The sequence below is a fragment of the Dreissena polymorpha genome, chromosome 8 (assembly GCF_020536995.1).
Source record: "Dreissena polymorpha isolate Duluth1 chromosome 8, UMN_Dpol_1.0, whole genome shotgun sequence".
Lineage (NCBI taxonomy): Eukaryota > Metazoa > Mollusca > Bivalvia > Myida > Dreissenidae > Dreissena > Dreissena polymorpha.
In genome coordinates, this window is record NC_068362.1 from 81,153,837 (window position 1) to 81,298,015 (window position 144,179).

A 144,179-nucleotide genomic window follows, 5' to 3' on the forward strand; every position below is an offset into this window, starting at 1 on the left:
CGTTTCAGATCGGGATAAAACTACATGCAACTTTTAACGCAAAATTGCTTTGCACAATTTCAAACTTCATGATCATACATCGAAAGTTATGAAACTGCGTATATAGTTTTTATTTATTTTGCTAGCGAAATTTTAACATTTCATTGAATAACGCAAGTTTATGGCCATGTGGTGAATGTCATGAAAGTCGCTTAAACTGATGTATATACTTTTTCATCATATCATCTCAAATGGAAAGTCAAAATAATCCCTAAACGTCATTTATGTAGTGTGTTTTGTTCGTATATTCTACAAGCGCAATATAAAGCCTAAATACTGTTGAACGTTTATGTTAATGTGCCTCACTGAAAGACAAGTTATACCAATAACGAACCGTTGTACAAAATGTGTATGCAGTCAAAAGCGAGTAACTGCTTTACGTTTACGAGTCACTCAATGTAAGTCTCAACACGAGTAGTTCGTAAGGCGCAATTAATGTTCAACGCAACATTGAGTAGCATAGTTTGTTGCCATATGGAAAATATCTTATATCGGTTAGTCATTCATATAGTTTTTTTTATCATTTTACCTCAAATTCAAGTTTGAAAGTTTTTTGCTTTGTACGTTTGCAAGCTAGTGGTGTCACTCGGCGTTTTTACGGACTTGTGACCGTTCCTCTTGTCTGAGTACAAGAGAAGTCGCCTTCCCACCCCAGCCCTAGCAGACTTAAACCTAACAATTTGAACAATGCGTGTTATCAACCGGTTGGTAGCCTTATCAAATGCCATCGCGTCCTCGGACTCGCATACGCATCGACCCACGTCAGGTTCTAAAGCTTGCGGGCAATAATGAGTGTCCCTCGCGATAGATTGAGGAGCCTTGCCAGAGTATAACGACAGCATGGATAACACATGTTAGAACCGAAAACCGAGGCGTTTCCCCTCAAGTGCTATCGGTTCGCTTCGCAACTTGTGGAGTCGGTCTATTGACACCTACATACCTCGGTCGCCCATACTCAGTCAATTAACCGCTGTTGTCTTTCTGCTTGCCAAATAGCAGTCAAAACAACCTTACATTGATCTAGCCAGATTGGAAACTACGAGCGAAAACTAACTCGCCCAAGCGAGTGACCCGCTCCCGATTCGAGCAAAACCTCACCTAAGCACTATCGACCCAAAAAACGCCAGTAACACTGCTCCGTTACTAGGGAGCCTTGCTAGTCAACACAAGTAATTTGCAATCCTGGCTAGAGCAATGAGTATATTCGGACTGGTGTACCACCATGTGATTGTCTGCGTCTAAATTGTTGGTATTTGATACTTAGAGTCTCTTGTGCCAAAGTAGAGACTGAATATTTGTTTTATAAATCAAGCAATCATTTACTGGTTGGTAGTTCTAACAGTGCGTCAAAATAAGCACCGTGAAAACATTTTAGCACCGAAATACCGAGGTGTTTACCCCCAAGTGCTATCAGTGCGCTTCACACTTGTGGAGTCTTAAACCCCTCGGCCGCCCAAACACAGTTAATGACTGTTAATGTTTATTTTTTGTTTGATTTTGGTATTGCATAGTTTAAACACAAACACATACATCAATACATCAATATTGCTGGCCAGCACAATAAAACAACAATCTCCTTTATTTTTCATGTAAAAACATAAACATAAACATACACACTGTCAACACTTGCCACTTGCAACACCGAGTTCGTTTCAGTGCAGAATGTACACATTTTTCGATCGACACACATTCGCAATGTTACATGGATTCACAAAGTTACATGGATTCACAAAGTTGCACTGATGTCCATACACGGGCCAATGTTCAAGTTATCGGTGCGATGGACCCACGGTTTTGTCGCAGCTATACGCCACACGTATGTATTGACTACTCGGTGTCCACATCAAGGTTTGGATATTGGCACTGAAAATAGAAAAGCAAATTGTGTTAAACAGTAAACGATGAAAGTAAACAGCCTGAAATGATAAAAACATGCATGTGTAATATACCATGTATCAAATAAAATAGTAAACGCAAACTGCTAAAGAAAAACACACAACCAACTGTTTGACTGATACTTACTTTTTTTTATTGTGTTGCATGTTCAGGCGCCTTGCTGTTACTGCTCGTCTTGCAGTAGAGCTGAAATGAAATGAAAAGCATGATCAGAAACTTTCACTGTGTTTGTACAACTTACAATTTATGTGCACAATTTTGCATTTAAGTATAACATAACATTAAAACAATCTCAAACAATTGTTCAACTAATACTCACTTGTTTGTTTTGCTGTTTCCACAAAGGCGCCTTGTTGTCACTGCTCGCCTGGAAGTAAACCTGACACGTCTAGTAGTAGAAAACACTCGTCTTGTAGTAGGGCTGAAATGAAATTGAAAGCATGATCAGAAACTTTTGAATGTGTTTGTACAACTTACAATTTATAAACACAATATTGAACTATAACAGTAAACTTGAAACAGATAACAATTTTACTTACCTATGTTGTCTTCGCTGAAATACAAAAGTCATGTTCATAGCAATCATAGCATATTAACACACAATGAATACAACTCAAAACTTTTAGTAAGAAACTCAGTACTTACTTTGTATTTTGTATCCAATCCCTCTGCTGGCAATCTTCTTCAGTCCACAATCGAGCTGAAATCAAGACTCAATGCATACATGTAAATTTTGCCAAATAATAAACAGAACTGTGAACCAAAACTTTAACTAAACAAAACTAACTTTTCAACTGTAATGGTACTCACCTCTGGCAACTGAAATCATACAGACATTTTGCATATCAAAATACATTTTTAGTTTAAAGATAAGAATGATTTATGAACATTTTACTTACACAAAGCATAAATATAAAAAACATGCTATGATGAAAAAAACAATATGTATACAAAATTATACATAAAGAAACACAATAAACTTACCATTGCTGACCTGAAATTGAAAAAAGCACATTTTGTATAGCAGAATACAAGTCATCAAAACAGTTCAATATGAAAATTAAAGAAAGTTAGTGTACTTACCACAGCTATACTGAAATGAAAAAAACATTTAGCAATGCATAGCAGTATACAAATCATCAAAACAGTTCAATATGAAATTATAGAAAGTTAGTGTACTTACCACAGGATACTGAAATGAAAAAAACATTTAGCAATGCATAATACAAGTCATCAAAACAGTTCAATATGAAATTATAGAAAGTTAGTGTACTTACCACAGCCATACTGAAATGAAAAAGAAACACATTTTACAATGCAGAATAATCAAGACTTACCTAGCTGATATTGAATCATTCTCTGTTTCTCAACTTCTCAGTTGTCCAAAAGTCTGCTCTGTAACGACCCACCATTCCAATCTGAAAAATAGTCAAGCATAACAAAGCACAAAACAAACCAAAAGAATAGTTTACTTACCTCATATTTTGTGCAGGTTTTCAACAGCCAATTTTCTTCTTGAAACCTGTATTCGTCTCTTTTTTGACCCACTGTGGAACAGTCACAGCAATGTAAGTCTGAAACATAGAAGGGCATAACAACATTACATACAAACCAGTATATTTGTTTTGACTTACCTCGTGGCTAGAGTCGAGACACAGCTGCTGAATTTCTTTTCTGTCTCAAGCTGTCAAAACATCTCTGCAACATCTTTGCAATTGAAACCTGAAACAGAGTAAAACAGAGAAACATTTTGTATACAATATAGTAAACACTTACCTTGTTATAGGCCTGAGTTGCAGCAGTGATTCTTTCTTGAAATCTTCTTCTTTTCCATCACTGCACGAGAGACCTGAAAAATAGCATGCAGTGCAAAACACATGAGTTAAATTAAACCAAAATTTTGTTTTTACTTACCTTGCTTCTGTAGAGTTGAATCACAGTAGTAGAATTCCTTCTTCAAACACATTTCTCTGTCTACACCAGGAACTTGAATCTGAAACAGAGAAAAGCATCACATCAAATTGTACAGCTCAAGTGCATTCATTCAATGCTTACCTACTTTCTGTTGAGTTGTTTCACAGCAGATGAAATCCTTATTCACTGTTGGCACTGCTATGAGACCATTTCTGCATGTGAAATCTGAAACAGAGTAAAGCAAAGTATGCATGGTAAAAATCAAACCAACAATTGTAACACTTACCCTGTTTGCATGTCCCATTCACTTTCTCAGCAATGTTCCTCTTCTTGAATCGTCTTCGTCGCTGACTACAAGTACACCTGAAACATAGCATGCACAAAACATACCATATAAAAACAAAATACAAGTGTTCATACTAAAATGAAACACACTTACCTTTCTGCATTGCTCAGCTCTGTTCGACTGTCAACTCTTCATGTCATGTCATATCTGAAACGAACTAAATCAAAACATGCATAGTATACAATCATTGATAAAATTTCGAAACAATTGTATGCTTTATAGCTGTGTTTTTTCCACTTTACATCACAGACAGCTGGCGATCACAAAAGTAAAGACATTTTTGTACTACTCAAACATTAAGCTCACATTCACGAACACCAACCGACAGAGTTGTTATAGAGTGATAATCCCTAAAACTGTAAAAAAGAATCGAAATCAGTTTTCATTCATCATGATTTATTGAAACAAATGTATACTACAATACTCACCACAGCTCACTGAAATGAAATAGAAATGTTAACAGCATGCAAACAAATGTTAACCAATATCAAATCATCTATAATAAATATCAACAAAAGCATTTCGATACACATAGTAAGTGTTCACCATCATAGTACATCATCAGTTAGTTCGACATCCCACGGTTGCTCAAGTGTTAGTACTGGCTAGCATTTACCCTTTTCAGTAAACCGTCACACATCAGCATTTTTAGACACAAGTACTGATAGATTCAACCCTTGTTATCATCTTTCACAGACTTCTATGAGTAAACAACTGAAAAATATAAAACGTTTGTACTCACTGTTTGGCAGCTCCAAGAAACACGTCTGTACTGCTTGCCATCTGGACATCCACTGAAACAAAACATCTTCAAACACACATACATGTAAAACGTTTTTGAACATAAACCAACACAGATCAAACTTGAATTATCCATCTGTACATGACACACATGAAAAATAGCATAAGTTTACTATCACATTACAGCAGTACAAATGAAAACAAAAATTTGATCGACTTACCTTGCTTCTGTAGAGTTGAGTAACCGACGTGGAAATCTTCTTCCATGTGTAAACCAGTGACTCGAATCTGAAATAAAGTAAAGAACACATTGTACAACTCAAATCAATGAATTAAAACTTACCTTACTTTTGATGAATTGTGTCTCAGCAGTTGAAATCCTGTTTAATTTCTGCATGTGAAATCTGAAACAGAGCAAAGCACGCATGTTACAAATTAAACAAACACAAGTGTTACACTTACCCTGTTTGCAAGTCCCAATCACTTTCTGAACAATGTTCCTCTTCTTGATTCGTCTTCGTCGCTGTCAGCAAGTACACCTGAAACATAAAAGCATGCACAAAACATCCCATATAACAACTATTTTGTACTTACCATATGAGTGCTTTTCTGTTCAGGTCAGCTTGAAAACCCATCACTGCCATCAGCATCTGAAAAATAGTACATCACAAACAAACAAACAAACATAACATATCATAAAAACAGTTTAACACAACAGATATGAGAGCTCTCGCAACCACGTCTGTTCTGTTCGACTGTCCAAAAGCAAGTGACAGTACTTCAATTCACTAACATTGAGAAATTCTAAACTTACCTTCAAGGCTTGTTGAGTAGCTCCAAAAACAAGACTGCTTGGCTCCACTGTTCACTCCAACTGTCATATCATCACTGGATAAGCACTCCTGAAATGTATTGAAACAAAACATGCATAGAACAAACATTCAGTCAAAAGTACTTACCTTTCACTTTGTCACTGCCCTGTGCTCAACTCCAGTCAGCATGACATCTCTGCTTGAAAGTCTGAAACATATAAAAACATGCAATGCAAAACAAACATAGTTACTTACCTTCTAGCATATTGTTGGAGCTCCAGAAAACACGACTGTTCACTTCAGCTGCCAGACTTAAACTGCCAGCACACATCTGAAAATCTGAACAAAGCATTCATGTTCCATACTGTACTAGCCGTATGATTTTGAGTTACTGACATACTTATCATCCAAAAAAAGAGTACATGAAAATCTAGCAAAAAATAGGTTTTCATCTGTTCACGAGTTATACTCTGAAAGAAACCATGATGATGACAAAACTCACTTTATCTCTTCTTTTGTCAAAACACAAGTGTTCATTGTGAAATTTAACAAACTTACCTTTTCGTTTCCCAGCTCTGTTCAAATGTCAGGTCTACATTTCATGTCAAATCTGAAAAAGATCTACATCGAAAAATGCATAGCACACAATCTGTGTTAAAACAGTAAATGTTTGTTGTATTCAAAGCTCCGTGTATTTTTCACTTTACACATCACAGACAACTGGCGACCACAAACGTAGAAACATTTCTGTACTACTCAAAACATTGCTGTATGAACGCCAACCGACATATTTTTGTTATAGACTTATAGTCCCTAAAACTGTTCAAAAAGAATCAAAAGCAGTTTTCAGTCATAATCTTTTATTGAATTCTATACATAGGCAATACAATCTACAGTACTCACCACAGCCCACTGAAATTAAACATCATGAAATATACATGTTAAGCAATACATTTATCATATTATAGTGCATATCAACAAACGCAATTCAATAAATTTTATGCATTCAGTAAGTGTTCACCATCATGTTACATCATCAGTTCGATTAGCATCACCACAATACATCAACTCATAATACTGGTTAGCATTGAGCTCATGCTATAGCTATCATACATCAGCATTCATAGACACTAAAAATCAAGTAATATCTACAGTACTCACCACAGCACACTGGAACAAAATAGAAATGTTAACAGCATGCAAATACAAGTAAAGCAATATCATATTTAGTACATATAAGAAAAGTATGTCAATACACCATCATATTACACCATCAGTTCGTTTCACATTCCCACGGTAGCTCAACTCTTAGTACTGGCTAGCATTTAGCCTTTTCAATAAACATTCAGCATTTCTAGACACAAGCACTGATTAATTCTACCCATCATATCATCATTCACATCATTCCATACTAAGTGTACAATAACAGTTTTCATTAAGCATCGTTAACTAAAAACCACACATACAAGTTAAATCTGCAATACTCACCACAGCCCACTGGAATAAAATAGAAATGTTAACAGCATGCAAATACAAGTAAAGCAATATCATATTTAGTACATATAAGCACATGCATTTTCATGAAATATGTTTCCAATGTTTTACATCATCTGTTCGTTTCCCAAAGTAGCTCAGTAAATATTTTGAAACACCATCATCTCTCATCACAACATATCGACACTATATCAGTACTGAGTAATTTATACCCAACTCATTTCACTTCTCTATCAGTACAACAACTCAGCAATAATACGCCAGCCGCTTAAAATCATCATAAATCATCATACACAGTGAGACACGTCAACAGTCAAACACAAAAGTTTGTACTCACGTTTTGTAGAAACCCATCCACACAGCACGACATCTGAACTTCAACTGACAGTCAATCGATTCACACCACAACACAAATTTAATTGCACACAACTCAAGTCAAAGTCAAGTCGTCATCTCATAACAATAACCTAACACTAAAGTCCACCAGTCATTCAATAACCCGAGTACCAAGTCATATTCTATAACGCGAAGTCAATTTAACTCTCAAAGTACAAGTCAGTAAAACTCAAAACTTTTCATCAATAGTCAGAGCTCACGAAAGTACGTCCGTCTTCGTCAACGTTCAAAAGTCAACTGAAACTTTTTAATCGTAAAAATATTTCAAAGTCAAATTTTTTTCAGAGCTCACAAAAACAAGTCTGTCTTTGTCAAAGACCATCAGTCAACTAAGATTCTGTCGTAGTAAAAAAAATTTAAAAGTCAAAACTTTTTTCAGAGCGCATAAAAACACGTCCGTATTGGTCAATATCCAAGTCGCAACTGAGCGTTCTTTACCCGCGCAGTTCAAATTATAATGAGGTCACGACGTCGAGAGCTTCGAAAAACACGTCCGAACCCTTCAACGACCAAACGAAGAATGACAGAAAAGCACATTGAAAATGTTTATTCTTCATGATTTGAGTTACGACTGAATGTGTATTTGATGAGAAATCAAAAAATCATACTTACCTTGCAAAAATCCTAGCAATATTGACTTTGTGATGATATTTTTTCATGACCATACAAGCCGAAATATTCACACTCACAGCTTGAATGGGCATAAAAATTGATAAGCATGAGTCCGTACAATCCATCCAGTATTTCCTTCGAGTTAAAGCAAATCCATTGTCTTCTAGTTTTAAATCTTGTTATGAGGCGTACTCAACGCAGATTTTTATAGTCAATGTCAAAACGACAAAATGCGAGTATATAAAAAAATCTAGTCAAACATAGATTTACTAACCTATCATTCTGAAATAATCCTAGATCATATCAAATATGTGAGTAATCCATCAAAATATTTATTACTGAACATTTAACATCAGCACAAAATATTCCCGTATACCCATTTAGTTTTCTACATAGCCTGAACAATTCAATATTTATTTTCAATTCCGAGAACTCAAATGTTTTCATGACGTTCGACTGACGAAAGCAGCTCGATATGATTTCGCACTAACTTTATTAAAGAGCAACTATCGCGCTGTGATTTTTTCAACTGTGTTTTGTGATTTGTACTAGTACAACGAAGATATAGAAAATAAATATCAAACCACATATATCAAAATGTTCAGCACACTGGCGCCTACACAATGATATACAAATAGTATGGTTATGTGTACAATTGTTCTTGAAAATTTGAAATATCGAGAAAATTTGCGTTAAAATCAAAATTTCATAACTCGCGCGTTCGATTTTGTATACACAAATAGTACCAGTATGAGCGCATCGAAATTTCGGTTCATCTGGTGAAAATTTTATGGAATTTGGACAACTGGTTCTATAGATATTGCACTTAAACCACTGTCAAAGAAACACAATTTTCTATCGTCGATATGTAAACACCCCTTTAAGTTGAAAGATGAGTTTCATTGAAATGACGTCGTCGATTTGCACTGACAACGAAGGGTCAAAATTACGATTCATGAAATGTGTGTTTGTTGTGATATGGTTTTCTGCCCGTATAACTGCAGCGTTTTACAAAAACATCAAGTATGTTACACCAAAATGCACAGAAATAAATTCCCCATCGCATGATGCAAATATTACTGTATCATATTGCGAAATGAAAATCTTTTCTTCATATCAACCCAAGTTTTACCAATAAACAGAAATTTTGACATATATCCACTTATCTACTTGCAAAATATTTAAACTCTTATTGTTCCTGTTTATTTGCTGGTTATGATTGTGAAAATTTCATCGAAATGCGTTCACGCGTTATTGTGACAGTTAAAATAAACCGCTTCGATACAAACACAGTTTTATCAACTATTCGCTATCTAACGACGTTCGGTTTAACTCGATACTTTAAAGTTCAAAATTTCTATAAGCACGAATGCGTTTTCTCTCAGCAGTATTCTTGTAATTAGACCTATTGTGGAGTATCATACATCAAAATGTGCAGAACAGAATTCCCTATCGAATGGTATCAATTGCTATGTACTTGTCTTAAATGGGAATTTTTTTTCTTGTAAGCGAAGTGATTTATATGCGAAAAGCTAAGAATTTCTTCTATATGCGAATATGTTATCAAAAAATGATCCCCACAAAACTTGTTGCTATTAACACGTTTCATATTAATGCGAAAATGTTATGTTGATCGGTCAAATGGTTGGGAAAAAACGCGAAGTTAAACTTTGTACGAAATCACTGTTCTATTCGCAGAGAGTTTTCGACGTTGAGTCAAAATGTAAAGTTAAAGACAGAAATGCGTTTAGTACGAAATCGTTATCGCACTGTATTTTTGTTGTGTCTAAACATACGGTAAAGTGTAATATATAAAAATGCGTGGAATCGAATTTCCTACAAGCTAGTACCAAAATAACGATAAATGCTCATTACACAAAAAAGTTTTCTTGTTAGCGAATTTTGCAAAGTTGAATATCTGATACAATAAGTCGTGTGAGAACAATATAGGTGAAACAAAAATTGTAGCTATCATGCGGTTAAATATTGTGGTGAAAATTTCATCTGAATATCATGAGGCGTTCTCGAAAGAATTGAGTTAAACCGATGCATTTTAAACTCCTTTCCCTCGCTTGTTTACATGCATAGAAATGCAATGACGTTGTAAAAAATCTAAAGTTAAAGACAGAAATGCGTTTTGTACGAAATCGTTATCGGACTGTTTTATTGTTGTGTTATGATATATAGTTAAGTGTTATACATCAAAATGCGTGGAATTGAATTTCCTACAAAATCATACCAAAATGAAGATAAATGCTCTTAACACGAAAAAGTTTTCTTCTTAGCGAATTTTGCAAAATTGAATATCTGACACAATGAGTCGTGTGAGAACAATATAGGCGAAACAAAAATTGTAGCTATCATATGATGCAATACTGTGGTGAAAAAATCATCTAAATATCAAGAGACGCTATCGAGCAAAATGAGTTAAACCGATGCAACTTAAACTCTTTCCCCGCTTGTTTACATGCATAGAAATTTCAATGACGTTGTAAAAAATCTAAAGTTAAAGACAGAAATGCGTTTTGTACGAAATCGTTATCGGACTGTTTTATTGTTGTGTTATGATATATAGTTAAGTGTTATACATCAAAATGCGTGGAATTGAATTTCCAACAGAATCATACCAAACTAAAGATGAATGCTCTTAACGCAAAAAAGTTTTCTTGTTAGCGAGTTTTGCAAAGTAGAATATCTGACACAATGAGTCGTGTGAGAACAATATAGGCGAAACAAAAATTGTAGCTATCATATGATGCAATACTGTGGTGAAAAAATCATTTAAATATCATGAGACGTTTGCGAAAGAATTGAGTTAAACCGATGTAACTGAAACTTTTCCCTCGCTTGTTTACATGCATATGAATGACGTTGTAAAAAATCTAAAGTTAAAGACAGAAAAACGTTTAGTACGAAATCGTTATCGAACTGTATTTTTGTTGTGTCTAAACATACGGTAAAGTGTGATATATAAAAATGCGTGGAATTGAATTTCCTACAAAATCATACCAAAATGAAGATAAATGCTTTTAACACGAAAAAGTTTTCTTGTTAGCGAATTTTGCAATGTTGAATATCTGATACAATAAGTCGTGTGAGAACAATTTAGGCGAAACAAAAAATGTAGCTATCATATGATAGAATATTGTGGTGAAAATTTCATCTGGATATGATGAGTGGTTCTCGAAAGAATTGAGTTAAACCTCTTGGTAAGATATTGCACCCAAGGTTGTTTACATGCATATGAATGCAATGACGTTGTAAAAATCTCAAGTTAAAGACAGAAATGCGTTTAGTACAAAATCGTTATATCGCTGTATTTTTTGTTTGTTTAGACATACGATTAAGTGGAATACATCAAAATGCGTGGAATTGAATTTCCAACAGAATCATACCAAACTAAAGATGAATGCTCTTAACGCAAAAAAGTTTTCTTGTTAGCGAGTTTTGCAAAGTAAAATATCTGACACAATGAGTCGTGTGAGAACAATATAGGCGAAACAAAAATTGTAGCTATCATATGATGCAATACTGTGGTGAAAAAATCATCTAAATATCAAGAGACGCTATCGAGCAAAATGAGTTAAACCGATGCAACTTAAACTTTTTCCCCGCTTGTTTACATGCATAGAAATGCAATGACGTTGAAAAAAAATCTAAAGTTAAAGACAGAAATGCGTTTATGACAAAATCGTTATCGGACTGTTTTATTGTTGTGTTATGATATATAGCTAAGTGTTATACATCAAAATGCGTGGAATTGAATTTCCTACAAAATCATACCAAACTAAAGATGAATGCTCTTAACGCAAAAAAGTTTTCTTGTTAGCGAGTTTTGCAAAGTAGTATATCTGACACAATGAGTCGTGTGAGAACAATATAGGCGAAACAAAAAATGTAGCTATCATAGGATTACATATTATGGTGAAAATTTCATCTTAATATCATGAGACGTTTTCGAGCAAATTGAGTTAAACCGATGTAACTTAACATCTTGTTTCGTTTGTTTACATGGATAAAAGACGACGTTGTAAAAATCTAAAGTTAAAGACAGAAATGCGTTTAGTACGAAATCGTTATTGCACTGTATTGTTTGTGTGTTTAGACAGACGTTTAAGTGTAATACATCAAAATGCGTGGAATTGAATTTCCTACAAAATCATACCAAAATGAAGATAAATGCTCTTAACACGAAAAAGTTTTCTTCTTAGCGAATTTTGCAAAATTGAATATCTTATGCAATGAGTCGTGTGAGAACAATATAGGCGAGACAAAAATTGTAGCTATCATATGATAGAATATTGTGGTGAACATTTCATCTGGATATTATGAGTGGTTTCAAAGAAAATTGACTTAAACCTCATTGTAAGATATTGCACCCAAGCCAAAGTTGTTTTCATGGATAGAAATGACGTTCGAGCTACAGTACATGTGTGCTTTAAAAGTCAATTCATGATTACAGGCAAAATGGTTTTCGGCTAGTCTTGATCAAGCGATACAATAGACATACAAGCATGTCATATCAAAATATGTGGAATTACATGCTCTTCATGTTGATATCAGTTTTGTTTCAAAAAGCGATAGAATGAAAAAGTTTTCTTGTTGCGAACGTTTTCAAAGTGATTTTTATCACATAAGCATGTATGTTGGAACAAAAATATCAATAGAAAAGTTGTAGCGAACAATAAGCTGGGTATTGTACTTTAAATTTGATAGTGATGACTTGAACAGTTCCGAAGAAATTTGACTTAAACCTCGGTGTACGATATTTACCCAAGGTTGTTTACATGAAGCGAAATGACGTACTACATGTAATGAATTTTTGCGCGATGCCGATTTAAACAAAACGATCAATGTTGCGTTTAACTTTCTACGTGCTAAATCGAAATGTTTCACATACATACAAAGTGTTATACACCAAATTCTTCAGAAAACAATTCCCAATTTAACTGTACATATTTCGTTAAGCAAAACGAAAAAGCAAAAAAGTTTTCTTCATACAAAAGATTTCGGACAGATATTTTACATAGAAGCATATATTTCAGGGCAAACTAATCAGTACGTAATTGTAGCATATAGCCATCTGTGTACTGTACTGAAAATTTCATATTGATATTTTGAGTGGTTTCAAAGAAAATGCACTTAAACCTCGTTGTACGATATTGCACCAAGGTTGTTTACTTACAGCGAAACGACGTACTGCATTTTATGAATTTAACCTCCATGTTAAGAAAAACAATATCAGAGTTGAGTTCAGTTTTCTGCTGATAAATCGGCGTTTCAATGTGTGATTATTAAATCCTCACAAAAACTTCATATTTGACGGTACACATTTTGAACAATGTATCGCAAAACGAAAAGGCGAAAAAGATTTCTTTTAAAGGCTTTATTTTCGATCAAAAACTCGCATTTTGTCCAAGAAGCATAAACAAAAGAATACAACGTCTGGAACAATCATTGTGGAGCTTTCTAAGTTGAATATCATAGTCAAAATTTGATCCCAATATCTGCATTGGTTGTTGAGAAATGTACAGTTAAACTTTCTCGCAAATACTCATCTATCTATGTACTTTACTGTGAAATGACGTTCGATATTATTTGCACTTGATGACCTCGCTGTACTGGGTGTAATTTCTCATGCGTTGATGAAGTATTGGATTGGAAAAAAATTTGTACTAGCGAGATATTGTGATTTGAAAAATACTCCACTGCACTGTTGCGTTGAAATTTGATCAAAGTACATTTCGCAAAAATATTCATAAAAGTTCATATCAAATAACAGCTGTTAGGTATTGACTCATTTTTCACACACACAATTTTGTTTTGTCGAGATGAAGAATTGCGAATGAGCAAAATACTCATTAAGCGTATAAGGCTTGAATTTTCACAAGTGCATAAGCTTTGTCGAAACTTGTGAAACGTATCGAGTACTTGAGTTAAATATTCTCTGCGTACTTTTGTTGTAACATTCGATTTTTTGTATTCGAGTAGTAGCAGGGCAACATTTGGTATATGAATAACGAAATCGGGTCGCCTGTTCTGAATTGTTACTTCGTGCTTTATGTACAATTTACAGTCGTCGCGTAATGTGGGAAATGTCTTTCTGAGGTACTGACCCAACTCGCTAACGTACGTTTTATCAAAATCCCTCAGACATGCAACTTTGTTCAGCGTTTTTCTCAAATATGAGTGTCGACATCTACCACGCGTAAAAAATTTGCTATTCATGTTTATCAAGGACTTTGGTATGTAAGCGCTATGCTTTGTCTATATACTGAAAACGCACCAGCCCGTTGGGTATATAAAGCGACACGGACAGGTATGGTCATCATTCTTGATTTGAGACTCCAAGAGAGAACATTGACTCGAAATCATGCCGAAATACGCAAACCGACTGCCAAAGTTCGAGGACACAGACGCTGCTAGTGGTAGTAGCGAAACGACTGGCAAGGGAAAGCGACATGCTACAAAGCCATACACTCGACCAGAACAATCGGCGTCAATTGATCTAAAGTCGTTCGGCTATCAACTGAACAGACTTGGAAGTCAGGTTACAGCGTTCGTGAACAGCAGCGACTTCGCTATGTCTAAAGAAGGTCGCGATGTCTGCAAGAAAATGGTATCGTGTATTCAAAAGGCTTCATCTTATCAGCGAGAAGCGAGCGAACATTTGGTTGATGATCAAGAGCGTTTCTTCGAGGATGAGTGGTCTAAACGCGAACGCGCGCTAAAAGAGCAACATGAACTCGAAACCGATAGGATAATAGCGCAGCTCCTATTTGAAAAAGAGCAGGCTTTGGATTCGCTTAGAACAAAACTTCAAGAAGAAAAAGATGAGGCTATTCGAGGATTGAAAACGTGTACCATATGCTACGATGAGGAAAAAAACAGTACCTTGACAAGGTGTGGGCACACTTTTTGTGAAAACTGCTGCCTGATGATGTTCGATGGAGACTGCGCTATGTGTCGAGCTGACGTTACTGGCTGGGTGCGAATGCTTTTCACTGATTAAATGTTTTGACTGTTTTCATATGTTTGATGTTTGTTGTAAAATAAAATGTTTAAATGCATATGATGTGTATGTTGTTAGTCGAGCAGGTTAGATATAGTTTGATTGTATAGTAGAATAACGTTGAGCTTACGAACAATTTCGTATCGAATTGCGATGGATTGAATGCTAAATATGAGTCATTGTGGAATCTAGCATCTTGTTGCATCAACATGTTTCGAAATGTACAGCGAAATCAAGGACTTTGGTATGTTAACACTATGCTTTGTCTATATAGTGAAAAAGCACCAGGCCGTTGAGTATTTAACCCATTTGAGTCGGGATACGGTTTCATTCGTATTGCCCTGATATCAGATTATTACAAATATTTGTATATAAGCAAACGAATTCCTGTGTTGCTTTGTATTGTACAGCAATGAAACGCAAACGAGAGGATTTAACACTATGGGATGCTGCAAACGTCCACAAACACAAAAGTATGTGGTATTGGTGGGACTATATTAGAAGGAAAGATTTGATAAATCATGAGAAAACTGATTGCGATGTGATTCAATTGTTACAGTCTGCGAGTGTCAAAAAGCAAAAGACACAGTCCGATAAAATTTTAACGTCGTTTTCGGTTGGACTTCGTCCTACTAAACATCAAAAACAAGTCCTCAACGAAATGCTTCGCGTTTCAAATTATACTTACAACTGGTGCTTGTGGTTAGTAAACGAAAAAGGATTAAAGCCACACCTATTTGAACTTCAGAAAATTGTTTGCAAAACAAATGCCAGCGATGTCGACCCTCAATACAGGATTGAAAACGATGACTGGTTTTTTAACAACAAAATGACTAGAGTAAAGGGAACATCGTGCAAAAACTTTTGTACATCTTACAAGTCGGCTAAGGCACTTAAATCAAAACTAAAACGACCAATGCCTATTTCAAATATCATTCAAGGATCTTTTGGGGTTCCAAAACTTTACATAAGATTGCTTTCATCTAAAGACGTTTGTACACATAATACCAACATGCAGAAGCGATACATCTGTATGATACCGGACAATTTTGAAAAGCGTTCAAATCCTAAAGAACGATTCTTAAAACTTGCTAAACCGATAACAAAAATACCTCCAATTGAACACGATGTTAAAATTGTCAAGCGTGCTGATGGCATGTTTATCATGAACATTCCTTGTGATCCTAAGTATACACGAAGAAATGCATCAAACGATACAATAGATAAACGTGTGTGTGGTATTGATCCTGGCGGTAGAACGTTTGCTACAGTGTATGACCCAATTGACTGTAGTGTTTTCCAAGTTGGTATTGAAGAAGACAAGCAGTATGTGATTAGCAAACTCCACAATAAAATAGATCATGCGCATATGCATTTGACAAAAGCGCAAAACAAAAAGCAACAACAAGCAGCTCGTGAACGAATTGTATCACTGAAGAAAACACATTTGAAACTAAAAACGTTTGTAGAAGATATACACCTTAAGCTTTCTTCACATCTTGTCAAAGAGTATCAGTATGTTGCACTGGGTAAAATCAACGTAGCACCAATGGTAAAGAAAAAACATTTATCAAAACGTGCTAAAAGGGATTTGCTATATTGGCAACATTACAGATTTCGCCAACGGCTAATCAACCGGACTACGAATACTGGCTGTGTACTGGATGTTCAAGATGAAGCATACACTTCAAAGACGTGTGGAATGTGTTCAACAATCAACGAAAACCTTAAAAAGAGTGAAACATTTTATTGCGATCAGTGCAAATATAACACACACAGAGACGTAAATGGTGCGAGAAACATTTTGCTGAAATCTTTGCGCATGTTTCCGTTTGAAAAGCAACAACAATAATAACTATGTTACAATTAGGTCGATCCATCCTAAATTCGAAAGTCGATTGCTTCGAGACTTTGCGTATGCTTAGTTCGGGGCAATTGTCTGCCGAATGATATGGGTTAAACATCAGTACGATAAGAATGCAACATGTCAAATTGGTTCTCGCTATGGCATTATTGGTTGATACATAGTATGAATAAATCATATTAAACATCTAATCTGTGTTTTGTTTTACATGCTTGAAATGAATGTTTTATGCTTACACGACTTCAGGCTCATATTGGCCTTAAAAAAGGAAAATTAAGGTCACGGGTATAAATAGCTAGTTTTTGACACAACACAATCATTCTTCCTTGAGATTTCAAAGCGACATGGCGCTCTCCAAACAGCTTACCAATGCTGGTGTTCGTGTAGATGATGAAACTCATCCATTGCATTCAACACCCAGTGAGATGATACGAAAGCATCCAATTTTGTAATCACTTCTCACAATGACTGACGAAGAAATTAAAACAGAATATCGTTCGCGAGAAAACGATGCAGCAGCTAATTTCATTGCTCAGCCATCACAGCAATGTTCCAACGACTCAACAGGTTCAACTAGTACAACGACATCGAATAAACGAAAAGCTATTGCTAATTCTGACGGTCAAACTGTCAAAAAACCAAAACGAAACGCAAAACAGGACGCTATTTCAACTGAAAAGAAGCATGAAGACTTTTTCGAAGAGTATTTAAAAAAACAAGAGATACTAAAATCGTCGCACGGCAAAGCTCAGATAAAAATCGACAGTCTCAATAAGGCGCTAAGGTACGTTAAATCTGTACCAATTGATGAGCCGAGGTTAACATCGTGCGTAACAACTGCAGCTACAAACATTTCCAATGCAATTGATTTGATTATTTCAAACCATCTAAAAAGCAGCAGCAAAATCGACTACTGCAGACTATGCAAACTTGAAAGCAATCCACCTAGAGTGTTCAGCAAGAAGTGTGGGCACGGGTTTTGTTGTCTAAATTGCTTTCCAAAGTACATGGAATTTGTAAGTGCTAACACTGGTGAACAAATTGTTTGTTTGAAATGCAAAATACCATATGATTGTCACACTGGTTGTTTTGGACCAGGTTATGTCATTTTTGGCTAGCAATGTATCAATAAAATCTATGTTACACCTTACATTTGTGTTTTTGTGTTATATGATTATACATAGAGTTGTGAGTGAAAGAATCTGAAAATACTGAAAACTGCCATTTCACACAATCAGACAAGTAGAAGGTTGTGCTTGCTAGCAGTAATAGGCTCTCGGAATGGCAATCTCTTTTTGAACCAGACCAGTTATGTAAGCCGAGTATGAAAATTCTCATCTTCTTATTCATATAGACGACTAAAACAAATCTGCACAAAAAATTGACTTGTGGTTGTGCTTGCAAGGTCACACACACACTGTAATATGCGCTCGGAATGGCAATCTCTTTTTGTATGAGACCAGTTATGTAAGCCGAGTATCAAAATTATTGTATTCTTAATCATATAGACGACTAAAACAAATCTGCACAAAAAATTGACTTGTGGTTGTGCTTGCTAGCTCAAGCAGACACTGTAAATTGCATTCAGTGATTTCTCAAATCATATCAGAGCTAGGACTTGAACCTAGATTTCCTTCTGCGAAAGAAGGCGTTCTTCATTGAACCACTCTGAGAATATGAACTGAACATCACTTCACACATAACACACACAATGAGTTTTGTGGACAGACATGAATGTGCTGACAGAAAACCATATTTTTCTAAATTGCATTTATATACTTTTTTTCTCATCATTTGCATCAGAAATCTTATGAGAGCCATGTATAAAAATTCTCATATTCTTATCCATATGCATGAATAAACCAAATCTGAACCAAAACATGGCTTGTGGTTGTGCTTGCTAGCTCAAGCAAACACTGTATGATGCGCTCAGTGAATCACAGTATCACGGCACAACAAACACACACAATAAGTTTTGTGGACAGACATGAATGTGCTGACAAAAAACCATATTTTTCTAAAAAGCATTTATATACTTTTTTTCTAAGCATTTGAATGAGACCAGTTATGAGAGCCATGTATCAAAATGTTCAAATATTCTCTTATGGACCTCAATAAAACAAATCTGAACCAAAACATGGCTTGTGGTTGTGCTTGCTAGCTCAAGCAGACACTGTTAGATGCGCTTTGTGAATGACTGAATCACTGCACAACAAACACACACAATGAGTTTTGTGGACAGACATGAATGTGCTGACAAAAAACCATATTTTTCTAAATAGCATTCATATACTTTTTTTTCATCCACTTTCATCTGAAATTGTTATGCGTGCTTGCTTGAAAAATTTGCAAATACATACACTATAGGCAATGATAATAAAAACTGACTCGGGACAGACTTACAAATGGGTTTGCTTGTTGATACACACATTTGTGTTGACTTGAAAGAAAGATTGTTGTGACCAAACATTCACATGTTGGCAAAAAGCAGAATTTGCATTTTGGTGTGTATATAGATTTTTTTGCAGTTTTAGACATCAAATATTTTTGTGAAGAAGACTTTGAAATGGACAATTATGCATTCTATGGATAAAATATGAAAAGTGAGCCTACATAGAAATATGAAAACAAATCAGTGCACATGTTTTCTTCACATAAACTGTCATACTCAAATGTAAATTCTGGTAAGAAATTATTCAACATATGACAAATGTTTTACACAGTCAATACAACATGATAAAATATCTGTGTCCAATACAGTTACTGTACTGACCAACATGCAAAATTTTCATTTTTTGTGTTACTAACTTTTTTTAACTTGCAAAACCCACAAATGTTATGCCATTTTTGCTTCTAGATACTTACAAATCCATACCATAGGAACTTCTTAAAAAAAATAACTCAAACAGGCAACCATTGGGTTTTGCTTGTTGAAATTGAATCAAATATTGTTGTGACCTTGAACATTCACATGTTGGTAAAAGAAGCAGAATTTGTAGTTTTGTGTGTTAACAGATTCTATTTGCAGTTTTTGACAGAAATGGTACTTGCGGTATAGATTCAAAAATTGTTGAATATGTTTGATATGATTCAAAAATGAAAAAAACTGACCCTTGAAGTTTAATGACAAATATTCTGACAAATTAGTGCACATGTTTACTTTCACATAAAGTATCATATTGAAATGTAAGTTCTGGTGAGAAATTGTTCAACTTATGACAAATGTGACATTATTCAATCACAGTGTTAACAACACACAGTTACAAATAAATACTGATTGTTCATTCATTCTAGAAATCAACTTTGTATGGCAGATTTTGATGTGTACAAATAACATTCAAGTCAAAAAAGTCTGATGCAGCTAAGAAAACAAAACAACACAAATCAAGTTCTAAACTGACTTATTTTACATAAAACAGCAGTGATCACAATCATTTGAATAAAAGAACACATTTTGTTAAGAGCATTTAACTTTGGTACAAAAATCTACACAATATGATTTATCATGTACTTCATTTTTCTTTGTTTACATTTGAGATGTGTTGACATTTCAACAATACACGGTTTTGTCTATCATGAAACAAAAAATATATTTTGGTGGTACTTTCTTGTAATCGTAACCATGTTTTGACAAAATTCATCGTTTCTTGAACTCTCAATCCAAGAAAGAAAGCCTGAAAATGCCTCACATACATGTATCGATACTGTACATAGAACAACACCCATTTTTCGGAAGGTTCGGATGAAACTCATATCTTTGAACGTTGTATTTTTCCAAAAAGCAAAGTAAACTACAAACTTTTTGTCAAGCATGAATTAAAACTATCTTTTCTAGAACTAATGACACCGCATATTCCGCAAAATTCGGCTTGTTGATAAAAATACTCGTCGATGAAAACATAAAACACTTTGTTTACATACAATTGGGGCTTTTGTCGACTTTGTGAAATTTCATGTTCTGGGGAAGGGACATGCATTTCGAGTTTTATGCTGTTGAGTTGAATAACGGCATACTATAAAAGGGCGAATTGCTTGTGTTTGAATCATTTCGATTTTTGAAACCGAACGAACAACACGCATAATGAGTGACAGAAAAGCTTGCGAGCAATGGATGTCAGGTGTGGAGAAAAGTGGAGGTTTCCAGGCATGGTTAGAGAGGCAGAATAAGCATCGTGAGAATGAGTCGTTAGCTGGAAACAACAAAGCAGCTTGTAACAAATGGATTAAGAGCATGGGCGAAATGCTGCCAACTGTTTACGACACTACGTTAGTGATTGTGTGTCATACGTGCAAAAACTTTTTTTCGATGGTGAACTTTTGCCGTAGATGCGAGGCCCTCAGCTGTGTGTCATGTACGCGGATCGACGATCGCTGCGAATGGTGTGGCGAAATTCAGGGTTACGGCCAAAACAGAGAAGCGAGGCTTTTGCATCTGTGATGGACTGATCGAGTGGACTATGTGGGCTGATCTAGTGGACTATGTAAACTGTTGTACGTTGTTGTTGCGAAAGATTGAATGTTTGAAATATTGATTGTTGCAGAATAAAATCGTTTGAAACTACATATACATAGTTGTTTGTATTTGCTTTGATTAGAGTTGGATAATATAGTTTGAGAAAACATACGACACTGGGTTATATCAATAACTAACGCAATAGCGAAATCAAACATTCGTGCACACAATAGTACTTGTTTTTCAACTTTGCGTTTGGTAGTTGCATGAATAAGTATATGTTACTACAAGAACAAGAACAAAACAAATTAAACGGTTCATGATATTTATTTACAACACGATCATACAAAACATACTCATGTGTCTATCAATAGTCTTGTTCCTGGACCCACCATTCGCAAAAACTGGCAATGTGGTGAATGTTTATGGTGTTCCAAGAAAACATCGTCTGTAGATTTCCAATGATACAACACAATGCCACAACGAAAACATTTGCAACGGTCGTGTTGTCCCAAGTAGTACAACCCGCAAGAAGCAAGCTGGTATTTGTTTGGTTGTATTTGGGGAGACCAATGCTCAAACGTTTTCAGTCTGTCGATATAGTTGTTCATGAACATACTTGTTTCATTCGTGCAAAAAGCGTCGGTATCATCCATGATATGATATGATATTATATTACACATGCAATTGGTTATTTCAACATCTTTATACATTTTTTGTCTCAAAAATACTCTTGGTCAAACGTTACGAGTTTTGTTCTCTTGGCTTTTGAGCTCAACAAAATCCCATTAATGGTTTGAAGTCGTTTTGTGGGATCTTGGTGTGTCCAGCACAAATCATATTTCGGATTGATCAGAATAACCTCAATATCGACATAGTACACAATTTCCGTATCTGTCGCTTTCCAACATTGATCTCGCGTCGAAAATGTAAACTTCACATCTGGATAGAGATCCATGATGTACATTTCGACAGCTTTGTTCCACTTTTCAATATTCAAACGCAACATATGTCGAAAAAATCCCAAATCTTTGAGTTCAACGGCTAGCATTGTTTAGGTGTATAGAATCAATTTTCAAGTTACTACCTATATAACATTTTCTACCAAACAAACAAACACATGTTAACGTTTCAACAAGTTTATTCAATATTTTGCACATCGACAATTGACAGGCACGCAGTGACAGGTCCAGCATCGGTGCATTCGGTTTATACGTCGCTGTGTTATTTTGCCCACGCTGAGAAAGAATGGAGGACGTTTCGCCACCGCAATTTCAGCTTCCCAGTCTTCGGTTTTCGTTTTTGGAGTTACCACCCCGATGCTGGTATTTTCTGAAACAGAAAAAGCAAAAGTTAACAACTAAATGAACAATGCTTACAATAAAAACTGCTATGAAAACACAATATCTTATCAACACAACTTACTTTTCATCTCGGACTGGCTTATTTCTAAGTCCCAATTCTCAGTCTGTGGAACTTGAAATTTATTTGCTGGTACAGACATGTTGTCGCTTTGGTGTTTAAATCAAAAATGATTTGAATCAATAGTCATGTAGCGCATTTTATATTCAGCGACTGTTTGAGAACCACTAACCCAAAGTTGTTGTCACTTGTGTTCGTGTACAGAATATTGAGAATTTTGTTTGCAGTATTGTATTGACAAGAAACAAAGTTGTACTTTGTTTGCACCAAACGCTCAATTTCATCACGAAGTGTCGCTGAGTCATCTTGCTGCGAGACCTCAAGAATGCTTCTCATGCGAAATGAGTCAAGCTGTTTGTTCCAAAAATCAGTAGTGCATTTGGGTACGAGTGTTTGACCATAACGTTTGATTAGACACGAAGCCAGTTTGTCATGCGTATTCTTTGAAAATGTTAGTACTCCAATCATACTTAAGGCTTGTGTCAAGTAATAGCTCGTAGCTGCCATATCTTTGGTACATGTTCTTGAAAAATAAAGGTGACACTGATGAACCTCATTGCCGTAGTTATCTTCGTAATCGGTTTGTTCGCAAAGCAGAAAATCAAACCCATTGCTGTGTGAATCACTAAACCTGAGCTTCACAAACTGTATGTATTCAGGTTTAGATATATGAATGACAACTTGTTCTAGGTCTGTTTGTGTGAAATCAACAGGCAAAACATGTTTTTCGTTGATAACAATGTAACACGATGAATCAAAATCAAAGTTTTGATTTATGTGTGTTGCTAACAACTCGGGTTGGTTTGATTTGATGAGTGCATTTAATTTGCTTTCGCCTTTCCGTTCGATGCAACGAGCCATATCTGTTTTCAAAACCTACTTTTTCAAGCTTATACCACTAACTTTGTAACATGACGGGTTGTATATAAAGCCATGCAACTTATTCAATGCGTCTCATTTACAATCTGACAACCGAAGCGACAACATGTTCGTCCAAACATTGTGCGAAAAATTCATTCGCGAGAAAAGAAATTTCAATGCGAATGGTCACCAAAAGAAGTACATGTTTAGCGTTACATGTCCTTTCACAGATGTCGAGGGACTGCGTTTTACGTCGATAACTAACAGTCCGTATGACTACTTGAACTACAAGCCAACGCTGGACCATGTGTTTCTCGATGAACCGACACTAGCTGCGTTTGAACGATATGTTGACTTGATGTTTTCTGTTGCCGATGAAAAGATTGATATGTGCTACTTCAAAATATTGAAAACATTAGTACCAGAACATTTCGCAACTCTTAACGAGCGCATAAAGAAGGGTAGATACATGCAGTCGAATCCCACGTTAAACTACAGACTGCCGATATGCATAATACCAGTGTTGGAGTTGCATGGAATCGAGGAGTTCAGCAAAGTTTATTCTGTGAAATCGACTTGTCTTTCTTTGGAAAGGACTCAGATACGATTGAAGCTGAACACCTACTTTCGAGCAGTCATGACATTACTCGATTGTACGGAAAACGATATCGTGGAAATATTGGTGAAAAAAGGAGTGCTACCGAGTAAAAACTTTCAGCTTGTCAGTACACAGAAAGAGCTCACAATAGGTCTGAAAATTGTGAGAAGCTGTGGTGAAATATACGAAGCGTTGCAAACTGGCATCGAAATGAGAGAGATGAATGCTAACGTATACTCACTGCAACCAAAATATGGATATCCAAATACAAATTTGTGTCAGGCGTTAGAGGTTTTGTTTGTGATGCATCCTTTGTACCGCAAGCACATCAACAGTCTTCACATTGAAACGGAGCTGATCGATGGGGGAAAAGGTAGACTAGTCAATGCTATTCCTAATCGTAAACGCAAATTTGCTGAACATTCAAAGGATCAGTCCAGTCTCCCCAAAAAGATGCTTTGCAAAACACAAGAACAAACATGGAATGACTTGCCTTGTTCTGATAAGAAGGCGTGTTCGGAGCAAAACGAGATAATCAGTATGCCGGTCGATTTGGCAGTCGTGAAAGAAGAAATCGTGGAAACGTTCACCCCAGAACAAGAGGTACAAGAAAACCCGATGCCCGTAAGCGATATGTTGCCCGAAGAAGACCCATGTAAAGTTTACTTCATCAATCAGTGTCAAAACGAAGAACACGAAGATATGCTCTCTCAAGCGGTTAGAACATGCATTCCCAACATTCACATCCCACCGAACTTTGTCGCATTTTGTGTGTCGAAGGAATTGCTGACAAACGGCCTCGTTTTGTACATTCCTGCAGATTTTGTGTTGTAGTCTGTTGTGTGCAAATTTTTTGTTATATAGCTATTAACATGTGTTTTGTTAGATGAATGAAATAAAAACCAGCTATGTTGCGCTTCATACTATTTGTCTTGTTTGTGTCTCTATGTAGCTGTAACGATAACTGCTTCAAGAAATCGCCAGAGCGCGATCTGGGTATATACAATGGTGCATTCTCGATCGTTTCCTATGATGATGCGCTAGACAAGTTACGCAAAATTGTATATATTCCTGAGAGAATGTACACAACGCAATATGATATTCTCGAGGCCATACGAAAAGTCATAAATCAAAATTTGGGCGTGAAAGACAATTATTTGACCATTGATAATCACAGGGACAGGTTTTGTTTCCAAATCAAAGGCAAACTCTTTTTTATTTTGACCCCGAATATAGGTAGGATGCTAGCTACTGATTCTCTATGGCGATTCTTGGTACCAGACAATATATCTAATCATGTTGCAGACATCGAAAAACGCAGTAGCGATAATGATTTCGTTACATCGACAGTTTCAAACGAAATTGACACACACACAAACAGCGAAATGGAAAACACAACGCTTGCTTATATCCCCAACAATGGTTCGACAACCACAAAGGTTAACAAAAAAAGCACGCAAGCATCACTGAGAGTTGCACACGAAAATACCACTAAAACATTAAGTAAAAAACATAACACATCAGTTGTCAATGCCCTTAGCGATGGTTCAACAACCTCAAAGGTTGAAGAAAATAGCGATCTTGGCACATCGATAGTTGCAAACGAAACTAGCACACAACAAAACTACAGTAAATCCATAACATAACGAGTGGTAATATCACAAATAATGGCTCAACAACCACAAAGGCTAACGAAAATAGCGAAACAGGATCTGTCCTTGTTATAATCGAAGTTGTGTTTTGCATTCTAGCCGTGTTTGCAATCGTTCTTGGACTTAATAGGATTTGTGTATAACGTTATAAAAAAAACAAAGGAACTCAAATAAATATAAAACACACTCATATAAACGGATCTTGTCATTCTTGATGTTCTAAGCCAAGCCATGCGGTCGTTTATCATTTTGTGTTTTTTCATTGTTGTCCGCGCAGACACAACAGTTCAAAGCGTTTCTTCAACAACCACATCGAAGTTGCAAACAAAACTAGCACACAACAGAACTACAGTGAAATCCATAACATAACGAGTGGTAATATCACCACCAATGGCTCAACAACCACAAAGGCTAACGAACATGGCGAAAAAGGATCTGTCGACGTTGTGTTTTGCATTCTAGTCGTGTTTGCAATCGTTTTTGGAATAATAGGATTTATGTCGTACGTAATAAAAAGATCATAAGAACTAAAATAAATATAAAACACACTTAAACAAACGGATCTTGTCATTCTTGATGTTCTGAGCCAAGCATGCGGGCGTTTATCATTTTGTGTTTTTTCATTGTTGTCCGCGCAGACACAACAGTTCAAAGCGTTTCTTCTTACGGTTTACAAAACTGTTATTGCAATGTGTGTGATCCGACTAAAAGTATTGGTAAAATATATGATGGATCTTGCTACTTTATCAGTATTGAGCAACAGTTCAAAGTTGGAAACCAGTTTTCAACGAACGTCAATGTACGTAAAACTGTAAACAGCGCCGACTATAATGCATACGATGTGGTCATTTTTGGACATAAAAACATTCATCTAAAAACGGTTTTCACTCAAGTAAGCAACGAATTTATTTTAAACAACATCCAAGGTTCTATCAAGATAGCGCTGTTCAACAACAAAGATAGGCCTGCTCAATGCGTTCATTTGTTCAAACGAAAATATTTGGGCATTTCATGCGAAACGGCTAACGTAGCGCTGCTAAAAGCGGATCGAGGAGAGTTTGTGACTGTGTCACCTTTCAATCCGCGTGCGTACAAGACATGTTCATTTGACGAAAACGCAGCAGCGTCGATCACATCACCTAAAACTTGTTTCGTGGTGAGTGAAGATGGCCAGTGCTTACCAGCAGTGCTGCAAACAGAAGAAGAGTTTCAAAACGCTTTTGACTATCTGATTAACAGAACGCACGACCCGAAGGTGAATGCAATATCTCAAAATTTGATGTTCAAAATTGACAGTCTGAACGAAACGCTCGAATTAAACGATTACGCGATAGTCTATTCGCGAGTGTCATATGATGAGAACAATACGTGCTTGTATATCGACGTGAATGAAAAATCTATTTCGTATGAAGATTGTACAACAAAACGAACTCTGTGTCAGATTAGAATTCCTGGTATGGGACTGGATTCACCGAGTGACGATGATTCCAAAATAAACAGCTTTTGGGTCTTATTTATTGCACTAACATTTGTGGTTGTTTCTTTGGTTATAGTTATAGTTATTGCGTATGTGTTGCAAGGATTTCAATCTAGACGTTTTCAAACTACTACCACAGTTCAAATAACAAGCGCCTAACTCGAGTATAAAACCATTCACGCAAAGTCAGTAGTTGTCATAACGTAAAAAATGTTCAGCTGTGAGTTTGTGGCTGCGATGGTAGCAAATTACTTGGAATGCAAGCAGTTTGAGGACTCAAATGACACTCTTTGTGACATTGTTGAATGTGTGGTTTTGCTTGTAAATAGAACGGTAACGATGCATGTTCTAACAAAGGATGAACTGACCATAGCTTGTTTCGATGAAGACTATTTCGCCGAATTGCTTGAACAAAAGCTGAACAATGGTTTGAGCTGGGATGTGTTTGTGACTGCATTTGTTTTGTTTGCGGCCGTCGTACGTGAAATATCGAATTACAACGCTGAAGGCTTCTACCACCTGAATAAACTACAGAACGTGTTCCGTAAATATAGACTTACTGACTGGGTTGCAAATCAACCTGGTAAATGGACATCGTTTGTACAGTATTGTAAGCGAGTTTGTTGAATAAAAAGTAGAAAACAGACAAATTTGTGTTAAGTTGTTTTATTCAGTATCGCATTCACATTCAACTTCACTTTCTATAGATGTCGATATGTTCGAAGCCAAATTTTCGAATAATTCATACTCATCGATAATGTCTTTGAGACCAATCATATCGATGATTTCTTTGCACATATCAGAACCATTGGTTTTAAGCAAACCGTGTTTCTTCTCAACCACACCATCGCGGTCAAAAATGTTGAAATATAGTTTTGTATCGTCTGGTCTGTCCATAACAAGCATCAAGTCGTCCTCGTCGTCATCTTCACCCAATCTTACATACACAGTCAAATGAACTGTTAGTCCAAAGCATGTGATTTTGACCTGATAATCGAATTCGGGTGTAGGTTCATAGTCCGGAGAAAACAATGCATATGGTTCAAATGTTTCAGATTTTGACATGCGAAACAATTTTACCCTAGGCTCCTCTGTGGATTTAATGCACATATGCTTTGATATAATCTCCCACAACTTGTTTGCAGCAAATTGAGATTGGATTTTCCATTTTCTTTTCTGAATACGTTTCTGCTCTGGTGTTTTCGAACGAGCATTGAAGCATATGCTTTGATAGTTTTCCATGTTCTGAAATGTGACCAATGTGGCAACGTTAAAAGCCAAAGTGAAATGGTTTGTGATATAGATCGTTACAAAATTTGCATATAAAAGCTCTGCACAAAAAGTAAGCTTCATTTCATTTGTTGATGTTTGCGACTATATTTCTTGGCATTTTGCTTATTCGATTCATCATCGAAGAACGAAACCCCGATTTTTGGGATCGCAAAAAGACTAAACTTGACAACAACAAGAAGCCATGATCGGTGTTACAATGCTTGCGATGATCTGTATTCAAGACTTACGATGGTGGTTTTCTGTTAGAAAAATACGAAAAGAATGCATACAGGTTATGAAAGAACTTCGTGAACGCTTTCAAGCAAATAGTTGCTGTGATTGCAAAGACTGCAAAAAACGTATGGCTCAACTTCACCTGGAAAAAGAACAAGCAGTGAAAAACTCGCGTACTTGTATAATTTGCTGCAATGAAGAGAAAACCTTTGCCGTAACACCATGCATGCACCTTTTCTGCGTACACTGTTGCTGGCACATGCATATATACGGGAACAAATGCGCTGTTTGTAGATCTGAAATATTTGATTGGAAGCGGATTCATTGGACTGATTAGTGTTATGACTTTTAGTGCATGCTTGTGTGTGTATTTGTTTGAATAGTATCGTCAAATAAAATGTTGAAATGCATTTTATGTTTTGGTTGTTAGTTTGGTAGAGAAGATGCAAGTATATTGACGTTTTGGGTTTTATCTTGCTGCGTGAAGAAAACAAACACGCGTGTTTACTGTTTTTGCTCTTTATTTTCAACATACAACAAACAAAATACGACATTTAGTTCATAACATTTTCTTCTCTGCGCTTTCGGCTCAAACTACGACTGAACACTTTTGTAAAGCTTCTCTTTCTAGTTCTCGACCGCTTTTCATCGTTTTCGCTAGGTTCGTTGACAGACATTGGTTTTTGGTTTTCCTTAGACTCGTTTTCTCGTCTTAACAATTCGTTATCATACGCGGTTTTGTTGTGAAATGTAAGAAGTTGTGGAATGCGTTTAAGAAACATCACCACTTCTGTCATGCCTAGGTGCTCAGCGAGTTCGATCATGTTTACCAGACTAGAGATTGACTGCCAATCCGAGTAATCTAGCGTGAGACCGTTACATTGGTACTCAGACAGGTTCATGAGAATTTCAAACACGTTCATCAATTCTTGAACACTGTACTTCGGCTGAATCTTGACATGATTTGTCTTAACGTTAGTGAACATTTTCACAATTGCTGCTGGGTATGATCTTTGTTCTTTGCCCACATAAAATACAACCCTGTCTTTGCTTTGTTTAAGCGACTGAATGAGCTTTGAAGAGATTTCAATACCAATATCGTACTTCAGTTTAGTGAACAAGCGATTAGTGGCTTCGGTGTCAGTGACACGATTAATATCTTTAATGTTTATGGTTGACATGGTTGTTGGTTGTGTGCGGGTTTAGCGTTTCTATAGAAAAAACTATCCTTAAATAGATTTTTATCTCAATTTTCCAAACCGTAATTTGTGATTGCATAGACAGTTAAACATCCACAAAAAGTCGTGTTTTTTCTTAAGCTGGGCATCACCTCCTATAGTGTTGATCATGACAAGAAAAACATAAACGCCTAGAAGCGAATAAGGACATAGTGACGTGTTTCTCGAATGTTTGTATGTATCGTAAATAAACTTGATGTATGTGGAATTGTTAACTGTACTTTCGTCAAACAATGAGAAAAAATTGTAAGCTTTAAGTCGGTTGTATCCACAAATAGGATCGCCAAATACTGAATCAAAATGGCTTGTAATTTCGCTAGTTGTCAATTTTTTGAACAACGACATGCGTTCATCGTCTTTGAACTCATTGAGAACCATTGTGACACACGTTTGAATTCCACACCCGAGTTTTGAGTTCATTTCTACTAGCTTGCTTTCGAATATTCGTATTGGTTCTTCATATTCTGTTATGTATTGAAAAATGCATAGCGAGCATTCGTGGTGATGTCTAGAGTACATGGGTGAAAGCAAGTAGGTGTTTTGTGCTAACTGTTCGTCTTCGTCAACAATCAAAACCTCGTCGATATCCATTGATAAGGCAACAAATGTTTACAGTTCATTGATACAATTTATTTACAACATATACAAAAAATGTAACACACACAAGTCAACATAATCATACAATATTGCAACAACGTAGTCATTCGTCATCATCGCTCAATTCTAGATCACTGAGTATAGTCTTTTCCTTTTTCGGTTTCTTTGCAGCTTTCGTTTCACCAGATTTGCGCATTCTTTTAACAGCCAGACCGTTCATAATTTCCGTTTCATCATCGTTTAGCGTATCTGAGATTTCTGTATCGGAGATGTCGATATCGGCATATTTGCGTTTTTCCTCAACATTGGAAGATTTTATTCGCTCTATTAGCGCAAACATGTTTTCGTCTTCCCCAGAACCGAGTATTTTGTTAATCACATCAATTGGAATTCGATCGAAAACGTTAGAGCTCACAGTCTTCACAACATCGTTCTGCAGGTTTTTTGTTTTCTTGATGCCCTTTATCAGATTCTGCGTTCTTACTTTGAGGCTTTTGTACTGCGCTAGTTTGGCATCAATCTGTTTTAGTTTCTCTGAAAGTTCTTCTATCTTCAAATAATCGTTAGGCGACAAGAAGACACCTGACTCGACTTCAGACACCAAATTCCTTTTCACGCCGTGATTCAGTACAGTGTTCGCAAACTGCTGTATTCGTTCTCGGTTGTTCGTTTTCATAACATAACTCGAGGTCAACATTGCTTGTGCCATCGTAGAAAGTGATTGCGAGTGTGCTTATTTTGTTAACTGCAGCTATATATATACGCTTGAAAAATAATGCACGCCTTACTTGTTCATCATTGGCTGGAATAAACGAATGTAGTACGCCTCTTTTGCTTTACGCACATGCTTGTCTCGCTCTGTCTCCAAAACGAATACAGTGTAACGTTCTTTTACATCGCACAAGTGTTTCCCACATTCTATCAAATGATCAGTAGCTCGACAATAATGCTGTTCTGTTCGAATATGAGAGTTGTGTGTGTGAATGCGTTTTCTCAAATTAACGGTCTCGCCAATATACTCACCGCCGCAGGTGTTGCACTTCAGAACATATATAACATCTTTTGATTTACAAGTCAAGTTCTCTCCATCTTCAACAATGTATACAAAACCACAATTGAACTGAAAACTATTTCCACTCTTTATTTGAGAACATAGAGTGCAGCGCTCACCGTTACATGGTTTAACTTTGTAGTCCATCAACAACTCAAAATAGTGAAATTATGACTGAAAATGTGTTTATGCGTTTTTTGTTACAAAAACATGAAGATCAGCTGGTACCGTGAAATTGATTCCTTGTTCCTGCATAGCACAAGTAATGTCAAAACACGAACAGTTTTGCGAATTTAGCTGACTGATATGTAGAGTTTTACTAATTGTTGTGAAACAAAACTCGATTGTCAAGTCGAATATGAACACGTGTTCGTCTCCAATATGGTCTAGTATGGTTTCAAAAATGCTTTCGAGCAGTTCTTGTTCATTGATTAAAACGCTGATGCATTTAAAAACGTGGATGGAAAATTCTTGAGTGTTACCAATGCTCTCGCTTTCAATGGTATACATGTTGTCATACGAAGTCATTGTGAGTTATGACAATAGCGGATACAAACGCTTTGATATATGTTAACTGTTTACAACAGTATCGTTATGCCGAGCTATGCTGTGTAGTACAATTATGAAGCAAATAGCAGCTATCACAAGCACAATGAATCCACCAACACAAACAGCGACAGTTTCCCAAAACGTTAATTTTCTTAGTCCCGGTTCGTCATTCAATGTACTTTTACCCAACAAAACCTCGCAAATCGTGGGACTGTGTTTGCATTTTTCGATTGAAATGGTCTTTGATCGCATATCGACATACGTGCATTCTTGTCCACTGTTCGTCCTTTTGTTGTACACAATGAAGTGTTCGCTTGTGACAGAACTGTCATCTATATTTTTTATTTGAAACTTTGCCTCACTCATATTGTGTGCAGTGTTCTGAGTAATGCTAACCAAATATGAAACTAACTTATCATCCAAATCGTAAACACTCGCAATACTTGAGTGCGAACAATTTGCATCAATCCGAAAACATTTGCCATTTTCCGCTTTCACAGCACCAATATCGCAGTACGTGAAATTAGCCAATTGTATTTGTGGTACGCGAATGAAATGACCATTTCTCGCTATAAGCACAGCATTCGTGCTCTCGGTACAATTCTCAATTTGATACGTATTTCTGAATAACGACATACAAATCTTATCAACAGTTGTGCCATCTTTGGTGCTGAAGACAGTAAGTCGATATGATGAAGCCTTTTTCGCGAGAATAACTTCGTTACTCACTTGTTTCACTATTTGACTTAGCATCGCACGTAAAGCATGATTACGTTCGTTGATAATCAAGAGTGTGTATTCACGAAACGGAGAAAAATGCGTATTAGAGGAAATCTTGAATGATGAATCCAAGTCGATGAAATAGCAACGATTGTTATGTACTTTGCCAATTGAAGTAGAACGATTACATGCTATGCAGTAACAATTTTGCAATCCATACGTAGATACTTCTGCAACGGTCTGCTTGTTGTGCTTAATTCCCATTTTATGCTTGTTGATAGCATCTTGCATATTTTGAAATTGTTGGTTAACGATGTTATCGTTTTTAACTGGCAGACTAACGTTGAGTTTTGGCTTGTTAAGAGCATTTTGAATTTTGTGAGAAGTTTGGTTAACAACAGTATTTTTTTTAACTGGCGGACTTATTTTGTTTTTTGGCTTGTTGGTAGAAGTTTGAATATCGTAAAATGTTTGGCTAACGAAAGTATTGGCATTTTGAATATCGTGAATTTTTTGGCTTACGATAGGGTCAACGATAGGTTTGTTTGTTACTGACAGAACTTTAGTGTTTTTGAAAAAAAAGTCAGAAAAATCGATAATTGGAACATTTTCAGCGCTTTGCTTTTCATCCAAATTATCGTCAGAGTAATCCTCATCAAAGTTATCCTCGTCAGAGTAATCCTCGTCAGATTGATCAAAGTCGAACTTATCATCGATTTTTAAGCGGATCTCACTCATTTCTTGCTCTATTTGTGTAATTGTGTCTCGCAATTCTTTGGACTTAGAAGGGATTATTTCCAAACCTAGATCATATTCTTTGATATACTTGGCGACTGACAAATCATTCATTTTTCTCTTCAATAACGCATTTTTGATTCGTGTTAACGCATGATCCTGTTTCTCGGGACTAGCACCTTCTAAATTCACATCGCACCATGTTCCGAACGTTGTACACAGTTCAGTATTAAATCTGATGAAGGCATGACCGTGCATCCCATTTGCACAAATTTCACTTCCATCATAGGTCAATGAAAAATTGTACGGAAACAAAGGTATCCAAGCGTGTGTGTAAATCTCAGTAAACACAGATTCTACAAACTCACTGATAGAGTACGTTTTCGGCTCAATTTGCAATCTAACTAAAAGACTTGGTAAGTCGTAAGTGATAAACATTGATCCCGCTACAAAACCATCAACTACACTGTATACCGGTTTTGAAAACGCTTTTTTCTTGTTCGGACATCTAGATAGACCTATGGATTTGCATTGTTGCTCATGACCTTCTAAACTAAACTCTGGGTTTTGCATCCATTTGTTGAAAAATTGTAAATTTTCTTTGACATCGTCGTATAATGACAAATACTCATAGGTTACGTTTATCAACACATAAAATAAACCATTCGTAACGTCAATCGGTGTATTCTGTACATGCTTGAAACAAGACGGTTCATAAAAATTTGGTTTAGGACGTCCTAACGCATTTGTATGTAAAACTAAGGGAAAAAACAGGGCAACTATATGCACAAACATATACATGACGAGTTTTTGATGCATTGTCATTTTGGAAAGTTCCTATATAAGTATTTTCAAACAACAAATTGAAGTTATTTGTCTTTCAGTCATTCACATGGATTACACCACAAATAGCATTCCTATGTGTCTGTGGACAGATTTCCAGCATGTAGAAATAAATACAAGAGAACATTTTGCACATCAATTCGAAACGTACGCAAAACTCAAAGCTTCTCTACAACCAACGAAGTTGATAATGTGTCTATTTGATGAAATTGTTGAATTCGTTTGCAGCAAAACAAACATAAGCAAAATCAAGATTCAACATGCGCTGATGGACTCTTGTACTTCAAGAAAAACCTTTTCAATTTGGTCGTTTCTGATCAAAGATGTGACAAAAGAAACCTTGAACGTTCTTGCTACGAAAGCGAACCGGTGCAGATTCGATTTATTGTATGGTTTCATTCATGCCGAAAACTGGATATGTGGTGCAATTGATTTTCGAGGTGCTGAAAAGTCAAAAGATATTGCCAAAGATATTCTTGAAACAGAGCACGTTTTTGAAATGTTTAGCGCGAATGCGATGACAAAATTTACCCATCAAATTGTGTCACATCGTGATTGTTGAATAAAATGTATTGTATTATAGCTTGTGTTTTTGTGTTTATTTTTTGATACTTCTCGAAAAACAAACAATACGCAAAATCGTTTTAGGGTTTTTTATTGACACATACATGCACAATCGAACACAAAAGAACAAACATGCCATAACTGTCAATGCCTGAGTCTTACATCTTCTTTGTTCATTTTCAATATCCATGTTATGATTGCTTATATTCAAATGTTTTGAGTCGTAGCGTTATCGAAAATACACCTAAACTTCCTATACAAATACATGGATGTTGCCTCTCATATTCATCCATGTATTGAACGAATGCCTCATAGTCAGAAAAATAAATATACTCGGTCTCTTCATCCCATAGACGTTCAACCTGATTTTGTTTTTCATCATCGATGCCACTGATTTCGTCCGCAAAACAATTGTCGAATTCTTCTTTATATTTTTCCTCCAAAAAACTTTCGTAAGATTGCAAAAACTGATCTTCTATCATATCATCGATATCACGGCTTCTGCAAACCCAACACATTTTTCTATCATGTATCTCTGCATCTTGATCATTGGAACCCTTTTGAAATATGTGATTATCATCGTCGATTTCGCCCCGGTAATATTTTTGCTTTTGATAAAACTGTTCGTAAGATTCGAAAACCTGTTCTTCCAGTATATCGCCAGCATCATTAGTTCTGCAAACCCAACACATTTTTCTATCATGTTTCTTTACATCTTGATCATTGGAACCTTTTTGAGGTATGTAATTATCATCGTCGATTCTGTCCTGGTAATATGTTTGCTTTTGATCTCGTTTTGCATTGCGTATTTTTGTTCTTCGTTTCTTTTTCAGCCTGTTTTCAGCCTTTTTACGCTGCTTTTCAGTTTGTTTTTGATAAGATTTGTAGCGGGTACGAGTACAAGTCTTGTCAATTTTCGCCATTAGCAGCTCATCCAAATCACTATAATTATCGTATTCGTCATACTTTTGGTCATCTTTTGTTTGAAGACTTTCTACCGATTTATTTGAATATTTTTGGTTATCATCGCTAGAATGAACATCTTGATCGCTTTCTGTTTCCACAATTCCATAATTATCTCTTTCATATTGCTTTTCAAACTCGTTTTCCAAGTACCTATCGCATAACTCATAGTCAAGAAATTCAAATTCAAAAGGACAAGCACGACCAAACCGTCGATGACTGAGTCTCACTATTTCTTCTTTGTTCATGTTCCAATCGAACACAAAAGGACAAGCGGGGCACAGCTGTCGATGCCTAACTCTCACATCTACTTTGTCCATGTTCCAAATGGAAATGTGCGCATTGCAAAACACGCATCTAACGCAATTAAAAATAGTGTCGGAGAAATTCTCTCTCGTGTCGGAGATGACACAAGGGTCGTAGATGAACCCTTGGCTAGCCAGGTCTTCCTTTGACACGCTGCGTTTGGATGGCCTGTCTTCAAAGGTTTGAAGTCTCTGGTCCATAGTTTGATAGCGACTGAAGGCTCGTGGTTCAGATTTTCTAAGCCTCGCAAAACGACTGTACACAGACATGTTTGCAAACAAACGTTCTTAGACTTACTAACGTATTCATCTCCTATTTATACCATTTTTTTGTAATGACTTATGCGATACAACTCTCGTAGTACAATTAGTGTTTGACATTGTATATTGAAAACAAAATTAGCCCGGCAAAATTAGCGGGGGGGTCTTTTTTAAAACCCCACCCCCCTTATTAAACCGTCAGAACATTTTCCGGGCATATCATATAGCGCCGCATCCCGCACCAAAAATGCACACAAGAAAAAAGTGGCTGTGGCAACTTCATTAACGTTCTTTGATGAATATGTACCTGCATATTTGAAGGTAAAGCTTCATGCATTATACAAATATTCATATCTTGAACCATGTCGGTCTGAGATTGTACATTCTGTTTAATCGCTAAATCATATGTTCATATTGCATGTACCATTCATATGTAGTCATTAATATTATGTGATGTATAGTCATTATACATGATACATTTAACTCAGCATAACACTGCACGTACACAAAGTTTTAAAGAAAATGGGCATACGTTCAACCAGCAAACGTTAAAGAATTATTATAAAAGTCACAAACATAACATAACATAAACAAACATAATAAGTATAGCAGTAAGTGATAATTACGTTTATAACATGACCTACGCTCCAGGAGTGAAATAACGTAATGCTCAATTTTGTTCATTACACGGGTGTTATTACAAAAGTTATATAACTGTGAAATAACGTCATTTGTTGACGAGATGACGTCATTATTCCAGCGAATTTCTTCAATTAGACTCTTTTACAATGTGTATAAACGGTGAAAAAGGCATAAAATAAAAAGAAAATTTGTTGGTCATGTTATAAATAGAATCTTAGATTCGTGGTCATTTTGTATTGAATTTATTAAACTCGGCAAGCCTCGTTTTTATCTTTTTTTAGATGACTTGTTAAATAAATTCAATACAAAACGACCACTCATGCAAGATCCTATACGTTGAATGTGTGCCATGTGTGCGGTTAGAATGGCTCTCAGTTCGTTGTGCCTAAACAATGAACATTCCATTATTTTGCAAGTACGTGAATGTATCATACCCATTACAAGGAATAAAGATAAAGGTGTTGCTGCTTCTTACGTGTCGTTTTATGTCTGGTAAAGATATTCCCAACAACTGAGCAACTCTTTTTTTAAAGTACAGGCTTTAAAACAGCTGCCAATGTTATTATGTAATATATTAGATACCTTAAAATTTACTAAGATGTGTCTTCATATCCTCCGTTTCTTTCCACATGCGATTTAATTGACGACCTAGATACAAAATAATATACAACTTGCCAATTTTTCTTCAGAAAAAAATGATACAATCTGAAGCGATAACCATAATCGCCAATTGATCGTAGTCGATAGTTTTATATATTTTATCCGTTCCGGGATTCAAAGGATTTGAACGGTTTATATCAAGATCTGTTAAGACCTTAGAGATGGCATACCGAATTATAATTACACTGTTACAATTGCAATTTAAGCATTAAAAAGCGTCATTTTTTACAAGAGAGTGGAAAACCATGAATGTCTTGCTATGCTTTGAGCATTTTATTAAATCCATGGAATCTCATATTAAGTTTTATTTAAATTGTTGTATGTTTGGTATTCATATTTACCGGAGGTAGCTTAAGAGCTATAAAATACTAGAAATCCTTTCGCTTATCCAATAACGTTGAGGCTCGTGTAATGTTATATGATATTATATCAGTACAACAATTCAGCAATTTTTCTTATGAAGCCGAAAAAAAAGTAAAATGTTCTCAGACCGAATTAGACAACGCCCCGAAGTAATCATGTTATACATATTCACTATAACTAGTAATTAGGTTCAACTAGTTTGTAAGCAATTGTTGGCTGAATAAAATCCAAAACAACGAGATTCCAAAAAGTGACTTGACTTTGTAAAAAAATGTTTAAGAATATAACTAAACTGCAATGTATATACGCTGCCACGAACAATATTATTAATAATCATTGTAATGTGTTTCAAGTGTACCGTTTATTTATTTTTTCAATATACTACAAACATATCGTATGTTTAGGCCTTGTTATAATATTGGACATATGTTTCAATCGTCGTTGCATACCTTGTGAAAATATCATGGTATATTCACGTGTAATAAAATTCGATATAACAACCGAAATTCAAAAACATCCTATGTCTTTGGGAACGTGGAAGATGTGTCTTACAAGTTTATCAGAAGCTTATGTTTATCAATGCGAAAATATTGTTTATCAAGTTAATATACGAAATAGAAACAATATCGTGATCATGCCCCGCATACGAGGATTGTATTAATATCAGAACCAAAACAAATAATATAAATATGTTATGCAGACGTTCCCCACTGGCGAAATAAGTAAACGTAATATGGATACAAAATTGAGATTTAATCGTGGCCGTTATCAACAAATCAGCACTTTGATTTAATCTTCACGTTAGTCTCATATTAGCCGGTGTCATTGTCCGATTATGGGCAGCAGGGGTAGAACAAACGAAGGAATTGCAAGCTAATAGCTCAATGCGTATACCGAGTTCCTTGTAAGTAATTCTTGTATGTGATGTTGGGGTAAATAATATATATTATTTCCGTTTTTAGAAACAGTGAAAGCCATTTGACGTCCGATTAAAATAAAAACCACTTTCACTGAATATGTCTGCTGTTGCCATTTCTTAATATGCCAAGTTTTATAAAATTTTCAGTTTTTCAAGTTATGGTTTTGTTGAGAATTGACGGACTGGCGAACAGAGACGGATAGTCCTCTCCGGATAGTCCTCTTCCTCTTTGTCGAAAAATCTTTTAGCAGTAAAACACAAGTTCAAATCACACATCTAACAATCGTCCTCCTCTTTAGTGTTCATGGCGAAATGAGTGTGAAATATTATAGTGAAAAACAAAGTGGAAAGTGACCAGATACGCTGCTTTATTTTGTTTCCTCATACACGGGTCTAGATAAAATCTTTCAGCATAAATAAAGGATAATATAATAGCTGCAATAATGACTATAATAATTATGAAGATAATGGTTAAACATCATCAATGTGATGTAAAAGCAATATGATAATAAATGATCTTCTTATTCTTTCCCTGGTCATCATTATACCCGCATTAACAAGATAAGACTTGATCCTATACTTAAAGCACCAACAATAATAAACCAAATGTTTCATTTTATCCTAAATATTCCACAATCATCGAATACAATTTCGGAAAACAAGTATCTTAGTTAAAAAGAAAGAGGTGAGCGTTCTATTGCTAGACTGGCAGTTTACCACTCAATCTGTTAGAATCGCTTGTGTTACTCGCACTAGCGATGAGGCGATGACGATATGTTCTTTCAGAAGAATTAGCGACAATTATTATGGAGCGGTATTCATGTCAAAATTGTACAATTAACAACCGAAACCTTTTTTTAAGAAACTGTGTGAAACATTAAAAAGCTTGCTGAACGCAAATTTATCGTTTGATTAATAACGCCATTAAGTAGAGCTGACATCAAGTTTAGTTTCGTTATCGAATTCAGTTTAGCGTATTGCGGTTTAGCGTATTGCGGTTTACAATTAAGCATGAGGCGATTAGCGGTTGCAATATTGCATATTGCCGATCTAAAATTACCGAAAGAAAAGACAATTTACACACATTTTAACAGTGTTTGAATAATATTGTTTATAAAAGATAATAAACACGCATAACAAGTTTGAAATAAGGTCTATCTCGACCATTCATGTCCACATTACCCACCCCGGGGCTTAACCAACATAGGCCTTGCCCACCCAAAATTGCATTGTGAATAAATTGTAGTTATGTTAAAACAAGATTTTGTGTACAAAATTTTTTTTTTTTAAATTGGAGTACGAAAAAAAATTTGGATAAGAAAAAAATTTGGCTACAAAAAAAAATGGGTAGGAAAAACAAATTGCGTACGAAAAAAATTTGGGAACGAAAAACATTTGGGTACGAAAAAGCAATTGGGTACGAAAAAAATTGGGGTACTTAAAATAATTTGGGTGCGAAAAAAATTTGGGTACGAAAAAAAATTGGGTAGGAAAAAAAATTGGGTACGAAAAAAATTAAGTACGAAAAATTGTGGGTACGAAAAAAAAAATGGGGGTACGGGAAAGTAGTACCCGTGGACCTCTCGATAAATTTGAAAGAGGACGGGAACCAATCTGGCTTTACCTTTATCAACAGATGGGTAATGTGGACATGAATGGTCGAGATAGACCGTGTTGTCATAAGAGATGTTCAGTATTAATTTGTAGTCAATTGGTGAATAAATGACGAAGTTATGTTAAAACAAAATGTTGGGTGTTCCTTATCTCCTCCTACACTGTTAGCACTAGAACCTTGAAACTTACACACATGGTAGCAATGAGAATATGTGCGACGGTGCACTATTTTGAATTTTGATCTGACCCCTGGGTCAAAAGTTATTATCATGTGCGTCGCATGTTGTTTAAAATGAGTTGTTTTGTTACCCATTTTAAAGTTTTGGGTGGGCGTGGTTCTGCACTATCCTTTTCTACACTATTAGCACTAGAACCTTGAAACTTACACACGGTAGCTATGAGCATATGTGCGACGGTGCACTATTTGGAATTTTTATCTGACCTCTGGGTCAAAAGTTATTATCATGTGCGTCGCATGTTGTTAGTTAAATGAGTTTTTTTACTCATTTTACACATTTATTTACCCATAACTTTTGACCCAGTGGTCAGAGGGTCAGATCAAAATTCCGTCGCCCACACCGTCGCACATATGCTCATAGCTACCATGTGTCTAATTTTCAAGGTTCCAATCTAAATAGTGTAGGAGGAGATAGTGGCCGAACGGACAGAAAAGCGGAAATCAATATGCTATCCCCAACGCTTTTAAAAGCGTGGGGATAACAATTAGTTCCTGAGATTCCAAGTAGAAAATACAAATCCTTTAGAAAATTACATATAAATAATAAAAACGCGATAGCTCCCTGAAAAATATGTGGACCGGAATGGCAATACAAAGTTGCATAGTCCCACCATATTGGATGCTACACATACATGTTATCAAAGTCAGATTATACTTGTCTGTGATCTCATGGGAAATCGAACGTGTGACGGTCGGATGTAACCCATTTATGCCTAGCGTCTAGAAAAAATAGGCCTTGGCAAACAGCGTAGACCCAGATGAGACGCCGCATGATGCGGCGTCACATCAGGGTCTGCGCTGTTTGCTTAGAGGAATTTCTGAAAGAAATATTCTAAATATAGAAATAAATATGATAGACATCCCTAATTTTGGAAATAAATTGATCCAATTTAGAAGGATGGGAGAGTCAACTAGGCATAAATGGGTTAATGAAGAACGGACAAAAGGGCAGAAGGATGGAAAGACGAATGGACGGACGTCAAGTTGAACAGAAATGAGTATCGGGGTATTATTTTTAGACCCACGCAAAGTACATTCTATCAAAATTCTAATTCGGACGGACGGACAAAGCGGCAACTGTTTTTTCCCACTTTTGGAGAGAAAAAATAGAGGTTGCAAAATTAAGTAATCTTTAAAAATTATAGCATTTCGCTTTTCAATTCAATGTAACTCAAATACTGTATTTATCGACCTGCTATTGTACGATTTCTAGACTTTGTTTAATAGAGATGGTAAAAAATGCGGCCGAAGCATATCGTTTAATAAATGAATGAATGAATGAATGAATTTCTATTCTTCTTTGATTGTGTTGGACGTCAAATTGTTACAAGCGTCGACGTTCACGTTTTTATCTCAACAGGTTCGAGTTCCATGCTGCTGACCGCTGTCAATATCGGTTATCTAAAGAGCAATCCGAAATCTCCAACATGAACAAGCTTACGTATTCCTACTTGCACTCAGGGTTGTTTGAAACTCACTATTTAAACAAAGATTTTGTAAACACCATGAGTTAATGAGACGATGCCGAAACACCCCTAAACACTAAAAAACTAGTAAAAAGGTACGTCTGAATATTGACTAAATAAAGGCTCATGTTAAGATTTGCTTGCAACAAATGCATATTTTGTTTTCTGTTCAAATTATTTTATGAAACTTCCAACACATATTAATGATAATTGTGTGCAGTTCAGTTCCGACAAAATCCATTTATCCTGGCGTTCTATGTAATACAATAATATCCCTATTTGTTCCTGGCGAAGTGTTTAAACAACGTACAACACAATCCACTTATCTCTATTTATGACATTTAGCAAAATAAATCTTAACATATGTTTTTAACGCCAAGACCTCTACCTTTGATCAAACTTGTTGTAGAGGTATAACCCCTATTAGGACTTTGAACAGTGATGTTATTTTTTGCATGCAAAATACAATTCAAGTAAAGTTTGAGTAAAATTAACACAATCATTTTATTGAAACTACTACATATGTTTAGTTGATGCCAAGCACATCTTTGTTTGGTGATTATGTTCGGTCACTTACGAAGGCACATAACTCTGAGATGTAATTCAGTACAATTAAGGCCCCTTTTTCTGCTAAGATTTTTAGGGAAATAATGTTGAGTCCAAATCTTCTTTTATATGTATGTATATGAAAAACAAGTGTGCTATATTACATTTTAATGCAAATGCCTTTTTCATGGTCGCTGCCGAAGGTCCACGTTTTTAACCTTCAGTTTAGAGATTTTTATCACATACAATATTTCCATGCAACACGTACGTATCAGTGTATCTTCTACAGAAATTAATATTTTAAGCATCTGAGCCATAACATAAGGTCATGTGCAAGTGCCAATAGTTTTTGTGAAAAGTATTCATTAAGCACCTTTTAGTATTAATATATTTTCAGATTGAATTATCCTATTTAATTATCCAATAATTCAACAATTGAACATATGAAATTTAAATTCTAAATGTGACCTTTTAAGTGAACATTTTCAACACTAAACTAAACTATCTTTATTTAAAAATTGCACATATTACATTTCAACTCTTATTGGGATCTTCATAACATATGACCACGTGCCATGGCCAAAACTTATAATGAAAACATTTTAATTTGGCCCATCGTTTAGTAACATTTTTTCGGTTAAAGTAGATCCTATAATAGTTTGAAAGTGTTAAGCTAAAACTGCATACATGTTTTGGATGGTATAAGGTTAGGTCACTGACAAAACATGTGCCGTGCACTCGTGCAGCTCAAAACCAGTCAATCGCTCTGCTTTCGGACACCTCTTGTTCATAATCAATGATTAACCCATTTGTTCCTAGCGTCTAGAAAAAAGGTATTCGCAAACAGCGTAGACCCAGATAAGACGCCGCATGATGCGTCTCATCAGGGTCTTCGCTGTTTGCTTAAAGGAATTTCTGTAAGAAATGTTCTAAGTATAGAAATAAATACACTAGACATCCCTAATTTTGGAAATAAATTGATCCAATTTAGAAGGATTGGAAAGTCCACTAGGCATAAATGGGTTAAGAAAGCTTATTGCTTGTTCCAAGTTGACACTTGGATACAGCAGCTTGTTTGTCGATTAACAATGCTATCAGATTAACACCCATTTAGCCCATGTATGCCTAGTGGACTCTCCCATCCTCCTAAATTGGATCAATTTATTCCCAAAATTAGGGATGTCTAGTATATATATTTCTATATTTAGATTATTTCTTACAGAAATTCATTTAAGCAAACAGCGTAGACCCTGATGAGACGCCGCATCATGCGGCGTCTCATCTGGGTATACGCTGTTTGCCAAGGCCTTTTTTGTAGACGCTAGGCATAAATGGGTTAAGTCATAACAGTTTTGATAGTTCTCTATATATAAGTTTACATATAACAGTTTTATACATTTGGTTTTCACAGCATACACGTTCAAACTGTCTTACTCAACCGTTTATCAATAAACAATACGCGTAAAAAACATTTTGTCATAAAAATAATTTCCGATGCATATACTTTCACTCAATAAAACAAAAGGAACCACCGTTAATATTTTCATGCACACTCATAAACACGCCTATTAAACAACAAAGCAACAACGTTCGAGTAACTAATACTGCACTAAAGAACCCTAAAATTCAACTCAATCGAGGTATACATCTAAATACAGCACAACTAGGCACATACAATGGTCTGCTTTAAGCATATGCTTATGCCGCAACGCATTTAAACTGTATCATATCTTAAAATGAAGTCAACGCGTGTCGTTTCCAAAAGAAATAGAACAATGTGATATCTTTCGAGTTTGTTTTGTAAACTTGTTTACTTTCAGAAATCGTGAAACACACGTACGAAAAGCGTCATTCTTATAGTACTTAGGCGTCTATATAAACGGACTCTCCCAGAAGAAATGTTCAAATCAACTGTGACATAACCAACCGCGGGGATTTCAGCTCTCTAGTTATTATGCAAACCATCTGTATTTTCCTGGGTGTGATCGTGTCATGTTTTGTGAGTAAAACGGGGAATTTTTAGTTTATTTTCAATACGTGTTTAAAAGCACTAAACTTAAGTCAGTTGGTTAAAAAGACATCTTTGTCAAAAACAACATTTGTTCTTTTACAGGTGTTCAAACAAAATCTAAAATATTGAGTTCTTTTTAAACTGTTTGAAATGTTAACCCAAAATGCCTAGCATCTAGAAGAAAACGGCTTTGGCAAACAGCGTAGACCCAGATCAGACGCCGCATGATGCGTCGTCTCATCAGGGTCTGCGCTGTTTGCTTAAAGGAATTTCTGCAAGAAGTATTCTAAATATAGAAATTAATATACTAGACATCCCTAATTTTGGAAGTAAATTGATCCAATTTAGGAGGATGGGAGAATCCACTTGGCTTAAATGGTTTAACGATGTATTTTCCTCTCGCACTCCCTTCCATTTCAATATAAGGACAGTTTGTATCTTCTGCTAACGTACTATGTTATGTTAAGCTGTTGACAATTATAATGATTTATTTCTATTGTTTTTAAAGATCGTTCGCTCCGGTTGGTGGAGACATTTACTCAAAATAACAACAGCTTCATGTCAAGCTATGTAAAATAATATTTTGTTTGCAATACAGGATTACACTAAGTTATAATTTTTTAAGTAGTTTCAAGTCTTGAAAATTCATAAATTCTTTTCTGTTTTATGTTTTTCTTCCGGATGTAGAGATCGTTTTCTATTGTGTAAAATAGTTAACGTGTGTAATTTAATACAAAGTGACCACGCAGAATACTGTACAGTAGCCGAGAATATATCATAGTGGATAGAGACAAGGTTTGCGATTTTATAATAGTGGGTTGAGACAATGTTTTCGATTTACAACCTTGTGTAGAATAATATCTCATGTGTGTGAAAATATGTAACAGTTATCTAAGATGTATTTTTCTCACATTTTCAACACCTTAACATTTTTTTAAAGGCCGCCACTACCCATCGACCCCCTCACACCACGCATGCGCACACAAATCACACCACGCATGCGCACACAAATCTCCCCATCGAGCCATGGGAAATCCACACGATCATCTTCCAGTTTCAGCCACTCACAGTAAGTAGTGGATTGGTACATGCATGCGTAATTACAGATGAAAAAATAGCGTAGGGCAATTAAGCATTATAATTTATTTATTTTTATTTTTATTTTTTTAAATAAAAATTTAGATCAAGTGTTTACAGGAACAATACAAAAACTTTCGATTTAACAAAAAACTTACACACAATGTTTACTGGTTAACATCATTTAGTAACTTAAGATTTTAGTTTCGGAGAACATCTGGGATTAATTGTATACTCTTGCCTTGCAATCCTCAAAATAGTCAGCTTTAAAATGCTTTTAGCGTACGGCTATACGATACAATTAGTATACAAAGTAATAGTGTATTTAATGTTCGATGAAGTTTCACCTTCTAGCGATGACTCCAACGGATAGAGCTACCAAGACCTCCAAGTGCTTCATCGCCACCATCTCCGACTCCGAGCATGCACAGATCCACACCGACGCCGGCATGAGGGCCGTCGAGGTAGGGATTGCTCGTTAACGAATAAATTTACTGTCTAAAATTGGTCAACCCATTTATGCCTAGCGTCTAGAAAAAAAAGCCTTGGCAAACAGCGTAAACCCAGATTAGACACCGCATGATGCGGCGTCTCATCAGATTCTGCGCTGTTTGCTTTAAGGAATTTCTGTAAGAAATATTCTAAATATAGAAATACATATACTAGACATCCCTTATTTTAGAAATAAATTGATCCAATTTAGAAGGATTGGAGAGTCCACTAGGCATAAATGGGTTAAAGTAATATAGTAGGATGCGGTTCACGTAGTGCCAAATAAATTGTCAAATATATTGTCATCTGTTAACATATACTGCACATCTAGCGAATCAAACGAGCTGACTCTGTGGCAACGACCACCATGTTATTTATTTTCTGTTTGTTAAAGGGGCCTTTTCACAGATTTGGGCATTTTTTTAACTTATTCATTAAATGCTTTATATTGATACATGTAAACATTGGATCGTAAAAGCTCCAGTAAAAAATCAAGAAAAAAATTAAAAAAGGGAAAAGAACATTGCCCGGAGCAGGTTTCGAACCAGTGACCCCTGGAGTCCTGCTAGAGTCCTGAAGTAAAAACGCTTTAGCCTACTGAGCTATTCCGCCGAGTACACATTCTTGACGTATTTTATACCTTATATAAGCAATCTTCGTAGTTTCACAAAATTTAACGACAAAAACAGAACTCTCCAAATTATTCAATCGTTTCGCGTTGCAACGCTTTATAATTTTTAGGTTTTAAAATCGTCAAAAGATGCATATAATGGCTATATTAGAGCATGGTTAATGTTCAGTATTACTGTTTCCTCACAAATATCATAACTAAAACGAAAACTTACGAATCTGAAACAACTTTTTTCAATTTTGTCAATTTACCAAAGCGTGAAAAGATCCCTTTAAGTGTTATATATACCCACTGTTTTATTTCTCAAAATGTAACTTACCTGAACTATCGAACATTTTGTTTATGAAGTTGCCCGTTCTTATGCAGCATTGGTTTTAATTTTGGTCATACCATTGTTTTATAAGTATGCAGTATTTCATCAACTATGAACAATAAATGTCGTTCTTATTTTCTTAAATCAAGCTGAGAATCCTGGCCGCTCTCGGAAGCGCCACGGCCGTCACCGACGTCAGCACGCTGGACACACGTGACGTCACTACCTGTACCTCGCACACAATATTTCTGCCTTTACTGCGTTACTTTACCATCACCGTCTAAGTCGCATTCGCATTTATCTTATCATGTAAAATAACTTAACATAAATGCACATCTAAAATCGTGTATGTGTATGCATTATTTTGCTTCAGTCAGTGAAAAAAGAGACCGTTAAAACTTCAAGTAACTATATGTGATTGCAAAACAGTTATTTTATCAATATTTGCTTCAGAAGTATACAGTAATTAAATGGCGAATAAACAAAGAACATGTAGATTAGTTCGATTCTTATTTGATTTCTATTCGAACAATTAAACTGAGAGGGTTATATTATATCTTACCCATTGGCGCAAAAAAGGTATCATGTGCCTTCTTTTTCAATATCATATTATACCTCATGTGAGGATTGGGGCAGTATTATACGCTGCATTTAGGCTTACTCTACTCAATTATTATTATTGAATCTATTGAACGATCAAAAAGTATCACACTCCTTAACCCATTTATGACTAGCGTCTAGAAAAAAGGCCTTTGTAAACAGCATAGACCCAGATGAGACGCCGCATGATGCGGCGTCTCATCAGGGTCTGCGCTGTTTGCTTAAAGGAGTTTCTGTAATATAAAAATAAATATACTAGACATCCCTAGTTTTGGAAATAAATTGATCCAATTTAGGAGGATGCGAGGGTCCACTAGGCATAAATGGGTTAATTAAACTTAATTAAACAATTGGTTGTGCATACAACCAAGCAATCAAGAAACAGAGCTATTAAAACACATTGTGTAATAATTGTAAAATTTATGTATGTATGTAACTAATACGTTAACTTTTGTTTACAAAGCTTGTCATACTTTTCTCAAGTATATGACGCAAAGATACATCAGTATGTCTTTGACGATATAAGGTATCGGTTGGCCAAAGACCAAGTATAAACGAGGCGGGGTACATGGGGTATGTCTGTCCCAGCTGGGTTTAAAGCTAAATTACTGATATGCCTTACATTTGAAATGTTACTAGAAAGGAAGATTAAAAAAAAATAAAATTCTTTTATTTGAAGCTAGGTGGCACTAGAAATATATGGAGCGGTATTCCAGTCAAAATTGTAATGCGCATTATTACAAACTTGTTATGCTTGTTTATGATCTTTTATGAACAATGTTATTCAGACACTGTTGAAATGTGTGTAATTGTACTTTTCTTTCGGTAATTTCAATCCCGCTTTTCGAGTGTTTTGTTATGATATTGTCTGTTTTAGATCGGCAATTTGCAATATTGAAACCGCTAATCGCCTAATGCTTAACTATAAACCGCAAAACACTAAACCGCAATATGCTAAACTGAATCCGATAACGAAACTAAACTTGATGTCAGCTCTACTTAATGATGTAATCAAACCATAAATTTGAGTTCAGCAAGCTTTTTAATGTTTCGCACAGTTTCTTAAAAAAGGGTTGCGATTGTTTATTTTCGTATATAGATCAATGCTTAATAGAAATAAAATTATTGCAATTCGAATACATGAATTCAAATATCGAGTGACGTGTGTCCTTTAATAAGCAAAATATTTGTTTATGTTTACAAATAAGTATGACGTCACTTTGATTGGCCGCACTGTTTAGGAATAAAGTCGACGTCATTTGATTTCCATTGTTGTGGTGACGTCACGTTTTCGCGAAAAAGTGGAGGAAGTTAGGTCGAATAATTCTCATTTATAACCTTCAAATCGCGGATAACTAATTAATAAAATCGTGTGAGAATCGAAATAATCGATGTGCAAGCGTTGGTTATTGCGGTAATAACCAACGGTTTGTCGCCCCTATGCATGTTATCAAACCAGTCGGGCTACACCCTTGTGGTTTAATAACTACGCATCGGAACTCCAAAACGTTGGTTTTTACCGCAATAACCAACGCGTACAGGTCGATTATTTCTTAAATATAAATTTATGTTTAATCTTTCTTTTTTAACCGCTAAATTTTTCTCTTTATTTGTGTCAAATTTTGTGAAATATGTCAAATATTGCGGGCCTTTTGATTTTTGTTTGTTATTTTTTTCACTTTATTATTATTTTTTATTTTAAACTTATTTATCAATGCTACAACTCTCTTATTATCAAATCTAGCTTTTCCCCTCTCCTTTTCACTCTTTAGAAAACTACATAGCATCGTCTCAACAATATTTGTCTGGTAACAATGTTAAGCAATACCATGTTCATACCTCAACAAATAGTGTGGGTTTTTTCTCTTAGTATATACATAAAACACGTATAAGTGCAGACATAGTCAATGCATATGATACTTGAGTATATGTAAGAGACCAAAATGTTTTGTTGCTTCATATGTGTATTCATGTTGTAATAGAATTGTTTGTTGAAAATAAATAAAAAAATAAATTAGTGAAAACATCTTTTTGAATGAAATATGTGAAGGAAAAAAACAGGTAAAATTTGTCAAAGTGCACGACTCCGAAGGCGGACATTACTAATCCCTTTTTCATATGGATTTTGAGTTTTCTATCGATTCTTTACCTATCATATTATTGCAAGCTTTATATAAACACATTACCAAATGCCTGCTAGTGTTAAAGGAAGTAACCACTAATCAACAAAATGTGTTTCTCTGACAAAATGTTGAAAACAACAGGCAATGTCCAAAAATTGTCAGTAACATTTACTATTTACAAGAAACAAAATTAAACTTGGTCAGTTACAAAATTGAGAATAATCCCAATCTCTGCTGATTTCTGCTCATCAGAAATTTAGAGGACAGATGCACAGATGGACGAGGGTAACTCTTAATGCCTCTTCCACTGGCAGAGCATATAAATAATTTAAAGTCACCAGATCACATGCTCATTAAAAATAAAAATTATTACGAGTAAAATTTCTGAATTTCTCAAATTGTTATAAAATGAAACTATATACATTTCTACTGCATTTGGGATAAGAGATGTTTTGCCATTGGGAATATGACCGAATAATGGCTAGAAGATCAGCTGAAAAAAGCCCAGCAGGCTGTCTGGCTAGCGCTGTGGTTGCCACACTGGCTACTCAAAATGGATTCTTGCATACGAGTTTGGTTGGTGGTCAGAACATCCGACATGTCTGGTTTTCCCCGGGTTCTCCAGTCTTTACCCACAGCTCACGACCCCATCAAAATAGCAATATTGTCATGCCCTAGATTGTTTATGAAAACATGTGTTTATGTTCATGTACATTGTTCATTTTTACCGTTTATGTTTTGCATCTAAATGACTATGTCACTGTTATTTAATGCTTTTATTGGATGCTGTGTGGAAGTTAGAGCTGATAACAGCCGATGCCTACCTTTTGCGCTTCTTTATTATTTGTAATATCCTTTTTAAAAGTCTCATTGTTTAAGCGTCTGTTAATGTGGCAGCCATTTTTGCATAAACAGGAAGTTGATTTCCTGATGCTGACATAAGTGCCTTCTGGGTAGTTTACACTGACTACAGTATTTTGACAGTTTCGTCATACAATATCTTTTGTTAAATACTCATATTCCTTCTTAAAAATTGTTTAAAAAGGTAATAGTCATCTTTATAAATGATTTATTGATTTAATTGATATGTATTTGTAATATCATTGTAATATCGTCAGAAATATCATTTTAATATGAGTGACATTTACCGTGTCAAGAACGCTCAAATTTTATTGTGCGCTCTTGCGCGCTTTACTGCTCGTTGTTTGTGCGCTTTTTGTGCACAATTCATATGTGCGCTTTTACGTTATTATTGCACAACGTTATGTGTGCGCTTTTGGAGAGTATAAAAGGCACTGAAAATTCTCATTCGAGGACTCTGAACTTTGTTTTCCTAGGTGTGAGACCTATTTTATTTTTCTTATATAAGCATTTAAAATTCATTTTTCAATAAGACTTAGCTATTAAAATTCAGACTGAATTTTATAAATACTTAAAAATTGCATTTGTCATCTTTTTAGAACATTATAAAATAGAAAGTGCAAATACTTAACATGACACATGTACGTGTATATTGCTGTATTATAATGTAAATGTCTGAACATTAATCTGTCTGTTAAGAAATATATATATTGAAAGTTGTTATTTATTCATTCGTTATGAATGAATAAAATTTAGAAAGGTTATAAATCTTGAGTTTGTATTTTTTTTTGACAATTTTAAAACAACTGAATAGGCAAAATGTTATTCTTAGTTTACTGTTTATCAGAGTCCATTTTAGTTCCATGTTAAACTTGAATAAAAGCTTCAAGTTTGGAAAAGTTAAAGAAACTGAAGTAAAATCACAGCTACCGCTCGGCTCGTGACATAATTTATGGTGGCAGCGAAGTGGAATCTTTGATTTCTACATAGATTCAGCGATTGAATCCAGTCTTCGAAAGCAAAATGTCAGACTCCGAATCAGAACAAGAGAATGAAGTATTCTTCAGAACAGCAGCTAACCAGCATTCTGAAGAACCATATCAAGAAAATAAAACAGCACCATCATCATCTAAGTCCAGTACCCCTAGATTAAACAAAAGTGTTTCCAACGTAGAAATGTCAAATGGCAATACAACCGACTGGATGAAAGATGCAGTCACAAATATGGTGTCAATGCAAAATCAGATGTCAAATGCTTTACAGAATGTTACAACACTTCTAGCAAATTTATGTGATAAAAACAACAAACAAGTACAAATTTCCCCCCAGGAACAGGAAGCAAACAATAACCATTTCCGTAATGACAGAGATCAGGGTGAACAAATGTGGGACATTGGCTACCAGCACCCAAGGGAGAACAGGTCTTATGACAGGCAAACAAGAAGTGTAAACCCTCATAAATGCAGTTCAAGCATGAAAATCCCTTCTTTTACTGGCAAAGATGAGTGGAAAGTATGGATTAACAGGTTTGAAATTATTGCTGAAAGACTTCATTGGAATGAAGAAGAAAAACTTGACAATTTATTACCAAAATTGCAAGGCAGTGCTGGTGAATTTGTGTTCACTCAACTGAATCATGAAGTTTTAACCAACTATAGAGAACTTGTTAGTGAAATTAACAACAGATTTAGGGTCATAGAAACTCCAAGAACTTTTGCTGTAAAATTTAGCAAACGAGATCAGAAAGTAGGTGAAACAGCTGAGGAGTATGCTGCAGAACTTAAACGTCTGTATGACAAAGCCCATACAAGGAGAGACTACAGAACACGGCAAGAAGATTTAGTGAGAAGATTCCTGGACGGTCTACGAGATGAAGAAGTGCGGTCAGAAATTGAGTTTATTAAGGAACCCGAGGACATTGATGAAGCAGTGTACCATGTTGTAAATTACATACAAACCAGAACTAGGCATCAATTTCACGATGACAGAAAGAGAAAATTTGTGCGTAGAACTTCGGGATCAGAAAATGAAATAGATTATGAAGTGATTGAAACAGATAATGACGACACTAGCCAACATGCCTATAGAGTCCCAAACAAGAGCCAGCAAAAGCAATTTAATTCAGAAAATACCAAAACATGTGACATGAAGACTGATATTTCAGGAGAGGCTGCAAAAAGCAAAGAAACTGATGTATTGCAACAAGTTCTTGAAAAACTAAATCAGTTAACCCAAGCCCAACAACAACAACAAACTACTGAACATGGTTTTAAGCAAAAACCCAAGACAATTAAGTGTTATTCTTGTAACCAAGAAAATCATTTTGCTAGGGATTGTCCATTGAAGAATGCCAGGTATCAGAATGGGCAAGTTGCAAGAAAAGACTTCTATCAAAATCAGCCTTTAAACATGAAAGGACCAAGCCGATTGGCCGAGGGGAGGTCCTGGCAAGCATAAATGGCCATGATGACTCAGCAAGTGTAGCCGAAGAAATTGTGCGGCGCAAAAGAGCATTAAGTAGTGGTGTCTATATCAAAGGTAATATTGAAAATGTGCCAGTTATTTTAACAACTGATACCGGAGCAACAAGAACAATCATTTCAGACAGAGTTTACAATAAATTGGACCCTAAAATTAGACCTCAGCTTAACAAATCAGCTTGTTTGACAGGTGCAAGTGGAATTCCTTTAAAAGAATGTGGAAAAGCATTTTTTAATATTGAATTAGGGCCAGTTTCAATGTACAAAGAATTGATTGTTGCTGAAATTGAGGATGATGTTTTGTTAGGAATAGACATTCTGCAAAATGATGATGGAGGTCCCGCAGATATACTTTTGTCAAAAGGAGTAATAGTTTTGAAAGGCAAAAATATACCATGTATTCAAATTGGAATGAAAAACAATGTTCGAAAAGTAACAGCAGCTGACCATTTCATCATTCCACCTCTCAGCGAAGCGGTCATTGATGTGTTTATTGAGCGTAAAGAATCAGATGATGTGTCTAAAAAACAGATTTTATTGTAGAACCTACACAACACTTTTGTGAAACATATCCATTGAAGATGGCCTCAGTATTAGTTGATATAAATAGAAACCCGACAAGCAAAATACGTCTTTTAAATCCATTCCCATATAGTGTAGATATTAATCAAGACTCAGTATTAGGCCAAGCCGAACAAATCGACAGTATAAAAAGTACACTTAAAGGTCAAGAACACACAGCGGAAGAGGGCAATAATTTCTCTGTACGCCAAGTTACTATCAGTAACAAATCAGATCAAATCATCATTAAGGTAAAAGAAGAGATATCCTTGGAAAATAAAGAAATTCCAGAACACTTAAAAAAATTGTACCAAACGCCTGTTAAAAACTGCAGTGAACAAGAAAATCAAGTTATAGCAAATCTGCTAGCTAGGTTTCAAAACAGTTTTTCTAAAAATGACCTTGACATTGGTTTGACAAATGTAATAGAGCCCCCTATCAATACAGGTGATACACAAACAGTGAAACAAGCTCAAAGAAGAGTGTCAATGGTTTATGCCGAAGCAGGAAAAAGGGGAATAGAAGAATTACTGGACAAGGGAGTAATAAGAAAGATCAGGACCAGTCCAAGAAACCCACAGTGTAATGGCCGGACAGACCGTTTTAACAAGAATCTAGGATGCCTCGCAGGGGCTTATAGAGCCACACCTAGTGAGTCGACCACATTGACCCCAAACCTTCTTACCATTGGCAGAGAAGTCCGTTTACCATCAGAGTTGGTGTTTGGTAGCACAACAACATGCGACAACAACACTATTACAACGTACGGAGATTATGTCGACTGGCTGCGGTCAAGATTTCAAAAGGCACATCAGGTAGCAAGGGATCACCTTGGGACTGCTGCCAAGCGCAACAAAGCAATTTATGATGCAAGAGTGTCAATAAACATTTACAACACTGGTGATGTTGTTTGGTATCTCAATGAAGCAAGAAAGCCTGGAATAGCACCGAAGTTAGAACGAACATACGATGGTCCTTTTCTGGTGAGCAAGAAAATTTCAGAAGTGAATTTCAAGTTACGACTAGACAAGCAAGGAAATGAAAAAATTGTTCATCATAATAAACTCAAGCCATACGAAGGAGATCAAGTGCCAAAATGGATTCTGAAAGAACAACGGAAGTTAAAATTTTAAACCATGATGTTTCATATTGTGTTTTAATATATTTTGTGTGCAGTTATAAAATTTGTTTTAGTGATGTACATGAGTGTAAACCAAGATTGTATGAACTTCATTGCATTAGATGATGCAGAGAAAAAGATTATATTGTGTATTTATTTGTGTCTTAAAAATGTGTATTTTTAAAACTGTAAAAGTATTTGCACCTCAAAAATCACAATGGATACATAGTTATGAAAAAATCAGCTCTTGTAATTGTTGTAATAAGTAATGTCAACAAAAGAAAACAGTATTTGTGATGGGATAGTGCTAATGTGATTCTGTTATAGAAGAGATGTATAGTTAACTTGTGGCATGATTAAGTTGTGAAGTTAAAATGTCAGAGAGTTGTTTAAAGTCTTAAGAACGGGTATTCACGGTATTGAATAGGGAAAGGTTGACCTTAAGTATGGTCGGGAATGAATCACCATGTGTGATGGGCAATGAGCCGGGAACCGATTGATAAAATGCAATGATTAAGAATGAGAACGGGTTTTGAGTCTGACAAAATAATCGTTATCAAGTTAACAGTGTAACAGAAAGCACAGCAGTGAATTTGAGCGTTGTTGATATTTTGCATTTGAATTTTCGTCAGTGAAATGATTAAGTGTAATTGAGTGTTAAAGCATCAGAATTTGAACGAAATCAATTATTTATTTATTTTTTTTAATTTTAATTTCGGCGAAAAGAAAAATACAATGTTAAAGCATACATAATCCAAAGACATAAGTGGAGAACAGTTATTTGCAAGTGATGTGATGTGACTAAAAATATGTTTCAGAAGAAAAGTAACAACATGCTTGTTATTCATTTTCAGTCAACAAACCAATCATCTTGCCATCATGTCTCAATTCTCATCCAGTAGTCAACGTCGTCGCGCCTATCAGTGCCTGAAATGCTACCATCGGATGGACAAAGTGTACATTGAGGCGAAATACCGCGTGTACAGCCATTTCCTGTAGGAGCACATGAGTCTGGATCAAGCTCCATACTACTGTCGTCTGTGCCTCTTCAGATGTTTCAAACGCGAAGAACTGGAAAAGCATGTTCACAGTTTCCGTCGTCATGCACTTGTGCTCCAGGAGAAAAACATCCCTGACAGTCCGGAGTTCCTTGTCAGTAATCAATCTCCATATCTCATTACTGACCGGGATGTTGCTGTCCTTTCTGCTGAAGAAAGCAAACGCCATTGGCTCTCCATCTCCAAGAAGCCTGACATTCTGTCTCAAGCCATACAGTCTGTGCTTCCAGACCTGAGTCCTGTCAGCAACTGGCCACTGTCTCCTTTCCTACAGCAATCTTCTCCAGCACAACCGTCCAGACTTACTCCTCTTCAGACATTTCAACCTCAACCCATCACCTACGTCAACCTCTCGGAATGCATAGGCCCCCTGCAACAACTGATCAATGTCATCGGAACATCAACAAACACCCCAACGCTAGCACCAAATCAACTAACCCTGACCAGCCTCCCACCATCTCACACCGCACAAACAGAAGCACCTCAAGCCATAATCGACCAAGAAGATCCTTTGACCACTCTGCCAACCATCGAAGAATGTCGTGCTCTTGCCCCTGAAACAACATCTGACTCCAGCTCTTCATCTGGCTCTTCATCATCTTCATCATCAGTCTCATCCAACTCTTCTGTTAAAAGACACAATGAACTAATGGTTGTGTTGGCAGACATCAATAACAACTTGAAAAATATACACACAGAAATTAACAAGCAGTATCGCTTCAATTGTGACTTCACAAAGAGCATGGCAGACCTCACTGACATCCTGAGGAGTCAAAACCAACCCACACAACCAGCAGCTGAGTGTCCCCCATCCACATATCATCATCCGGATTACAGCCACAGCAACACCCATCACCGTCTTGACCATTCTGCAACTGAAACATCTACCGTCCGATACAACCAGCACCGTGACCGTTCTCCTTTGCGCCCCAGAAATCACGACTCAAGGGACAGACATGACAAGGAAAACCACCGCGACAGAAGATTCGTGCATCGTCGTATGTATTAGTTTTCTGAAACATTGAAACATTGTCATTTCACTTACAATAAACCTTGAATAACATCTTTTAAAGCTTTGCATATTCAGGATTGTATCATTTAGTGCTTTAAATTATCTAGTCATTTTGTTTAGAAGGTTTAATAATTATTTAAGTATAAATGTTTGCAAGTGAATACTTGTTGACTAATTAACTTTGGTGTTCAAGTTGAAATATGGTATTCAAGATTTTCTTGAGAGTAATTTTTTTGTTGTATGTAAAATATTGCTGAACAGTCAGTTAAATTATTTACATTGTGTTTACTTGTACAAATTGGAAGTCTAGTCATCACATTATTTATATTGACTTTCTCTGATCTCAAATAATTTATTATTGTTCATAGGATTGAAATTTGTTGTGATTGTTTTTACAGCATTTTGTTGTATGGTAGTTCTTGTGCTTTAAGCAGTGAAACATAACACTGTACAAAGTGTTGTACCTTAAAAAATGCTCTAAATCACACTGTACAAAGTGTTTATTTTTTTTATATATTACAGTTTTACTGATATTGTAACTGTTAGAGAGTTAAAGTACAAATTTTTAATTACTTAATTATTTAAAGGAGGACCTTTAAAATTGAAGGAGGGGTAATGTCATGCCCTAGATTGTTTATGAAAACATGTGTTTATGTTCATGTACATTGTTCATTTTTACCGTTTATGTTTTGCATCTAAATGACTATGTCACTGTTATTTAATGCTTTTATTGGATGCTGTGTGGAAGTTAGAGCTGATAACAGCCGATGCCTACCTTTTGCGCTTCTTTATTATTTGTAATATCCTTTTTAAAAGTCTCATTGTTTAAGCGTCTGTTAATGTGGCAGCCATTTTTGCATAAACAGGAAGTTGATTTCCTGATGCTGACATAAGTGCCTTCTGGGTAGTTTACACTGACTACAGTATTTTGACAGTTTCGTCATACAATATCTTTTGTTAAATACTCATATTCCTTCTTAAAAATTGTTTAAAAAGGTAATAGTCATCTTTATAAATGATTTATTGATTTAATTGATATGTATTTGTAATATCATTGTAATATCGTCAGAAATATCATTTTAATATGAGTGACATTTACCGTGTCAAGAACGCTCAAATTTTATTGTGCGCTCTTGCGCGCTTTACTGCTCGTTGTTTGTGCGCTTTTTGTGCACAATTCATATGTGCGCTTTTACGTTATTATTGCACAACGTTATGTGTGCGCTTTTGGAGAGTATAAAAGGCACTGAAAATTCTCATTCGAGGACTCTGAACTTTGTTTTCCTAGGTGTGAGACCTATTTTATTTTTCTTATATAAGCATTTAAAATACATTTTTCAATAAGACTTAGCTATTAAAATTCAGACTGAATTTTATAAATACTTAAAAATTGCATTTGTCATCTTTTTAGAACATTATAAAATAGAAAGTGCAAATACTTAACATGACACATGTACGTGTATATTGCTGTATTATAATGTAAATGTCTGAAAATTAATCTGTCTGTTAAGAAATATATATATTGAAAGTTGTTATTTATTTATTCGTTATGAATGAATAAAATTTAGAAAGGTTATAAATCTTGAGTTTGTATTTTTTTTTTGACAATTTTAAAACAACTGAATAGGCAAAATGTTATTCTTAGTTTACTGTTTATCAGAGTCCATTTTAGTTCCATGTTAAACTTGAATAAAAGCTTCAAGTTTGGAAAAGTTAAAGAAACTGAAGTAAAATCACAGCTACCGCTCGGCTCGTGACAATATGTATATAAATAGCTGGAACTGCAGCTATCATTCAAAATTTATCGCGCCTTTCATTTGCCTTATGCTTATTAACAGTGTTGGGACAAACTCCGGGTCCTCACATAATGCAGGCTCATGCGCGGAGAGACCTCATAAACTTTGAAATTGACATATAAACGGTATTAAAAGGCACTGCCACCAGAATACACATTACACACAGACTAAGTCAATTAATTTGCACGTGTATTTTTATAATCACATGGTTGCTCGCTTTGAAAGCATGTGTTCATGAAAGTATCCTTCGGTACGTCTACCTTAAATAATAAGCTTACCAGATTTATGGCAAACAACCATGCTTATCTATGTTTTCGTTAAAAATCGAACGGTCTATTAAATGAATCATTACAAACCTTTAGTTAATGTCACCATTTAACCGCTCGTCAACACGAGGCAAGTTACTCCATGCTACAACTGATAAACTTGAAGGGCGACAATTTACGTCGATATCGTTTCAGTTACAGCTAGCTATGACAAGTATTAGTTTAGTTTCATTTTCGAATTGCAGTCAATCGTATTGCGGCTTATCGTTTAGCATTAAGCATTAACGGTTTACAGCATTGCCCAAAAACTATACGGACAGTATTAAAATATTAAGAAACAAGTTTTAATATTTAGTTGAGTTTCATATTCGAATTGCAGTCAAGCGTTAGACGTGTTGCGGTTTGTCGTTTAGCATTAAGCATTAGGCACTTAGCGGTTTACAACATTGCGCATTACAATTTTGACATGAATACCACTCTATTTGCCATCCTCGTATTTTATGAGTATAAATGCATGGTAACTAGTCGGTTCAGGTCTTAAACTAAGAAGTCATAAAAACAGACATAATTTGTACTAGATTAATGTTTTCGTGTATTTTTTAATGGTTTTCGTAAATGCTTTCTCGATTGTATCATTAAATAAGCATTATTTCAACAACCAATCATGCAACGTTTGTTTTTATTTTTGGCAATATAACTGACTGACTCGTGTAAGGTTCACATGATTTATCTGACTGCTGCTAAATGATAAAAAAATACTCCTGGAATATTTCAGTCGAAGATTGCTTGAAACATTTTCGATAAATCACGTCTTGCTGTTGAATTTGACATTGATATATTGATTACGCCTTTTCGATCAAAAATGTTCTTGTTACCATGAAGTATAACAAAGTCTTGAAAAAAAAATTACATTGGCAACACGCTTTTATGCTTACAACGTAACTGTGCTATTTTTAAAATGATTCTCGGAACTTTGTATGTTCGACATGCCTATCAATTGTCTTTTATTTACTTTTCATACAATTTTTTTACTTAAGAATTCAAGAAGTTTAATAACGCACCTACACCTATTTTTCCTTCGTTGATATAAATAATAATATTATTTTATTGTTATGCTGTATATGTGGTAGTGTTGCTTTAGCACGTTTTGCGCCAATTTAATACTTAGAGGGTATGCATAAAACATCATTCCCTCTCCTTTAGAAAATCATTAAACGCCAGTGTTTCCTCCTTGTATCTTTCATATCAAAGTCGATAGAATAAAAAAAAGAAGTCTGATTTCCGTAACACCGAAAAAACCTGTTGCAGTGTCTAATACAAACGCTCATACATAGAGTATTTATCGGCACTTCTTACTCTGGAGCTGAGGAAATATTCCCAGTCACGGATGCTTTATATACTCCAAATCTATATGACACTAATATTGTTCTAGGATAAACCTATTTTGAAAATGCTTCCTTATTTTCATATGAAGGAAAACGTATTACGTAATATTATGCAAAGTAAGACCATTTTGAGTCGTTCGCTTGCGAACAACTAATGTCTACCAAACATTTCAAGCCAGTTCGCTGTTTACTACGCTTTTCCGGATACCCGCCACATCTGCCGCATCCGTGCGAGAAAGAGTTGTATAATTTATGCAAGAGGTGTGAGTTCTTCAACTATATTCATTCACAAATTGAAACATTATGTGAATATCGTGTTAAATGGAATATTTTTGAGAGGGGCGTATATAGAAAAAAAATAGATAAACAATGTTTGTATTATACGTGTCGCGGAAGAGATTTATGAATGATTACAGTAGTCCACTATCTGCTGCGTCTTAATAACGTTATATTTTTGCTCAGCACAGTCAGGTCATTCATGATCTGAGGCTATTAATAGATGCGGCTGCCGATAAACAAGGGAGAGTCCAATATATGTATCCCGGAAAAAGCAACTTTTTGGAAAAACCCACTAATCTGCTGGTACAAATAAACATGACCCATTTATAATCCTTTCAAAATCACACACCGTATCAACCGTTATAATTTAAAGTAAGCTATCATTAGTTGATTTAATGGACCAGCGTTGTTTATACCAGGGTGATTGGTGGTTTTTTCGAAACTCGTGCTTTTCCGGGATAGATCTATTGCACGGGTGATAACAGCGCACTTGTATAAGGTTACGCTTGTTTATATTCACAGTTCTCAATTTATAAAACGTTGAATATTAGTTCAACAATAACTACAGGGATACGATAGACAACAATAAAAATGCTTCATAATCGCTAAAACCGATTATTAAAAACAATTAAATATAGCAAGAATTATCTTTTAAAAAAGTAGTCGGCGTCAATGCTGACTTTGAAATAAAGTTTGAAATTTACGTTTCCAAATAATTAAATTGAAAACAAAAGTTTAACTATTGTGCTTTTTCACTTGTTAGTCGCATATTCACCGCATGGATTGTGTGTCATATTAGGCAAACCAAACATTTAGTATAAGTAGATGAAAATTATACTATGGGAGTGAACACCATAATGTTTCCGCACATGGCTTATTATGGGTTTATTTCTTCATCATTGAAATATATCATATGTTAATATTTGATTAACATGCAGTTTTCTTTCCAAACATTTAAATCACACTTTCATAGCCGCGTCATGCGGAAATGGGTCTTTTGGTCTTTTGGCTAGCGAAGCTCAAGTTTTAAGGGGTGTTGCTGCAGTTTTGCTGATTTTTGTCCATCTAATAGATTTTGTCCAAAGTTAATATTTAAGATATATATACAAATACTATATGAAAAATGAAATAAAAACATAGGATCACCGGACTTGTTTTGATTTTATTCACTATTATATAACATGTACTTTTTCAATAAAACTGAAAAATCTCTAATTGCGTAGAAATTATTAATAACCTATGAAATTGAAAACATGTAGATATTATATAAGCTAAGATACATCATATAACATTTAATTAAACCACACACTACCAATAAAATATATTACACAAGTTTAATTTTAAGAAATTTATTTTATATAATTTTTAGTTCACCCTCAAAAAACGTCATTTTTACTATTGTAACCACATATATGCAAATAATTTTTTTCTGTCTAATATAATTTTGCGAAACTGCTCAAATATGTTCATCTAAGTATTGTCACCATAAAACACAAATTAAAAAAGGGGGTCACCGCACTTTTAACAGAGATTGTTCGTTTCAACAATCCCTACTGTCAACGGCAAATTTCATAAAATACAGCAATAAGACAAAACCCAAGTACCGGTACAATGTACATAGATTGTAGAAATATGCATAAACATTAGAAATTATTTACAATCTTAACTGGGGTCACAACACCTTACCAAAAGACATTAATAAAAAAACAATATTTAATCACAAACATAAGACCATACATTATCAAACTCGACTTTAATCATTAATAACTTACGTGTACGTGTTTACATATTTCGGCATGTTTTGAAGTTTGTTATTAAATGCTTTAAATTGATAAATGTAAACAACAGGACTAAAGAGCTCCAGTATGGCTAGCGGTTCGACGCATAATCCCAAGAAACTAGGTTTCTCATGAGAACCTAGGTTCTCAAAATGAGAACCTAGGTTCTCAGAATGAGAACCTAGGTTCTCGCTTGAAGATTGCACATGGCGTCAAGAACCCAAGTTTTCAAATGAGAACCTAGGTTTTCATGAGAACCTAGGTTCTTATTTGAAAACCTAGGTTCTCATGAGAACCTAGGTTCTCATTTGAAAACCTAGGTTTTCATGAGAACCTAGGTTCTCAGAATGAGAACCTAGGTTCTCATGAGCAACCTAGTTTCTTGGGATTATGCGTCTAGCTGCTTGCCATATCCGTGGTTTTCATTTGGGAACCATAGGTTCTCTGAGAACCTAGGTTCTCATTATGAGAACCAAGGTTCTCATAGAACCTAGGTTCTCATGAGAACCTAGGTTCTTTGAAAACCTAGGTTCTCTGAGAACCTAGGTTCTCTGAAAACCTAGGTTCTCTGAAAACCTTGGTTCTCTGAGAACCTAGGTTCTCAGAAAACCTAGGTTCTCAGAGAACCTAGGTTCCATGAGAACCTAGGTTCTCAGAGAACCTAGGTTTTTAGATCCCTAGGTTTTCAGAATTACGCGTCGGACGGCGTAAACTTGCTCGTTTGGAATACGGGACACATTATTCAAGGCGCAGGATCACTGGGGTTCACATATGATTACACACGGGCTGGACAGAATGAAAACACGCCGTTAAGAACTTTATTTTTGCAGATATCTCAAGTTATTGAAATATGTTTGCAAAGTCTTTAGCGCATAAGTTTTTCTTGCAATGTTGCCGATATCTTACGATTGAATAAAACATTATTACACATAATCAATAGAGATAAAACTTTATACCATAATGATTGCTTCCTACATGTAGGTCACAGACGTACCTAAAATAGAAAACTGTACCGTACAGTCGTTTGAGGCCCGAACAAGGGAACTGAATATTTGAAACTCATTCAATGCTGTAACAATGTATTATGTAACGATTGATCTGAATTTTTAGTCTCAAAATAATATTTACAATTAAAGATGTATTTCATAAACAGTTCAATTTTTTATTAACGTGTTCAGACCAATGTCGACCGATTACTTTACTAATTTCATTCCTCAAGAACACCCATGCACGGAAACATGAACAAGAAGCGGTCACCGACGGCTAATGCCTGTTGTCACAAATATTCAACAGATAAGTTTCGTAGAATATTACTGAGCATTGTCTGAACATTGTTCAGAAATTGCTCTTGGGGAGAAACATTCACGGTTTCACGCCTAATTCTATTCATTTTACACATATGCCGCCAGCGTGTACCAAGCAATGGGAGACAACTGGAGGTTAATTATGGCAAGCGATTCGACGCATAATCCCAAGAAACTAGGTTTCTCATGAGAACCTAGGTTCTCATGAGAACCTTGGTTTACAAAATCCCAAGAAACCAGGTTTCTCACGAGAACCTAGGTTCTCATGAGAACCTAGGTTCTCATGAGAACCAAGGTTTATGAAATCCCAAGAAACCAGGTTTCTCATGAGAACCTAGGTTCTCATTTGAAAACCTTGGTTTACGCTTGAGAACCTAGGTTCTCATGAGAAACTAGGTTTTTCATGAGAACCTAGGTTCTCATAGACACATAGAACTTAGGTTCTCATGAGAACCTAGGTTCTCATGAGAACCTAGGTTCTCATTCTGAGAACTTAAGTTCTCGTTTGGTATCCTAGGTTTTCACAAGAACCTAGGTTCTCATTTGAAAACCTAGGTTCTCATGAGAACCAAGGTTCTCATTTGAAAACCTAGGTTCTCATGAGAACCTAGGTTCTCATTCTGAGAACCAAGGTTCTCATTATGAGAACCTAGGTTCTCATGAGAAACCTAGTTTCTTGGGATTATGCGTCGAACCGCTTGCCATACTCCAGTATAAAACAACAATGAAATCAAGGAAAGAAAAAAAGTTAACCCCACCTTGGATCGAACCACTGACAATAGTATTATGAACCAACTCGGTCATTTCTGATGATACTGATAACAAAAATCTTAAGTTGTGATAATAGCATCATCGGTGTTGCTATAAATATATCCTCGGTTAATTAAACTGCCAAAACACCCCTTAATGTGTTATGCTTGATAATTGAATAAAATGCTGTGTAATAGCAATACATTTATTATTATAATATTATAGTTATTATGTTGTGGTTCATTCTTTGTTTGACTCAAACCAAGCGACGGGTACGCTCACGTAGTGGATTACGATAGTAAACAGCACACTTTACATTCAACCTGCGTTCGCACACAGAAAGAAAGGGTCAACTAGGTGCTGCGTTTCCTTTGCTAACTTAGGTTAGAGGTCAATTCTAAACACTATTGCAATCATAAGGCCCCGGCTTCTGGATATATAAAGTTTCATTTGTTGGTTATTAATAGAAGTTTACATAGGCTTGCGAATAATACGTCTCGCGGTAGTGTATATTTAAGAAATAATTCGTGTTCGTTTTAGTTTGGTGTCGAATAACCCACGGTCGGAAGTTTATTACAATATTGACAAACCGCATAGTAAGAAAAACAGTACAAATTTAAAACCATGTGAAGACATAGCGGTTTCAATTTACCATGGTGAAAAATATTCTTATTTTTTTCTAAATTATAACTTAATATCTAAAATAAATATAGCATACTATTTTCTTATTGTAATGCAGCACATTATTACGTATTATATCATAAGTTGTTTATAATGGAAAGCCAAACTATTAGGCCAAAAAATAACAACAATTGTTTGTTTCTCGTTCCCTTCCGAAGTATCTCCACTGCAATATTTTGACATTCAGATTTGATTTAAGACTTTATATGCAACCATTATCTAGGGTAACTCGCCCTTGAGTACATGTTCCCCATGAGTCGGACTTTTTAATTGTGTATTTTGCTATTTTTGGCAATCTGAAGGCACGTTTATTTTTACTTTAAACTGAATTAGTATAACTTTCTGTTGAACTATCTGTCTGACCGTAAATATAATAAGATTAAAAGTCAGGCCGTTAATTTACTTGTTTGTACATCGATTTCATTTACCAAAGTTGAATAAAATATAGTTACTTGGAGTCATCGTTTAGTTTGATTGCACTCTATAGATATTTATGTATAGCTATGCCCACCAATAACCATGCCAAATAAGGCTGGTTAAGCCGGCAGACTAGCTTACGCAATATGTATATACAACATTAGTCCGTCGTCATGTGGGATCACATAAGTCAATTTCAGTCGCGTGGGATTCATTATGTGATTGAGCAGTATTGTATCACCGAGAACGCATGGCCATGTTCGTCCACTTACGCACACTAACGGTTCTGTGTTATGTTCGTACGTATGACTACCCGTATCGACTGACTTAAAGCTGTGGATAGTGCGTTCATGTTATGCGCGTTTATGTTCGAATCCTCCAGCGGTCGGATTATTATGAACGACTGTTTTCAAACCATCAAAGGAAGCGAAATTTAAAACATACACGTCTGTCCACGCATGTGATACTCATGATTTCAGATGTTAACCTGTAGTGTGTGTGTTGTAGATGCCGTGTTCTAAGGGCTTTGCGTTAATGAAGCAAGCTAGGTCGCTACTTTAAAATGACCGAGGACAAATACTAGACATACCGGTAATTAATAATGAAGTTCTGTGTGAATCCGGTTTATCTATTAAAGCCTGCATATTTCTTTTATTAAGTGCTTTGATATTTTTTACTGAAAACCATGGGTATCGAATAAGAAATCTTAAATTTGTCTGTGTTTTATTTTTTATAATATAAACTGACAAACAAACAAACATTACGCGCAAAATGATAATGACACAATTTTGCAAGCGGTGGATGACGTCATCTATCCGATAATGCCAAGCACACGTGTCGGAATGAGGACGGTGTCGATGTAATGTACTACTCCGTTGGTGGCGCCGATATCAGCCTTAGTCACGTGGGAGCCTGAGTTCAAGGTCACGCCGTCTGAAACACGTGATAATAATCTTAATTATCGTGGTTAAATGATGCCTGCATACGGTCATATTTGAAATGGATCAAAACTCTCGCAAAACTTGCGCATACATTTAGATTATCCACCGTGTATGATAAATAAATATCAATCTCGCCTAGACCTACACCAATACATTAGTTTTGGAGTTTTGTAAGTTCTATGTCGAATTTTTCACAAACTAGATACCACTTTATAATATTTATGAAGGTATAATTACATGTGGTTAGCGTGTGGCTATGATATTAATTAGTAAAAACATAATGTCGAATAAAAAGAATAATCAAATAATAACGAAAAACCACCTTCTCTGCAAAAAAATTATACAATCAAAGATAAATAAATATATATATAAATATATATATATATATATACCAGGGTTTTCAACTCAAAATGACCCGAAAACAGGCTGCATCGCTTTTTAACAGACATAACTTCATTAATAGTGCAGCAATTTTCATGAATTCGGTCTTATTCAACGCAGAAATATATTTCCTTTCTAGATATGCACATATCTTGTATTTTCACAGTTGCAGGGTCAAATGTTAATAAATAACACGAAACAAAACTCGCGTGACCTTCTCTTAGTCGATCAGACCCTATTCAAGCATGAATACTTCTGGAGTCACTCGTGTGTTTCACATGTCGGCCAGTTGAAATGTATGTAAACAAAGGTTTCAAGCGGCGCTTTACAGTTAGTGTTGATGCATAATGTAACGACAAGAACGATTTTAATGTTTTTTTCATACGTTTTATTAAATTATGGTACCGATATCCGTGAACTTTGCAAGGAAAATGACATTTACTCCATGGAGATTTCAGTCTTAGATCGGGTCAGATCGATAACGAGTAGATCACGCGAGTTGTGTATCTTGTTATTTTTTAAAATTTGACCACGATTTGTGAAAATATAACAAGAAATGTACATTTCCAGAAAGGAAATTTATTTCCGCTAGCCACCTGTGGTTATAATGATAATAATAATAATAATAATAATAATAATAATAATAATAATAATAATAATAATAATAATAATAATAGGATAATAATAATAATAATTCATACAAATCGATGTGTGCATTTGTGAGGACTGAGATCTTATCTTTTACAGATATGAAACATTGCTGGTGAAAACTACGACTCTGAGAGGGTACGTGTGACTTACTTCTGGCGTGTACTGTGATAGATGTCCCGTCCAGAGTTCGCAGCATCTGCCCATCCCACAGGCCCGCAGAGAATTCAGTGTGTGGGATCACGTGATACTTCAACACCTCTGTAGAGATTGGATAGTATCGCATTATATGAGTCGCGTTCTGGGAAAACTGGGTTTAATGCATGTGCGTAAAGTGTCATCCCAGATTAGCCTATGCAATCCGCACAGGCTAATCAGGGACGACACTTTCCGCTTTTATGGTATTTTTAGTTCGAAGAAGTCACTCCTTCAAAATTCAAGTTTAGGCGGAAAGTGTCGTCCCTGATTAGCCTGTGCGGACTGCACAGGCTAATCTGGGATGACACTTTACGCACATGCATTAAGCCCAGTTTTCTCAGAACACGACTCGTAGCTACACCGTTACAATCTGTGATGAGGTGGAGCTTGTACAAGAGTTAACATAATCTCATGAATATAGTTGGGGATTTCTTTTTTTCAGTTTTTTAAACACGCAATTTAGTCAATAGAAGACTCTTAAACTGTATTTGGGGCTGATGCTAGAACACATATTGTTAAAAACTTGAACTTGAATGTTAATTTTTATCACTATACATATTTAGGCAGCTGCTTTATTAAAATCCTAACAATAACGGTCATGATCGATTTTGAATTGACAAAAGAGCTCATGTGGCCCTATACCTTAATACGATTGGACTTTAACAAAATTATAAACACAAGTATTTATACTAAAGGTTTAAAAAAATATATCGAAAAAAATCATTATAAACTTTAAAATGCGTCCTATGATTGAACAAGTATGTGTGCATAAACAAAAATATACATACATAATTTTAAATAAAGTATAAGTATCAGGCTCCTTACCCGTGAGAAGAGGGATGTTTCCGGTGAGTTGGGCCACAGTGGCTGCCGGGATTTTGGCGAACGCGTCATTGGTGGGGGCAAATAGCGTTAGACCGTCCGCTGAAGAGAGTAACCAACATCTCTTGAAATAATCATTGTAAATGGCAAACCATTGGTCATCTGTCATTCCATATTGCAATTAATCAATAACTGTACTGATGGCGATATCTTGTAATACTTGTTAGATAAAAGCAATTACCATACCTTTACCTTAAATAATTTACTAATAATTAGAACCAATTTCATACAGTGAACGACACGGTTTTCTGTGATATCAACATTCGGTGACTTCTTATTAATTTTTAATCATGACTGCAATTATTGTTTTTATACACTGATCTAACAGACAATACAAGGGTACCGGTAAGCACTGTGCCTGTGACATATTTATGTTTCTCAATTGATTTTAAGGTTCGAGTTTTACCGATCCCTCTGATATTTAGAATATATTTCGAATATCGAACGGAAAACGGACCTTTCACCATGGTGAGTAACTAGTGTACCATCCACTGGACTAACCGGGCATCCACGTGACTCTACTGTTCCATGTACAAACAAACGGCCCGTACCTTGCAGTGCGCTTGCGATGCCGGCGGCGACAGCCAGTGACAACAGCGTGCTGGTCTCGTTGTGATTGGACACGATGTTGACAATGTCGCCATCTGGTGGCATCATGACGCCGGCGAGAGTGTGGATGACCCCATTATCACAGATCTTGTCGAATGCGAGTATTTTAACACCTTCGGCAGTTCGGACCTGGAAGAGAAGACGATGCTGATTAATCCGGCAATAATACATACCGATACGTTTACAGAAACACATCAAAATTAGCAAATTTGTTTTTTTAATAACAAACAGCCAAAAAGCGAATGTCAACATGCTTCATGTCGTTATTGTATTGTTTTATTAACAGCCTTATTTAATAACAATGTCTACTGTTTGTGAGGTACATTGTAGGTTATGTATTCAGACATAGATACATTTGGATCAATTAATAAGGCCAAATTTTAGAATCGAATATATACAATGACACACTCTATTTAAACAAGGTAGCAAAAATATACGTACATGTGTACATAAAATAGAATAAATAAGAACAAAACGTACGTGGTTGTGATTATAGTCGTTAAATCTGATGGGCTTTCCTTGCGCAGAGGTCTCTTTGTGTTCGTTGTTCAACGATGCCCTCAGTACTCGCTTCGCCACCACGTGGTAGAGTAGGACACTCTTGAGGAGAGCGGCGTCGTTCTGTACCGCCTGTAACGTGGCGGCCGGAAGTGCGGCAAACGCAGCATTGTTGGGGGCGAAGATTGTGAACGTTCCTGAAGAAGATATCTTGCATGATAAAACTTTCGCTCGATTGACTTAAACATTGTGAGCATTTTAATTTCTACCTTAACCTTACAACAAAAAACTTATATTTTTGCAAGCGTATTGGTTCACCTTTATGCTTCTTACGTTTGTCTCTCATGTTGGATGGTCTGACATTTTACTCGGCGCAGCTCTTTCGAAAGGCAAAGAACCACATTAGCTTATTAAACTACTCACTTACTACAAACAGATTGTTTGAACCGAAAGAAATCACACCGTATAGTAGTTGTCTTTTCAGTTGCATCAAATCATGTTGGAATTAAAATAATTGTCGCATTATCATTATATGTCATTCCATCAACCTCAAACATGCGTATTAACAAACAATTTCAATACTCTTTCTTCCTTTCTTAAACAGTAAATTGTGTTGTTTGACCGTAAAATTGCAAGTACACCAATCGCATAGTTAGCACTTCTTTTTTCAACATTAACAGATGTCCTGTAATATGTTTAACAATATTTTCGATGCAGTTAAGTATCACGTAGAGTTACTTAACACAATCTATGACAAGTTTTCATTTTGAGTCAAGGACATACAAAACACATGGTAATATAAAAAAAAAATACTTAATACGTTATGACAATTTTGTAGAAAAAATAATAAAAAAACTAATTAATTGACCACGACTGAAGTGAACAGGTATTTGAAACGAAAAAAAGCAAGTTACTTGTAAATCAAAGATCATGTGAAATACATGTATTGAATCAGTGATTCCCGTAAAAAACGAGGATTCATTAGTAAAAAGAACCTTAACCCATTTATGCCTAGCGTCTAGAAAAAAGGCCTTGGCAAACAGCGTAGACCCAGATGAGACGCCGCATCATGCGGCGTCTCTTCAGGTTCTGCGCTGTTTGCTTAAACGAATTTCTGTAAGAAATATTCTAAATATAGAAATAAATATAATAGACATCAGTAATTTTGGAAATAAATTGATCCAATTGAGAAGGATGCGAGAGTCCACTAGGCATAAATGGGTTAATAAGCGACTGTATTTTCTTACCTCCATTGAGCGTGTCCACGAGCCCGGCCTGCGTTACCAGGGATACGAGGGTGCTGAAGCTCTTGTCCCCCGCCAACGTCTGAACCGTGCTAAGGGCCCGGCATCCGCACACCACCACCAACATCAGCGCCAAATTCCGCAGCATCTCCGGTGTGAAGCAGTGAATTGGTCAATCCAAAGGCAAAAACGACCTGTTTAGTCTGTGCACTGTACAGCCCGTTATATAGCCACTGTGTATAGGGGTCACGAGGCGCAATGCATGTGAGGGTCCGATGTGGAACAAACGTGTGGTGGTTATTTCTAAAGTCCTCGATGTCCAGTGCAGACATGATAAGGGCACGCGAATTCCACTGTAGCTGCGATGGCAAAGCTTCACTTTTGGATAAGGCCATTGTTCGGTTGCCACAGCGCTTAGACCGGACAGGTCAGCTATAACATAATAAAGCGGACGACAGCACTGTCATATATACCACTGTTATACATTTATTGGCTAGTATTGTCTTTGGAAACTAAACCTAGTTAGCGACTAAGCAAATGCAAAGCCAAAAGCAAATTAAGTAGAGTAGAAATGTATTTACAGATTTAAGCACCTCCCTTCCCCGTCCTTTATGTGTGAACCAAATATATTCATTAACATAACATTCCAAAGAAACGCTAAATCAAGTACATGTATATAAAATCGGTAACACAACAGCTAGCTACGCGTTGTTTTTAGCATTCGTTTGGTGTGTGATGAAATAACTTCAAGCACGTGAAGTGACCAGTGGCGATGCGATAGGGAGTTGCGTGGATCATAGCGTGGAATGGGGAGATAGTGTCACAGTTGGAGAAGCTCCTCTCACGATACTTGTTCTTATTTTAGAAGTTTACGTTACGCTTATGCAACTGTTTATGCAAGACAATATGTCCCAAATGTGTATCTGAAAATGTCATATTGTATCCTCCAACGGTACATTTAACATCCGTATTTTTGCATTCGCGTGATTTTCAACTGTATCATTTAAATCACTACATAACATGTTGTACAAATATCCAATCCACTTTATCCGAAAATGTCGACGCTTGTAAGCACTTGTGTATGGCATACCCTATTTATGTTAAATAATATAAAACTTTTTATCAAGTTTGCCGTATCCTAAAGACACCAAAAACGAGCTGTAATGTAAGATATGAATAAGAATCTTATACTTTATGTTTATTCAACGTGGTAATGGATCTGCGTTGACAAGATTGAATAAGATATAATTTAGAAATGACATTAACAGTTTAAACAAATGAAGGTAACGTCATATGTATATTTTCAAACTCAAGTATAGTTTATTTGATAATAGCTGCAATAATCCCTAATATAATAGGATTATAACTCTTTCAGTGCTGGAACCGAATTTCGAAGGCCTTTGCACACAGTTTGGATCCAGATGAGACGCCACAGAACGCGGCGTCTCATCAGAATCCAAACTGTTTGCTATTCTGATAGTATTCTTTGAAAAAAAAAATCAAAGAAAATGCTTATTTTAGAAATTCAGCAGACGACATTTTAAGCACACGACAACTTTTCCAGCATGCAAATGGTTTAAAGTGGTATTGTTTGAAGAGATCAAAGCTTGGTTCCCTTTCCGAATCGACATTCTATATAATGTCACTATTATGGTCACTGTGTATGATCCTTTAAGACTTTAGTACCATAAATACAATCAACAGTTAACGTTTGTGAAATCTAATACGACATTTTTATTTTATTTTTTCATCTCAAATTTCTTATTGCATTGTCACGGTATTCTGCTTTCAAACTTCCTAAAGTTTAAAAACCATTGTACCGAAAATTGTCCAAGACATTTCGAGTTGCCAACCATCAATTCCCCCCCCCCCCCCCCCATTTTTAAAACAACCATTTAATTACAATATTCACTGTTGAGAACCTAAATATAAATAAAGCAAGACTTGTTTGGCATATTTTAGATAAATAGCTGCTATATTCATTCATCATAGGAAATAACGGGTAACAAATGGTATACAGAACATATGAGTCGCGTTCTGAGAAAACTGGGCATTGTGCTTGTGCGTAAAGTGTCGTCCCAGATTAGCCTGTGCAGTCCGCACAGGTTAATTAGAGACGACATTTTTCGATGTTATGACATTTTTCGTTTAAATGAAGTCTCTTCTTAGCAAACATTCAATTTAGGCGGAAAGTGTCGTCCCTAATTAGCCTGTGCGGACTGCATTATGCCCAGTTTTCTCAGAACGCGACTCATATTAGCACACTCGTGTTGCGAGTTCCAGCTGCTCTTGCAAGGGTTACCACGTTTGCACAAATAAATCTGCGTAACCACGCTGTAAACGAGTTTTGTTTTAACCCATTTATGGGTAGTGGACTCTCCCATCCTTCTAAATTGGATCAATTTATTTCCAAAATTAGGGATGTCTAGTATACTTATTCCTATATTTAGAATATTTCTCATTGAAATTCCTCTAAGCAAACAGCGCAGACCCTGATGAGACGTCGCATCATGCGGCGTCTCATCTGGGTCTACGCTGTTTGCCAAGGTCTTTTTTTCTAGACGCTAGGCATAAATGTGTTAATGATGCATAACTATTATAAACTGCTTACAAACCCAATAACATATAGCACATCATTTGTTATCGACAGCAATCGGACCCGAAAAAGTTCACATTGATCAGGTCTTACTAATCACGTACGAATTGATATCCAGAATAAAATACATAATAGATTAATTGTGCAAAAGTATAATAAAGAATGTAAATGACCACTAATTCACAATCAATTTAACTCGTACCAAACATTTGTTTCATGGTACCTAAACAGAACAGGAAAGAATTACTTACCACAACATGGGAATTACAAACACGTTTTCCATTATCTATAACACAGAAGGTATTGGACGTGGGAAATAAATGGATACTAATTTGTTATATTATAAAATGTATTTATTTTCAACAATATACTGCTTAAAACAATCTTAAATAAGTTTAATTGCAAAAGAAACGTTGGTAATAACCGAACCCGGGACTCTGGGATGCACAATCGTATATTAAATCTTTACACCACAGAGGCTTTAAAACTGATAGGGTGACTATTAGAGCACATAATTATCTTGTTTTGATTGTGACCAAATAATCGTAGTTTTACGCGACTTTCCGGCTTTCTAGCTGTCTGCCTTTCCGGCTTTCTACCTTTCCGGTTTTCCGGCTTTCCGGCTTTCTAGCTTTCCGGCTTTCCGGCTTTCAAGCTTTCCGGCTGTTCTGCTTTCCGTATTTTTAGCTTTCCGGCTTTTTAGCTTTCCGGCTCTCCGGCTTTCGGGCTTTCTAGCTTTATGGCTTTCCAGCTTTCTAGCTTTCTGGCGCTCCGGCTTTCCGGCTTTTCTGCTTTTCTGTTTTCTGGCTTTCCGGCTTTTTAGCTTTCCGGCTTTTCGGCTTTCGGGCTTTCAGGTTTTCCGGTTTTCCGGCTTTCCGGCTTTCCTGCTTTTTCGCTTTCCTGCTTTCCGGCTTTCTAGCTTTTCGGCTTTCCGGCTTTCGGGCTTTCCGGCTTTCTCGCTTTCTGGCTTTCCGGCTTTCCTGCTTTTCAGAGTTTTCGGCTGTTCTGTTTTCCTGCTTTCGGGTTTCCGGCTTTCCTGCTTTCCTGCTTTCCGGCTTTCTGGCTTTCTGGCTTTCTGGCTTTCCGGCTTTCCTGCTTTCCTGCTTTCCGGCTTTCCGGTTCTCCGGCTTTTCTGCTTTCCGGCTTTCGAGCTTTTCGGCTTTCCGGCTTTCTCGATTTCCGGCTTTCTATCTTTCCGGCTTTTCGGCTTACTAGCTTTCCGGCTTTGCGGCTTTCTAGCTTTTTGGCTTTCCTGCTTTCCGGCTTTCTAGCCTTCCGGCTTCACGGCTTTCCTGCTTTCCAGCTTTTTAGCTTTCCGGCTTTCCGGCTTTCTAGCATTTTGGCTTTCCGGCTTTCCGGCTTTCTTGCTTTCTGACTTTCCGGCTGTCTAGCTTTCCGACTTTCCGACTTTCTAGCTTTCCGGCTTTCTAGCTTTCCGGTATTCTAGCTTTTCGGCTTTCTAGCTTTCCGGCTTACCAGCTTTATAGCTTTCCGGCTTTCTGGCTTCCGGCTTTCTAATTTTCCGGCTTTTCGGCTTTCTGGCTTTCGGCTTTCCTCCTTTTTGGCTTTTCTGCTTTCTGGCTTCCGGCTTTCCGGCTTTTCAGCTTTCCGGCTTTTCGGCTTTCCGGCTTTCCGACTTTCCGGCTTTCTAGCTGTCCAGCTGTCCGGCTTTTTGCATCCGGCTTTTCGGCTTTCCGCCTTTCTGGTCTTCTACCTTTCCGGCTTTCCGGCTGTCTAGCTTTCCGGCTTTCGGGAAAGCCATGGATGGATGAATTGATGGAGAGATGGATGGATGGATGGATGGATTGATAGATGGATTGATGGATGGATAAATGGATAGATGGATGATTTTCATGGGTTTTAATTCAAAACATGATCTGTCGTATGATGTTATTTCCACTGTCGAATGTCCTTTACATGAATTATTGTTTACATTATGGCCGACAAGTCATTATTTCAATTTTTTATTCAAATAATAAGTCACAAAAAGATCACTATATGATCAGGTATATATCTGAATAAAACATCCGAAACCTGATGCCGGAAGAACGGACAGACATACGTACGGACACTACGGCTTCTCTATGCCACCCTACCGGGGGAATTAATTATCTAAGAAAAGAAAAATGAAGAAATCGTTCCAAAACCTCAATAGTCACGTTGTCTTAATCTGTTCTTGTCTTTTGACAGTAACGATATAGCGGTTGCATCATGTATACACTTAGTTTCATTCTTAGAAAACACGCTAACATTGCCTAACACAAAATAAATTACGATCATCTATCTCAGTGAGTAATTGATTTTGTTAAAAGGCTCAAAATCGGTCTTTAGCTGGCATGACATCATTATAGTTATGATTTCATTTTGTAATTCAAACTATTAAACATGTTAACGATAATGTGTTTTGCAGAAATGAGTTAGTTTCCGCTTTAGTTACTAAGTTAGATATGACCGACATGATAAACTGTTTTTTGATGCAGAATACAACATTCTGTCGACTGTTGCAATGTTCGTGTTTAACGTTCTGTTCTGGATGTTGGATATTGTGCTCATAAATTGATGAAGTGATTTGGAATTCACTGTTGGATTTCCACACTATGTGACCTATATATTGGATAACAGATTGCGCAAGTCTAATGGAGATGGGGTATACATTATCTGAACAATTTGCATTCTTCATACATTTTATTTTAGAAAAGATGTAAAGTTTGTCTTTCACAAACAGTTCAAATCGATTAAAAGGAATAACTTTCTCCATGCGAGTTCTCTATAGCTTTTTCCGGTAAACATTTGCGACGTTTGATGGTGATGTTTATCAACATGAATTGTTAATCTTATATTCGTTCCGCATTGTAAACATGATATGTGAATAAAACGATATCAAATAGCATACTGCATTATTTGATAAATAAAATGAATACCTTAAACATGAATCAATGTGACGGTTAAATGGTGTTTCATGCTTCATTAAATTATGTACTAGCGTGATGAACAAATCGTACACTTCACTAAAAGGATAATGTCTTACATCATGCTTTACAACATAACTTTGCCAAGAAATGTGTTTGTTATTACATATTAAGTATGTCTTTTATCAGACGGGAACATCAATGTTAGTACAGGAAAACAATACATTTTTTTCTATTCCACCCAACTTTTCTACAATCTCAAGCGAGGTCTAGATATAAGGAATATATGTAAAAAGGGACATTTCAAAAGCTCCTTTTTATTAACTACAATCTTTGTGTTGCATAAAGAAATGACCATATGCATGGATACAAACAAAGACCAGATACCGTTTTGACCTTTCATCTAAAAGTGTGGCACGGGAATTGGAGGCATACACCTTTATAAAATAAGACTTTTATGTTGGCGATGATTCCTGTCGAGTAATTTTAGAATCTATTGAGGCATTGTAACGTTGAAGAGTGGTAAAAAATTATCCAGGAACACCCGGAAGGACATGCAAATCTTAAGTACCCAATCGTTTCACAAATAGTAGACTAGCAATTATAAAGTCATAAATTCTAAGTACCAGAATACAGTATCACATCAAAATACATAAGATTGCACAACACACAATAAGGGGGCACACATGTTATTGGACTCATTAAAACATGTTGTAAAGGAACGTTAACGTTCCTGGTCGCAATTCTATGAACATCCTAATTAGTATAAACGGTAGTCATGGCCATATTCGCAGAACATAGCTTAATGAACATTAATCAAAAAGTTTGTATTATGTTGGCTTACAACAAAAAACAAAAGATATCTAAGGTGAAGCGTTTCATGCATCATCATTTGTGCTAATTTAGATTGTTACATAGTAAGGACACTTTTAACAGTGTATGACATAGTATGACATAGTATTGTTACTAAAACATCGACGATAAAGAATGTGTTGAAACAATTTAAATTTATCAAAGTATAGAATGTAAAATAGCTTTAGCTGAGTCTATGTTATCTGCTTTTATATGCATTGTTTCGATGTATTCGTTAACGAAACCTATGATACAATCTCATATTTTAAAAGCAAGCACTATCGAATCGTGCTTACAAGGCATGAGATTGCGTTGGTCAATCCTAAACAAACACTGTCTACATCAACCAAAGCCTCACTCTCCAGTCTTGTCTCGCGTTTACAAAACCCAATGTCACCCATATGAAAGTTATAACTAGAATAATATATTTTATAACCAATTATTAATAGTAAAAAACGTATGGCATTTACGTTCCATATAATTTGTTAAGGTATATTATCATTTCTTTGTGTGTCATTAGGCTTAATATTCCCAAGGTTTACATGCCCGTAACATGTTAAAACCACTATCTTATTGTTTAATGCATTTTATAAATCAAATAAATATTTTTTGTTTGACATGCATGCATCAATATATAGGTAGTTTTGTTCTGTAACCGAATACCATATGTATACAAGATGCAACTGATTTTGTATAAAGGCTGACGGAAAGTAAACGTTTGTGCATAAACACTTAGATGTAAGTGCACTAGAAACAAATCTGTCGTGTTGACATAGATTACTTAACATACCAGTTTTCTTAACAGACATATTCATCAAATGCAATGGTTAATGGTTCTTGTAGACATTTTCTGAAGGTTAAGACAGTATTGGGAAAAATAAATAACAACTTTCAGTAAAATCAGCTACTGCACATATTCTTACAAAAAAATCTTTCGCAGGGCGATTGACTAATCTTATAAACAAAGAAGGTCATGTTCTATACATGTAACTGTGAAAACGATAAATATTTGCGTAGATAAGCTCCGCACTAAGGCTTATGTTACAATATCAGTTGTATCATCAACATATTATTTCCTGCAATGAACGCAACAGGTGAGGGAAATTGTAAAAAGAAAGTAATTACGTATCCCAGACATAACATACTCCTGGAAAAAATAATTTATAATTACTATGTACTCAATGTCGTGGTTCGTGTACAGCGTTAATGGTTAAGCTAGCGCGTGTTAAAGCCAGAAATGCTAAGACGTTGGTTTTTTTTTGTTTTGCTTTGTAAATTAGAAATTCATTAAATATCAAAGGCGTGTTCAATAGGCACGTTCGAGAAAAATATAAAACAATTAAGCAGTGTTCTGGGAAAACTGGGCTTAATGCATGTGCGTAAAGTGTCTTCCCAGATTAGCCTGTGTAGTCCGCACAGGCTAATCAGGGACGACACTTTCCGCTTTTATGGTATTTTAAGTTTCAAGGAAATCTCTCCTTACCGAAAATCAAGTTAAGGCGGAAACACTTCAACACTGGCATCATGAATATTACTCCTATGTGATTTAACGCTGATAGAACGTAATAAAAAATTACTTTATATTTGAAATGTTGATATGTTTAACTTTTAAAAGAACACCCTGAAGCATAAATGCATATCAAATAACAAATGACAAATAATTTATTCATTGTACAACTCAATCTTTTATGAATTGCTTCGGCTTCTGATATTCGCGATATGCCATCTTCGAAGAATTTACCACAGTATTTTCACATTTATAAATTTAATTGTGTACCATGATGTTCATACCATATATAGATTTTTGTACATTCTGTTTTTTTAATCGCTAATCATATGTTGATATTGCATGTATCATTCATATGTAGTCATTAATATTATGTGATGTAGAGTCATTATACATGATACATTTTACTCAGCATAACACTGCACGTACAAAAGCTTTACTATTTTCAAAGAAAATGGGCATAAATTAAACCAGCAAACATAAATAAATTATTATAAAAGTCACAAACATAACATAACATAAACAAACATAAATAGTGTAGCGGTGAGTGAAAGTACGTGTTAAATGTGTGCAATGTGTGCGGTTAGAATGGCTCTAAGTTCGTTGTGTCAAAACAATGAACATTCCATTATTTTGCAAGTATGTGAATGTATCATACCCATTACAAGGAATCAAGGTGGTGTCTCTTCTTACGTGTCGTTTTATGTCTGGTAAAGATATTCCCAACAACTGAGAAACTCTTTTTCAAGTACAGGCTTTAAAACAGCTTTCAATGTTTTTACGTTATATATTTATTACCTATTAAAGTTTACAAAGATGTGTCTTCATATCCTCATCTTCTTTCCACATGCAATTAAATCGACGACCTAGAAACTAAATTATATACAACTTGCCACTTTTATTCCTAAACAAATGCTACAATCTGAAACTATTACCATGAATGCCAATTGATCGTAGTCGAAAGTTTTAATACTATATCCGTTCCGGGATTCAAAGGAGTTGAATGGTTGAATGGTTTATCTCAAGATCTGTTAAGACCCTAGAGGTCTCATACTACCGAATAATATTAACACTTTTACAATTGCAAGCATTAAGAAGCGTCAATTTTTACAAAGTGTTGAAAACCCTGAATGTCTTGCTATGCTATAAGCATTTGATTTAAACCATGAAATCTCATATTATTTTTATATAGTTTTTTTATATTGCTGTATGTTAATTTACCGAAGATAGCTTAAGAGCTATAAAATACTAGAAATCCTTACGTTCATACCATAACGTTGAGGCTCATGTAATGTTATATGATATTATTTCAGTACAACCCGCCTAAAAATTCAGCAATTTTTCTTATGAGCGCGAAAAAAAAGTTAAATGCTCTCAGACCGAATGAGACAACGTCCCGAATTAATCATGTTATACATATTCACTATAGCTAATTATTAGGTTAAACTAGTGTATAAGACAGCTTTATCGCAATTGTTGGCTGAATAAAATCAAAAACAACGAGATTCCAAAAAGTGATTTGACTTTGTAAAAACATGTTTAAGAATATAACTAAACTGTATGTATACTGCCACGAACAATTTTGTAAATGTACATTGTAATGTGTTTCAAGTGTACCGTTTATTTATTTTTTCAATATACTACAAACATATAATATGTGCCGGCCTCGTAATAATAATGGACATACGATTTAATCGTCGTTGCATAACTTGTGAAAATATTATGGTATATTAACGTGAAATAAAATTCGATATAACCGAAATTCAAAAACATCCTATGTCTTTGTGAACGTGGAAGATGTATCTTACAAGTTGATCAGAAGCTTATGTTCAGCAATGCGAAAATATTATTTATCAAGTTAATATACGAACTAGAAACAATATCGTGAAATGCTCCGTATCCGAGGACTGTATTCATATCAGAACCAAAGCAAATAATATAAATATGTAATGCAGATGTTCCCCACTGGCGAAATATGTTAGTAAACGTTATATGGATACAAAATTGAGACTTTATCGTCGCCATTATCAATAGATCAGCACTTTGATTTAAACTTCACGTTAGTCTCATATATTTTGGTACGAAAAAGTTGAGCGCGGACAAATTCTGGCAAAAATTATTTGGGTACGAAAAAAGTGTGGGTACGAAAAAAATGTGGGTACGACAAAAGTTGGGTACAAAAAAAAATAATTACGAAAAAAATGGGTACTAAAAAATCGGTAGAAACAAATGGGGCACGAACAATTTGAGTACGAAAAACAAATGGGTGCGAAACAAAGATTGGTTACAAAAAAAATGGAACGAAAAAATTGGCTTCGAAAAAAAATTGGGTACACAAAAAAGTTTGGGCACGAAAATAAATTTGGTTACGAAAAAAATAGGGTACCAACAAAATTGGGTACACAAAAAATTTGGGTACAAAAAATGTGGGTACGAAGAAAAAATGGGTACAAAAAATGGGTACGAAAAAAAAATTGGGTACGAAAATAAAGTGGGTGCGAAAAAAATGGGGTACGAAAACTTTTGGGTACGACAAAAAATTGGGGGGTACGGGGAAGTAGTACCCGTGGACCTCTCGATAAATTTGAAAGAGGACGGGAACCAAGCTGCCTTTAACTTTAGCAATGGACCTGGGGTGGGTAATGTGGACATGGATTGTCGAGATAGACCGTGTTGTCATAAGAGAGGGTCAGTATTAATTTGAAGTGAATTGGTGAATAAATGAAGAAGTTAATATGTTAAAACAAAATTTTAGGTAGGCATGGTTGTCCACTATCTCCTCCTACACTATTAGCACTAGAACCTTGTAACTTACACATAAGGTAGCTATGAGAATATGTGCGACGGTCCACTATTTGGAATTTTGATCTGACCCCTGGGTCAAAAGTTAATATAATGTGCGTCGTATGTTGTCAGTAAAATGAGTTTTTTAACCATTTTAAAATTTTGTGTGGCCGTGGTTCTGCATCTCCTCCGTCACTATTAGCACTAGAATCTTGAAACTTACACACATGGTAGGCTAGCTATGAGCATATGTGCGATGGTGCATTATTAAGAATTTTTATCTGACCCCTGGGTCAAAAGTTATTTTTATATGCGTCGCATGTTGTTAGCAATGCCTCGGTAACACTGTAACGAATCTGAGCTACGGATAAGCTACGATTTAATCGGCTACGAATGACTACGAAATTGTCAAAATTCGTGGGTCGCTACGATTTGAGTACGGAGCACAACGAATCCACCATCAAAATGTTGGAAAACGAACAAGGAAAGGTACGGACTGCTTCAGATCGACCCGATTTAGTGCGGAGCGCCACGAATCGGTACGATCAAACTACGAATCCGCTACGGTCTGGTACGATGTTTCGCGAATCAGTAAGATCTAGCTACGGATCCGCTACGGATTAGTACGGGTAAGTACGAACTAGAACGGTCCGGTACGAAGCAGTGGGAATTGCGACGGAATGGTACGGACAGGTAGAAACGAACTACGATTGAACATTGCGCCCACAGCCTCTTGTATTGTCATACAAAGAATGCCTCCCAAAACGAGAACATGCAGGAGGAAGAAACAGCGCGTAACAGAAATCAGCCGTGTCTGGGGAAGAGTCTACCTCCTCCATCCAAAATCAAGAGCCGAGTCGTCTTAAAAGCCACTCTCTAATCCACCACCTCCTTTTTTTCTCTGACCTGATAAAGTATGTAATTATTTATGTACATATTTTGATTATGCTTAGCAAAGTTTGATAAATTTTGTATTTAATTATGTCGGCTATAAATTTAACAATTATTAAATCACGTAAAAGTAAGAGCAAGATTTAAAAGGCATATGAGGCAGACACTTGCCTGCAAAGAAAAAAAAAGAAAAAGATGTATTACTAGTAAGTTCAAATTCTAATATTTTCAAAATACGTAACTTTTAGCACAAAGCTATACTATTTATACGATATTGAATCAGTATTACCTCTGTGCATATCGTCAATCAGCTCGACTACGGCCTCTGCATTTTGTGCCATATTAATATCCAAGTGTAACAAATTTATCGCTAACGCAATTTGCTGGCGGTTCATGATTGTGAACTCAACAAATGCAAGAACGATTGCTTTATAATTTCAATGATGTATTTCAGTAGCAATTTAGTGTAGTGGACCGAACATGTCCGTACTGTTTCGTGCTGAAATGTAGTACATCGTACAAGATCGTGCAAATTCCTGCCTATCCGTAGTACAACGTACTAGAACCGTGGCTTTCCGTAGTATATCCGTGGAATAATCGTATCTAATACGTAGCGTAACCGTACCGCTCCGTAGTTCTTCGTATCAATCCGTAGAAGTCCTTGAAAATCTTTGAGCCTACGAAAAGGTAAGGATAACTACGGTGTCGTAACGAATTAGTACGGATCAGTACGGTTTAGTACGGACTGCTACGGATACGCTACGGTCGATAAATTCGTAGCAATTTTTTGAACATGTTCAAAATTTGTCAAGAGTCGCTACGGACATCCAAAAACTACTACGACTGATCACAGATCAAGTACGAGGAGCCACGGTCCAATAAGGATAGCTACGAAATGTGCCGAAAAGTGTTCGTATCTCGTAAGTATCTCTGATTCGTGACAGTGTGACCGAGGCATAAAAATGAGTTTTTTTACTCATTTTTCCCATTTATTTACCCATAACTTTTGACCCAGGGGTCAGATCAAAATTCCGTTTCCCTCACTGTTCCACATATGTTCATAGCTACCATGTGTGTAAGTTTCAATGATCTAGTGCTAATAGTGTAGGAGAAGAAAGTGGCCGAACGGACGGACAGAAAAGCGGAGATCAATACAATATCCCCACGCTTTTAAAAGCGTGGGTATAACAATAAGTTCCTGAGATTTCAAGTAGAAAATACAAATCCTATAGAAAATTACATATAAATAAAAATAACGCCATAGCTCCCTGAAAATATGTGAATCGGAATCACCATACAAGGTTGCAAAGTTCCACCATATTGGATGCTAAACATGCAGTACATGTTATCAAAGTCAGATCATACTTATCTGTGATCTCGTGGGGAATCGAACGTGTGACGGTCGGATTTAATGAAGAACGGACAAAGGGGCACAAGGAGAGCAAGACGAATGGACGGACGTCAAGTTGAACAGAAATGAGTATCGGGGTATTATTTTTAGGGTACCCTAAATTTTGTGTGTACGAAAAAATTTGTTCGTACCCCAATTTTTTTTCCAACCCATTTTTTTTCGTTTTTTGGAACCCCATTTTTTTCGTACCAAATTTTTTTTTTCATACCCAATTTTTTTTTCGTGCCCAAATTTTTTCATGCCCAAATTTTTTTCGTAGCCAAGTATTTTAAGTACACACATTTTATTTCGTACCCACATTTTTGGCATAATATTTTCGAACCCATATGTTTTCGTACCAAATTTTTTTTTCGAACCAAAATGTTTTTCGTACCCAATTTTTGTTCGTACCTAAAAAAAATTGGCATAGTTTGTTCATACCCAAAATATTGTTTTAACATAACTTCTTAATTTATTCTCCAATTAACTTCAAATTAATACTGAACATCTCTAATGACAACACGGTCTATCTCGACCATGTCCACATTGCCCACGCCGGAGCCCCACCAACATAGGCCTTGCCCACCCAAAATTGCCTTAAATATAACATATATGAGGCGTGAGGATACGCGTCGGCCTCTGCCGCGTCACTTCAAGTTAAGTATTGTTATCGGACAGGCGCAAACTGCTTAAGTTGTTTCGCTTACATCATGTTTCGGGCAATAGTAATTATTTTATTTATGTTGTAATATTATCTAATGACTCTAAGCTTTGATTCAAAATCGATTAAATTTCATATGAAATCATTAAATGTTTAACATAAACATGTTTTCATGTTGTTCCCCTCCTGTACTTTTTAGGGAGTTATTGCCCCTCTAATAACAAAGAGTATCCACACTATAAACACATACACTGATAAATCGCATCATCGGTAATCATCAAATAGTTTATCAGTTCGTTATTAGTTTTCTTATTATTTTTTTCATTTAGTTTTCTGTGTAATTATGCTATAGTTTACAAAATAATTTCAAAAGGATGTTAACAATGAGCGCGATATTGTTGAAATATGCAACCCTTTTCATAAAACAATCATAAACATTCGTTTAAGAAACTTGAAGATTGTATATGTAGCAGGGTTCGGTGTAAGGAGAACTAATACTGCCTTGCTATATGAGCGAGCTTTTATAGCGACGCGGTAGAGTGTCTGCTTAATTTGGAACCGGGAGGTCGCGAGTTCGATACCCATATATATAACATCTATAACATTTTTAGCTTCATATTCGAACTTTAGTGTAAATTTGGTAGTTTATTTTTAATTTTCTTGTTTGGACTAAACAGTGTGCAGTGTGGATCGAACCTAATACCCTCGCTTCACCTTGAAAGGGTCGAGTTGCCAAATGTTCCGAGACTGATCAAACTGGTTAATATAACAACGGGTGAGTGTTGTTTTTAATAAATTGAGTTTTGATTAAACAATGCATGACATAATACAAACATAAGTTCAGCTTTCTTGTCGAATAAATGTTGACATTTGTGCAAAGAATTCTGCTCTTGACTTACAAGTATTTCATCTCTTTTATGTACCGCGCAACCTCGATAAAATAAAATATAGAATTCTGACCCATGCAAAACTGGTCGACTTAATGCTAACCATATTTGGAGAGCATTCAAATAATTATGTCATCTGCAATGTTTTACACAAATCATGAAATGATTTTGGCTATGCTGTAAGTTGTGAAAGTAAATACATGACCGGTTATCGTATCAATGTTGTTATTTAAGAGTAGAACACAGTACAGTACGCCTGCAAAGAGACGTTTTCGCGTTTGCGAGGTTGTGGTGTTATCAAAGTTTATCAAAACATGAAATACATTCAAAGGAATAAAAGTATCTTTGTTATGTTGCCCAACACATAACGAACACGATCATCCACTCCGCAGAGCAACATAGAACATTACGCCCTCATTTCGAGTGCTAACAGGTCATGTTGAATTAGTAAAAAAATGCGAACGATGTCAAAACATGCTTGAATTTCGTTAACTATCAACTAGTTAGCTACCCTCTGTCGTACATATGCATATATAGACATTTGTATAATCCAAAATCGTGTAAGAAAATTCAAACTTCTTTCACAGACACGATCTCAAAATACGGTAATGAACACATATATCTACATTTAAATTTTTTATTTTGTTTATAATTTAATCATACAAGATGTGAGTTCGGTGCAAACATAGCTTAGACGGTGATGGTAAAGAAATGGGTATGTAGGGAAACATGGCCACATGCAGTTACGTCACGTGTGTCAAGCGTTCTGACGTCAGTGACCGCCGTTGAGCTTCCAAGAGCGGCAAGGACTCTCAGCTGTGTGCAAGAAATAAAATACAATAGTAACATGACACAATGCTGTATATAATTAAATTTAAACCCAAGTTGCACCAGAAGGGGGCGCCGTTTGTCGTCAACAATATGTTGAATAGTTGAAGATGGATGAAGATTGGAAACAAACAATAACACATGATATGGGTCGATTTAACACTCGCTAAAAACAAACAAGCAAATAATATTGTGGTTATTGCCGAAGTTCAAAAATGGTTTTAATAGAGACGTGCTTTGCAAATTAATACAACGGAAATAAAAATCAGAATTCTGGTATAATACACGCTACATTCCATTTAGAGGCCACATTTATATTCGACATGCCAGTTACACACTTCTCAATGGGAAACGTTCAGATTGAATTTAAGTTCTAAGAGGGTTTTTACCAAAACGTATACTTTTTTAGTATTATCGACATGATATGTCCACGAACCGAAGTCATTTAACTGTACACGAATTTGTGAGGTAAACGACATATTGCAAAATACTGTCTCGCAACCGAACATAGGGTGTGGTATTTATAACACATGCGTTGTTACTTTGATGCTTGATTTGTTTGAGCTTGTAGATGATCAGTATAACAAATCATAAAACATATGGGCCATTAGTTGGAACTTTTTTGGGGATGTTTTCACCACCTTAAGACAGTTACTGAATGCCTAAAAGAGCTTCCACTACCTCGCCAGAAGTCATGCCAGCGTCAGTGTGGATCTACGCATGCTCTGAGTCGGAGAGGGTGGCGATGTAGCAGTTGTAGGTTATTCTGTCCGGGTGGGTGGGTCTTCACCAGTAGATGGAGCTGCAACGACAATGAAAATAAAACACTATATTTAAGTCAGGGGTAGATCGTACGTAAGTAATTGGTGTGGCGTAGTGAGAAAATTATTAACTTGTGTTCAAAATGGCGGCCAACGGCTGATTTTTGGACGGTTGAGTCCGACCATTTGAATGGTTTGAACATTTGCCACATTAATTTGGCACATCGATTTTTCCAATTGATCCAATTTAGAATGATGGGAGAGTCCACTAGGCATAAATGGGTTAAGAAGGCTTATTGCTTGTTGCAAGTTAACAATTGGATACTGCAGATTGTTTGTCGATTAACAATGCTATAAGATTGACACCCTTTTAACCCATTTATGCCTAGTGGACTCTCCCATCCTCCCAAATTGGATCAATTTATTTCCAAAATTAGGGATGTCTAGTGTATTTATTTCTATATTTAGAATATTTCTTACAGAAATTCCTTTAAGCAAACAGCGTAGACCCTGATGAGACGCGTCTCATCTGGGTATACGCTGTTTGCCAGGGCCTTTTTTTGTAGGCATAAATGGGTTAAGTCATAACAGTTTTGATAGATTCTCTAAATATAAGTTTACATAAAACAGTTTTATACATTTGGTTTTCACAGCATACACGTTCAAACTGTCTAACTCAGCCGTTTATCAATAAACAATACTCGTAAAAAACATTTTATCATATCAAAATAATTTTCTATGCATATACTTAAACTCAATAAAACAAAAGGAACCACCGTTAATATTTTCATGCACACTCATAAACACGCCTATTAAACAACAAAGCAACAACGTTCAAGTAACTAATACTGCACTAAAGAACCCTAAAATTCAACTCAATCGATGTAAACATCTAAATACAGCACAACAAGGCACATACAATGGTCTGCTTTAAGCAGATGCTTATGCCGCAACGCATTTAAACTGTATCACATCTTAAAATGAAGTCAACGCGTGTCGTTTCCAAAAGAAATAGAACAATGTGATATCTTTCGAGCTTGTTTTGTAAACTTGTTTACTTTCAGAAATCGTGAAACACACGTACGAAAAGCGTCATTTTTATGGTACTTAGGCGTCTATATAAACGGACTCTCCCAGAAGAAATGTTCAAATCAACTGTGCCATAACCAACCGCGGGGATTTCAGCTCTCTAGTTATTATGCAAACCATCTGTATTTTCCTGGGTGTGATCGTGGCATGTTTTGTGAGTAGAACGGTGAATTTTTGAATGAGTTTATTTTCAATACGTGTTTAAATGCACTCAACTTAAGTCAGTTGGTTAAAAAGACATCTTTGTCAAAAAACAACATTTGTTCTTTTACACGTGTTCAAATAAAATCTTAAATATTGAGTTCTTTTTAAACTGTTAGAAATGTTAACCCATTTATGCCTAGCGTCTAGAAAAAAGGCTTTGGCAAACAGCGTAGACCCAGATAAGACGCCGCATGATGCATCGTCTCATCAGGGTCTGCGCTGTTTGCTTAAAGGAATTTCTGCAAGAAGTATTCTAAATATAGAAATAAATATACTAGACATCCCTTATTTTGGAAGTAAATTGATCCAATTTAGGAGGATGGGAGAATCCACTTTGCTTAAATGGTTTAACGATGTATTATCCTCTCGCACTCCTTTCCATTTCAATATAAGGACATTTTGTATCTTCTGCTAACGTACTATGTTATGTTAAGCTGTTGACAATTATAATGATTTATTTCTATTGTTTTTAAAGATCGTTTGCTCCGGTTGGTGGAGACATTTGCTCAAAATAACAACAGCTTCATGTCAAGCTATGTAAAATAATATTTTGTTTGCAATACAGGATTACACTAAGTTATAATTTTTTAAGTAGTTTCAAGTCTTGAAAATTCATAAATTCTTTTCTGTTTTATGTTTTTCTTCCGGATGTAGAGATCGTTTTCTATTGTGTAAAATAGTTAACGTGTGTAATTTAATACAAAGTGACTACGCAGAATACTGTACAGTAGCCGAGAATATCTCATAGTGGATAGAGACAAGGTTTTCGATTTTATAATAGTGGGTTGAGACAATGTTTTCGATTTACAACCTTGTGTAGAATAATATCTCATGTGTGTGAAAATATGTAACAGTTATCTAAGATGTATTTTTCTCACATTTTCAACACCTTAACATTTTTTTAAAGGCCGCCACTACCCATCGACCCCCTCACACCACGCATGCGCACACAAATCACACCACGCATGCGCACACAAATCTCCCCATCGAGCCATGGGAAATCCATATCACCTTCCAGTTTCAGCCACTCACAGTAAGTAGTGGATTGGTACATGCATGCGTAATTACAGATGAAAAAATAGCGTAGGGCAATTAAGCATTATAATTTATTTATCTTTATTTTTATTTTTTTAAATAAAAATTTAGATCAAGTGTTTACAGGAACAATACAAAAACTTTCGATTAAACAAAAAACTTACACACAATGTTTACTGGTTAACATCATTTGGTAACTTAAGATTTTAGTTTCGGAGAACATCTGGGATTAATTGTATACTTTTGCCTTGCAATCCTCAAAATAGTCAGCTTTCAAATGCTTTTAGCGTACGGCTATACGAAACAATAATTATACAAAGTAATAGTGTATTTAATGTTCGATGTAGTTTCACCTTCTAGCGATGACTCCACCGGATAGAGCTACCAAGACCTTCAAGTGCTTCATCGCCACCATCTCCGACTCCGAGCATGCGCAGATCCACACCGACGCCGGCATTAGTGCCGTCGAGGTAGGGATTGCTCGTTAACGAATAAATTTACTGTCTGAAATTGGTCAACCCATTTATGCCTAGCGTCTAGAAAAAAAGCCTTGGCAAACAGCGTAGACCCAGATTAGACACCGCATGATATGGCGTCTCATCAGATTCTGCGCCGTTTGCTTTAAGGAATTTCTGTAAGAAAGATTCTAAATATAGAAATACATATACTAGACATCCCTTATTTTAAAAATAAATTGATCCAATTTAGAAGGATGGGAGAGTCCACTACGCATATATGGGTTAACGTTATATAGTAGGATGCGGTTCACGTAGTCCCAAATAAATTGTCAAATATATTGTCATCTGTTAACATATACTGCACATCTAGCGAATCAAACGAGCTGAGCCTGTGGCAACGACCACAATGTTATTTATTTTATGTTTGTTAGATGTGATATATACCCGCTGTTTTATTTTTTCAAAATGTAACTTACCTGAACTATCGAACATTTCGTTTATAAAGTTACCCGATCTTATGCAGCATTGGTGTTAATTTTGGTCATACCATTGTTTTATAAGTATGCAATATTTCATTATCAACTATGAACAATAATTGTCGTTCTTTTTTTATTAAATCAAGCTGAAAATCCTGGCCGCTCTCGAAAGCGCCACGGCCGTCACCGACGTCAGCACGCTGGACACACGTGACGTCACTACCTGTACCTCGCACGGATGGAACGTTGTGCTGCCTCGTTACTTTACCATCACCGTCTAAGTCGCATTCGCATTTATCTTATCATGTAAAATAACTTAACATAAATGCATATCTAAAATCATGTATGTGTATGCATTATTTTGCTTCAGTCAGTGAAAAAAGAGACCGTTTAAACTTTAAGCAACAATATTTGATTGCAAAACGGTTATTTTATCAATATTTGCTTCAGAACCATACAGTAATTAAATGGTAAATAAACAAAGGACATGTAGATTTGTTCGATTCTTAATTTATCTGCTTTTCGAACAATTAAACTGAGAGGGTTATATTATATCTTACCCATTGGCGCAAAAGGTATCATGTGCCTTCTTTTTCAATATCATATTATACCTCATGTGAGGATTGGGGCAGTATTATACGCTGCATTTAGGCTTACTCTACTCAATTATTATTATTGTATCTATTGAACGATCAAAAAGTATCACACTCCTTAACCCATTTATGACTAGCGTCTAGAAAAAAAGGCCTTTGCAAACAGCGTAGACCCAGATGAGACGCCGCATAATGATAATTACTCATTACGCATCGGAACTCCAAAACGTTGGTTATTACCGCAATAAACAACGCGTACAAGTTGTTTATTCCTAAATATAAATAAGTGAAAACATCTTTTTGAATGAAATATATGCTGGAAAACAAAACAGGTAAAAAAAACTTCAAGCACCATGGCCACTACCCACGGTGGCATAGAGGTGACATTCACTCCTCTTTTTTAAATTGCACTCCTCTTTTTTCTATCTCGTGGCCACGACTTAGTAACTCGTGGCCACGGGTTAGCTATGTCGTGGCCACGAGATAGAAAAAAAGAGGAGTGCAAAACGAAATAAAAGAGGAGTGCAATTAAATAAAGAGCGGTGCTGTAAATTAAGGAAGGGTGCATTAAACAAAAGAGGAGAGAATTTCGAGATCTCGAGATCCCGACTTAGCTAACTCGTGGACTTAAATAATTAGCTTACGAGATTTATGGCAAACAACCATGCTTACCTATGTTTTCGTTAAAAATCGAGCGGTCTATGAAATAAATCATTACAAACCCTTTAATCAATGTCACCATTAAATCGCTCGTCAACACGAGCTAGTAACTCCCTTCTACAACTGACAAACTTGAAGGGCGTCAATTTACGTCGATATCGTTTCAGTTACAGTTAGCTAAGACAAGTATTAGTTTAGTTTCTTATTCGAATTGCAGTCAAGCGTATTGCGGTTTATCGTTTACACCCCCTGTACGTCGATAATCAAAACTGAGTAGGATAATTCAAACTAAAGAAAAAATCGCGACAGAAATAAAGACTCCGGTCATTTATTTCTAAGAACACGTTTATTTAAGATAAGTTGTGACATAATAAACGTTTTTTTTTTTGATAAAATGTTATTTGTCGGATACAATGCGCTAATAAACCCATAACAATTAAAAACAATTACGTCGAAATAAAATGAATATGTTTGAAAATCTGGAAAAAGTAAATGAAATTGTCGAAAGTTTTAGGCCAAAACAATTATAATCGAATGTTTTAAATGGTTTATTGCTTGGACTTTTGTATTAACCTTTCATATATGTATGTGAAAAAATTTGATTGGCGTAAATGCTTGTTTGGGACAAGAATATACAAATTGGATAATAACCTAACTAGTGTATGGATAATTCCAAACTAACATAAGGAAGTCGATGGATAATGATCAAACTGCAAGATGTCTTTATGCAAAGATCTATGTAAACTTAACACTCTTGTTAAATATTTCGAGATTTATTTAATTGGTGACAACAAAATCATTTTAGCACATTGTTTAACAATTATCATAAACAATATTTAGTTTTCTTTTCATGTAAAGCAGAAGATAATGAGAAACTACAAATGTTATTATTGTACAGAGTCCTTTAAATGGCTGAAAGTAATACTAATCCATAACACAACTAACCATTACGAAAAATTAAAATAAGAGAACTTACCTTAGATGAAACAACCGGCAAATTAGGTTATCGGACAAAACAAAAAATGTGCTGATATTACTCCACAAAACATAGATAAACAACATCAGCAGCTCACTAGTGAAAATGGCGTTATCAAAGTGATAGAAAAAGTTAATCAAAGTGCCTGCCTATCGCCAGAGGAGTGCCCGTGTGAAGAATTGGAATAGCATAAGAACATGCCAAAATACCTTTGCGTGTATTGCAGTAATGATGAACAAAATATATTTCATAAAACTGTATTAAAATGTTGAAAATAAATAAGCTTTCTCATACGAATGTCTCTATCAGCCTGGTCCTACCACGTAGCCAAGTAAAGCCAATACTATGTTCCCAAGCTCTAAAACTATTTGCCACCAGTTTAAAGGAGCAAGTCGACGGTATTTCCCTATATAATGAAATATCAAATATTCAAAATCACAAAAAGTCCAAATTTTATTAACATAAAATCGATAGTTCATAGTCCACAAATATTAAACCACCAAGGTTTCAATAAGGTTCAAAGCCATTCCATATAGAACTCGCAACCTTTCTATGCTAAAATACCGTTAAAAGTCGTTTATCGTCAGTGAGCATGCGCATAGCAGGGTACTGTACAATTCACTCGTAAATATTTTACTACTACTTCAATTTTCCCGCGTCGGCGAAAAGGCTCCCGGGGAAATCTTTTTATTATTATTAAAATACATAATTTCCAGAAGATTTTTAATATCTATGTCTGTGTATTGAGAAATCATTTAATATGTTCTTTTCACTGTGTAAATATATATATTTCGAAAAGTAAAATACTATACTAGCCGTCGAAATGCTCCTTAAATATTTGTGCAATCTTTTTGATATAATGTATAATGAATCAGATCAGTAATGCCTCAAATAATATTCGAAACCTCTTATATGGTGACAAATTCATGACTCAGTGGGACAAGTGCCACCTGCTTCTTCGACTCGAATCCCTTCAAATCAAGTGAATAAATAATAAGTAGGGGCATTTTTTAATTTCAATGCTTTTCATGCTATCCAAAATGACATGGAACACGTGTTATGGCATCTCTGTGTACGTAGAATGCAACTTCTTTCGCATGCTTATTTTGCTTCTAATCTCAATTGTATATATATATATATATATATATATATAGATATATATATATATATATATATATATATATATATATATATATATATATATATATATATATATATATATATATATATATATATATATATATATATATATTATATATATATATATATCGTTAAAAGTATTTTTTTTATTCCATTATACACATCGTGTATGTTTTTGTGTTTTTGGTAATAAATAGTTGTTTTCAAAGAATAATATTCAACCTGTCTGTGGAAAACATGTTCATTACATCGCAGTTTGTGCATTATCCATTTTGAGTTTGGTTATTATCCACAGAAATTTTCATATCAGTTTGGATACCCGTCCTGCAAACACATGATTTAAGCACAGACACACACTATGTTTTAAAAGCAAAAAGTTTAAATGACATTCGTGATATAATTTGACATCTCGGTTACAGTTTCGTTCGCTTTTTCGTCAATTAACGTGTAAATAAGTCAACACATAGGTCGCATTTCATGAAAATTAGCATTTTCTGAAGACACATTTATCGTGTTTTACTAGAAAACTATTAAATCATTGCAAAACTCGAAACGCATGAGTGTGTCAGATATTCATTATCACATGAGTAAATAAGATCCTTATAGTTACTAAATTAGCAGAAATGATAAAATAATAACCAACATTTTAGTTTCAGTTTCGGCCGACATTTTTTTCTTCAGTTTGAATTATCCAACTCAGTTTTGATTATCGACGTACAGGGGGTGGTTTAGCATTAAGCATTTTACCGATTTACTACATTACCAAAAACTGTACGGACAGTAGTATAATATTAAGAAACAAGTTTTAATATTTAGTTTAGTTTCGTATTCGAATTACAGTCAAGCGTTACAGGTATTGCGGTTTATCGTTTAGCAATAAGCATTAGGCACTTGGCGGTTTACAACATTGCGCATTACAATTTTTACATGAATACCGCTCCATTTATCCTCGTATTTTATGTGTATAAATGCATGGTAACTAGTCGGTTCAGGTCTTAAACTAAGAAGTCATAAAAACAGACATAATTTGTACTAGATTCATGTTTTCGTGTATTTGTTTAATGGTTTTCGCAAATGCTTTCTCGATTGTATCAGTAAATAAGCATTATTTCAACAACCAATCATGTAACGTTTGTTTTTATTTTTTGGCAATATAACTGACTGGTATAAAGTTCATATGATTTATCTGACTGCTTCTAAATGATACAAAATACTTCTGGAATATTTCAGTTGAAGATTGCTTGAAACACTTTCGATAATTCACATCTAGCTGTTGAATATGGCATTGATATATGTATTACTCCTTGTCAAATAATGATAAGAAATTGGGTGAAATATTTGGGTTTTCTTTATGTACGAAATATTGACAAGTATATCAAAAAGATTAAATATTTGGATCTGGTGTATGTTTAACAACAAAGAGGTTACGATGCTGTTAACACAAGCCTTGGGTTGTATTTGCATTATTTATTGGTATCACAATGCTGATTAGCGGGTGCATACTTGAATAGTAACTTCTCCAGTTCTAGGTTGTAATTCAGCCAATCATAAATAAACACGCATAGAACACTGACCAATGGAATTCATAACAGAGTTTCATGGGGCAAATGTTAGAGGGGAATAGTTCAGTTAGCGTTTAGACTTGGAGACGTACGGATCGACAAAGATACGATCATGTAGCTATCAGACTGTATTTGTATAACCGAAAATATTAAGTATGTTAGACATTAAATTGGACTAGAAACTGATACATGGTGTTGTTGAATATTTTATCCTATATTATGCAGAGAAACCGATATCCCATGCGTGACACGAGAAAATGGTAGTTAATGCAAATCTCGTCATCTTGGCAATTCGCGCATGACGAGATATCGAATGATAGGCTGCACGCCGGTAATTTAAAAGTAATGAACATTGTTAGTAACTATGTGTCGTCCATGAACTATGAACGATTGCGGGACATCCTGTTCGATCAAAAATGTTCTTGTTACCATGAAGTATAACAGTGTCTGGAAAAAAAAATTATATTGGCAACACGCTTCTATGCTTACAACGTAACTGCGCTATTTTTTTAATGATTATCTGAACTTTGTATGTTCGACATGCCTATCAATTGTCTTTTATTTACGTTTTATACAAATTTTGTGACTTAAGAATTCAAGAAATTAAATAACGCACCTACACATATTTTGCATTCGTTGATATAAATACATGTAATAATATTATTTGATTGTTATGCTATAGAAGTTGTAGTGTTGCTTAAGCACGTTTTGCGCCAATTTAATACTTAAAGATAATGCATAAAACATCATTCCCTCTCCTTTACAAATACAATAAACGCCAGTGTTTCCTCCCTGAATCTTACATATCAAAGTCGATAGAATTAAACACGAATTCTGATTTCCGTAACATCGAAAAAACATGTTGCAGTGTCTTATACACACGCTCATACATGGAGTATTTATCGGTACTTCTTACTCCGGAGCTGAGGAAATATTCCCAGTCACGGCTGCTATATATATTATCAATCTATTTGACACTAATATTGTTCTATGATAAACCTATTTTGAAAATGCTTCTTTATTTTCATATGAAGGAAACGTATTACGTTTATTTCTTCATCATCAAAATATATCGTTTGTTAATTTTATATTAACATGCAATTTTCTTTCCAAACATTTAAATCACACCTTCATAGCCGCGTCATGCGAAAATGGGTCTTATGGTCTTTTGGCCAGCGAAGCTCAAGTTTTAATGTGGTTTTCTGGATAATTTAATAAAGTGCTGTGTAATACCAATACATTTATTATTATTATTATGTTGTGGTTCATTCTTTGTTTTACTCAAACCAAGCGACGGGTACGCTCACGTAGTGAGTTACGATAGTAAACAGCACACTTTACATTCTACCTGCGTTCGCACATAGAAAGAAAGGGTCAACTAGGTGCTGCGTTTCCTCTGCTAACGTCAGTATGAGGTCAATTCTTAACATAATTGCAATCATAAGGCCCCGGCTTCTGGATATGTAAAGTTTCATTGGTTGGTTATTAATAGAAGTTTACAAAAAGCTTGCGAATACTATATTTTAAATATTTATACGCGCGTTCTTCGAACACACCTGTTATAGTGGTTTGTCGGGGATTTCTATTTGATTCAATTTTTAACGGCATCGAGAATCATCGCGCTCATGTTTAAAACATTAATCAATATGGTGGAATAATTCTTGTTAAATTAATTAAAAATAATATTTATCATGGTATTGTTGAAAACACATTAAGAATCTATTATTGACATGCCATAATTATATCGCTGGATATCTTCATTAAACATCTTTCTGGTCTAAAGAAAATTCCAGTTCACCTAGTTCACGCTATAGAGTCTTTATTATATAACGATTATTTTACTGGCCGCGAACTCCGGTCAGCACATAAGGTAGTCGTGAAGACGCAGCGATGACCTGTTTATAAACTCTGACATTCACACACACTGGCCGCGAAATGACCCTAGTATGAGAATATTGCCTTAAAATACAAACGTTCTCGCGCTGGCAATCCTCTGAAAATAAAAAGTGCACGCACAAACTGTATTGATGTAGAGATTGAGTAGTAAAACTGTTCTATCTATTAAGCCTTTCATAGGAGATAAAATTGTTTCATGCTGAACACGCAGTAAAACAGTGTTACAAAGACGCGGACATGTTTGCAATGTTCTGGTCGTATGCTCAAATCAGCCTATGGGATAAATGAAGTGTATTTATTCTGACCTAGCCGCGGGAAATTTTATTTGAATTTTATTGGACAGTTACAAAGGTCAGGTAAGGTGAAAAGCTGGCGTATACAGCTACGCCGAAGAACAGTACACATTTAAAACCATGTGAAGGCATAGCGGTTTTAATTTACCATGGTGAAAAATTTTCAAAATTATTACTAAATATCTAAAAAAAAATATTGCACATTATTTTCTTACTGTGATACAGAACATTATTATGTATCATCTCATAAGTTGTTCATAATGGAAAGCCAAACTATAAGGCCCAACAAAATAACAATTGTTTGTTTCCCATTCCTTTCTGAAGTCTCTTCACTGCCACATTTTAACATTCAGATTTGATTTAAGACTTTATATGCAACCATTATCTAGGGTAACTCGCCCTTGAGTCGATGTTTCTCATGAGTCGGTTTTTTCAATTGTGTATTTTGTTATTTTCTGAAATCTGAACGCATGTTTATTTTTACTTTTATCTGAAATCAACTTTCTGGTCAACTATCTGTCTGACCGTAAATATGATAAGATTAAAAGTCTGGCCGTTACTTTACTTGTTTGATCATCGATTTGTATTATGTTCGTACGTACGACTACCCGTATCGACTGACTAAAAGCTGTGGATAATGCGTACGTGTTATGCACGTTTATGTTCGAATCCTCCAGCGTTCGGACAGTTATGTACGACTGTTTTCAAACCATCAAAGGACGCGAAATAAAAAAAAATACACGTCTGTCCACGCATGTGATACTCATGATTTCATATGTTAACCTGTAGTGTGTGTGTTGTGGATGCCGTGTTCTAAGGGCTTTGCGTTAATGAAGCAAGCTAGGTTGCTACTTTAAAATGACCGTGGACAAATACTAGACATATCGGTGGGCATACCGGTAATTAATAATAAAGTTTTGTGTGAATTCGATTTATCTATTGAAGCCTGCATATGTCTTTTATTAAGTTCTTTGATATTTTTTACTGAAAACGATGGGTATCGAATAAGAAATCTTAAATTTGTCTGTGTGTTTTATTTTGTATAATATAAACTGACAAACAAACAAACATTACGCGCAAAATGATAATTAAAAAACGATAATTATCACACAATTTTGCAAGTGGTGGATGACGTCATCTATCCGAAAATGCTCGCGTGACGTGTCGGAATGAGGACGGTGTCGATGTAATGTACTACTCCGTTGGTGGCGCCGATATCAGCCTTAGTCACTTGGGATCCTGAGTTCAAGGTCACGCCGTCTGAAACACGTGATAAAAAATCTACATTATCGTGGTAAAATGTTGCCTGAATACGTTCATATTTGAATAGGATAAAAACTCTCGCAAAACTCGCGGAAACATTCAGTTTTACCACCGTGTTTGATAAATAAATATAAATCTCGGTAAAACCTACACCAAGACCTAAGTTTTTGAGTTTTGTAAGTTCTATGTTGAATTTTTCACAAATAAGACACCACTTAATAATATCGATAATGTTATAATTACAGGTGGTTAGCGTGTGGCTATGCTATTGATTAGTAAAAACATCATTTCGAAAAAAAGAATAATCAAATTATAACGAAAAACCACCTTCTCTGCAAAAAAAATTATCTATCAAATATATATACATATAACAAGGTATTCGACACAAAATGAGCCAAAAACAGGGTGCATCGCATTTAAACAGCCATTAATTGTGCAGCGATTTTCATGAACTCGGTCTTATTCAACGCAGAAATACTATTCATTTCTTGATATGTACATATCTTGTATTTTTACACTTGCAGGGTCAAATTTTAAGAAATAACACGATACACAACTCGCGTGACCTACTCTTATTCGATCAAACCCGATTCAAGCAATAAATCTTGTAGAGTCACTCGTGTGTTTCAAATGTCGGCCAGTTGAAATGTATGTAAACAAAGGTTTCAAACGGCGCTGTACAGTTAGTGTTGATGCATAATGTAACGGCAAGAACGGTAATAATGCTTATTTCATACGTTTTATTGATTTATGGTGCCGAGGTCCGTTAACTTTACAAGGAAAATGCCCTTTACTTCATGAAGATTTCAGTCTTAGACCGGTCAGATCGGTGACGAGTAGATCACACGAAATGTGTATCGTGTTATTTCTTAAAATTTGACCCAGCATTTGTGAAAATATTACAAGATATGTACTTTTCCAGAAAGGAAATTTATTTCCGCCAGCCACCTGTGGTTATAATAATAATAATAATAATAATAATAATAATAATAAATGATAATAATAATAATAATAATAATAATAATAATAATAATAATAATAATGCATGCACATATCGATCGATGTGTGCATTTGTGAGGACTGAGATCCTATCTTTTACAGATATGAAACATTGCTGGTGAAAACTACGACTCTGAGAGGGTACGTGTGACTTACTTCTTGCGTGTACGGTGATAGATGTCCCGTCCAGAGTTCGCAGCATCTGTCCATCCCACAGGCCCACAGAAAACTCAGTGTGTGGGATCACGTGATACTTTAACACCTCTGTAGAAATAGAGTCGTATTCTGAGAAAACTGAGCTTAATGCATGTGCGTAAAGTGTCGTCCCAAATTAGCCTGTGCAGTCCGCACAGGCTAATCAGGGACGACACTTTCCGCCTAAACTTGATTTTCGGCAAGGAGGGAGTATCTTGAAACTAAAATACCATATAAGCGGAAAGAATAAGAAATATTCTAAATATAGAAATAAATATATTAGACATCCCTTATTTTGGAAATAAATTGATCCAATTTAGAAGGATGGGAGAGTCCACTAGGCATAAATGGGTTAAGTAAAAGTATCAGTCTCCTTACCCGTGAGAAGAGGGATGTTTCCGGTGAGTTGAGCCACAGTGGCTGCCGGGATTTTGGCGAAAGCGTCATTGGTGGGGGCAAATAGCGTTAGACCATCCCCTGATGAGAGTAACAAACATCTCTTGTAATAATCATTGCAAATGGAAAACTATTGGTCATCTGTGATTCCATATTGCAAATAATCAATAAATATACTGATGGCGATATCTTGTAATATTTGTATGATAGAAGCAATTACCATACCTTTACATTAAATAATTAACTAATTATTAGAATTATACCAATTTCATTCAGTGAAAGACACGATTTTTTACGTGATATCAAAATTCGGTGACTTCTTATTAATTTTTAATCATGGCTACAATTATTGTTTTTATACTATGGTTTAACATACAATACAAGGGTCCCGGTAAGAACTGTGCTTGTGACAAATTTTATAATTCTCGATTGATTTTAAAATTCGAGTTTTACCGATCCTTTTGATATTTAGAATATATTTTGAATATCGAATGGAAAACGGAGCTTTCACTACGGTGAGTAACTAGTGAACCAACCATTGGACTAACCGGACATCCATGGGACTCTTCTGTTCCATGTACAAACAAACGGTCCGTACCTTGCAGTGCGCCTGCGATGCCGGCGGCGACAGCCAGTGACAACAGCGTGCTGGTCTCGTTGTGATTGGACACGATATTGACAATGTCGCCCTCTGGTGGCATCATGACGCCGGCGAGAGTGTGGATGACCCCATTATCGCAGATCTTGTCGAATGCGAGTATTTTAATACCTTCGGCAGTTCGGACCTGAAAGAGAAGACGATGCTGATTAATCCGGCAATAATACATACCGATACGTTTACAGAAACACATCAAAATTATCAAATTTGTTTTTTTAATAACAAAAAGCCAAAAAGCGAATGCCAACATGCTTCGTGTCGTTATTGTATTGTTTTATTAACAGCCTAATTTAATAACAATGTCTAATGTTTTTGAGGTACATTGTAGGTTATGTATTCAGACATAGATACATTTTGAGCAATTAATAAGGCCAAATTTTAGAATCGAATATATACAATGACACACTCTTTTTAAACAAGGTAGCAAAAATATACGTACATGTGTACATAAAAATAGAATGAATAAGAACAAAACGTACGTGGTTGTGATTATAGTGGTTAAATCTGATGGGCTTTCCCTGCGCAGAGGTCTCTTTGTGTTCGTTGTTCAACGATGCCCTCAGTACTCGGTTTGCCACCACGTGGTAGAGAAGGACACTCTTGAGGAGAGCGGCGTCGTTCTGTACCGCCTGTAACGTGGCGGCCGGAAGTGCGGCAAACGCAGCATTGTTGGGGGCGAAAATTGTGAACGTTCCTGAAGAAGATATCTTGCATGTTAAAACTTTCGCTCGATTGACTTAAACATTGTGAGCATTTTAATTTCTACCTTAACCTTACAACAAAAAACTTATATCTTTGCCAGCGTATTAGTTCACCTTTATGCTTCTTACGTTTGTCTCTCATGTTGGATGGTCTGACATTTTACTCGGCGCAGCTCTTTCGAAAGGTAAAGATCCACATTAGCTTTATTAACTAATCACTTACTTCAAACAGATTGTTTGAACCGAAAGAAATCACACCGTAGAGTAGTTGTCTTTTCAGTTGCATCAAATCATGTTGGAATTAAAATAATTGTCGCATTATCATTATATGTCATTCCATCAACCTCAAACATGCGTATTAACAAACAATATCAATACTCTTTCTTTCTTTCTTAAACAGTAAATTGTGTTGTTTGACCTTAAAATTGCAAGTACGCCAATCGCATAGTTTGCACTTCTTTCTTCAACATTAACAGATGTCCTGTAATATGTTAAACTATATTTTCGATGCAGTCAAGTTTCACGTAGAGTTATTTAAAATAATATATGAAAATGTATGAGTTTGGGTTTTTTCATTTTGAGTCACGGACATATAAAACACATGTAAATATAAAAAATAGATAGATTTATAAATTACGTAATACGTTATGACAATGTTGTAGAAAAAAATTATAGAAAAACTAATTCATTGACTACGACTGAAGAAAACAGGTATGTTAAAGGAAAAAATAGCAAGTTACTTGTAAATCAGAGTGAAATACATGTATTGAATCATGATTCCCGCAAAAAAATCGAGGCTTCATTAGTAAAAAGAACCTTAATAAGCGACTGCATTTTCTTACCTCCATTGAGCGTATCCACGAGCCCGGCCTGCGTTACCAGGGATACGAGGGTGCTGAAGCTCTTGTCCCCCGCCAACGTCTGTACCGTACTGAGGGCCCGGCATCCGCACACCACCACCAACATCAGCGCCAAATTCCGCAGCATTTCCGGTGTAAAGCAGTGAATTGGTCAATCCAAAGGCAAAAGAGACCTGTGGATTCTGTGCACTGTATGGGCCGTTATATAGACACTCTGTTCAAGGGTCACGAGGCACAACGCATGTGAGGGTCCGATGTGGAACAAACGTGTGGTGGGTATTTCTATAGTCCTCAATGTCCAGTGCAGCCATGATAAGGGCACGCGAACTCCACTGTACCTGCGATGGCATAGCTTCACTTTTGGATAAGGCCATTGTTCGGTTGCCACAGCGCTTAGACCGGACAGGTCAGCTATAACATAATAAAGCGGACGACAGCACTGTCATATATACCACTGTTATAAATTTATTGGCTATTATTGTCTTTGGAACCTAAACCTAGTTAGCGACTAAGCAAATGCAAAGCCAAAAGCAAATTAAGTAGAGTAGACATGTATTTACAAATTTAAGCACCTCCATTCCCCGTCCTTTATGTTTTAATCTAATATATTCATAAACATAACATTCGAAAGAAACGCTAAATCAAGTACATGTATATAAAATCGGTAACACAACAGCTAGCTACGCGTTGTTTTTAGCATTCTTTTGGTGTGTGATGAAATAACTTCAAGTACGTGAAAAGACCAGTGACGATGCGATAGGGAGTTGCGTGGATCATAGCGTGGAATGGGGAGATAGTGTCACAGTTGGAGAAGCTCCTCTCACGATACTTGTTCTTATTTTAGAAGTTTACGTTACGCTTATGCAACTGTTTATGCAAGACAATATGTCCCAAATGTGTATCTGAAAATGTCATATTGTATTCTCCAACGGTACATTTAACATCCGTATTTTTGCATTCGCGTGATTTTCAACTGTATCATTTAAATCACTACATACCATGTTGTACAAATATCCCATCCACTTAGTCCGAAGATGTCGACGCTTGTAAGCACTTGTGTATGGCATACCCAATTTATGTTAAATAATATAAAACTTTTTATCAAGTTTGCCGTATCCTAAAGACACCAAAAACGAGCTGTAATGTAAAATATGAATAAGAATCTTATCCTTTATGTTTATTAAACGTGGTAATGGATCTGCGTTGACAATATTGAATGAGATATAATTTAGAAATGACATTAACAGTTTAAACAAATGAAGGTAACGCCATATGTATATTTTCAAACTCAAGTATAGTTCATTTGATAATAGCTGCAATAATCCCTAACATAATGGGATTATAACTCTTTCAGTGCTGGAACCGAATTTCGAAGGCCTTTGCACACAGTTTGGATCCAGATGAGACGCCACAGAACGTGGCGTCTCATCAGGATCCAAACTGTTTGCTATTCTGATAGTATTCTTTGAAAAAAATCGAAGAAAATGCTTATTTTAGAAATTCAGCAGACGACATTTTTAGCACACGACAAATTTACCAGCATGCAAAGGGTTTAAAGTGGTATTGTGTGAAGAGATCAAAGCTTGGTTCCCTTTCCGAATCGACATTCTATATAATGTCACTATAATGGTCACTGTGTATGATCTTTTAAGACTTTAGTACCATAAATACAATCAACAGTTAACGTTTGAGAAATCTAATACGACATTTTTATTTTATTTTTTCATCTCAAATTTCTTATTGTATGGTCACGATATTCTGCTTTCAAACTTCCAAAAGTTTAAATACCATTGTACCGAAAATTGTCCAAGACATGTCGAGTTGCCAACCATCAATTCCCCCCCCCCTCCCCCCGTTTTTAAAACAACCATTTAATTACAATATTCACTGCTGAGAACCTAAATATAAATAAAGCAAGACTTGTTTGGCATATACATTTTAGATAAATAGCTGCTATATTCATTCATCATAGCAAATAACGGGTAACAAATGGTATAAAGAACATATGAGTCGCGTTCTGAGAAAACTGGGCATAATGCTTGTGCGTAAAGTGTCGTCCCAGATTAGCCTGTGCAGTCCGCACAGGTTAATTGGGGACGACATTTTTCGATTTTATAACATTTTTCGTTTAAATGAAGTCTCTTCTTAGCAAAAATCCAATTTAGGCGGAAAGTGTCGTCCCTGATTAGCCTGTGCGGACTGCATTATGCCCAGTTTTCTCAGAACGCAACTCATATTAGCACACTAGTGTTGCGAGTTTCAGCTGCTCTTGCAAGGGTAACCACGTTTGCACAAATAAATCTGCGTAACCACGCTGTAAACGAGTTTTGTTTTAACCCATTTATGGGTAGTGGACTCTCCCATCCTTCTAAATTGGATCAATTTATTTCCAAAATTACGGATGTCTAGTATACTTATTCCTATATTTAGAATATTTCTCATAGAAATTCCTCTAAGCAAACAGCGCAGACCCTGATGAGACGCCGCATCATGCGGCGTCTCATTTGGGTCTACACTGTTTGCCAAGGTCTTTTTTTCTAGACGCTAGGCATAAATGGGTTAATGATGCATAACTATTATAAACTGCATACAAATACCAATAACATATAGCACATCATTTGTAATCGACAGCAATCGGACCCGAAAAAGTTCACATTGATCAGGTCATACTAATCACGTGCGAATTGATATCCAGAATAAAATACATAATAGTTTAATTGTGAAAAAGTATAATAAAGAATGTAAATGACCAATAATTCACAATCAATTCAACTCGTAGCAAACATTTGTTTCATGGTACCTAAACAGAACAGGAAATAATTACTTACCACAACATGGGAATTACAAACACGTTTTCCATTATTTATAAGACAGAAGGGATTTGACGTGGGAAATAAATGGATACTAATTTGTCATATCATACAATGTATTTATTTTCAACAATATACTGTTTAGAACAATCTTAAATAAGTTTAATTGCAAAAGAAACGTTGGTAATAACCGAACCCGGGACTCTGAGATGCACAATCGTATATTAAATCTTTACACCACAGAGACTTTAAAACTAATAGGATGATTATTAGAGCACATAATTATCTTGTTTTGATTGTGACCAAATAATCGTAGTTTTACGCGTATATATATGAATTGACACGGAAACAGAATAATGTGTTTCTTCGTGTTAACAGTTGTGTAATCACGCGTATTTCTTTACTTTAAAAACTGTTGTAGTGGAAGCACACCATAACATACAACAATAACGAGTCAATATGTGAGTGTTTTCGCGGTACAATAAAATATGTATATCACATAATGAGCCCGCTATATCACATAATGAGCCCGCTATATCACATAATGAGCCCGCTATATCACATAATGAGCCCGCAGTGTATATTACATAATGAGCCCGCAGTGTATATCACATAATGAGCCCGCTATATCACATAATGAGCCCGCTATATCACATAATGAGCCCGCAGTGTATATCACATAATGAGCCCGCTATATCACATAATGAGCCCGCTATATCACACAATGAGCCCGCTATATCACATAATGAGCCCGCAGTGTATATCACATAATGAGCCCGCAGTGTATATCACATAATGAGCCCGCTATATCACATAATGAGCCCGCTATATCACATAATGAGCCCGCTATATCACATAATGAGCCCGCTATATCACATAATGAGCCCGCTATATCACATAATGAGCCCGCTATATCACATAATGAGCCCGCTATATCACATAATGAGCCCGCTATATCACATAATGAGCCCGCTATATCACATAATGAGCCCGCTATATCACATAATGAGCCCGCTATATCACATAATGAGTCCGCAGTGTATATCACATAATGAGCCCGCTATATCACATAATGAGCCCGCAGTGTATATCACATAATGAGCCCGCTATATCACATAATGAGCCCGCTATATCACATAATGAGCCCGCTATATCACATAATGAGCCCGCTATATCACATAATGAGCCCGCTATATCACATAATGAGCCCGCAGGATGTATATCACATAATGAGCCCGCTATATCACATAATGAGCCCGCTATATCACATAATGAGCCCGCTATATCACATAATGAGCCCGCAGGATGTATATCACATAATGAGCCCGCTATATCACATAATGAGCCCGCTATATCACATAATGAGCCCGCTATATCACATAATGAGCCCGCTATATCACATAATGAGCCCGCTATATCACATAATGAGCCCGCAGTGTATATCACATAATGAGCCCGCTATATCACATAATGAGCCCGCAGTGTAGATCACATTATGAGCCCGCTATATCACATAATGAGCCCGCTATATCACATAATGAGCCCGCTATATCACATAATGAGCCCGCTATATCTCATAATGAGCCCGCTATATCACATAATGAGCCCGCTATATCACATAATGAGCCCGCTATATCACATAATGAGCCCGCTATATCACATAATGAGCCCGCTATATCACATAATGAGCCCGCTATATCACATAATGAGCCCGCTATATCACATAATGAGCCCGCAGGATGCTTGCTGTACTAACAAACATCATTCTAGGATTCCGATCATAATTGGACAGTTCCTGGACGTATTGAACGTGGTGTCTGACATGGTTGCGATGTGCGTCAGCGTAGTCGAAGTATATATTTATTTATTTATTTATTTATTTATTTATTTATTTATTTATTTATTCATTTATTTATTTATTTATTTATTTATTTATTTATTTATTTATTTATTCATTCATTCATTATTTTCATTCATTCATTCATTCATTCATTCATTCATTCATTCATTCATTCATTCATTCATTCATTCATTCATTTATTTATTTATTTATTTATTTATTTATTTATTTATTTATTTATTTATTTAGTGTTCTAGGTGGTAATGAAACAATCATAGACCGGACGGACTAGTATGTCGTAAAGGAAAGAAAAACACACAATTGTTGATTGAAAAGGGGTATTTATTAAAAAGAACAATAGATCAGATTACATAGAACAGATTATAACATGAATTACATAATGGGCGGTAAAAACACGCCGTTTAAACGAATGATAGCTGTCCACGAAAATATAAGAAATGTGGCCTTTATCCGAGCATGATCGGAAATCAATCGGGAAATACACGTACATTAACACACGAACATGGATTGGAAGTATGGCATAATGGGCGGTAAAAAAAACACGCCGCAAAGAGTTATACAAAAACAGGTGTACAAAAACACAGTTTACAAATCTTACAAAATAAACCTACAATGCATTATAACAATGAACAAGATGAAAATCGTATAAAGTAACATATACAAATACAGAAAGTACACGGACAAAAACTATGGCGGAGAAGGGGGTTACAAGAAATTGATCAGGGTGTAGTAACTTTGCATTTTTGCGCACTGCTTGTGATGGAAACGGTATTCGTCCTTGTGAAAACATCATGAATGCGAAGAAAATTCAGAAAAACATCGGTTTATTTAGCTTCTGCTTTACCAGCTTTACCAGTTACAGAACGCTAAAGAAAAAAATACACCAAAGATAATCAAAAGAACTCGATTTACTTCAACGTCGGAAAGATATATTTCATCAGTTATCAGAACATGCAATTTATTTGTAAATAAAACATATTGTCCTCATACAGAAACACAAAAAGGCGCTGTGATAAATCAGTTGTTAACTTTGGTTAACGACATTGTAAGCGCGTTTCTTCCTTATCTTCAAGTCCTTTTATACGGCTGCATACAGTATCATACTAGAGATATAAAATTAAAAAATGTTCATCATTAAATCAGTAAATGTTATGAAATCTTTTCACAATCTGTGTTTCTACTGGAACCCGTTTTGAAAAACAACACGTTTGATCACATGTCCCTTACATAAATGACATGTGAAATACTAGTACTTAAATACTAGTGTTTAATATTATAATTAAATGTTTGATAAGTATGGTGTCTTCGGTGGTAAAAACACACTGTGCAATACACGTTTAATACATACTGATTTATTGTAGAAAAACAATCCATCAACTTACATTTGTAATCAGACAAGGCTTACGTTTTCTCATTTTAATAACACAATATTTTGTGTTTGATTATTTCAAATTGTGCGAACACTGATAAAGATAAATTCTGTTTGTTTGATTATTTTGATATATAACATGACATAGGTTTATGTATGCTAATACCTTAAACACATTACCATTAATTTAAGGGCATCCTATAATATATCATTGTATTTTAAAGACGTTTTAAGTTTAATCCTGGGTAAGGGTATTCAATTTGAAATCTTTGTTCAAAATTTATCGATATCAAATTTATTAAAAAACGTTGCCTTGGTCTAAACTGAATTGAGAAAATCACATCTGACTAAGGTTAATCGGATTTATTTGTCATTGTTGTTAGGACATCTGATTGAACGTGAAATTCGATTTAAAAAGATAAAGCGTCGATTTGGATTTCATTATAAATCACCTAAACTAAACCACGGAACAAATTTATCAATTTTATCATATGGAGTAATTCTTTTTAAATAAAGGATTTGCCAATCACATTATTAGCTACAACAACATAATTCAATATAGAAAAAGAAATTATGGAAATTGTATCAGTGTTTAAGACCCTGTTTAACGTCTTTTCTTCAAGGAAAGTGACCAATAGACAATGAATCAATCAAGCAAAACAATTGATCGAAATTGATGGGTAGCTTTAGTAGTGTCAATGAATAAGAAAGTGAACCTAAATCGACTTAATGGACGCCTAATACTAAGACACACACATACTTGTTTGAGTATATTATAATCCATGTGAAAAATTTCCGAGAAATCAAGAGTAGATAACTATGATACGCTGCCGTGAGTATTTTTAATACTAAGTTACTCGATTAAAAAATGGACGAATATTCTTTTGGCTGAACTTTCAGATTCATGCCAAAATGTGAAACTGAATTTTACGGTATATCATTTTGTGGAATATTCAGTTTAACTTCGATCAAACAACTAAAGGTTAGTATATTTATTTGTGTAATTGTTGTGACATCAATGCATTGAAGTTAGAAATTGATATCTGATTTCCGTGCAAGCGACACCAAACACATCGTGATACTCTGATACAAACGTTGAGATCAAATTGTATTGATAGTTCATGGATATTTCAGAGGTAATGTTAGAAGCCATGCCAGTGTACTTTACCGGTTGCTTTGTATTGTTCAAGATAAGAATTTTCTAAAGTAAATATGTTAAGCATGGTTCTATTTTATCAAACACTATCATTCAAGCACATTTGTAAATCATAGAAAGATCCAGGAGTACGAAGGTGTTTTTTTTGAAGAGTTGTTATAATAATACTGTGTGTATTTATTTTACCGAATCTGATGTAATTGGACTGATGTATACATAGTTGCCGGGACGTCAATAGTTTTTATTCTTTATCATTCTTTAAGCGTTCGAACTCTCTTTCAACGCAATTAACATACTAATACTTCAAAGGAAACATCATCTAAAAAAAATTTAATATCTCAACTATCATCTAGACCGTAGTTCTTAAAACGAGATTCAGTTATCCCGTCTCGTTACATATCCAAGTTTACTGTCCAGATTAATAGTCAGTATGCAAAATCAAAGTTACCTATGTATTGCGTATCCTACAGAAAGGTAATATACTTCTGCATATTTAAAATTAAATTTAAAATTATTTTTTGTATTTTATTAAGTCGAACATGAACATATGAAAATCATATGACAAGAGTTTCTTTTTTCCCTATATTTCTATAAAGTATGTTGTCCAATAATATATAAATTAATGTGAAATATTTCAATTCATTACTGTTCCAATCGAAATAAAGACAAACTGTACGCATGCGTCATAAAATGTGAACATTTGCTATGATATATTGAATTTTGAAATTTCCATCTCAGACCCTAATATGGTTTCCCAAATATAAATCGTATCTCAGTTTAAATATATTTGAGTTTAAATAAATTATTGATATATGAATGATAGCATTTACAGTATTCCCGATTTCGACAGAGATTGTTTTACCATATTGTTACTTATCGTATAACCCAAAATAGTTATTTCCCCTTTCCAATAAAGCAGTTCTGTCAAGTTTCCACTTTGTCTGTCTGCATTGTGCTTTCAAAATTGTTCATTGTAATCATGACCATATTCGTGCTGGAACTTTTGAACTGAGGTTGTTCTATTAACGTTACACCATCTATGTTTACCATAAAGTACTGGTTATTTGATAAATAAGTGGGTAGGAACAAGACTTGCATTCCTGGTGGAATTTATGGAGTTTCATTTTTTTTTCTATATTATTAATTTTAGTAACTGCGTGTACATATTCGTTGTGAGCTATATGTGATACTTCGAAGTGTTTCATGACAAGGCTAATGGTTATACACACATATTTTGCATAATAAATTATATTAATGTCCTTTAATAGTATACAATTTGGACCATTGATTGTTGTTCATAGTTTCATATCACAATAACAAATATATTTTTCATTAAAAAAACCTAAATTTTACTGCGACAATATTTTTGCAATGGTTCCAAAAGGGACATCTTAATAATATATTTCTCTTTACTTAATTCTGCATGCCTCTTACGTACACTATCGTTAATATACATGTTATGTGTTCAAACAATACCGAACCTATAGTTTCGATATATAATAAAACAAGTTAACTATTTTCAATAATAATAAAAACATATCGCATGTTTCGACATCGTAGTCACATATAATATATGTTTTAATCATTGCGGCATACATTGTGATCATGGCATATTCAAGTAAAATAACATTATATTTTACAGGCAAAATACACAAATATCCTCTGTTAATTTGTGGATATTAAAGCTGTGTATGAAAAACAAATTATATTATTATGTTAAGGACAGCGAACGATTTTATTAATATCCGGAAGAGAAAATACAGCGTCATTATGCTTTGCATCCAGGGAGTTTTGTTACTATCATTTAAAGAAATAAATAATATACGAAATTGGAACAGTATAGCTGCCAAACATTCTATATAAAACAGCACTTTATCATGACCTAAAAGTAAGGTTCACATTCTTCTGCGTCGGAAGATTGAATTCAAATGCAATCTAAAAACACATAACAATTAAATACGACCTCCAAACTCTGTTAACTTTGTTAACTATTACACCAACTGATTTCCAAAAAGTTGTTTACGTATTCGGTTCATGCAATATTTCAATATAATTGTTTCTAATAGTGATTCATTTCTTAAGTGGTCCCAAATTTGTAAGGAGAACATTTGATAGTAGTTTGTGATCACTATCGAAATCAGATCAGTGTTTTTAAGTTAAGAAGACTTTGAAATACAGGCTTCTCGTTATAAAAGCTTATCATATCATAACTACCGGTACTTGAAAAACATAATGGACTTGCTGGTGTGGAATCTGATGGTAGTGATTATACTAAAATAAATTAAATAAGCATGCTAAACATTTTCTTGCTTTGAATGACGTGTAAACTGCGTAACTGGCACCACTTTTATCAGCAAAAGGTAATGTATATGTTTTAAGGATAACTGTATACCAACGAAGATTTTTGTATAAGGTAGAACTCGTGCTTGATGTGGGTTTAATTGCTCCTTTCGCAACTTAGACTAAGTAAAATACAACTCAATTTGCATATTTAATTGTGAAATAGAAGCGTTGTATGCAGTCTCACACTTGTGATGAAAGTAATATTAATAGTTTTATCAAGTTACTACTGATGTTTGTGATGAAATAAACCATCTTAATCAAATAAATGTAATTCGGGTGAGCAACAAGAACGAATAATTACCATATACACTTATTTACATACGGGAATGTTTTTCGAAATGCCCATGTACATATGTTGGCACTTGCGTTGCAGTTTTTTTCATTTAATGAAGTGAGTTAACAGATGAAATGCATCATTTTTTAAATCTCAGCACTTTTAAAACAGGTGTAATTAAATCATAACTGTCATGAAATAAAGATGTTGTCAACATATATAAGCCGTTGTGCAAACATTGGATCGATATACAAATGAATTTCATAACTCTACACACAGGCATTATTTTCAATTAGCTAGTTTAAAGTTAAAAACGTTACAATTCATGAAACTAAAACTTGTTGACTATACGTAACATATGTATCGTAGGCTTGTTTAATTACCAGATGCATCGACCTGGATCTTCGGCTTTATTGGTTTATGGGCCCACCGTTTTTAAGTGTGTACTGGTTGCTTCTGTATATTCGCTTACAAATCACACATTAAGACACACTATACAAGCATGTATCTATCAATCACCCTCTTTATTGTTTATAGCGGAATGAGTGCCAAAGCGTATTGAGGAAAACCAAGTGGAAAGTGACTATATACGCTTCTGCATATTTTTCTTATAAACATGTCTCCATAAAAGTATTCATCCTAAATAACGGATAATATACAAACTATGATGATGATAATGATGATGAATATCGATCAAGGTCATCTAGCTGTAATGTGATAGTAAATATTATAATAACTCACATTTTCTACTTCTTATTTTTATCTCATCATAATACCCAAACTAACGAGTTAACACTTAATCTTCATCAATCATGCACCAACTGTTTCGTGTTGTCCTAAATATTCCTCCATAATTCAATCCAATTTTTGAAAACCAGTATCTAAGTTAAATCAGAAGCAATGAACGTTCTATTGACAGACCAGTTGGCAAGTTTACAACTCAATCTGTTATAATCGCTTTTGCCGCTGACACTGGCAATGGTGATATGTTTGTTTCAAAGAATTTACCACCTTTATCGGAAGCATTTTGTATTTTTGTCTATAATGCATGGTAACTAGTTGGTGCAGGTCTTAAATGCAATTTTCATATAAATAAAGAGGCGGGCATTGTACAAGTTTTATTTACGCATTACTTTTAAATTGTTGCGTAAATGTTTTCTCGTTGTATCATTTAATAAGCATTATTTCAACAATCAGTCATAACTGGTTTTTAGTTAAGAAACCAGTGTGTTAACTCGTAAAGGTTCTCAAGGAAAATACGCCTTAATGATTTATCTGAATGATTTATCTGAATGCTGCTTAATGAAAACAACATATTTCTGGGTTGTATCAGTCGAAGAGTGCTTGAAAACTTTCCGATAAATCAGATCTTGCTCGTGAATACGACATTACGATTAAGATCACTGCTTGTCGGTTAAATAATGTTCTTGTAACCAATAAGTATAACTAAGTCCTGAAATTATTAATTACTTTAGCAACTCGCTAACAACGTACCCGGGCTGTCTTTTAAATGATTACGGTAACTTATTGTAATAGGCATGTCTTTAAATTTACCTTTTATTTACTTTTAAGAGTAATTGTGTGACTGTGGTAGTCAAGAAGTCCAATAATACACAAACACTTATATGTTGACTTCGTTAGTATACATAATATTATGTTATTGATATGTTTAAAATGGTAGGGATTGATTTCCCACCTTTGGCGCCAGTTCTATAAACTATACGAAAAGGTATGCACAAAACAATATACTTTTACACATGCAATCAATGCGAATGTTTACTCCTTCTTTCTGACAATACGATGCATAGAGAATGTAATACGAAGTCGGATTTCCGTTACATCGACAAAACCTGTCGTAATTTTTTATAAAACAGTATTTATTTTTGGATTTTTTCGAAGTAAACGAACACCGTTAGAGGTGTTAGATTTTTGTATGCAAATACTTTAAATATCACACCGTTTATTTATTGGCAGCATATACTATTATGACCGTATTGTATATACGTTTAAAGTAAAATACTAGATGCGATTTTTTCCATTTGAAATATTTGTTAAAAATGTATTGATACAACCTTTATCAATAAACGTTGTCTTTGTCGAAACCCCTGCCTAAGGTTAATTGGCGTTACTTGCCATTGTTGTCTGGACATTTTATTGAAATTAAAATTCTATTTCAATAGATAACCCGTCTACTTGATTTCATTATAAATCCCTCAATCCAGACCACGGAACGAGTGTAGCAGATGTAAACATAAATTTGGAGTAATATTTTTCGAATAGGTGATGTATCCATCATATTATCTGCCAACAAAAACATCTTTATAATAATATAGAGAACGGGAAATTTCAGAAACGGTGTTAGGATTTATTCCGTATCTAAATGTCTGTACTTCAACAAGTGACCGATCGCAAATAAAATCAAACCACACACGTCACAATACTAAACAAAAAATCGATCTGATCAATGGGTGGCATCGCTTTGGAAGGGTTACGGTAAGCATAGGGAGACATCAACCGCTCAAATGGGCGCCTACTTAAACACACGAATACGTGTTTGAGTATATTGGAATCCGTGTGAAAACGTTTATAGGGGAAAAAAAGAAGATAATGATGGTACGCTGCCCGTTAGGATTTGTGATAGAAAGCTTATCGATGCAAAAATAGGAAACAGGCCAATTGAAACCAGCGTTTCGTAAAATGATTATAAATTTAAAAAAACGGTGCCGAGATATGAGTAAAGTCTATCAGTTCTTGGAATATTCAATTTAAATATAGAAAAATAAAAGGTAAGTGTTTTTGTTAGTGGTATTATTACTATGTGTTGGATTATTTATGTAGTTTTTGTTAAAATAAATATGAATAGTTTCATGTCTACTTATCTGTAATGTTGTCTCCACATCCGATTTTATTTATATATTTTTGTTAAATTACATCGGTGGTTCATATTCTTCCGCAAAAAGTTTAATATGCATGTCAAAAGAGGAACGCTTGTCTCTTTTTGTTCAGAATTAACATGCGAATTATTTTTGGTAATAATTAAACCACAGATTTAAACAAACGAATAATATTATAGAAGGAATTCCACTAGTTAACAAACGTAAATAACATAAAATAACTGGGTACATTAACTGCAAAGTATGAAATGTTCCATCAAGGGATATATCAAAGAGACGTTAATACATTTCAACACCAATGGAAACAACATAAAACGTCTCTTTATATAAATCTACAAAATTATATATGTTTAGAATAACTGTATGGCACAATATGTACTTCTTAGCGCAAATAATATAAACAAGAAATCATAAAAAGCAACATATCGAAAAAACAAATTATAGCTGGGGAATTGAGTTTATACGTTAAGAAAAACATAGATTTGTATTTGTTCTTTTATTAAATATGGTTATTATGTGAATTTTATCATATCAGAGGTAATATGATGACATATCATCTTTTATTTATATCAGAACTTTATTTTATCCACATTCTTATTAAGCTGTACGTGTTAGTTAGTTGCTGCTGGCGACAGCTCAGTAATTTACACAGAAAACAACGCGTACAAAATTGCATTCACTACTCTTACGAACTCTCTAAACAAAACTGTTGGCTGAAATGGCTTTCATCATTCTCAGACATCGAGTATTGAAGCTAGAACTGGATATCTGACTTCCGTTCAAGCGACCCAACACATCACAATATTCTGCTACAAATGCTCCGATCTAAATGTATGTGTAACATATGGTAATTTTATAGAAAATGTTTGCAAAATTACACTTCCAATAAGTGTATTGTTAACAAATTAGCTTTTCAAGAGTAACTATAATGCGCATGGCTTTATTTTATGTAGGAGTACTATAAAAACACATTAAATAATTATGGGATAAATACAGAAATACGAGAGTGTTATTTCAGGAGTTGCCGTATTATACACTATCGCATATATTTTCACTGTCGAATATGGTTCAATGGAACTGCAGGTGTATACATAGTGACCGAGAAGGCATTAGTTGGATTATTAGTCCAGTCATTCTAGCTCAGATACGCCCAAAACCTCAAACAAATTGCAACAGAAAATGTTTTGGGTGTTTTTAAATCATAAATGCATACTGTATAACAGATCAAAAGTCTAGAAAAATCTAAGCTGGGGAAAGTTACAAAAAACGAGACCAAATATAGACTAATGAATGTATTTATTTTACTACTTTGAAACTCCTTATAATTCATATGTATTTCATTCCCATCATTTTTACATAAAACATCCATGTTAACATAGCTATATCTAAATCTGCTATGACTATAAATGTAACAGAAACTATATTATCTTACATTACACACTATTTGTCACCTTTTTATGCCCCCGAAGGAGGGCATATAGTGATCGGACCGTCCGTCTGTCTGTCTTTCCGTCACACTTTGCATTAAGGTTTCGCAAAATGCTCATAACTTCTATGTCCCTTGAGATATAACCTTCATATTTGATAGGCATGTGTATATGGACAAGGCCTTTCCATACGCACAAAAATGTTGACCCCTGTGACCTTGACCTTAGGGTCCGCATTTAGGTTTCGAAATCTGCATTTAGGTTTCTCAAAATGCTTATATGCTTCTATGTCCCTTGAGATATAACCTTCATATTTGCCTTATCTGGTATGCATGTGTGCTTGGACAAGGCCTTTCCATACGAATTTTGACCCCTTAGACCCTGACCTTGAACTTACGGACCGCATTTAGGTTTCGAAATCTGCATTTAGGTTTCGAAAAAGGCTCATAACTTCTATGTTCCTTAAGATTATAACCTTCATATTTGGCATGCATGTGCATATGGACAGGGCCTTTCCATACGCACACAAGTTTTGACCCCTGTGACCTTGATCTTGAACTTTGGGTCCGCGTTTAGGTTTCGAAATCTGCGTCTAGGTTTCGAAAAATGCTCATAACTTCTTTCAAAGCGTTTATAGGGGGCATATGACATCCTATGGTGATAGCTCTTGTTATATATAAAATTGAAAAGTTGGTGGGGTATTTCTATATGATAAAACAGCTTTTATTGAGCAGTGTTGAATATAACAATTTAATCATTGTCTTGTATAGATCTATAGACTTTACACACATACATTTGTTTAAAATATGAGATAAGAATATATCTGTCAGAATTTTCATAATTAAACAAATATTTATTTAAACTTTGTGTTGTTTCTCTATATAAAGAGTGGGTGGGGTAGTCTTATACAAAGTAATTTCATTTCAATTCATGTGAATTTTCTATATAGACAGTATTAGATACATATATTTACTTAAATAAGTTCATACACATTTGCTAAATGTTTAAAGATATATAAATAATGCATTGACCTTGGGTCACAATGGTTGACCTTGACTTTTAAAAGGTTAAATATCATATTATGCAGTTGAACGATATAACTGTTACAAAATCTGTAAACTTGATTATTTTGTACATAATAATTTCAATAAAATTATGTAACGTACACTGATAAGTACATCTTTGAATTTAAAATAACTGCATATGGTGTAAAAACATGTTTAAAAGTCGCAGTAACAATAATGGATATAATGACAGTTTCAATTCTAAGTTTATCTTGAAGTCTAATTCGTCATTTTACTATTGGCGTCTCATTAATTAAACATGTGTTTTAGTCAATATCAGAGTCGGTTTTGTTGAACTTCTGTTCATTCGTACAGCTTATTCCATGACATCCTGAGCATCCCGCAGAACACTATAAGCCGTTTTTCCTACATGGATATCTCTTTGTGTCACAGTGTTGTTTGCATTTTACCATTTTCAGTAGCTTCTTGGGTGCAGCAGGTCGATCCGTTTTCTGGGGCATAAACTTATTGTCTTTCAGTTCGAATCCCCATTCAGTAGGCGAAAGGTTTTCTCCATTTTCAATTCATTCATGAACTTGGAAAAACGTTCTAATACTGTGATATTTAGCGGTGGCAGATGTTGGTGGCTATGACTTTATCATAACGTATTTGGTGCTCGACATGACCTTTTGCGAAAACATACTTAGCCTCAACAAATCCAGTGTCTCAACGGACAATCCGCCAAATAATGCAACCAGAATTCGTTCACCATTCACAATAACAACATCCTTGTTGCTGTGTGACAAATAATCGCAGGCATGGTTGACTACCTCTTCATTTTTAAGGAAAGTTTTTAAAGTTGCGCCTTTGCTGATCCCGATAATATGGGATGTTGTATCACAGTCAGATAGTGCATGTAAAACTGGCAATGTTCTGGTTTGTCCGCCCAATACTTGTTTGGCCTTCTGAATATCCCATATCCAAACAACTTTTGATGTCGTTTGATTTGCTGCTGGCATTAAGACGACTGTTTTATGAATTGACTTTATGTAATATAGGGCAATTACTAGCAAGTCCGTGTCCTCGCCTACGATGACAACATTGCTGGTTTCTGCAATTTGTAAAGCTGTTTTCACTATCAACACATCAGCATCCCCTTGAGCGTGGTAAACATCGAACCCATTCCTCTCCAATTCTCCAGCAAGCGCAAAAATGAATTTTGTTTGTTTTCGGAATTCTTTAATCAATCCTGAAATTATATTTTTATTTGAAAAGTAAAAGAACGAACTTTTCTGACCAAACATACAATTATATGGTACATTTATAAATTTCAATTTTGAACGAGATTCGTGTAAATAGAACTAAATATGAACCGAAATATCCTGATAAACTTAAATGACATATAACACTTAGTGATTGTTGACTTGGCACATTAACATCTTGTCAGCTTCTATCAAGCAGACAGTTACGATATAGATTATTTGACCAATCTTACCTTTAAAAATTCAAGTTTTTGTTCTGCTACCCATTCGTATTTACTGGATACGTAACAGTTCAAAATACATCCCCATGGTGATCCATCTGAAATGTTAATATACGAAAATCAGTAGTTAGGTTTCAGAATTCTACTAGTAATTCAATTAAGGGTAGCACCTATGATCGACACTCATTTCCTGTTAAATATAGATAATAATAGGTTAGTGTTGATTATAGATCTGGTTTATCATGCGAGGCTTAGAAAACAAAAAACACTTATCTATTATTCTATTTATCCCACTTTCTATTCAGTAAAACTTTTTATTTAAACAAAATTAGTGTATGAACTACGGGAATTCTAGCTTTCTAACAGTTTTTGTTTCAGATTAGAAACTAGGTACAAAAATAGGATTATTAGATGACTACGGTGTTATGATGGATTTTATCGCACGAACTGATTGGGTGCCTTTGTTTTTTCACGAGCCTGCTGGAATATTGGAATACAATTTTACACAATCAACGAGTGCGCCACATACCATCGGAATACCACAATCATGAAATATTCCTTTGATTATACACATAATTATGATAAAAACAAAACTAAAAAGCAAGATTACAATTACCAACGCAGTATATGATGTATACATTAAGGTTATAATCAAAGCAGTATATTGAAATAGACGTCTATACGAATTTTTACAAGCAATCATGACGATTATTATCTATACATTAAAGAGGCCATTTAAACGTTCGGTTTTTAAATCCATTTATAGATTTTATGTCAAATACATGCTTCCGTAGTTTTTTATTTTACAACTTTCCCCAACATGGATTTTTCTAGACTTTTTACATTATTTATATAATGCTTTAATCAACATATTTGCGCACTCAGAAATTCTGTTGCAATTTGTTTGAGGTCAAAGTGTAGATTGACTGGACTATATCGACCAAAGCATTGGAATATGAACTCTTTTTCAACATAATACAAGTTCTTACGGAAATAGTTTGCATTAAACATTATCGAATACATTTGTGAAAACATCTCGCATAAACCGAATTACTAAAAGCGTGGTGAATTTATACTGGCGCGTTACATTCCCAAGTATTCTGCCAGGATTTTACAGTTGTACAGTTGGACTCAAGAATTACACTAAACTATTAATTGCGTAACGAGTATGGATATAATATACGTATGCGTATGTACACTTTTTCTTTGTCTTTTTGAAGGCTAGGATAAAGAAATAAAATAACATCCTGAAAATATTTTGTTAACTTTTTTTTTTATATCTAATCAGATATTTTCTCTTAAAATATAAGCATTGATGTGACATATTCGGATTCATTTCTGTAATAAGCGTAATGATTACAAAATATTCGCTTGCGTGATACAATTTGCGTTTTTTACTACGATTTATGGATTTCGCTTAAAACGATTTCCCAAATCTGATTTGTGCACCCAATTTAAATAACGAGTGTATGTTAGATGGAATTACATTCTATTCGATATTGGTCCGGCTTCGCTTACATATTGTTACTAATCTAATCAAACAAAATATTCATTTACATTAATGCATTAAGGAGTAATTTTAAGTTTCCTCTGTGTTGGTCTATTGTGTGTTTTCAGAAGAGTCCAGTATAAATAGAGGATATTTGTTGGATTCGGTGGATTATCGATTTTAATTCACGAGTGATCATAGAAAATAACATTTTCACGAGTGGCGCAGCCACGAGTGAAAATATATTTTTTCTATGATCACGAGTGAATTAAAATCGATAGTCCACCGAATCTTACAAATTTTCTTTTCATTTTATGCCTTTTCACAGTTTATATACATTGTTAAAGCGTTTAACTAAAGAATTTCGCTGAAATAATGACGTCATTTCGTTAAAAATATTACGTCATTTCACAGTAAACAGTGAAAATTATCGATAATTTTCACTGATAATTTTCATTGTTTGAAACAGTGAAATTATCAGTTTTAATTCACTGATATTCTCTATAAATCACCGGAAAGCATAAAATAAATGTGACCAAGTCATTTGGACTGAGTTTGTTCTATTACCATACTGCATCATTTATATATAGGATGTTGTCAAAAACGAGTTTTATTTCGCAACCGTCTTTTAAGTATCGATTATAGAAACTTACGTATAAATATTGATCGCACATTCCTGTTTCATTTAACTACTTTTTTTTATATATTTAAAAGCTAGCATTTGGGTTCCCACCCAATAAATAATTGATGTGTTTTGCAGATTGCATCTTCCACTTTACCATTATACACAAATTGCATGCAGATAGTGGCAATGCTGTTATCGTTATCATTAAACTTAATTGTGTATACAACCGCGCCAGTAAAACCGTTTGTTTTCACATAAAATGAAAAATCTAAAAAACAGTTTTACTGACACAAAACAACAATTACTTCTTCTTTGCAACTGTCAGAACAACGGAAATGATGTATGCGCGTACATGTACAGATTGCATTTATACACTTTTATGACTGTTCGCTGATGATTTGCAGAAAATGTTGAAATGGTGCTAGTTTGCATCGATTGCGTTGGCAGAAAATGTTTTAACTGAATCACCATCTCAAAGCAAATTTACACAATATCGTATGATGATGTTATATTAATATATGTTATTTATCTAGAGTCGAACAACGTGTATTCTTGAGCTCGACTTTTTGTCAACTTGTCCATGTGATTTATTATGTTTTCAACTGATATAACATATTTCACATTATGATTATGTAACAATACAACTAAATAATATTTTACAAATCCGAAGAAAATATCATCACGTATCTACTGAACACATACCTTCAAATTTCACAAGAAGCCAATATTAGATGAAACAGAAGCACGTAAAATCAATACTCGTATCTGTAATAAAAATATGTTAATAAATAGATTGTGCGAGCGACTGAATAAAGTATGTATTTTTAAGGCTGACATTTTTTATGCGAGCGATTCATTATTTATTTCAGAAATGCAAATAAAAATTTACCATTTATATATTTGATATACTATATGTGCTATTTGTGCATCCAGAATACATATATTTGATCATATTAAAGTTATATAGCCCCTTACTTATTAAAAATACGCCATTTTATTGTTTTACACACAACTTCAGAAGAATGCGACTTAGAGTCAAATATTGGTCAGCAATTATAGATGTGCCCAGATTGTCAATTGTTGTATTTAAAACATTTTAAAGGATTTGCTAAGAATCAATCAGTAGTTAACAATGTTGAAAATTGATTGTTGTAATGTCAACATCAATGTTAAACAATTATCTGTCTTGAATCAAGAAAATGCACTATTGCGTCTTACTTCTTAATAGCTAAAGAAACTTCAGCGTACAGTTTATATAGTATTGACATACCTGTACGCTGAAGCCAACCCCATATCGAAAGTCAACCAGAGACGTAACATATTTATGTCACGCTATAAATCAAAGAAAGCTAATTGTCTTGGATATATTTTTACGTATATTGGTTAATGAATATAAATTACTGCATCGGGGAATATTTTAAGGTTCAAATGTTTCGAATGCATCTTACAATAGATGAAAATAACTCTCATCAGTCTGAAATTCACAATTTTGACGCCATTGTCGCGTTGTCACGTGACGAGTTTTCATTTGGTTACTCTCGGATCGACCTTGACATTTTTTGCTGAAATTGTAAACATTACTTTCGTTTTCTGAAATCTATTATTTGAGATTAACAACTTACTTCTGGTGGATTATAAGACTGATTTCAGTGTGAATCAGGTAGTTTTAAATACTATTTACCTTGAGTTTGTATTTACACTACAATTTGTTTACAAAACAAGCCAGAATAATCTAAAATACCGGGAAATGTCATTCTGAATTTGAAAACACTTAAGCACATGGTATTTTACTAAAATAGAAATAACATCATATGACCGTGAAATCTCGGGAGATTCGCATTTCAAGAAAGTCTGTCACATCGCTGTTTTTCTCGATATGTAAGAGTAGAATAGATAAATTTTAAATGTTTAATATAATATTTTGTGAAAGAATATATTAGTTAAATGTGAAAAATGTCAATCTTTCCGATCAAGTGGTTGATTTGGGCCAATAACTGCATTTAAAAGCTGTTTTGGACCGGTCTTTGTGAACCGTCAACTTTTCGGGAATTTCTGGTTGAATTTCCTAATGGGGTTGGCCCATAACTATAAAGTCGCGCCTGTCAAAAATCATAAAAAGCGACATTTAAAGTTATGGTAGCCAGAACTAACTTTTTAATAGCATTTTTCCCGATATTTAAACATCGTACTCTTTTATATCAATTTCTTTAGAACTATGTATAACTATTTTTTAAGTATAGCTTGTAAAATTCAAGTAGAAAATCTATTGTTCAACAGTAGCAACAAACCGGGGCATTATTTTAGTGGTGTAAAAAATATATCAATTTCTTTAGAAATATGTATAATTATTTTTCAAGTATAGCGATTACTGATTGTTCTCTGAACTTTGAGGCCACACCCTTCAATGCAATCAAGTAAATCTCCATAGTAGATGTACTGTTGGCTTTCATTTCGCCCACATACACCGCATCCTGGATACACATAAGTTGAATTCTACAATTGAATCATGTTCTTCAAGATAATAATACATAATTTAGATAATTTAGATTCTTTTTGGCAGCACTATCTTGATAATTAGTGAACAAAGTAATAATGTGATTTGCATAAATCAATTTTTTAAATTGTATGAGGCCTACACAATAAAACGTGCTCCATTTTGAAATAATGCTTTATATACATAAACATTAGAAACGGCAGTTCGCATGAACATACAATATTCCCAAATGTGCTGTGTAACAATCACTGCAGAAAATGAAGTTTGTATATTCATTAAATCATCTTTGATAACATGTAAATGTTGAACATATAATTCATATATAACAGAACAGATTAAATTCATAATTAGATTATCAGTTTAGGTTTCGTTTGTCGTTCGACGATTTAGTAACGATTTTGGTAACTGTCTACCAATTTCACTAATAAATTTGTGGTTGGAGGACCTAAACTTGGCAAAGACTGTCTTACATTTTAGCGGAATTTTAAACTGCAAATACCTTTCAGTGTTAAGTATAGGCTTAACGTTCTTATAATGATCACATCTATGAGTGACGCAATCAATTAAACGCTGACGAAATACATCTACGTTGCGAACATCCTGAGAAGACCAGACGGACCCGAAACCATATCTTAATATTAAAGAATTAACATTCGTTGCTTGCGCTTATGAGCTTAGTTTATCATGCGCCGGGTTCCATGATAATTTGGGTTTGAACAATAATCCGAAATATTTGTAAGCGGAAGTGTCCGCGATTTCTAAAAACAACAATTTAAGTTTTATCTAAATTAATTTCCATCGCCGTATTTATACAAAATTCATTGAACAGGTACGTGTATCTGTTAAATAAATTTTAAAAGGCCGTTTCCACACAGCTTGCAATATCGTCAAAAAAAACATGAAGCATACAATGTCGTGTATTTCATTTGAAACAAACATTCCTGACCCACAAGTTTCACGTAGCATTGATAGATAATTCATCGACAAATAGAGCAAATTTGGTCTACCTGGTCTTGTCCCCCTGACGGGTACCAATATTACTCTGATATAATACTTTGAAAAGTGTTTTCTATATTTCGTAGCAGAAGTAGTGAAAGCTGTATTATGTACTTAAACACATTAATAGACTTAGATGTAAACATTTTAATACGTTAAGAATTTACCGTTAATTTTCTTTCTTTGACGTGCTTGAAACGTACAATGTGGTTTATCATCAAATGCCTTTCTTAGGTCAATATATAAGCAACAAGAGATTGCCAAGCAATATGGTCACCTACCGGTGAAACTCCACCAGTCAGTATTTTTTTTTTATTTGTTGCCATAGCAACCAGATTTCTTGACGTAGGAACAAAATGAAATGATGTGCATAATCTTCTTATTGTCATCTATCCATGTTTCAAGTTTCATGAAAACATATGAAGAACTTTTAAAGTTATCGCAGGATCTAGAAATGTGTGACGGACAGACTGACAGACAGACTGACAGACAGACAGACTGACAGACAGACAGAGCGCAAACCATATGTCCCCTCCGGTTGTACCGGTAGGGGCCAATAAAAGCAATAAAATCTACCCCCTTTTCTTGACAAATATTGTTGAGACATCGCTTGAACGGAAAACACATTTTCTATAGCTGAATAGCCGGCCCGAAACCCTACTTGAGATTCATGAAAGGTTTTTTTTTCTTCCGCCCATTCATATAAACGTTTATTTAATATAAAAATGAAAGCAATAATGCTCGGCGCTTGATCTCTTTATAATAAACTACGAAAGTAGTCGGACCATTATCCTCGATATTTATGTTTTGTTGCGGTTTGACTGGCTTTTTTAACAAGAAATTGTGGGGTTTTCGATTCTGGAAAAGTTCAGCTCAATAATTTTTAAATATATTTTCTTTTACTCCTTCAAATCAGATGCTCATTACAATATACAAAGTCTAATGCAAAAAAATAGATCTTCTTTACACAGGTTTACGCGACTTCCATGTAATTTGGTTTACTGAAACATGGCTATATAGCTCTATCCCGTCTACTGATCTCCTCTTTGACGGCTTCCACCAACCGATTCGTAAGGATCGCTCATCAGAATCTCATGGTGGCGTAACTATTTATGTTAATGAAAGTATTGTTTTCAAACGCAGACACGATCTTGAAGTTAATAATGTAGAATCTATATGGATTGACGTTTTTTCCTCAAAACATAAATCCATTCTTTTTGGCGTGTTTTATAGGCCGCCTAGTGCGGATAGTTCATATATGCTTTCCATTGAAGATTTTATATGGCTAGCCAGAGATACACAAATAAATTATATTATTATAACAGGTGATGTTAACATAAACGCTCTCGCAGACTCGTCGGCACAAACAAAGAAATGATTTATGTCAACAACATGACTTAACGCAACTTATTGACGAACACATTTTACTGAACACACATCGTCTATAATTGACTTATTTTTTGTAAGCAATCAGACTAGTGTACTTATTTCTGGAACAGGCGAACCCATTTTAGATCAAACTGTTCGGTAACACTGCCCTATTTTTATTACATTAAAATTTACTAAACCCAGATGTAAAACGTTTTATCGACACATCTTGCGTTTCGATATTGGAGATTTTCCAAAACTACGACAATTATTGACGGATACTAATTGGGGTCTTCTAAAATGCAAAAATGTTGATATCAACGCAAAAAAATATTACTAAAACAGTATTACACATTTCAAGCACATGTATTCCAAACAAAAATGTTTGTATCCGTTCTCGTGATATTCCATGGATAAATAATAACATAAAGAAACAAATTCGAAAACGGAAACGCTAATACCATAAAGCAAAACAATCCAATAGTGATATAATCTGGTCTAATTTCCGTCATGTAAGGAATGAGGTTGTATTACTTTTACGCAATTCGAAATTATAATATTTTAACAATATTTCACAAAAACTAAAGTCATCCGACCTTTGCGCTAAAGACTGGTGGAAAACTCTTCGAACATTTATTCCTACGAAATCAAATTAAACAATTCTACCTCTTTACGATGATCAAACTAATATCTTTGTAGTGGATGACATTAGCAAAGCTGATATGCTAAACCAGTACTTAGCTAGCCAGTGTTCCATTGATGAAAGTAACCAGGAACTTCCAACTATGCACCATACAAACGTTAACAGTCTTCAGTCTATGGTCCTGATGAAATAGATAATCGTATCCTCAAAGAGGCAATGCATCAATTAAGTTACCCTTTGTGTGATTTGTTTAACTCTTGTCTTATTTTTTGCAATATGCCTTCTTGTTGGAAAATCGCAAATGTGTGTCCGATTTTCAAAAACGGCGACCCATCCTTAACGTCTAATTATCGACCCATATCACTTCTTAACACTATCGAGAAGGTCTTTGAGAGGATATTACATAAACACATATTTAACTTTCTTCGTTCGAACTCATTCTTTGCACCAACTCAATCTGGATTTTGCCAGGTGACTCGACTGTCAGTCAGCTAACTTATATTTATAACACATTTTGCAAAGCCTTAGACGATGGCCTTGAGGTCAGAGCTGTATTTTTTGATATTATTAAAGCTTTCGATAACGTTTAACATAAACGTGTATTATTCAAACTAAAACAAGCAGGAATTCGAGGAAAAATATTATCTTTTCTGTCTAATTATCTTTTTGATCGTAAACAAAAGGTAATATTACCGGGATCGCATTCAACCCCAATCGAAATTCTCGCCGGTGTACCTCAAGGCTCTATTCTAGGGCCACTCATGTTTCTAGTATATACTAATGACATTATCGCCGACATACAAGCACACGTTCATTTGTTCGCTGTTGATACCAGCCTATTCATGGTAGTTAATTCGCCAAACGAAACTGCAGCCGTACTGCAGTCAGACATTGATAAAATATCCAGCTGGGCTGACAAATGGTTGGTTTGTTTTAAGTTTTAACCCATCAATATCCGAATCAATGCTTATATCACGCAAAATAAATAAACCATACCATCCCCATTGATTATGCAGAACGTTAATATACCCACTGTTGATGTCCATAAACATTTAGGTGTCTTTATATCAAATGACTGTACTTGGCATGCGCATATATCTTTCATAAAGGAAAAGGCATGGATACGAATTCATATAATGCGTAGATTAAAAATAATGCTTAATAAAAAACTCTCGAGAAAATATATGTTTCATTTATAAGACCAATCCTGGAGTACTCAAACGCTGTATTCGCTAATTGTATGCAATATGAAAAAGATAAACTTGACAAAATCCAAACCGAAGCAGCGCGAATAGCATCGGGATGCACGCGTTTAGTCTCACTAGAGGATCTGTATAATGAGCTAGGATGGGAAAACTATCAGTCAACGAAGACGCAAACATAAATTAATATTAATGTATAAAATGCACTCTAGCAATGTACCAAACTACTTGCAATCCTTTTTACCCGCAACAGTTGGATCGCGTAGCAATTACTCATTAAGAAATGCGTCTAATCTCCAAACAATTCAAGCACGAACATCACTGTACTCGAATTCGTTCTTACCGTCAACTGTATCTGAATGGAACAATCTCTCCGATGACGTAAAAAACGCGGAATCGATCTATTCCTTCAAAAGGCTTATTAACACAGATCGACCGATTCCAAATCCATTATTTTCCTACGGCGAAAGACGCCCTCATATGTTACACACGCGCTTAAGAATAAAAGGTATCGCCTTAAATGACATCTCTTCAGACGCAATATTATTTCCTCTCCGTTATGTATATGCGGACTTCACTAAACGACGTCACATTAATTTCTTGAATGCACTCGGTATGAACATATTCGCGGTGAACTTATAAACTCAATATTCATGTATTCCTTCCCGTGCATTGAAACTATTTTATATGGAGACACCACTCGTGACTACTTAATCAATACTAAAATAGCTGATGCACTTCATAGATAGTTAAAATAGATTGAATTTTACACAAGGGGTTAACAATGCACATTTTGAATTGTCTCCCTTTATCAGACTTTTTTTAAAATTGAATACCTGGTTTTGTGACAATTTTGTCCTTTGTCTCCCCTTTCACTCAACAAGCCGTTAAAAACCTCTCTTTTTCTTCCCAAACCTCTGCTCCTATCTCTCCTCCATAGCTCACATGTCAATCCATTGTCTGTGTTTTCAGACATGAAACTCTATGCACGGAGTCTTTTTTTTATCATTATGTTATTATTGTTTAAATTGTTAACATCCAATTATATTCGTTTGACAACATGAAATTGTTACTGTATAGGGAGAAGAACTATATAAGACCGTATCTTTCGTTCTATCCCATTCGAACATGTACGTATTATAAACATTGTTGTAATTCTATGTAAACACATGTGCATTGTTTGAAATAAATATGTTCAAACTAAATCAGATGCTAAATTTAAAACTCGAAATGTACGTAAATACGTGTTGTTGTTTTTTCTAAAGAATATCACATTGTTCATCCAACCATAGAGGCTGTAATGATCGTTTGTAATTAGGTAACAAAAGCATAGTTTTGCCTACCTCGTAGGATACAGCGTTAATTTTGCCAAAAGCCGCTTCAATATTTGTATTAATGAGATTCATAACTATATTATAATTTTCATTCAAGAGCGTACTTATATGAACGCAATATGCATCAGCAAATCTTTCTTGCTATTTATATTTATTTAAGCGTGATACGTCTTTATTGTTATCCATATCTTTTTGGTTGTTGTTTGTGTGTTACAAGTTTATTCGACAGTTAATTGGAACATTATCATGTAGAGGTACATAAATAAACCTTATGTTAAGATTTATTTTCATTATTAGTTAATTGTCGAATTTATACCAACATTTATACGAGATTTTGTACCTGAAATCAAATTATGCCATCGATAAAAAATGTCATGAAATATCAAAGGTTAGTTTTAATCACATATACGTTTTTATATGCAGATAATTAATGCAAATTTAATGTGTAATAAATTTCTTATTACTACATCAATTATAAATAATACGATCGGACATATAATATCATTTTAATTATCTGTTTTCTTGTTACAACAAATGATACTGTACTATAAGGTTTTGCTACACAAAAACAATGCACTTACCGCCAAATTATTCTTATTGAAATTGACAGAACACGAGATAAATCAGCATTCACCAGGTGCTACCTCTATAACTTGATGAATATTCGGAGATTGTTTGTATTCGGGCGAACAAGGTTTCGACACAACATTTTATCATAGCTCATGCTTGTATGCACTGCTTTCGTAAAAACAGTATTATATACTTAGATACTTATCTGTTTACAGATACGCTACATAAAAGAAATTTAGACCCAGGAAATATAATTATGTTTATATTATTTTCACGAAATGATTTTCTTGTAACCTCAACGCATTTGTCGGATGTGGTTTATGCCAGTTGGTAAGAACAGTACAATATCAAAAATATATTGGATACATGTTTGATTAAATTATACATTATAAGAAAAAAATAATAACGTTTTAATAAAGAGTCATTCAGTCACTAAATGTTACTTAGTTACTAAGTTGTACGTGTTCACTGTAAAGCATGTTTCTTTATTTCAAATACATTGTTTATGTGTTATATTTATTCACATGTACTAATATCAACTGATAAGTGTATGTTTATGTTAATATTTTAAAGGGTATACCGATGAATTACATGTCTGCATGTATGTAATTGATATAATGTTCAGTTTGTGAGAAACAGGTGTAGACACTTTACAGACAGACACAGTAGTGGTGTAAAGATGTACTTTGATAATTATAAGTTATTCTGAAAGCTATGAGATTGATCCAAGATTAACGACGTTGCCATCATACGTCCGCCACGATGTCCAGGTCGTGAACATAGTTCGTATCACACATATATTTCAATACAAGAATAATGCTGTGCTAGCGTTCTGATGTAGACGTTATATAAATACTGATTTCAATGCGAATTCTTAGACTTACAATTGACGTTATCGAGGCCTCTGTATGCACAAAGGCGTACACATCACGCATTCCATACATTGTGAGTAGACGTTTTGTAGATAGCCTGAAATTTTGTGATGCAGTTTATGATGTACTTGACATACCTTTTTTTATAGAAGATTGACTATTTTTAGTTCATTGTTATACTTGGGCTGTTAAGCCCCTCATATTATGCTTTGCATTAATGATTTACAGCCAATGATCTCAGTTTTCTTCATTGGTGTTTGTATTTGAAATGTGATTTTTATTGAGTCAGACTCTATAAATATTGGCCACATACCCTTAAAAACAACATCGGAGTGTTGGTCGAAATACTATCCTGTTGATGCAATTGAAGTGTCAACTTGTTTATATTTGATTTAAAAACGACTTTCATTTTAAGAAAACATTATCCAAATTACACATCAATTAACGATATCTAATAAGCATTTCAATGTAAGCCATTTACAAAATGTTGATATTAAAAGAACAATCATTCCGGTCGTACATAGTATATATAGTATAGTAGTGCACAACATATTTATATGGGACTCTTCCTTTGTGATATTTGTAAAGTTCGTTTGATCGTTATATTGCAATAAGACGATGATATAATAATAGTGTTCATTACAGAGATTATTTACAAAGTCTTGGTTGCGCATATTACAAATACTTATCGTTAAGTTTGTTCGCTTAGATGTCTTAAACACAGTCCCCAGTTCTTTTATTGTAAAATTGATGTTGTGACTCAACACCCACCCCACCCCTAACCCCACATGGGTGGAGTCGGTTTCCTACGTAAGTCGACTTTGACAATGCACCTCATTCATTTGAATAGGTATGTAATAAATTGTGCAAACACGATTTTAACAAAATATCTTTAATCAAAGTAGATTTACAATTATAATTAAATAAATATTAGTTCAAGTTGTTTATCGAACACAAAACCTATAAACTTGAATGTCGATAGTTTTTATATTTAATTTGTTGCAAATGCTCGGCCGTCTTCTTAACGTATTTCATATATTGTGGATTTCGACCAATTGCCACGTCTTATTGCAGCATGACATGACGGATGTTGTTGATTTATTGATTTGATATTGAGCATAGTCATTGTACATAGAAAGAACGCATACGAGCGGTTAAAAAAGCAATGATAAAAAGGCAAAAAAATAGGTAAATCAGGTGCGTGATTAAATTTAATGATAGTTGTTAAATATGTACTGTTTAATTTGCATAAAACTGGTTCCTTTACATAAATGAACTGTATAGATTAGTTGTATTACTTCATGACAAGACCACTCAAACGATACATATCTTCAATATATTGATACGTAAATGAAGCTCTTATCATTGTTGAGTTAAACAAAACTTAAGGAAAACGTTTTAAGATATATTATGATTGACATAATTAAACTTAAATGTAAATATTTTACTTCTAGAAACAAAGTATAGTATAATATCCAGAATGAAGTCAATAACAAATTGAATAAATGTGATAAATAAACAGTGATTGATAGTTTTACATTTGATAAAAAAAGTGTTAATCCTCAGATACTTAAAAAACAAACCATGTGCTCATTATCTTTTTTGTATATAATTGAATCGCTTCAAGTTGTTATTTGTATAAACATTAGTACAATTTTTATAAAATATTACTCTTACCTTTTTGAATTGTTTATATTGTATTTTAGGAAGATCTTTCTTATAGTTTAGCCGCATTCTGGGAAATCTTGGCGTTATTCATGTACAGCAAGATGTATTTGTGAAACACTATGTCCCCCCATATATTTGACCTTTGACCTTGAAGGATGACCTTGACCTTTCACTACTCAAAATGTGCAGCTCCATGAGATACACATGCATGCCAAATATCAAGTTGCTATCTTCAATATTGCAAAAGTTATCGCCCATGTTAAAGTTTGAGGCAAACCCACAAACCAACAAACAGGCAGGGCAAAACAATATGTCCCCCAGTATAGACTGGGGGGCATAAAAGGTGTAATATATAGTGCATCTTGAATACAATGTGTGTTAAATTGATACGTATTGAAGCTAAATAAATGTCATTACTCCATAATTTTCCACAAACATGATGGGTTACTGAAAACATGGCTGTCGGGTATAATTTAAGACGATCATCATTACATTGTCGAGACATGTATACACGAATGAAGTATTATCTTTGAAGAGCGTAAGTTAAGTTTCTGTTTGTTTTTATACAAACAAAGAATTATACACTCAAAGCAATAGTGTCGACAAAACCCACATAGGCGTTCTATCAACTAAACTATTATCAATATTATCAATAAATATCTGCATTCGCATCTGTATTGGAACAGTTAATGCAATTGTAGTAAGATATTACTCACCAGTGAACGTCAGACAAGTTTGTATCAATGAGGCATTAACTTGTTTCCCGATGGCTTGTGTATGATTATTTAAATAGAAGTTTTTTTAACGTAGTTGAATCATTCCTTAAACCAAAATCTACCACAATAATAGAAGACGAACATCGGTCATTGTAGGTCAAACACAGCATAAGCTACATGTACTTTAATACAAAAAAACGTCTATGCCGTCAACTTTTCGTACGCCATATGTTTTAATGGTTGGCAAGTTGAAACATAAGCCTAATTTGATTTACAATCATTATAATCGATTTGTTTTATTCAAACATAATATTCATGTCTATGACGAATTATTCGATTGCTTTCAGTCCGATATAATATAAAGAAGTGAAACTCCAGCTGCTTGAGCAGTATTGAATTTTCATTAAAAACAATTAGTATAAGACATTTTCGGGAGCGCTGGTTTCGTGTCTTAAAAATAATATTTTCGTTTCTTGTGTAAAATGCCCATTGTCTGGATGAGAGCATAGTTATATTCAAGATTAAATTTCATCATTCACAGACCGTTGTGTGCATTAAGTATTTAATGTATTTGAAAATTGAAACATATAATCATAATTATATTCAACAGTTCATTATATTCTGAGTTGCAAATGTGATTATGTGTATTTGTGATTTAATAACTGTTTGTATTTTGCTATTTTTCCTTATTTGAATATTTGCCTTTCCTTACTCATAGAATTATTTACCCAAATGAAGTTATTGTTTTCTTAAATCTCGCAATGCTTACTTGGTTTGGTTTTAATGCCAAGTTTGCCGTTTGTTTTAATGTATAAACCGAATAGTTTACTAAAAATATCGTTCTGTTTACGCTGTATATTACCGTCAATTATGAATGTAGGTGTTTAAACTGGTTTTAATTCAAATTGCTTTGCATTGACCGTTCCAATGCGATGACCACAGCTTTAGTGATTCTTTTGCTTATAAGTTCGTATCGTATGTATAGTCAAGTATTATATCGGAAAATGGGCATCCGATTTTAAAAAAGGATTAAGAAAAAGAAAATGTATACTTATAATATATTTATAATATTTGTACAGTTTCGCTATTATAATATATTCGAGTGATAGGAAAGCTGACCTGTACATGAATGATTGTGTCTCTCGTTATTCATATCACAGTATAACTTTTCTGCTTCAAAGGCACTATCAAGTCATGCAGACAAATGCGTACCTGTGGATATTCACGGCGCAGAAAGTTTTGCCAAAAAGTGCTTTTTACCTATAAAGATGATGAGCATGCACTTATGTTTTGCCAAGTTTTACAAAATTGTTTATTATGGACTGTTCAGGTGTTGTTTTTTCTCTTTTTACATTTCTTTTACTCTCTGTTACATTTCAATACAATATTTTTTAATTCATTAACAAAGCATGTAAACCGTTATCAGATCTAAGCATTTCGGTATAATCACAGGTGTACTTCATTATTTAAAGTGCATTACATACTTGTAGTGTCGGGTTTGCAGGCGCAGATTTTAGAGCGCTCGACCGCAAATCCGTGTGGGCTTTGTTAATTAAATCTGTTCGTATAAAGTCGTATACTTACCGCCATGATAAGACTGAAAAAAGAAAAAAAAACATCAATACCAATTCAGCATATGTGCGTTATAAGGTTTTAACCCTGGCATGTAAAATACTAAAAAACAGATATCTAATTCATAATAAAAATTATAAACGACAACTTTTTCTATCTGCAAAGCAAACATGTTAATATTGAATGCATCCATATGATTATGAAGACATATCACAATGGAGTAAATAGTAAGATATTTTATATAACTGAAATCGAATGCAAAATATCTCTTCCACAATCGCGTGCGTGCAAAACAATAGGCGCTGTATAAAAAGACACTTCACAATAGAAACAGTATGCTCACATTAACAGTGACACATACCAACAATTTATGGTTATAACAAATGACATAACACGAGAGTTGTTAGTCTACTATGTACTACATGTACGTGTACTCCTTAATGAATATGTGTGGATGGTTAACGATTGGTTTGTATTCTGTATGGTAATAACTGTAGGATTTAAAGCAAAACATGTATTTTGACACATGCGGTTGAAATTTTAATTATGAAGACTAGAACAGATTTCTATAATAAATCCAAGACAAATAAACTACTAGTGGCCTAAATATAATACGCACATGGCATTAATTTTTAACTTGGTTACTTATAGCGTAATTTATTAAGCATATTTGCAAGAATGAACATTGTCAAACGACATTTTTTGGTACACATTGGAAAGAGATTTCAAGTATTATATACTCGCGATGTTCAAAACGTATGTAAATACATGTATGAACGTCCATGTACAAGAACATTATTAAAATCATTTAACGCTATGACGCAATACAGTCAACATCAAATTGTTCTCATAAGAACTTTATATTTGTTTTCATACCGTTGTTCTAAAGACACTGACTTCCGCTGCGCTATCGACATTTCACACTTCACGTCTTTGATACAAAGGCTGATTCAAGTATATTGAGTGGGATTGTACTGTAACTGATTCCGTTTCCGTTTTCAAACATTGATATTGACGGCGTCTAGCACATAAGAAATAAATATAATCACATTCATTGGGCACATATTTTTCCAAATAGTGTGTAGTGAATATCTCAATGTATTAGCGCTAAGTGTTACAATGTATACCAACGATGATTACATAACTTAATATGTATTGCATTTTGTTGAACATTAGTATGGTTTTCGTTAAAGTCGCGGTTGTGTCATCATGTCTGAAGAATGTTGACTTGCAATAATCGATAGCACGAACCCTACTTTCATTCTTGTTTCTGATACAAACAATATAGTGGTTCGACATAGGAACTTGACTTGTTTAAAACCATCAGATTGGAAACACAAGCAAGCATTTCTAAAGATGCTCAGACTATTGGAATCTGTCTGTGGTAAAGTTTTATTGTATCATGTGTATTCACTATATTGTAACGATTCAACATTTAGTCTGTAGAATAACCGTCGAATTCCCTATAACAGCTAAACATATAGAAGAATGGTTAACACTGGCAATTATCGTTTAAACAGCGGTTATGTGAGCCATGTGATGTGGGCCATGTGGATATAATAAATAGAGCTTGTTTTCGAATAAATAACACCAGATCACACAAATAAAGAACGGATTAAAATACCCCGTTTACAAAACATGCGTTCCACGATCATTTTTGTGTGAACAATAATCTCAAATATTTGTAAGCGGAAGTGCCCACGATTTCTAAAAACAATCATTTTAGTTTTATCTAAATTAATCTCCATCCCCGTATTGATGCAAAATTCATCGGCTACGTGTATCTGTTTAATAAATTGTTAAAAAAGCCGTTTCCGTACAGCTTGTTATATCGTCCGAAAACATGAAGCATACAATGTCGTGTATTTCATTTGAAACACACATTCCTGACCCACAAGTTTCATGTAGCATTGATAGATAATTCATCGACAAATAGAGCAAATTTGGTCTACCTTATCTTGTCCCCCTGACGGGTATTATTACTCTGATATAATACTTTGAAAAGTGTTTTCTATATTTCGTAGCAGAAGTAGTGAAAGCTGTATTATGTACTTAAACACATTAATAGACTTAGATGTAAACATTTTTTTACGTTAAGAATTTACCGTTAATTTCCTTTCATTGAAGTGCTTAAAACGTACAATGTGGTTTATTATAAAATGCCTTTCTTAGATCAATATATAAGCAATAAAAGCAACAAAATCAACCTTCTTTTCTTGACAAATATTATTGAGACATCGCTTGAACGGAAAACACATTTTTATAGCAGAAAAGCCGTCCCAAAGCACTTCTTTTGTTTTCTTCCACCCATTCGTATAAACGTTAATTTACATTGTAATATAAAATGTTGTACATTAATGCTCGGCGCTTGATCTCTGTGTAATAAACTACGAAAGCAGTCGGGCCATTATCGTCGATAGTTATGTTTTGTTGCGGTTTGGCTGGCTTATTTTTTTAGTACGAAATTTGGTGGGGTTTTCGATTCTGGACAAGTTCATCTCAATAAATGTTGCAATAATTTTTAAATATTTGTATGCGTTTCTTATACTCCTTCAAATCAGATGCTAAATTTAAAACTCGATATTAAAGTAAATATGTGTTGTTGTTTTTTTAAAGAATATCACATTCTTCATCCCACCATATGAGGCTGTAATGATCGTTTGTAATTAGGTTACAAAAGCATAGTTTTGCCTGCCTAGTAGGATATGGCGTTACTTTTGGCAATTACCGCTTCAATATTTGTATTAATGAGATTCATAACTATATGAAAATTTTCATTCAAGAGCGTATTTATATGAACGCAAAAGGAATCAGCAAATCTTTCTTGTCGATTATATTTATTTAATCGTGATTCTCCGTTATATTATCCATATTTTTGCGGTTGTTATATATGTGGTCCAAGTTTATTCGACAGTTAATTGGAAAATGATTAGGTAGAGGTACATGAATGCACCTTGTGTTAAGAATTATTTTCATTTTTAGTTCATTTTCGAATTCATGCCACTTTTAACTTTTTTATACCCAATTGTACGGGGTTTACTTACTGAAGTCAATCTATATCGTCGATAAAAAATATCATGAAATGTGTAGTTCAAAGGTTAGTTTTAATTACATAATACGTTTGTATATGCACATAATAAATGCAAATATAATAGATTTCTGATTACTACAGCAATGATACATAATACGTTTGCACATAAAATATCACTTTAGGTATCTGTGTTATTGATAAAAAAAGATACTGTACTGTAGGGTTTTGCTAAACAGAAAAAAATATTTTATTGAAATTGACAGAACACGAGATAAATCAGCATTCACCAGGTGCTACCCCTATTACTTGATGAATTTTCGGAGATCGTTTATATTCGGGTGAACAAGGTTTCGACGAAACATTTTATAACAGCTCATGCTTGTATGCATTACTTTCGTAAAAACAATATTATAAACTTATCTGTTTACAGATACGCTACATAAAAGAAATTTAGACCCAGGGAATCTAGTTATGTTTAGATTGTCGTCACGAAATGGGTTTCTTGTAACATCAACGCGTTTGTCGGGTTTGGTGTTTGCCAATTGTTAAGAAGAACCGGTACTTTGTTTGATCCAACGTTTAACCCAGGTAATACCAATTATATGATTAATGTAATGCTGATTTTAAAGACCAATATCAAAATTGAAATGATTCAATAGCAACAAGAATGGTAAAATGAAAAAATTATTATATTTAAGACGTACTTGTGTTCAAAAACCTATACGCGATACATGTTTGATATAGTTTTAATTACAAAAACAAATAGTGTGTTATAACGAATCATTTAGTCAATAAATGTTACAAAGTTACTAAATTGTAAATGCACACTTTACATCATAGTTCATGTTATCAAATACATTGTTAATGTGTCATATTTATTCACACGTACTAATATCAACTGATAAGTGTATGTTTATATAGTATTTTAAAGGGTATACCGATGTATTACATGTCTGCATGTTGGTAATTCATATAATATTCGGTTTGTGAGAAAAATGTATAGACACTTAACAGACAGACACAGTAGCGATGTGAAGATGTACTTTGATAATTATAAGTTATTCTGAAAGCTATTAGATTGTTCCAAGATTAACGACGTTGTCATCATTCGGCCGCCGCAATGTTCAGGTCATGTACGTATCACACATATATTTCAATACCCGAATAATGCTGTGCTTGCGTTTTGATGTAGACGATATTAATACTGATTTCAATGCGAATTCGCAGACTTAACAATTGACGTTATCGAGGCCTCTGGGTGCACAAAGGCGTTCAAATCACGCATTCCAGACATTGCGAGTAGACGTTTTGCAGATAGCCTGAAATTGTGTGATGCAGTTTATGATGTACTTGATGTACATTTTTTGATAGAAGATTGACTATTTTTAGTTCATATTATGCTTTTCATTAATGGTTCTTGCCGACCATCAGTCTTTTTAATTGCTATTTGCATTTTCAATGTGATTTTTATTGAGTCCCAATCAATAACTATTTGCCTCGTGCACTACATAAACAACCTTGAAATGTTGATCGGAATGCTATAATGCTAATGCAACTCAAGTTTCAAATTGTTTATATTTTATTTTAACACGACTTTCATTTTAGGAAAAATCTTCAAATTACACATAAAACACGAGATCTAAAAAGCATTCCAATGTGAATCACAATATTACAATAACAATCATGCCGGTCGTTCATAGTGCATGTCGTATAGAAGTTTACAACACATTTAAGGAACCTTTTCACAGATTTTGGCATGTATTGAAATTTGTGATTAAATGCAGTTAATCGATAAGTGTAAACAGTGGAACTAAAAAGCTAAAGTATCAAAGAATGCCATTAAAAATAGAAACAAAAATCATCACTTGAGCTCGAAGCACTGACCCTTGGAGTAAAAGTCTAGCAATTAAACCAATCGGCTAACAGATTAAATGCATCATTTTCGAAATCTAAGGACTGTCACCACAGGTATAATTTAATCATATTATTAATGAATAAAGATGTTGTCAACATATATAAGCTGTTGTGCTAACATTGGATCGATATGCACATGTATACCATAACTTTGCACACAGCCATAATTTTCAATAAGCTAATTCAAAGTTAAAAATGTAACAATTCATTAAACTAAAATTTGTTGTCTATACGTATCGGATATATCGTAGGTTTGTTTAACTACCGGATTATCGACCTGGATTTCAGGCATAACGGGCCCACCGTTTTTAATTGTGTTCTGGTTGCTTCTGTGAATTCGTTTACAAATCACGCATTAATTTGAATGTAGAATACGGCTGGGAGCAGAGGTAGAACACAAACAGCAAACCTTTCGATCCCAAGTTTATCGGTAGTAATTGTCGTATGTTTTTTATGATAAGCAATGTATTTAAAAGTATGTTCTGGCATAATCTTGGCATTGTCAAATATATACTTATACAAATGTTAGTACTTTTTCGGCCTGACGGACAGGCGAACACAGACGGATGTATTTGTCCCCGAATAAAGATATGTAGGGAATTTAAAAAGCTTATTGCAGAAAGACAAACTATAAAAGATTGTGTCTATCAATCATTCTCTCTTTTGTTTATAGCGGTGTGAGTGTCAAATCGTATTGAGGAAAACCACGTGGAAAGTGACTACATACGCTGCTAAATATTTTCCTTCTACACATGTCTAGATTAAAGTATTCATCCTTAATGCGGTATAATATACAAACGCCAATAATGATGATGATTATCAAGGTCATCTAGCTGTGATGTCATAGTAAATATTATAATTAATCACATAGTCTACGTATTTTTTATCTCAGCATACTACCCGAACTAACGAGATAACACGTAATCTTCATCAATCATGCGCCAACTGTCTCGTGTTGTCCTAAATATTCCTCCATAATTCAATCCAATGGTTGCAAACCAGTATCTAAGTTACATGGTGCAGGATCACGTGACTTTTTGGGTTCCACCTTTTAACTGATTGGATTTATTCACGACGGTAAGTGGTGCTTTATTTAAAAAAAAACTTTTATAAACAAGTTTTCTTTAGAATTTCAACTAGTGCATAAAAGGCAGAGTTTAATGCTGCGTTTAATCAGAAGGAATAAACGTTCTATTGACAGACCAGTTGACAAGTTTACAACTCAATCTGTTATAATCGCTTTTGACGCTGACACTGGTGATTATGATATGTCCGTTTCAAAAAAACTTACCACATTTATCGCAAGCATTTGTTATTTTATGTCCATAATACATGGTTACTAGTTGATTCAGCTCTTAAACGCACTGTTCATATTCATAAAGAGGCGAGCATTGTACTAGTTTTATTCATGCATGTACTTTTAAATTGTTTGCTTAAATGTTTTCTCGTTGTATCATTTTATAAGCCATATTTAAACAATAAGTCATAAATGTTTTTAGTAAGTTAAGAAACCAGTGTGTTAACTCGTAAAAGTTCTCCAGGAAAATACGCCTTGATTTATCTGCATGATTTATTTGAATGATGCTAAATAAAAACAACATATTTCTGGCTTATATCAGTCGAAGAGAGTTTGAAACATTTTCGATAAATCAGATCTTGCTCTTGAACATGACATTACAATTTCGATCACTGCTTGTCGGTTAAATAATCTTCCTGTAACCAATAAGTATAACTAAGTCCTGAAAATAATCATTACTTAAGCAACTCGCTAACAACGCACTCTTGTCTTTTAAATGATTATGGACACTTATTGTAATAGACATGTCTTTCCCTTTGCCATATATTTACATTTTGGAGTTATTGTGTGACTGTGGTATTCAAAAAGTTAAATAATACACAAACACTTAAACGTGTACGTTGACTTCGTTAGTATAAATAATATTATTGATATGCTTAAAAATGGTAAGGATTGATTTCCAACGTTTGGCAACAATTCTATAAACCATACAAAAAGTATGCACAAAACACTTTTCTATTACACATGCAATCAATGCGAATGTTTACTCCTTCTTTCTGACATAACGATATATATAGAATTTAACACGAAGTTGAATTTCCGTGACATCGACAAAACCTGTCGTAATTTTTAATAACACATTATTTATTGTTGGATATTTCAAAGTAAACGAACACGGACGGTTTGAGCTGTAGTTATTTTAAATATGTTGTGGTTATTAAGTTATATGATATATATCATGGCATGGGTTTTTGTATGCAAATATCTAAATATCACACCGTTTATTTACGGGCAGCATATAGTAGTGTGATCGTATTTTAAATGCGTTTAAAGTAAAATCCTAGATGCAAACTTTTCAATTTGAATGGTTTGTTCAAAATGTATTGCTAAAACCTTTATTAAAAACGTCGTCTTGATCGTAATCCAATGGAGTAAACCACTCTTGAATTAGGTTTATCGGCTTTACTTCGATTTTAAAAGATAAACCGTCCACTTGATTTCATTATGAATCCCCTGAACGAGAGCACTGAACGAGTGTAGCAGGTATCAACATATATTATGGTGTCATAATTTTATGAAATGATGTATCCGTCACATTACAGTATCTGCCAACAAAAACTTCATTAAATAGGGATTGGGAAATTATAGAAACATTATAAGGATTTTTTATTATCATCGCGTCTTTACCTCAACAGGTGACCAATGGCCAATAAAATAAAACCTCACACGTCACAATACTAAAAACATACTTGGTCTGATCAATGGGTGGCACCGCTTTGGAAGAGTCAGGGCAAAGCATAGGGAACTTCAACCGCTTATATGGGCGCCCACTAAGACACACGGATACCTGTTTTAATATATTGGAATCCGTGTGAAAACGTTTAGAGCGAAAAAAGAAGATAATGATAGTACGCTGCCCGTTAGGATTTGTGATAGAAAGCTTATCGATTCAAAAACAGGAAACATGCCATTTGAAACCAGCGTTTAGTAAAAATGTGTATAAATTAAAACGATGCCAAAATATGAGTAAAGTCTATCAGTTCTTGGAATATTCAATTTAAATACAGAAAAATAAAAGGTAAGTGTTTGTGTTTGTGGTATTGTTACTATGTGTTAGATTATTAATATATTTTTTTAATAAGTATGAATAGTTTCATGTCTACTTATCTGTAATGTTGTCTCCACATCTGATTGTATTAATATATGTTTTTTTTTATGTTGTTTTAATTACATAGATGGTTCATATTCTTCTGCAAAATGTATAATATGCATGTCAAATGGGGAACGCTTGCCACATTTTGTTCAGAATTAACATTCGAATTATTTTTGGCAATAATTAATCCACAGATTTAAACAAAACGAATAAAATTATAGTTATAGAAGGAATTCCACTAGTAAACAAATGTATATAATATACAATTACTGGGTACATTAACTACAAAGTATGATTTCCGTCGAGGGATATATCAAAGAGACGTTTATACATTTCAACAACAATGGAAACAACATATACCGTCTCTTAATATGAATCTACAAAATTATATCTTGTTTAAATAACAATATGTACTTCTTAGCGCAAATAAACAAGAAATCATCAAAAGCAACATATCGGAAAAACAATTTAGAGCTGGAGAACTGAGTTTATACGTTAAGAGAAACAAAGATTTTTATTTGTACTATTATTAAATATTATTGTATACGGCAAATCTGTAAATTGACTTTGTACGGTTATTATAGGAATTGTACCATATCAGAGGTAATA

At 34.8% G+C, this 144,179-nt stretch overlaps 5 protein-coding genes and 2 long non-coding RNA genes across 17 annotated transcripts; 2 read left to right on the forward strand and 5 right to left on the reverse strand.

The window, feature by feature from the left end:
* Positions 1 to 682: 682 nt before the first annotated feature.
* On the reverse strand, positions 683 to 7,345 carry LOC127841223 (uncharacterized). Of its 11 annotated transcripts, none has more exons than XR_008030778.1 (5): positions 6,004 to 7,345; positions 5,751 to 5,838; positions 2,255 to 5,586; positions 2,062 to 2,121; positions 683 to 1,902 (listed from the first exon to the last, which is right to left on the reverse strand). It is a non-coding gene; the product is annotated as an uncharacterized LOC127841223 (long non-coding RNA). The 11 variants fall into 11 exon arrangements; XR_008030775.1 differs by having other exon boundaries at positions 2,255 to 5,224; positions 5,399 to 5,475; positions 5,751 to 7,345; XR_008030773.1 differs by having other exon boundaries at positions 2,255 to 4,989; positions 5,158 to 5,224; positions 5,399 to 7,345.
* A 15,357-nt stretch (positions 7,346 to 22,702) lies between these two features.
* On the reverse strand, positions 22,703 to 23,306 carry LOC127841227 (uncharacterized). Its single transcript, XR_008030799.1, has 2 exons — positions 23,005 to 23,306; positions 22,703 to 22,911 (listed from the first exon to the last, which is right to left on the reverse strand). It is a non-coding gene; the product is annotated as an uncharacterized LOC127841227 (long non-coding RNA).
* A 21,893-nt stretch (positions 23,307 to 45,199) lies between these two features.
* On the forward strand, positions 45,200 to 48,388 carry LOC127841221 (uncharacterized). Its single transcript, XM_052369884.1, has 4 exons — positions 45,200 to 45,368; positions 46,321 to 46,449; positions 46,799 to 46,921; positions 48,043 to 48,388. The coding sequence occupies exons 1-4, from the start codon at positions 45,324 to 45,326 to the stop codon at positions 48,175 to 48,177; spliced, it is 432 nt and encodes a 143-aa protein (XP_052225844.1). The 5' UTR covers positions 45,200 to 45,323; the 3' UTR covers positions 48,178 to 48,388.
* Positions 48,389 to 67,091: 18,703 nt separating this feature from the next.
* On the reverse strand, positions 67,092 to 72,224 carry LOC127841219 (transforming growth factor-beta-induced protein ig-h3-like). The gene is made up of 6 exons (XM_052369882.1): positions 71,769 to 72,224; positions 70,504 to 70,718; positions 69,966 to 70,152; positions 69,358 to 69,456; positions 68,488 to 68,595; positions 67,092 to 67,297 (listed from the first exon to the last, which is right to left on the reverse strand). The coding sequence occupies exons 1-6, from the start codon at positions 71,911 to 71,913 to the stop codon at positions 67,176 to 67,178; spliced, it is 876 nt and encodes a 291-aa protein (XP_052225842.1). The 5' UTR covers positions 71,914 to 72,224; the 3' UTR covers positions 67,092 to 67,175.
* Positions 72,225 to 75,116: 2,892 nt separating this feature from the next.
* On the reverse strand, positions 75,117 to 76,123 carry LOC127840685 (neurofilament heavy polypeptide-like). The gene is made up of 3 exons (XM_052369098.1): positions 76,076 to 76,123; positions 75,838 to 76,029; positions 75,117 to 75,512 (listed from the first exon to the last, which is right to left on the reverse strand). Exons 1-3 carry the CDS (start codon positions 76,121 to 76,123, stop codon positions 75,117 to 75,119), a joined length of 636 nt encoding a protein of 211 aa, XP_052225058.1.
* Positions 76,124 to 88,897: 12,774 nt separating this feature from the next.
* LOC127841222 (uncharacterized) lies at positions 88,898 to 91,435 on the forward strand. Its single transcript, XM_052369885.1, has 4 exons — positions 88,898 to 89,074; positions 90,032 to 90,157; positions 90,507 to 90,629; positions 91,240 to 91,435. Exons 1-4 carry the CDS (start codon positions 89,030 to 89,032, stop codon positions 91,372 to 91,374), a joined length of 429 nt encoding a protein of 142 aa, XP_052225845.1. The 5' UTR covers positions 88,898 to 89,029; the 3' UTR covers positions 91,375 to 91,435.
* A 7,899-nt stretch (positions 91,436 to 99,334) lies between these two features.
* Positions 99,335 to 103,473, reverse strand: LOC127841220 (transforming growth factor-beta-induced protein ig-h3-like). Its single transcript, XM_052369883.1, has 6 exons — positions 103,268 to 103,473; positions 102,204 to 102,418; positions 101,665 to 101,851; positions 101,049 to 101,147; positions 100,632 to 100,739; positions 99,335 to 99,473 (listed from the first exon to the last, which is right to left on the reverse strand). Exons 1-6 carry the CDS (start codon positions 103,410 to 103,412, stop codon positions 99,352 to 99,354), a joined length of 876 nt encoding a protein of 291 aa, XP_052225843.1. The 5' UTR covers positions 103,413 to 103,473; the 3' UTR covers positions 99,335 to 99,351.
* Positions 103,474 to 144,179: the final 40,706 nt, after the last annotated feature.

What these genes read in the sequence shown, in the direction of transcription:
- LOC127841220 (XM_052369883.1), bottom strand. Translation starts at nt 103,412, where the DNA reads ATGCTGCGGAATTTGGCGCTGATGTTGGTGGTGGTGTGCGGATGCCGG. An exon ending in CATCGCAGGCGCACTGCAAG is followed by an intron (nt 101,148 to 101,664) that starts GTACGGACCGTT and finishes TACTCTCATCAG; the next exon opens with GGGATGGTCTAACGCTATTT. An exon ending in AAACATCCCTCTTCTCACGG is followed by an intron (nt 100,740 to 101,048) that starts GTAAGGAGACTG and finishes CTATTTCTACAG; the next exon opens with AGGTGTTAAAGTATCACGTG.
- LOC127841219 (XM_052369882.1), bottom strand. Translation starts at nt 71,913, where the DNA reads ATGCTGCGGAATTTGGCGCTGATGTTGGTGGTGGTGTGCGGATGCCGG. An exon ending in CATCGCAAGCGCACTGCAAG is followed by an intron (nt 69,457 to 69,965) that starts GTACGGGCCGTT and finishes TACTCTCTTCAG; the next exon opens with CGGACGGTCTAACGCTATTT. An exon ending in AAACATCCCTCTTCTCACGG is followed by an intron (nt 68,596 to 69,357) that starts GTAAGGAGCCTG and finishes CAATCTCTACAG; the next exon opens with AGGTGTTGAAGTATCACGTG.
- LOC127841222 (XM_052369885.1), top strand. Translation starts at nt 89,030, where the DNA reads ATGCAAACCATCTGTATTTTCCTGGGTGTGATCGTGGCATGTTTT. An exon ending in GTGTGATCGTGGCATGTTTT is followed by an intron (nt 89,075 to 90,031) that starts GTGAGTAGAACG and finishes ATTTTTTTAAAG; the next exon opens with GCCGCCACTACCCATCGACC. An exon ending in TCCAGTTTCAGCCACTCACA is followed by an intron (nt 90,158 to 90,506) that starts GTAAGTAGTGGA and finishes TGTTCGATGTAG; the next exon opens with TTTCACCTTCTAGCGATGAC.
- LOC127841221 (XM_052369884.1), top strand. Translation starts at nt 45,324, where the DNA reads ATGCAAACCATCTGTATTTTCCTGGGTGTGATCGTGTCATGTTTT. An exon ending in GTGTGATCGTGTCATGTTTT is followed by an intron (nt 45,369 to 46,320) that starts GTGAGTAAAACG and finishes ATTTTTTTAAAG; the next exon opens with GCCGCCACTACCCATCGACC. An exon ending in CCGGCATGAGGGCCGTCGAG is followed by an intron (nt 46,922 to 48,042) that starts GTAGGGATTGCT and finishes TCTTAAATCAAG; the next exon opens with CTGAGAATCCTGGCCGCTCT.
- LOC127840685 (XM_052369098.1), bottom strand. Translation starts at nt 76,123, where the DNA reads ATGGCTTTCCCGAAAGCCGGAAAGCTAGACAGCCGGAAAGCCGGAAAG. An exon ending in ACAGCCGGAAAGCCGGAAAG is followed by an intron (nt 76,030 to 76,075) that starts GTAGAAGACCAG and finishes GGATGCAAAAAG; the next exon opens with CCGGACAGCTGGACAGCTAG. An exon ending in GCCGGAAAGCTATAAAGCTG is followed by an intron (nt 75,513 to 75,837) that starts GTAAGCCGGAAA and finishes AAAGCCGAAAAG; the next exon opens with CTCGAAAGCCGGAAAGCAGA.